The 128,078-nt window shown below is 40.6% G+C and overlaps 9 protein-coding genes across 18 annotated transcripts; 5 read left to right on the top strand and 4 right to left on the bottom strand.

The window, feature by feature from the left end:
* Window positions 1-21,892: 21,892 nt before the first annotated feature.
* Window positions 21,893-26,250, top strand: gdf10a (growth differentiation factor 10a). Its single transcript, XM_059323793.1, has 3 exons — window positions 21,893-22,437; window positions 23,915-25,062; window positions 26,059-26,250. Exons 1-3 carry the CDS (start codon window positions 22,185-22,187, stop codon window positions 26,248-26,250), a joined length of 1,593 nt encoding a protein of 530 aa, XP_059179776.1. The 5' UTR covers window positions 21,893-22,184.
* prdm8 (PR domain containing 8) lies at window positions 25,688-34,193 on the bottom strand. 3 transcript variants are annotated; one of them, XR_009389257.1, is made up of 6 exons: window positions 34,063-34,193; window positions 33,097-33,316; window positions 32,439-32,667; window positions 31,032-32,281; window positions 26,338-26,482; window positions 25,688-26,240 (listed from the first exon to the last, which is right to left on the bottom strand). XR_009389257.1 is itself a non-coding variant. In XM_059323795.1 (4 exons), exons 1-4 carry the CDS (start codon window positions 34,071-34,073, stop codon window positions 31,215-31,217), a joined length of 1,527 nt encoding a protein of 508 aa, XP_059179778.1. In that variant the 5' UTR covers window positions 34,074-34,193; the 3' UTR covers window positions 30,394-31,214. The 3 variants fall into 3 exon arrangements, 1 of the variants encoding a protein (XP_059179778.1); XR_009389258.1 differs by having other exon boundaries at window positions 26,338-26,486; XM_059323795.1 differs by lacking the exons at window positions 25,688-26,240; window positions 26,338-26,482 and having other exon boundaries at window positions 30,394-32,281.
* A 1,335-nt stretch (window positions 34,194-35,528) lies between these two features.
* antxr1d (ANTXR cell adhesion molecule 1d) lies at window positions 35,529-59,211 on the top strand. The gene is made up of 18 exons (XM_059359549.1): window positions 35,529-35,875; window positions 41,431-41,502; window positions 41,588-41,659; window positions 42,011-42,092; window positions 42,674-42,704; window positions 42,779-42,852; window positions 43,936-44,004; window positions 44,094-44,174; window positions 44,275-44,335; window positions 48,923-49,021; window positions 49,184-49,253; window positions 51,939-52,017; window positions 52,291-52,386; window positions 52,857-52,895; window positions 53,038-53,136; window positions 53,208-53,372; window positions 53,966-54,046; window positions 57,986-59,211. The coding sequence occupies exons 1-18, from the start codon at window positions 35,727-35,729 to the stop codon at window positions 58,283-58,285; spliced, it is 1,719 nt and encodes a 572-aa protein (XP_059215532.1). The 5' UTR covers window positions 35,529-35,726; the 3' UTR covers window positions 58,286-59,211.
* Window positions 59,212-60,486: 1,275 nt separating this feature from the next.
* Window positions 60,487-73,179, bottom strand: rrp12 (ribosomal RNA processing 12 homolog). The gene is made up of 34 exons (XM_059359991.1): window positions 72,991-73,179; window positions 71,793-72,016; window positions 71,437-71,520; window positions 71,263-71,339; window positions 71,047-71,152; window positions 70,841-70,957; window positions 70,586-70,724; window positions 69,890-70,017; window positions 69,699-69,797; window positions 69,522-69,613; window positions 69,333-69,444; window positions 67,838-67,938; window positions 67,635-67,749; window positions 67,407-67,549; window positions 67,208-67,329; window positions 67,058-67,122; window positions 66,809-66,971; window positions 66,571-66,725; window positions 65,778-65,845; window positions 65,576-65,669; window positions 65,307-65,465; window positions 65,113-65,193; window positions 64,931-65,036; window positions 64,736-64,843; window positions 64,498-64,655; window positions 63,670-63,761; window positions 62,781-62,936; window positions 62,511-62,683; window positions 62,314-62,424; window positions 62,177-62,223; window positions 62,004-62,082; window positions 61,212-61,279; window positions 61,036-61,118; window positions 60,487-60,938 (listed from the first exon to the last, which is right to left on the bottom strand). Exons 1-34 carry the CDS (start codon window positions 73,127-73,129, stop codon window positions 60,836-60,838), a joined length of 3,867 nt encoding a protein of 1,288 aa, XP_059215974.1. The 5' UTR covers window positions 73,130-73,179; the 3' UTR covers window positions 60,487-60,835.
* A 1,411-nt stretch (window positions 73,180-74,590) lies between these two features.
* ubtd1a (ubiquitin domain containing 1a) lies at window positions 74,591-82,475 on the bottom strand. Its single transcript, XM_059359351.1, has 5 exons — window positions 82,195-82,475; window positions 81,673-81,759; window positions 76,880-77,107; window positions 75,431-75,616; window positions 74,591-75,230 (listed from the first exon to the last, which is right to left on the bottom strand). Exons 1-5 carry the CDS (start codon window positions 82,244-82,246, stop codon window positions 75,016-75,018), a joined length of 768 nt encoding a protein of 255 aa, XP_059215334.1. The 5' UTR covers window positions 82,247-82,475; the 3' UTR covers window positions 74,591-75,015.
* A 1,821-nt stretch (window positions 82,476-84,296) lies between these two features.
* On the bottom strand, window positions 84,297-89,107 carry zdhhc16a (zinc finger DHHC-type palmitoyltransferase 16a). 3 transcript variants are annotated; one of them, XM_059359928.1, is made up of 11 exons: window positions 88,900-89,107; window positions 87,583-87,840; window positions 87,289-87,483; window positions 87,102-87,190; window positions 86,703-86,731; window positions 86,466-86,599; window positions 86,188-86,271; window positions 86,003-86,088; window positions 85,107-85,230; window positions 84,873-84,943; window positions 84,297-84,760 (listed from the first exon to the last, which is right to left on the bottom strand). In XM_059359928.1, the coding sequence occupies exons 2-11, from the start codon at window positions 87,814-87,816 to the stop codon at window positions 84,658-84,660; spliced, it is 1,149 nt and encodes a 382-aa protein (XP_059215911.1). In that variant the 5' UTR covers window positions 87,817-87,840; window positions 88,900-89,107; the 3' UTR covers window positions 84,297-84,657. The 3 variants fall into 3 exon arrangements, with proteins under 3 accessions (XP_059215911.1, XP_059215910.1, XP_059215912.1); XM_059359927.1 differs by lacking the exon at window positions 88,900-89,107 and adding an exon at window positions 88,314-88,850; XM_059359929.1 differs by lacking the exons at window positions 86,188-86,271; window positions 88,900-89,107 and adding an exon at window positions 88,314-88,854.
* A 31-nt stretch (window positions 89,108-89,138) lies between these two features.
* mettl18 (methyltransferase 18, RPL3 N3-histidine) lies at window positions 89,139-92,965 on the top strand. Its single transcript, XM_059359930.1, has 2 exons — window positions 89,139-89,516; window positions 91,863-92,965. The coding sequence occupies exons 1-2, from the start codon at window positions 89,412-89,414 to the stop codon at window positions 92,808-92,810; spliced, it is 1,053 nt and encodes a 350-aa protein (XP_059215913.1). The 5' UTR covers window positions 89,139-89,411; the 3' UTR covers window positions 92,811-92,965.
* Window positions 92,966-94,664: 1,699 nt separating this feature from the next.
* sufu (suppressor of fused homolog (Drosophila)) lies at window positions 94,665-108,618 on the top strand. Of its 5 annotated transcripts, none has more exons than XM_059359878.1 (13): window positions 94,665-94,705; window positions 98,324-98,500; window positions 99,491-99,625; window positions 99,952-100,088; window positions 102,066-102,208; window positions 102,367-102,452; window positions 102,714-102,786; window positions 103,322-103,478; window positions 103,639-103,741; window positions 104,120-104,254; window positions 106,356-106,494; window positions 106,938-107,006; window positions 107,099-108,618. In XM_059359878.1, the coding sequence occupies exons 2-13, from the start codon at window positions 98,352-98,354 to the stop codon at window positions 107,186-107,188; spliced, it is 1,416 nt and encodes a 471-aa protein (XP_059215861.1). In that variant the 5' UTR covers window positions 94,665-94,705; window positions 98,324-98,351; the 3' UTR covers window positions 107,189-108,618. The 5 variants fall into 5 exon arrangements, with proteins under 5 accessions (XP_059215861.1, XP_059215859.1, XP_059215858.1 ...); XM_059359876.1 differs by lacking the exon at window positions 94,665-94,705 and adding an exon at window positions 95,446-95,579; XM_059359877.1 differs by lacking the exon at window positions 94,665-94,705 and adding an exon at window positions 98,168-98,220.
* Window positions 108,619-110,251: 1,633 nt separating this feature from the next.
* Window positions 110,252-123,659, top strand: trim8a (tripartite motif containing 8a). 2 transcript variants are annotated; one of them, XM_059323856.1, is made up of 7 exons: window positions 110,252-110,849; window positions 111,771-112,363; window positions 120,153-120,248; window positions 121,438-121,671; window positions 121,788-121,819; window positions 122,148-122,263; window positions 122,402-123,659. In XM_059323856.1, the coding sequence occupies exons 2-7, from the start codon at window positions 111,794-111,796 to the stop codon at window positions 123,058-123,060; spliced, it is 1,707 nt and encodes a 568-aa protein (XP_059179839.1). In that variant the 5' UTR covers window positions 110,252-110,849; window positions 111,771-111,793; the 3' UTR covers window positions 123,061-123,659. The 2 variants fall into 2 exon arrangements, with proteins under 2 accessions (XP_059179839.1, XP_059179838.1); XM_059323855.1 differs by having other exon boundaries at window positions 110,253-110,853.
* Window positions 123,660-128,078: the final 4,419 nt, after the last annotated feature.

Raw genomic sequence — 128,078 nt, forward strand, 5'->3', positions numbered from 1 at the left:
GAATTAGTCATTGTATCTTATGGATGCCATACCTTAAAAGTGCAGCATCAGGTAATAAATTCCAGATCTGCTCCTGACAGCTGATGGTGTTAACAAAGTCCTTTAATGTGAGGAGGCTCTGCAGGCAGGAGTTTATGTAGCAGAACTGTGCTGGGTTGGGGAACCTGACACACAAACATAATAAGACAAGCACATGTCAACATCATCAATTCTGCAATGGCATGTTCTCAAACTGGAGCTCATTTTCTCCCAGTAGCTCTGGGAGATTATTCCTTGTTCATTATTCCTTGTGTGTTTATATGCAGATGTACTCACCCAAGATGGTGGATCTGCTGCTGTCTGAATGTCTCAGTTGGAGGGGTGTTCTTTATGGGGACAGCCTGAAGAACTGTCTCTTTTTTCTCCTGTCTGATGGTCTTGCTGGGGGAGACGCTATCTTTTCCCTTGGACCGATTATGATAAATTGTCTCGTCTACTCCAAGCAGTCTTTCCTCTTCTTCTGTGAGCCCTTTAAACTCCACCACTGTGTCCTGGTGAGGGGTGGGAGCTGGTGGTGCCCGGCGTTTTTTGGGTTGGACAGCCTGAAGGACTGTCTCTTCTTTCTCCTGTATGTGGGTCTCAATGGAGTTGATGGCAAGTTCTTCTTTATTTTCAGACACAGCATGAAGAACTGTATCTTCTTTCTCCTGTCCGATGGTCTTACTGGGGGGGATGGCATCTTTTCCCTTGGATAGATTTTGATAAATTGTCTCGTCTACTCCAAGCAGTCTTTCCTCTTCTTTTATACAGTCTATGGTGGCACCGCACTCACAATTGTAGTCCAACTCCTTCTCCTGCAGAAAAGAAAGAAAAAACATGTTTTCACTTCGATACTGGATTTACATGCATGAGAGCGAAACAACCACATATCCATTTACATACTCTGGCACAGGCAGTGTTGCTGGAATAGAAATGTGTCAGTGTTTTCTACATCATATCAGTCAGTTCTGTTGTAAATAAATGAGGAGAGGTGTTTCTTACCGTCAGGTATTCCTGTATCATGTCCTCCACGGATCCGCCGCCAGGTATGAGGTCCACACAAAGGTTCGTAAATTCCTCCTCTCTCTCTGATTTTGTGCCACATCTATACATTAAAAGGACATTGTAGTTATAATAAAGCTGCAAACTGCCATACTTTGCCATGCTGCAACACACATGAATGTGTGTGATGTGTTGAACTGTGTGCTCATACCTCTTGCAGGTCCTAATGTTGAGCATTTTAAAAACCATGTGTTGCTCCACTGGACAGCTGTAGGTTGTGTCCATGCTGGCTGCAATCACCTGAAGCTGTGGGCTCAAACATCTCATCTGGTCCAAGATGGAGGTTAGGAACTCATGAGCATCCTTCAGACAAACACACACAATCAAAAAGATGAATAAAACTATCAGGGGATGGTAAAACAATAAACAACATAACCAGATTACTCACCTTCTGTTGAAGATCATGGAACTCGGGGGACCAAGTTGTCTTCCTGAATGCATTCACGAGGCGAATCTTATAGTTGACATTGCCAGAAGAGTGAGACTCTTTGATGTCCATAAATGCTCTGTTGACAAGGGGGGAAAGGGGTCAAAAACATTGTTTTTACCATTAACATTTTAGTACAACTTGAAGATAGAATTAATCATTGTGTCCGTTTTGGATACCGTACCTCAAAAGTGCAGCATCAGGTAATAAATTCCAGATCTGCTCCTGACAGCTGATGGTTTTAACAAAGTTCTTTAATGTGAGGAGGCTCTGCAGGCAGGAGTTTATGTAGCAGAACTGTGCTGGGTTGGGGAACCTGACACACAAACATAATACAACAAACACACTCAATATAGTCAATTCTGCAATGGCATGTTCTCAAACTGGAGCTCATTTTCTCCCAATAGCTCTGTTTTACTTTTACAGCATTATTCCTTGTGTGTTTATCTGCTGCTGTCTGAAGGTCTTAGTGGGCAGGTTGTTCTTTTTGCAAAAAGCCTGTCTGATGGTCTTTTTGAGGGAGACCGCATGTTTTCCCTTGGACAGATTCTGATAAATTGTCTCATCTACTCCAAGCAGTCTCTCCTCTTCCTCTGTGAGGGCTATAAACTTCACAACTTTGTCCTGTTGAGGGGTGACAGATGGTGTAACCAGACGTGTTTTCTGTTGGAGTAAAACATATTCTGGTTAAATCATGCAAAGACACACTCATCCACTAATAAATATAACAATAAATGAAGCTGCACATTGTGTCAAACATACATACCCTGCAACAACGCCACCACCGAGCCTTTTTTGGCTTTGCTGTATTGTCGTTTTCTGGGGCTTTCTTTGCCTTTCGGGGCTGGAAACAAAAAAACAAAACAATTAGAATAAATTACTTCAAAAATCTTTGGTGACGTTAACAAAATTAAATTCCTAAAAACTAATAAAATTAGTTTAATATAAGCTGTGACACATTCTGTCAAACATACTATGTGATAACCGAAGAGTCGATTCCCCCACGGTACATTTTCAACCTTGTTGTTGGTGTCAGTAAGAGTGTCAGGAACAGAGACACTGTTGAGAAAGAGAAACACAGTTGGGTTTTCTTTTCTGTACTCACTCTCAAATGAAATAAAAAAAAAATCATTTGTGTTCAAAATTTGTTACAGTAGTAGTTATAAATGTCCCTACCTTTTCCTAGAGCCGCTGGTCTGTAGACTCTCATCTGCTACCAGACCTACAACCACTGCTGATTTCTGTGAGTCCGATATGCAATATGCCATGTGGCGAGTTAGCTAACACTAGCTATGTAGAAAGTTAACTATAAAGGAAAAATACTTAAACTAAAATATGAGCAAACAATGTAAGCTGTGTTCAACCATATGATTTAATGTGAAAATTAAATTAATAAAAAAGGCTTTACATTAAAGAATTCATTTAATGTATGAATAAAAAAACTCATTCAGCATGCTCAGTCATGCTAACGTTAGCTAGGGTGGTTACAGCTACCTAACAAAAATTAGCATCAACCGTTAGCAAGTTAGAAACTTTGTACTTTGCTTTGGGTTACTGTCTGCTAGTAAACTGTGATATAATAGAAATATAAAATATATTCAATCCAAAAATATATGAATCAAACTTACCTGAAAGCACGCACTCCTTCAGTTCAGACAGTAGGCCTCACCTATGATTGGAGAATGCACTGTGCATGGAAAGGATTGTACTTTTACTCAATGAAATGGACACAAATTTTTTAACCAAAACGTGCCATACAAATATTTTTTTTATGTTTACTTTACCCTTGAATGTATATTAATATTATCATGATTTTTATTGAAATTGTGCAAAACAAAATTCCTGAGCACAGACTATCTTTCCTTGGTTATTTTTCCAACTGTGACAATGCTAGTTACAACTAACAACAGTTATGAAAAAGTAATTGTGTAAATGCATGTATGACCTTCTCAAGATCAGCATGAGAAGAAAAGACCTGCGCACGTTCTTGTTTTGCTATTTTTTGTTTCTGCTTGAACTTTATGCAAACAAGGTCAAAATTAAATTACTCCACAGTGATTTGCCAGAAATATACTAATAATGCAGCAGAAGGATAGGAAGTTTTGCCTTCACCTGCAGTTGATATTTAATCTCGGCTGTTCATGGGAAACAGGAGCATGACATGAATGTGAAATTGGAAGGTATATCATCACTGTAATATTTGTGGCAGCTTGTGGAATTAAACAACCTGAACTAAAATCCAACAATAAAGCAACATCTAGCTACTGATTTGGATGCTAAGTAGCGTGTACATCAAGCATGTTCCATCGCTCTGGCAGCTGTTGTTTGTTTCTCCTACATCCTCAAAATGGCCGTGTGTGTTGAGGGAACGGCGGTGGCTGGCTGTGATAGGGGTGACGGGGGCCACGACAATGCCTGTCTCCCTCCCTGCTGTTCCACCCAGGAGCCTAAACTACTAATGGCCCCCTAATGTATAAATACCATTCTGGAGGCATTAGTCACACTTTCTCTCTTTCTCTGACACACACAAACATGTATGCACACACACACTCGGAGAGGCAGGTCTATAGGACATTAGTCACAGTGGCAGCCCTGCCTATGGTTGGATTGCAGATGAGGGCCAAGGCCAGGGGCTGAGGGTCTAAATTCTCTTGCACAAACAATGCATGTCAAAGAGGCCCATCAGAGGCATTCTTTCAGGACGGGAAGATGTTGTTTAGAGCACAAAGGGAGGGCAGCAGGACCGTGCCAGAGACTGGTGAGGATAGAGATGTGTATATCTAGAAGCGCAGGTTGCTATTGTAATGTGTGTGTTTTTCGTGAGTTTGTATCATGACTGCATGTGTATGCATGCCGTTCCGTTGAATGAACGTCCGGTAGGATGTGTGAATAGAGCGGTGCTGACAGGTTTGCATGTAGAATAGAATTAGAAAACATGTTAACTTTGTAGCAGTGTGTGGATGCAGGAGAGCTGCATTTTTTTTTTTTTATTTCTGATGTTATGAAGTGAGACCACAAGCAGGGGAAGACAAAAGCTTCTCCAATACCCGGGGGAATTGTTGACAGCTAAATATCTTCATTCTCACATGAGGCATTACGGATGCAAATTGCCATTTAGGTGCATGTGTGCAAGAACAGTGGAGATCATTAATTTATATTTAAGGCATCATTTATCAGAGTTATATAAAAAGACGGCCATTAATCACTGTATATTGAGTAAAAACGTGTACAAAAATGTGTGTATTTATGCTTTATTTTTTTATGTGTGTCTGTGTGGGAGGCTGTGTGTGGGTGCATGATTTTGACCTTACCCAACGTTCTGACATTTTCCCACACACATCAAGGAAGCTATGAGCTGACAGCCAAAAACACTTTGATAAATTCATCATCTTACGCTTTCCACCACATTCATGATCAATCAAATGTCTTTTGAGGCACTGATTTGGGAATGTTAAATGAATAGCAGGGAGGCTTGAAAAGTAAACTGGCGGGAAACTTTAAATAACATTACACAATGTTTTACACATTAATGCATGTGTAGAAACTTTGCATATATTATAGATATTTGCAGGAGACATACATACACATTTCACAAATCCTTTGATGCCAACAATCCCAGCAAAGTCTCATTTTACTTAAACTAACAGATGGTCCTGGGTCAAAGCTCGTCATGCTGCTGCTAAAGTACAAACCCATATTTCAGTCTATTTAACAATTAGTGAACCTCACAGCATGGGACATGGAGATCATTACTGGAGAGCATCAATCAGACCCCTGAAATCAACCGTGGCCATGCAACTGTTATTGAGCCGTGACCACTCAGTGCCTGTGACCTTATAACGGGGGCTGTAAAACACATAAGGAGGCTTTTATTCATTTATTCATTGCTTAAACCTAACTATTTTAGAGCACAAACAACTGGTCTGGTCTATGTAGACACTGTTCTAGTCTATGCTGAGCCAGAATCCGATTACAAGGGAGGACAAAACTGAGAGAATCAGACAACATTAATACCTTGTTTTCATCAAAAAAGGTCATGTATGGTTTGGCGCGTTTGTATTCATGCAGGCTGTTATGTGACTGAGCAGGAATGTGTGCACGTGCATTAAAATAACAGTGTTTCTCTTAAGTGGCTGGAAACTCTAACAAGCTCACAGCATTTGGAGGGGGATTCCATGAGAAAACACCTCACCAGGGCTTTCCTCGACATCCTTTCCTCCGCCCGCACGGGCACCCACGCTCATATATGCTAATAGACAGTGACATGCATACATGCAGAGAGAGTGAGGCATGCTAATTTATGCTTCTCTTGGACAAAGATGAAACCGTGTAGGAAGTCGGCAGGTTGTTTGGATTCATTGGTGTTATTAAGACATCAAATAGCTGAAGCGTAGGAGTGTGGCTGCACTGAGCTTCACTCTTTTTCACCCTCTGAGGACCCCGAGTAAGAGTAGAACAGACACCTGACGCATTCTCTCAGATGTAGCTTTTCCAAGTGCAGTGGTGAATAAGTGTCTATACATTAAATACTACATAAAGCTTTCCCCTGTTATTAATCCCTCCTCTGTCTCATTAGATCCATATTTCACTTCCCATTTCATTATCGTTGTTCAGTCTGTGGTCTCCAGTTGATGAGGTTGTAATGTTTTATATCTTTGCAGAATTTCTGGGCGAAAGGGGAACAGTGCTCCCCAACAGCGTGAGGCACATTTTCCACTGATTTAGATGTTTCTCCTGTTTACCAGGTAAAGACCCCAGAGAGAACACAGGCTGGAAAGTTAAATGAGGAACCCCATTTAACAAGTGAAGAGGGAAAAAAGCCTTTACAATTTGATTTCAACATCACGGCAAAAGAAAGGTTGGCTTTAAAAAGTGTGTGGAAAGCACCAGAGGTAGTGGAACACAACAGCTTCTGACCCTGCAGAGTGGGAGACAACGATGAGGGGAGCATATTGGTGATTTTCATTCCAAACGTGGGTTTTTAGATAAACAGAAAGACTGGCATTGGCTGCTCATAACGGACAAATTCTGGACTGAAATGTATTGAAGCTGAAGTGCAACATCTCAGCACTAATAGTTTCCATAATAACACATCCAGAAAGCACATTGGCTGATCTCGGCTGGCAGGATAAACTGTGTCATGAAAAATAATGGATCGTTCAGCAGTAGATGTCACGTGTAACTAGACAAAAGCAACACTTTTCTCACCTGTGATTTAAAATGCATTTAAGAAACGTTCTGTCTCATCAACTAAGATTGGATGATTATAACCCTCCCAGAGGGATTCAACAGACACATTTAAACTGAATCTGCCTGTAACTGATATTTTGCTTGCATATTTAATGTCTTTGAATGAGATTTTAATGCCCACAATTCAACCAAATTACAAGAGCTGCCACAACAAAACAATCCATGGCACACAAAAACTGTCTTTAATTGAACCTTAAAGCTGCAATAATCAAGTTTTGTATAAAACTAGAATGGCACTTAGAAAACGCAGACCTCCACCAAGGCCAATGGTGCATTTGAATGTTCTTCAGATGGTTCGATTTCCTGAGTTGGGAAGTCGTTCTTGAGTCCTAAAGTGGGAACATGGACGCAACAAATAAACTGTTGAATTTTATCACTTAGAGCATTTAAACATGTTGATAGCTTTAGCTAGTATTTGCATGACAACAAAAAAAAAAGGAAACGGTTTAGGTGAGAATGAAGCTTGATTGGGAACTATTTTTTTCTGATTATACAACACTAAATGAATGCAGCACAAATCTGCCCAATCTCGCAATATTAACATAAGGAAAAAATAATGTATGTATCCACCCTGTGGTTTGGATCTGATCCAAAATGTAATGTGTTCTTCATTGGTCCATGCTAAACCCTTTCACTAAGTTTCTGAGCATCCAATATAGACGGTTTTACAAAAAAAACCATTGCATCTCATTAGGATGCTAAAGAGTGCCAAGTACATTTTGAAATCAATATATCTGTGGTTTGCAGAGACATACAATACAAACATTTCCTGCATGGGCTGACTGATTGTACTATGACCAGTGGTGGAAAAAGTATTCAGATCCTGTACTTAAGTAGAAGTACTAGTACCACACTGCAGAATTACTCCACTACAAGTAAAAGTCCTGCATTCAAAACTTACTCAAGTCAAAGTACAAAAGTATTAGCATCAAAATATACTTAAAGTTTCAAAAGTAAAAGTACCCGTTAAGCAGAATATTAAAATAATAGCATTGGGTTAATATTGTTGATGCATTTATGTAAGCAGTGTTTTACTGTTGTTAAGGTAGGGCTAATTTTAACTACTTAATATGTTGTTATGAGGTTTAATTTATTTAAAAAAAAATGCTTGATTACTTTAAATTAATTATTTTTAATTGTTTAATCTCGATTTGAAAAGTAACTAAAGTTTGCAGCTAAATGTAGTGGAGTAGAAGTATAAAGTCACATAAAATGGAAATACTCAAGTAAAGTACACAGAACTTAAAATTGTACTTAAGTAAAGTACTTGAGTGAAAGTGCTTCGTTTCATTCCACCACTGATTATCATGCCCAATAAGTAAGGTTCATTATGAACCAGACAGAGACAGGTGTCATTCCAGGTTTTACAGTCTGCTGTTCAGTAAAATCACCTTTTCAATGGCCAGTTTATATTAAATGAGTACTGGCTCTGACTATATAATAGCTCTAAACGTACTATTACATTTAAAGAGAAGGAATATGTGGTGAAACGGCAAGACACACCTGTTAGATGTTGCCACATCCACATCTGACAGCCATTACATCCCAGTCCAAATCTCCACTCCGTCACACTATTACATTGTTACCATGATACCACGATACCACCAAAGACGACAGCCTCATCAATCTTCTGCTGTCTTTGAACAAACACACACACACACACACACACACACACTCAAGGCAACTGACAGGCCTTTCTCCGCTGCACTCAGGCCTCCTCCAGCAGGGAGTTTATTATTCTTTCCCCCTGACATGTTATGTGCTCTTTTATCTTTGAATAATGCATGAAGCCTTTTTGAAATTAAGTTGTACATTTGGCACCAACACTCAGTTTATTTGGCTTTATTTTTAAATGTCGAGGTGCCCTACACGTAATATAGAAGTCTGTCAAACCTCAAACCTGCTCTCTTTTTTTTCCTCCTTTCCTTCTCAATCATGACACACAATTTACAGAACTTTCTTCGGTTGACTTTGTGCAGCAGGCCCCATTTCTGCCTCTACTTCAACATTTATAACTCTTATTTCTTACAGTAGGTCCTACTTAGGAGACTCCAAGCCTTTTACTGGGATATTTCCTTCCCTTGTGTATTGTATTGGTGTTGGGGCGATAATGTAAAGTGTTAGCAGCAGGCCGGGTCACTGGCTGCTGTTTTGAGGCCTCTGTGTTCTCTCAGGCCTCTCCTTTCCCAGCTCCTCTCCCCTGAAGCACTGTGGGTGTGTTTAGAGCATGCCCAGCAGGCCGCCCTCAATCACAAAGCCCTCTTCTTCCACAGTCCGAGGCTGCCAGCTGGTGAGAGTGTCCAGTGTAAGCGTGTGTTTGAGAGAAACAGAAAATGTCTGTGCAAAAAAAGGAAAAAAACGACTTTATCTACTCCTCCCTGTGCCGCTGACCTAGCCAGAGAGGGGGAGAATGAAAGAAACAGACTTTGAGAGAGACGTGTAGGACTTGGATCTCTAGGTGGAATAAATCAACAAGCTGGACTCATTAGACCCAGCACTGCAGGTTTTTTATCTCCCCAGCAGGCAAGCAAGGCTGATAAAGCTCCTCCACTCAGTAGCAACTCCACTGGAGAAAAAAGAACATAAAACACAAAGAAAGAATAAAGTGCTGGCTTTGGGGTTTCAGGAATCCAAATTAACTGTGGGTCATGTCATGTGAGAGCCTTGCTGCGGTAAAGCAAGAAAATGGAACGGCTGAACTACATCACCTTTCTGGAGCAGTGGGCAGATCAACCATTCCCATGGGAACTCCCATGGTCCCAATGACCCGCCCACCATGAAAGCTTTTATCAAAAGATGCAAGTCTCAAGCAGAAGAGTACAAATGAGATAAAAGATGTGGGAGAATGAAAACGAAGGACACAGTTTCTTGTTTTCTTGAAGCGAAATAACTGCTGCACACCCTCCGGACCTGGCTCAGCTGTATTCTGTGAAGGGGACTATGACAAGTGGTTGACGAGCATCACCCTCCGATCCAATCCAAGTCTTCAAACAACACCAGCGGCCACCAAGAGCGATGCATCTGTCAGCTGTCATCTTCCTTAAAGTCTCACAGTCCAAAAAAATAAAAAGAGTCCACTTCCTTCCTTCCAGGCGTTGTGCAGCAGCCAGGTTTCAGAAGAAAGACATTCTGGTGCTCATCACACAGCCCTATGATTATTCACAATAGTACTGGAATGCTGCGGAGGCTGAGAGCTGCTTGAGATGTGACCACCGCCAAACTGACAGCAAAAGACACATTTACTGATGCTACAATGTCCAAAATCAATTAGACTTCTTCTGGGGCTTTCAAAACAACTGGTCACGTGCCATGTGGGTTTACACAGTAAAGGACACAAACGGGAGTGGACCCCATATTTCCTAAATGTTAGTGGTATTTAGAATGCAGATAGTTTGGGTGATATTTGCTTTTACTTTGAGATATCTGCGTCCACAACAGTGCAATGGAGGAAAATGGGATTTTATCTCTGATGCTCAAACGAGACAAATTTCCAGAAGCAGCGTCTTAGTCCCAAAGTTAGAATACGTTTTTAGAGACTGGCTGCAGTGACTTATATCTCAAAGGTCGGGCAAATAAAACTAAAACTATCTGCATGTCAACACCAATAATGAAAATAAGTTAGGATTTTTTTTCTGCCTTATCACTGCAAATATATATCCTAACCAGACAGGCATTTTGAATTAAGCAGCGTAAATGTCCTGAACACATTTTGGTTCCATATGGATCAGCCCCCACACTCTGTTAAAGCTGGTTGTTGTGGTCAGCCAAACTGCAGAGTAACAGACTAGATATATTTTCAAAGACGCTCACTCTGATCTCTGCTATTAAAGCAGACACTTAGAGTGCTATTTCAGGAGCAGGCCTGGGGGCCACAATAACAGTGTTGTGGATGGAGCTTAGAATGAAACAAGCCACTTTTGAGCTTCACTGAAACAATTTCAGTGGAACAAGGAGAGGCTGACTTAATGAGGTGGATTTGGGTGGATAATAATAGGAACGATATGAATTCTGAACACATACTGTAATGGCTGAACAATGAAATCATAGGCCTTTTGACTCAGGAGGCATACGGAAGCACTTCAGAGAGGATCCTGCTTGGCTACGGTTTCAGTTTTCATTCCCCAAAACCATGATTATTCTTTTGAATTTCACCCCATCAAAACTGCACTCAGACCTCAAGGCACCACAGCAATCCTCCGGGTCTATGATTTGCATCTCAGGATTTATGGGAACACGTTTGAAGATCTCCAGATCATGTGATAGTTGAACATTGAACTATTCCTCCGGCTCCATGATAAAAAGGAAATAATAACATAAGCATAAACAGGCCTAATGATATATTGAGATGTGATGAAAGATGCGAAGCAGAATATCAGACTCTTTTTACCTTCAGTTCAAAGCAGGAGGGGTATAAGGTCAATCGCAATCTCAGTCACAATTCACATATGTTCATGAAGGAAGGTTTTATTTTCTGTTTATACTTTAAATGGATCCAGTTTGACCCCATCTCCTGCAAGTGTGATGATTTGGAGAAAAGCTAAATTGCCAGATATACAGTGCCACAGATGATTATTAATGGTTTTAGTCATTGAGCAGTACATTAAAGTCCTCCATACACTTGATTACATGGTTTTTGCACATGAAAAGTAGACTGGAAGGAAAATAGTATTTTTGGGCCCCATGGCATCACACAACAAACCCGGAAATTGAAATTCCATGGTTTGGCCACAATGTCAAATTGCTTCAAAGCCCCGTCCTTGGGCCTTAGTATTGACACGTTTGTTTTGCACTGGAGCTTTCAGGTTTCTTTTATGAGTTCTGACATACCTAATCTAGCTTACCCAGCATGCATTTGATTCAGGTTGTCGGGAAGTGTGCAGAAATCTCCCCCTTCAGTAGAAAAATGTGACAAACTTTACACAAATACAAGTCAGTATAGTCAAGGTCAAACATTTTAGGGGACAGATGCATAAGAAAAACACATTTTGAGTGCAGTGTGACTAACAATATTGATATGTTCAGCTAAGAAGGTAAAAACTTGGTGGTTGTTCCTTCGCCACCTAACAAGCTACATGTAACTGCTGGGGACCACAGTCAGTTCTTTTCAGATGGAGAGTGACTTATTGGCCTTTCTCCTGTTTGTCTTTGCTCCAGGTTTGTATTGGCAATGTGGTGACTGAAGAGAAACACAATCAGGGCACAGAGTAGCACTCTGGGCATTCATTCATCCATCACATCAAGGGCTTTCTGAAAACACAGCTCCTACAAGCGATTAATGCCACCGAGCTCCAGCGCTGGGTGCTGCTCAGTGTAAAGGCTGCCTTCAGGCGCAGATCATAGAGGTCACATAGCACTTCCTATACCCTTGTAGTGGAAACAACATATAGGCATCAAAGCGCAGTGTCAAATCAAGATAAAAAACTTTCTTATCACGTTCATAAACCCCCTGGAGTGATTTTCTCCTCATGGTGTGTCCACTGATTGCACAAAAACCTTGATTTCCTTCATACAGCTGAGAAGTTTCTTGTGTCCTCAGCAGAGGTGAGGAGTAGTTCAGGCAAAGATTTTCTAAGATCATGGCAAATCCCACTTTATCTTTTAAAACAGACGATCTCACAATGGTATTTGACCAGAAACATGTTGCCCAGTGGATTAATGAAAGGCTGACAATGTGTTTCCTGTGTGGAAAAGAAGGATTTAAACTTCTTTCGGCCTTTTCACCAAGTGTATTGATAGGGAAAGGTAGCAAAAGCAGCTCAGGCCAACCAAAGTGTTTTCCTTGGCTGCAGTCATAATGAGTAACATGGGAGAATAATATGCTCCCAGGATATACCATAACATGTTGTATTTTACTTTATATTACAAATAAAAACATGTTTTAAAGGCAAAATTCAACAGGAGTTTTCTTCCGTGGAGCTACTTAAATATTTAACTAAAAGTATGCCTACTAATGAAACATTTAAAGGTGATGGAAAATATAATAATGTTATTCATTTAGAACAGTTGTACACTGGGAACTGACGAAGGAGTAAGTTCAGTTCATGTGGAAGTGGGGGTACCAAGGACCAAAAAGGTTGGGAGCCACTGATCTAGTGGACTAAGACACACATGTGCACACACACAGACTTAAACGCAAAAGCACAATCATATTTTTCCTCCGACTGCCAAAGACCTTCACTCAATCATGTTTTATGAAAGCTTTTCAGGCCTGCTGCCTTCGAGGCACATCAAACTATAATAACCACCTTCTTGGGAATCAACTGCATTTTGAGTTGAGTCTGTGGTTTTATGCTCGATTAAATGGATATTTTATAAAGCATAAAACAGAAATGTTTGGCTGGATTACACTCTTTTGCATGACTACTATGGCAGATACTTTGGAGGGGCATGGGTCGGAGGTATGAGCAAGTAAGAAGATGATAGCAGACGAGAGTGTAAAGGCCAGATTCTATTAACCAGGCATCTCTTCACCTCATGGCTCCAGAGCTCCAGCGTGGTGTGGCTCCAGGCCACAGGGCTATAAAGAGAGATGAGATAATCTGGCAACGGTGGAGGTCCACTGTGGAGAGTGTATTGTCTGTGATGAAGCTAATAAAGTCCAACCATGCTGTCTGATCCCTGATATTTGGCCCTGGTCCAGACCGGGCATACTGCTCTTGTCTCTCCACTTATCGTCTCCTCTCTGCTCCCTCCGAACTGTGACAGGAGGGCTTCCAGGAGCAGCTTTGATCAGTGTCTGCCTGTCATTCAGCATTAGTCACCCCAGGAGTGGGGAGTCCTCCCTGGGCCGGGATGGACCGGAGAAGGGCTCGATCCTGAATGGAAGGGCGAATGGCTGTGAAACAATCAGCTCTGTGTGGCACAGCAGACGTCTGGGTGTTAGCAGACATACTCTGGTGTGTGCCACATGTCTCACCCCTGACACTGTCATGACCCAATCTGCACCACTCCTACAGCTTTATCTCCCTAATAGGGCCCCACAACTCTATTAAAAAAAGGATGTGTTGATGAGATCATAGCTACTGCTGACACACATACTCCTTTAATGGTGATTTAATTGATTTTTAATGACTTTTCCAGGGCAAAACTCCTAAAAAATAGTGAGTACGTTGAGTTCTACTCACTGCATCCAGAAGGCAAAAACATACAGATTCACAGCATCTCAATTTCAACAAATTAGCTTATTTCCCATACCATTCGAATAACTGTACTAACGACTTGTTAGGCAGAATATTGTTCTTGCTCCAGACTTATTAAGCTGCCAAGCATGACATCAGATGTCTCCAATTCAAATCTATCATCTGTGTCTACCTCATGTCTGAGGTACATCATGTAGAGGGAGGTACAGGAGGAGGGGTGTTCAGGCCTGAGCATTTTCATGGTAGAGCCTCAAGGTCGCTTTGTTTCCCATAGTTAGGATGCTTTTAGGTTTAAAGGGAGGATTGTGGAGTCAGTGTTTGATGGTATGAGAGAGACATAATGTGAACACCTCATGGACCAGTCACATACACACACACACACACACACACACATGCACACACTCTGTATACGAATGCGCTGTAACATCTGACACCGCTCCCCTGCTGCTCCCACCGTGTCAGGAGGGGAAGTCCATTCATTTCAGAAAAATGCCTTGTGAATCAGAAAGACTCTGAACCAGGACTGAGGTTTCAGTTTACATGGAGACTGAATGTTAACAGCTTGTGTCCGCAACATCCGAAACCATTCATAAATAATATTTAGATTTTATACGCAAAGGCTATGATGAGGTGGACTAGGACCATCGATCATGAAGTGATGTGGGCTCCACTGAACCATAAAAGTAAGGTAACATGAAATTTGCAATTGTTCAGTTTAACCACATCTGAAACTTTAGCAGCTAAATGTCTTTTTCACATAATCTCCTGCATTCCATCTCTCGAGTCTCAGCTCAGTAGCAGTCACACAACTAGCAGACGTATCAGTTATCACAATCCTTTAGCATTTCCTGTTCACAAACCAAAACTTGAGCTTCATCCAGAGGCAATCTATCATTGATATTTATGTTTATGCATGGACACACACACACACACACACACACACACACACACACACATACACACACACACAAATAGAGAGAGTCAAGTAAGATATTAATTTAAGATACAGTCACCTGCAAAAAAGTAGTAGAAATTAAATTAAGCCAGGGAAGGATGAGGAAACGGGATCCTAGAAAAAGAAAAAGTAGAAAAAGGTGGAAAAATAAGAAAGAATGAAACATACATGTGGGCAAGAAAAGAAGTGAAAAAAAGGATAGTTTTGAGGCATTGATTACTAAGTTGCTAATAGCATATTGCTAATACAGCATTGATTCAAGTATATCTGAATAGCTCTTAATAGCACTATACAATTGCAAATGATTTTACAATGCAAATAAACCAGAAACAATGACAGAAAGTGATCTCAGGCCTTCACATAGAGAACAATAAAGATGATATTACCAACCAGTGCTTCAACCCATACGACCACAAATATTCCATAATGATTAATTTTATTTAACAGCATCCATGCAGTGCCACAACTCTCTCTATGAACACTTTTTCTATAACATCTTGGTTTTCTTCCTAATATGTTGTGGTGCTTATTTCTTGTGTTAATTAAAACCAAAGTTCCCCATGTCTTCTTGTCTGATGCCAGAATGGCAGCAATAATGCAGTGAAAGCTAAAGGTTCACTTTGTTTAAAAGCAGGAAGTTATCAACAAAGGGCCTTCGCTGATATTAATTGAATCTGCGTTCCTGTGAGATTGGCCACCGCTGCTCTGGCCTTGACCTTACAGCAGGCTTTCTCGGGCTGAAAATATGCATGTCTCTCAGTCTCTCATACTGTATGTTTATCCTGTGGGCTGACCTTCATGTAGCACCACCAGAAACAATAGATCCCATTAGACTCGATAGATGAAATGTTAACTCTTGTGTCAACGATTGCCAGAATCATGAAATATCAAACTGATTCAACATGACTTGAAAATATAACAACATGTTTCTTTTTTCAAATTCTACTTCCCTAACTTCCAGTAATCAGTCACTTCGCACTACCGGGCTTTTCTCTTCCTGAAACCCACGAACATGACATCACCGCAGCAATGGTCACGTCCAATTAGAGCCCAGAGAGCGACAGGAGGCCCGAACCCCCACTAATGGGAAATAGATATCGCAGTTATTACCCTGCATGGAGGGTAAATTTATTGGGAAATATCACACAACGCCTTGCTAAATGATGGAGACAGAAGCAAATTAGAGCAAGGGTCAATGTGACAGATCCATCAAGCTATGAAAAGACCCTGCCATCATATTCCCAACACGTATTACATATCTGCTTTCTTTAGAGAGCCAGAGCTCTAGGAAAACAGGCTTTTATTTTTAAGGAACCTTGAGGCCATTGGGTAAAAGTCAGCCCAACAGAAACAAACCCCATGTAAATCTCAGCAGGATATTGTACTGAATGTGTGTGGGCATATCACATTCTGGTTAAACACCCATGCATGCGTGCACAAAATGATCACTCTCACTGAAGAAATACACTTCGTCCATTCTTTCCCTCTCAAAATCACAAGAAATGTGAAGTGAGGAGGAAGTGACAAATAAGTGCTCTTTGATTTGTTTTACAGTTAAAACACTCAAGCTCACTCCCAAGTGTTTCGTCTGTTTTCTGTCAATATTATGAAACCTGCTGCAATTCCCATTCCTCAAATAAAACCTCAAATTTCACTTGATTTTTAGGATAAAATAAAAACACAGTGAGGACTGTCAAGAAGGCCAAACATTCCCATCCTTGTTTGACACAGCCAACTACCAAAGGCACGGTTACTCAAGCCCCGTTGTGAAATCCGAATAATTAAAGGATTTAGCCAATCAATCTCCCAGCGCAATTTCCTCCATCCTGGCTCCAGCCCAATGGGATTTAAGGCCGGCCTGTGGAGGTGAAGGTCACGGGCCTATGGGACGTGTTGAGGAAGTAGCAGCACACAGCTCAGCCTGTAATGAATATCATGGGCGTCAGAGTAAACACAACACCACCAGTCACAGCTCAAATCACACTCTCTCTAGAATATTCTGCATTCCCAGTTTACACTGCAAACTCAGTTACTTTAGTGTCTGCGTACAGAGCCACTCGCTGTAGACTGTATTGTATGAATGGCTGACAATAGCTGACAAACATTTTTATGGTATTAGAAAAAGGGGGTCATGGGGGAATTTGGCACAGAAACTCAACATGAATGTGAACCACAAAAAATAATAAGCTATTAGCTATTACTCGGGGTAAATAGTACGACATTGATATTTCTACCGGTGAATAACGAGGTCATTGAGCAACGGAGAGACGCAGAACAAAGGCTGTATGTCAGACTTGGGAAAGGACATCAATCCTGCAAGTGTCTGAAATACACGCGGACTCACATACGCACATACATATTCCATTTATTTTCCTTAATCACCGATCAGCCCTCCTGTCAAGTGGTTTGAGCCGAGCTCAGAGAAAATACTCAGTGAGATCTTAAGCACAATGTGTCTCTCTGTACCTCGCCACGGGCCGTGAGGACAGAAGTGAACCAAAATGAATCAGTCAGATGTCAATTAAGCATGAAATAATACTCCTGGTGCACTGTGGGATGGTTTTTCCACACAAGAGTCAGGATGTCACATGAGGTGGAATTGTGAGACATCCAGTTTTGTCTTCCAGTTTTCTACCTTGGTTTAAAGTTAGCCGCCTGGCTTTGGAGATTACGTGGCCACCTGTGTGTTCAGGAGTCATCTATCAAAGGCAAAGAGCCAGAGGAGAAAGAAAACCTCAAAACACAAAACTATTTATTGAGACAAATTCAGAGCAGCAAGGGAAATATTTGGTTAGCTCGGCGGCGACCGGTCGGCGGTGTTGGAGCAGTCCACGGTTGAAGTAGGGGGGGAACAGCCGGCCCTTTGTTTGCAGACAGAATGGTGCACTCCGTGGGGTCACTGCAGGAGGCCCAACATCACAGACACAAGGACACACACACACATTCACCCTCTCTCACACACATGCAGGCATGCACACACACATACATGTTTGCCTGCACATGCATGCACGCTCACACAAAAACCATAACATTCCTCTGCTTCTATGAATGTTTTATTAACCATGTGAATGGGTCACGGAGTTACACCCCCTAGCATAACTAAAGTCTCCATAGTCACACACACAAAAACACACTCCTGGTCTCTCTCACACTCACACACCTACCTACCAAGACGAGTGGATGACATTGACATGGCGGGATTCCTGGTCTTTCATAACCTTCAAACCTGTGTCTCCTTGCTAGGTCACTCCGTCTGAATCCAGCCAGAAACCATGAATCTCCTGCTGAAGGGGGTATTCTTTGCCACAAATAAGCATTAAAGGATTAGTTCATCGAAATCCCCACAGAAAATAATTCACTTACCACTAATGGTATTTAGCCATGCAAAATGTTTAGGTTTTCTGTTTCCTCCCCAGTGCAATGGAATTTTGTTTGTGGTGTCTATCCAGAAATTAAGGCACTGTTTCTTAGAGGGGAAAAAAAGTAATTTATCAATGCTGAGAGAACCACAAACGATATTAATTGCATCTCAATTGTATTGAGTAAGGTCCCACAAGTGAATATTTTCCTTTAATTAAATGCATCCAAGAAAGAGAAAACTCCCACAACAGTGCAGCGATTAAGATGTGGCAACAGTTATCTCCTGCATGTTTTTGTCTGCTTAACAGGATACTACAAGTCTTAAAACAGCCTTTAAACTGACACTGGCGCTTTCCGCTAAAGTCCCTACAATCCTTGGTGACCTCTTGGACATTAGAGTGTGAACTCTTGTTTTGTCTACCCATAAATAATTCCTGAGACACAGGCCAGTCACTTATAGCAGCTGTAAACATCCTGGAGGATACACATCATGAGAACATTTGGCTCAAACTACCCCTTTTATTTTTATGAGAACAGGACATTGCCAGTTAGTCCGTCCCCCCATACATGTGCAGCACTGTTCTTTTTGGATAAACCATGACAACATCAGTCACTGGAGGATGACTGGCCAATAGTCGATCCAGACCAAATCCCTCGTGCCCACACACAAACATCTATCAGACCCCCTCTGCTGAGCACTGGAACCAGAAAGTCTTACCCAATATCATGCAAAGGTGTTAACCTAGGAGCATTTCCAGAACCATCAGTCCTTGCACCACATGCAGACACACACACATACACACTGGCATGTTAATTCCTCACGCTCCTCCATACCCCCACAGAGAGCAGAACACAACTCCTGTTTGCTTTGGATGGCCCTACGCAGGGACCTCCATGTTGAACAAACTACACCATAGGCTGAGTAGTCAGATACAGCAGCTTCACAGTGCAGTGCTGCTGCAGGGATCAATGGGCTGTAGTCACATCACTACTAGATCAGTTATGCAACGGATCACAGCTGGGTACTTCTGTTTCATGTCTCTTTCAGCTCAACTGTGCACTGATGCATACTGGGTATCATAGTAGCTGCAGTCTCAGTTGTCCCTTTAATGTGATTTGTGATTCTAAAGATTACACTGATGAACTCAGGGGAGGGGCGGCAACTGTTGGACCTTTACACTGTCTTTAAATGAAGTGTCCTCTAAGGTGCGCTCCTAGTGGAGAAAACATGATTAATTGCAATCTAGGATACCCTTCCAGTGCAAAATGTGATAATTTGTCCTCCACAGTGTAGGGTAAATGGAGAAAATGTAAAAAAGTGCCCTTTAAGGTGTCAGTAAATGGGGAAAATGAGAGAGACGTCCACTACGGTGAATGTAAATGCAGAAAACATGATAAATTGCTCTCTTGGGTGTCCATCCAGTGGAAAAAACTTAATGTGTTTGTCCTCTAGGCTGTCCTTAAAATTATAAAAACATGATGCAGCACCATATAGGCTGCCCTATATGCTGTGCGTGCTAGCGCCCCACCACATGCAGTCGGTGCCCTTTTTATTTTTTTTGCCCCCTGCCCCTCAGACAGCCTGTGTCTGCCACTGCTGTGCTGCATGTCCACACTTGGCCTCAAAGTGTCTTCATGCATCTGATGTGGCTGTTTTCATCAAAATCAAAACGTGTGGGGTTCTGATCTCAGTGTGAGCCTGACTACTTCCACGTGTGGCTTTGAAGATCCAATGGCAACATAAGCAAAATCCAATTTTGCTGTCACTGACCTGTCACTTAATACACCCGTACTTCACAGAGAAACATTAAAGTCATACTGAAATGACACATGTAACCGTAGCCTTAGATTATGCGCCTGTTTGAGATCTATTAAAAAACATTCACCCTCAGTTTCTCTGTCCTGCTGTTTTTTTATTTCATCTTATTGGATCTAGTCACAGCGATGCCGCTGTCCTCGCAGTTGTGATGCAGAGAGGAGCATTATTGTAGATAATGCCCAACATTAATCTCACACTGCCCTACATATTTAGGGTTAGAGGTCAAAGCCATTTCATGTTGTCGTCCTCACGCTTGAACTTGGATTGGGCTGTCTCCTCCCCGGGACTATTTATTATGACCCTGATGTCCTGGTTTCAGATATCACTTTCCTCCCTCTCTCTGTGCTCATACGTATATTGGTCTGTTTAAAATGTGGAGGTATTTAAGTACAAATCCCTGCATTTTCTTGAACAGATAATGACTCAAGCTACTCAGTCTTTAAAATGTAAAAGTCTCCTTTTTTTCCCATGTGCTACTTCAGAGAAATGCAACAAGATACTCCCATGTTTTCATAATGACAAGGGGATTTTAATGGCTTGTTAATAACAGAGAATGACAGCTCACTGTTGGGCAATTATTGTTTGGTTTTCAAATGTTATTACTTCCAAAGAAACAACAGTCTATCTTTCATACTCATATCTTTCAATATCTGTTTGTGTTTTGGAGAGTGGTCATTCTCAAATGCCACACTGTTCTTCTTCTCACAGTGTTTTTCAAAAGATGATACTTAACCAAGCGGAAAACCGGATTGCATGTATTCAAACAAATAACCACAACAATTAATCATATTTTGTTTTTCAGCAGAGCATAACTCAACATGGTATGGGAAAACACTCATGCGTTTGTTTATGTGACAAAACCAGCATGCAACTATAGCCGACTCTTTCATAATGCTCCTCGGCTATCACATGCACACACACACACACACACACACTTTCGAACACATCTCCAGAATAGTCCAGATTTAAGACCTGTCGCTGGTGTGGAACATAGTGAAAAGGAGTATCCTGTGGGGCCCTTGGGGGCCAGAAAAGTACTATGTAGCTCTCTGTATGTGTACTCGTGCATGCATGTGTACTTGTGAGTGTGTGTGTGTAGTGGCAGAGAGTGACCCGAGAGGCCCAGCTAGTTACAGCCTCTCTGCTGGAGACCACCACTTCCACAAAACAAGCATTGTTGGTACAGAGCTCCAGACACCAGAGACACACACTGGAAACAACTCGTATGCACACACACATACAAAAATACATACACACCAGAGGGGAAAAAAATAACGTGGTTAGTTTGAAACCAGCAGAGGTCATGTTCTGTTTGCTATGAATAAAATCACAGTAAGTCCCTAGGAAGAGTCTCATCTCACTGCTACACCGCAGCACTCATTACCAAACTCTCTCTCTCTCACACACACACAGAAACATACACACAACACGCTGTACAAAATGTGGATCACTGTCGCTAACAATAGCCCTTGGGTGGTTGGTCAGACTATTATTGTAGGTGTTTCTATGCTAATTATGTGTGACTGAGAGCATGTCAAAAGCAGTTACTGGAAATAATGTGGTGAGCTGGAAATTGTGAGGTGGAATTACTTTGGCTGCAAAGAAAAAAAAGAAGCACAGTTTGTTGAGTTTCAACAGTGGCTTTGTCTGACCACTGCTAAACAAATGAGTACTGCACTGAAATATTGTGCCTAATCAGCGTTATTACTCCACAAATGCAAAACAACATGAGGAAGACATCATCATCATTATCAACATCATCATCAAAGAGAGGAGGGGGTCAGCATCATGACCTCCACTTCTGGCTGTGCGCTCTGCAGAGACCTCGTTGGCTGACAGGAGTATACGTCAGCACCTCTCACCGCTCGAGTATAACCCCCTCAAGCCTCTGGCGGTCACACAGACGCAAGTGTAAAAGTAGCAGCTCCAACTGTTGCCCGGACTAACCCGTTCAGCATCCACACAGGCTGACACACAGAGCAGTGAGACGGCTCACCGAGCACGAAGCGGAAAAGTGAGCGCAGAGGTGGAACATTTACGCACAGCTCTTTTTTTTAGTCTGGATTGTTTGGCGCGTCTTTAAAGCCCACTTTTAATCTTTTTGGACATTTTTCTGCACCTCTTGGAATTTTTTTTAGCCATTTCAGCACTTAAATGGTAGCTCTGAGTATGATTTCCTCGCACCTGTTCCTGTTGATGTTCAACTGTTTCCTGGGTGCTGCATCAGTTAGGATCATAAAAGGGAGCGCACAGGATGGCAGCTTCCTCCAGCACTCTTCCGATCCGTTCTCAGATGACCTGGAACAGGACATGGTCTCCCAGCACATGTCCAAACTGTACGAGAAGTACAACAGGGAAAACCGCCTTAGAGAGGGCAACACTGTGAGGAGTTTCAGAGCCAGCCAAGGTGCGTGAAGACGTTGATTAACCTGACTTCAATCGATCGGAAACCCCTACCGCAAAAGCCTCAGTTTTAGCTGTAGATTTAATTATAGAAATTAAAAGAAAATGGCCTTGTGAGCCATTAGTGCACCAGTAATCCGGCGCAAAAGCAAAAAATAAATGTCAGGAGTGGTCAAAAAGCTCATCTGATCCTCTCTATGGATGGTTATTAAAAGTGCAAGCGCTCAGCTGGGCTGCATTGCCCGACCAGACGCTCTAAATAGGTAGGATTGTTTTGGAACCGTCTGAGAATGCATTTAAATGATTTTGGGACGTTGTGGGCACACTGTTTGTGGCAGCAGCTGTGCCCCTTCTGCTGCGGAGTCTGGTCAATTACCGCAGACAGACGCGCAATATGCGCAAGAATGCATGTGATTCCCTGCGAGCCTTGCCCAGCTTCTGCACAGTGAAACCTTTACGCGCTGCAAAGGGTCATTGTCGTGGCTTCCTGTTGTGGCTACAGGACATGTGTGACTCCACGTCCTGGAGTCAAGAGGCTTAAAGCACAGTCGTTCCTCTCTGTCTGATGCTGTTTTTATAAACACAACTCATAGACATTTATATCCCACACAGGTCTCAGATGGCATATCATAACACGTGTGTATTTTTACTGCAGAGGCTGAGTGTAATCCAAGGAGAGATGTAAGAGAGTTTTCACAACAATGTAAGATCTGTTAAAACAGTTGATTATGTCTTGGTGTCTGGGCAGACAGTGCTGGCTGTATTAGGCTTAAGGGGAAGCTTTAAGAGAAACTGAGGTAAGCATTTCCATATGCAGGCTGAATCCGAGGTAATGTATATCTCTTGAGTCAGTCCATACTTCCGCTGAACTCTTATACAATGAACAATAACTCTGCTGTTGAAGTTAATGTTCATCATGAATATGTAGCTCTCTGCTCACCCCCTCCACCCCTGCCAGCCAGATCCCTAGAGTCTGGTTCCTCTTAAGGGCACCTTCTGAAATCATACCAAGGCATGCAGCCCCGTACCACCACACAGCTCTGTCATGTAACACAGAAAAAGGAGAGGTGTTTAACAGTCCCACTGTCAAGGACCTGCAACCAGCAGGAGTGCTTTTAGTGCAATTTGGTACAGTTTAACCTGTTATTATCTTTATTATGAAACTGGTTGTTCCCTTTTCATTTTTTCTCTTTAAATGACTGTTAAATAATAATGAAAAGGTATAAATTTAAATAAGGCTCAGTTCCTGGTTGTCAAATATTGCAGCGCATCAGTATGGACCCACCAAAAAACAGCCAAAGAATGCAACATAAAAAAACTAATTTTGGCTGATTTTTCACATAAATTAGCCTGTTTAAGCTATGAAACTATTTTATGTCAGTGGTCAGTGGGAAATAAATTTAGGTTTTCTGTGGATAAAAAAAGTTTTAACTGTCAGGTTGTTCACCTGACTGCCACTGACTGATTGATTGTCTTTGCAGACTCTTCTGACCACAGGACGGTGTACAGACTCAACCTTACAACCCTCCAGGACTCAGAGGTCATCCTCTCTGCCACATTCCACTTCCTACTCGATCGGCGCCCTCATCAAAAACCCTGGTTCTGTAAACGCTTCAAAAGCCCATCCTGTCGTGGCTCAGCCGTCCACCCTTCTCCGTCCATCAGCCTGCTCCTTCGCTCTGTCTCCTCCAGGTCAGAGGTCAGATCTGGGTCAATGGGGTCACTTCTAGGCAATGTGACCTTCCACCCCCACAGGAGAGGGGTGTGGCAGATGAAAGATGTGACCCAGGTCATAAAGGAGGCACGGGACAAGGGTCATCTCCTGGTTTCAGTGGAGTTGGTCTTAGAGCAGCAGTACCAGAGGAAATCAGAGGGGGCACTGTCAGGTGGCAGCCTGCCCTACCTGTTGATGTATGCTAATGACCAAGTCTTGGCAGAGCCCAACAGCGTGGCTGCTAGCCTTCAGAGATATGACCCGTTCAACGATGGAGGAGAGGCCTCACATTCCTCTCACAGACCAAACTCATCACCAGAGTCAAAAGGACGTGAGAGAAGGGAAGCAACTCTGCTCTCTGACCCCATTCAGAACAATGAGCTGCCCGAGGTTCACTACAGGCCTGATGGGTACAGGAAGGATGAGCTTTGGGAGAGCACTTGGTACCTGGCACTCAAACCGAAATCAGGAAAGAAGGAAAAGAAAAGAAAGAGCCAGGACGAAGAAGGAGTGGAGCAAGGTAGAGGAGCACATCATAAAGAAGAAACTCAAATTCACAAAGAAGAAGAAAGAACATTGCAGGGGCTCAATCCTGATGAATCAACAGAGAAAAAAGTCAAAGACAGTCGCATGCCGGCTACCGGTGACGGGCGCAAGCCTGAGTGGAGAAATGACGGAAAGGATGGAAAAAAGCACAAGGGGAGCGTTAACTCTCAGTCACCTCTTCTCAGTTTTGATGAGCAAACGATGCGTAAGGCCAGGAGGAGGCAGTGGGCGGACACCCAGCAGAGAGGCTGTTCTCGAAGGAACCTTAGAGTGGACTTTGCAGACATTGGCTGGAGCGAGTGGGTCATAGCACCCAAGGCCTTTGATGCCTATTACTGCGCTGGCACATGCGGATTCCCCATGCCTAAGGTAGGAGCATGAACATCACTCTCATTTAGGGCTGTCAAAAGTGGCAAAATGACATTTAAAAGACAAATTAAAAAAAAAGGTTCAAACGTAACTGTACGTAAAGATGGATGACAATGACAGCTCCCCAAATGTAAAGCCAAAATATCTTGATCGCCCCCTGGTGGCCGGCTGCAGTATAGGTCATAAATCCTGCCTCCCATTGTGTTAGCGGATGAGCAAAACTGACAAATCCCTTTGAATACACTTTACATTTCTATCATTTTTGGTAGTTCTTATCAACAGAATGTATGTTCAAGTGTTTGTATTTTTGATGAGTTTGGTCTAATTCTTTATCTGATTCTATAAAACATGTGTGCAATATCATGATTGACAGCTGTGACTGACTCTGGCTGTCTTTTAGTCCAACCGGACGCTAAACATGACATTTTTAAGGCATCCAAAATGAAAATTTGACAGACTGAAACACACCGTAAAGTACTAAGACGAAAAACACATAGTGCACCATGGTAACGACCTGTCAATCACAAGGTAGCCTCACCATTTCACATCATGGCGCATTGAAGAAGGATAGAAACAACAGATTGAGACCAAAAAGAATGTTTATTGAGGTGATAAATCAAGTGAGAAGTCTGGTCATTTTCTCATAGACTTGCCCACACAATCAGACTTCTTTTTGTAACCAGTGGAGTTGCCCCCTGCTGGCCATGAGAAATAATGCAGGTTTAAGGCATTTCTGCATTTCATCACTTTTCAGTCCCAAAGGTTGCCAATCAGTGCTGCTTTTTATTTGCTACAATAGGACACTGACTTTAATAATAAAATCTGTTTTGTTTTTTTACATATATATTCTAATATATCAAATTTCTTGACAACCCGACTCTCATTTGGTTCCAAAATGGCATTATCAAGATATATATTGAGTAGTATTAATGTGTTCTTTTACCCTTCGTTGATTTTCTCCTTTGCATACCTCTCCTTATCATTCATATCTCCCAGGTGGCGAGGCCATCTAACCACGCCACCATCCAGAGCATAGTCCGTGCCGTTGGGATCATCCCTGGAGTTCCTGAGCCCTGCTGTGTCCCAGAAAAGATGAGTCCTCTGGCTGTGCTCTACCAGGATGAATCCAGTAACCCAGTGCTCAAAATTTACCCCAACATGTCAGTCCAGTCCTGCTCCTGCAGATAGGAAGGGGAGGTCAACGGGGTCAGAGGACAAAACAGGGTGGATGTGGAGAGAAACAGAAAAACAGGACTAATGGAGACAAAACCATACCTCTGTTTGTTAAGTGGTTTCTTGACACTGAGAAACAAAGTCACTTTGGCCGTCGTTATTCCTTGAGGATCATAGGCTGTAGAGAAATCACTTCCATCTCTTCTGTCCTGCGGCAGCAGACTTGAAGAGACACATTGTCTGGCATCTGCCTTTGCAAGAGGAACAGAGTCACACATGTAAAGTCAGGGCTCCACATGTCTAAGAAGCCCTGTTGTTTCGATTCTGTGTTTGAGATAATATTGAGGATTTCATGGACAGGAGCATTTTTCCTTTTATCTCAGAATGTACTGGCTTTTCAAACAGCTCACAGTGACTTTGTGTTTATGTTTTTTTGGACACAAAGGCTACAAATAAAAGACTTTATTGGTGTGTCATTGGGCAGCTTACAGACGGCAGAAACATATTCCTTCATTTCACTCAGTGTACAGCTGTTTTTACTTTTACTCAAATCATACGCCACATTGTACATACATGCAACGTTAATTTGTTTGCAAGACAGCAAGCTTATTGTACATTCTTGCTCTGTATATCTTAAAAAGGAAATATCCAATGGATCGTAGAGAGCATCTGGAATACATTTACACCCACCAACCCCCTCAAAACACTTCAAGAATGTTATAATGAAACCAGAAATATTTTTCTATTTTGAATGTGAATTGGTTAAAATGAATTTGGTTACTAGGTTATGTATTACTATATTTTAGATGAGATGGTGTTTTGTACATGTGTATTGTTTAAATTATGAAAAGGTAGCCTTATATAAGTTAGAATAAAAAAGTAATTTAATCAAATTCTTGCTGGAATACTATTGTTTCATAAACTTTGTGTTATTTTTTGTCATAACTGTGTATAATGTTTCTTTTTTTGTCAAACCTAAAAAGGGCACCACTGTTTCAAAAGAACTGAGCACAAAAGCAGGAAGGTTCCACTCAAAGATAGCCAACATTCCCCTAAAGCCCCTTGAACCCATTATCACCCCACACCAAAGGCTCAGACGTCTGTTGTCCAGCAAATAGTGTGGCTGATGCAGCTGTCGTGGATTAATGGTTGATGGAGAAAGCAGGCACGCACCTATTAGGATGTCAGCCACTTGAACTTCAAAATGTGATGCACTTCCCCTTTTTTCTAGCCCTCCATTCAAAAGCAGAACATTTCCAAGTGCAGGATGTTCTCCTCAATAGCCTTTTTTTAAACAGATGTTTACAGATACATGAACTGAACCACTTTAACTCAACTGGTTGTCACTTTTTATTCATAAGAGGAAGAAGGTGGCCCGTGTGGTGCCTAAACAGTGCGTCAAACTGACAGTGAAATGACAGAGGGAGCCCTTTGATTATTAACTCATTACTCTGTGGTTGTTCTGCCTGAAGCCTAAAAAGTTGGCACAGAGTGAAACATCTGTTTGCAACAACAGAACGCACTGAAGTTCAGGACTGGACAGTAATGTCTCAAAGACGGAGGCATTTTAAGGGACACTTGCAGGGAAAAGGAGCAAAAGATTGAGCCCGTATATATACTCTTAATGGTAGTTTAGAATAATGCTATTCAGGCTTCTATTGTGCATGGAGCCCCCTGTTATTGTGCCACCCGTCCTGTTTACATTGCTTTGTACAGAGATTATAAAAAGTATTCACCCTGCTTGGAAGTTGGTGTGTTTTTTCGTCTTACAACAAAGAATGAAAGGCGGTTTAATGTGGCTTTTTGGACACTGACCAAGGGAAGAAGAACCTTTAATATCAAAGTGAAGACAGATCTCTGCAAATACAGTATGACATTAACTCAATAAAATTTTACTAATTATGAATTTATTATGTGACTTTTAATCTGCACCCGATAGTGATGATTTAGTGATGATAAATTTTATATGGTAGATAAAGGACGTCACAGAGTCGAAAGTTTGCTCAGCTTGTTTCTCAGACAACTTAAGATCTGCATGTTAAATGGTTAGAATCCTTCATCCATTTAAAACATATAGTTAAAAGTGACCAATATCTAAAAAGTGTAATGTAAAAAAGTGACTGGATACAAAGTAAATTTACGACAGCTTCTGGCAGACAATCACAACGAATGTGCAAAGTTGATATGATGCAATTGGCAGGTGACCAGATGAAACAAACCATTATCTTGATTAAAATTGCAGCTGTTTCTGGGCTTGAAAATTGTGTAAGCATAATAATGTAAGCACACAATTCAACAAAATATAAAATAAAGGTGGAGTTGTTTTTAAGACATCTTAATTTAGATTTTTAATTCAATTTTAATTTAGAGCTCTTTGTATAGGCTTGTTTTCAGTTTGACTAAAATGTTTTTTTCTGTTGATCAGTGTCCAAAACTGCATATTGAATCCCATTGGATTTAATGCTGTATGAAAATAAAACATGAAAACTACCAAGGAGGGTGAATACTTAATTAAAAAGGACATCTTATCCTCTTAGCTTGGTAATAGTTACTGAAAAAGTAAACCTTAACATTATTTTCAGTCTGTATTTGAGGATGACGGAGACAGGAAGATGATTGGGGACAGAAATGTCTGAAATACCAAATGCATGATTCCTTTTTCTCCATTCTGAACAAGCGGAAATGATCGGGAACTACAAACCTTTTAACGAATGCACCCTTTATGGGGTCTGACCTCCATTTAAATTACGATGATGACTATAATTATGGTTATTATAAATCATGTTTACATTAAAAGATGTTTTAGCTTCGGAGTATAGGCTGACCCGATTGTAACGAACACATCCAGGTTCATTTTTTTCCTCATTTCCTGACTGATCCCTTTTTACAGTCCGGACCCACAGTCTGCTATTACAAAGTGAACCCCATGTCAACCGCAATCACAGTCACAGAGGAGTACTTACAATGGTCAATTCCAGCCGAGAAAACCACAGTAGTCTAGGCTCGTGTTCAGAGCCCAATATGCCTAAAAGCTGAAACCAAACGAGGCAAGCGGGGAACCAAGAACAATATTTGTTTTTCCACATGATGACTGTTCAATTAAAGGAGAGCAATAGAGCCATTATTAGACAACAGAGGATTTTCTGTGTCTAGGCTGAAATGGCTCTTTCCTCACATGGTTACTGAGCTCAAAGAACTAATGGTTCTGTTCATTAGGACATAGCTTGAGTAGAATGACGCTGTGGCTCTTAATCACCCATTTAATCATGTGGGCCACTGGGTGTTTTATTTAAAAATCTTATTTTTCCTTCAGAGAGAGAAAAAAAATCTACATTTACCAGTTTCCAAATAACTTTTATTCAGCCAAGAAGTCCATTTTCGTCTGGAAACAAATATTGTTTGGGCAAAAGATAAATGAGGTTTTAAAACTCAATGGAATATTATGAACATTTCTTTTTGCAGAGTGCTTTTTCATGTCTTCTGCAGGTTTTAATGCCCAGTAATAAAAGGTATGATTCATTTGTGGCATGAAGAAACTTGGAGGATAAATTCAAATAAAAGTAGATAACAGCAGTGTGGGCGGCTTTACATCCCGGAGTGACTGAACGGAGCCGAGGCTTGACTTTCCCATGAACTTCATGCCTTCTTACCGCCTCATTTACCTGCAACAGAGACGGCTATTTATGTCCATCTGTCTGCAGCCTGACCCGAAAGTGCTGAAGCTGCTCAGTAAGGCTGAAGAAACATAAAATCCCCAAATTCAAAGGCTCAAGTGGACTCCATCCAGGTCTGTAGATGAATGATAACCATGAAACTTTCATTTTTGAGCGGCAGCTTGGAAATCAGCCTCTTATTGTTTTCAAATAGCATGCTGAAACGTTGGATGGAACATCTCGGATTAAATGAAAGATATTGCATTGATGCATCTTTTAAACAACCATTTGTCTCATATTGTTATTGAAATGCATGGGAGCAGAGTGAGTAGGGAAAAAAAATATGTTTTAGGGACAGTTTACCCCCAAATCAAAAATACATATTTCTCTTTTACCTGTAGTGTGATCAATGTTTGCATGGAAAAACTCTAGGATATACTGTAAGTAGATGGTATGTAGGAACTATTTTCTTTCTAGTATGGTCCTTACATGAAACATCGACATTGCTGTTGAGTTTCTCAAATATATTTTTTTCTTACACCACAAAAAATAGTGCTATCTAGTTATTATGAGAAGGCAGACATATCTATGGCAGATATCTCCAACAGTCTGCAACTCACACTAAAACAATCTAGCTTGATAAATAGCACTACAGGTAAGAGGAAAAATATGTATTTTTTGATTTCCTCCCATTGGTTCCAACACTCTTTTCTATAAGTTACACTGGTTTCATTGAAGACAGTCTCATCCCAAAGCAAACAAATTTGATTAGATGTTATTCATATATATTAATCTACAGGGAAAAGGGAGAAAAGTGGGTCTCAGTCGCCACCTGTTGGAGCAGACAAAAACTGACACCCAACAGTGATGGTGGAACAAAACACTCGACACTTCTGTTTCACTTCTTTTCATCATTTTAAATTTCAAAACGAATGTGCAAACACACTCAATCCACATCTCTTGTACAAATCAGAGCAGAGAAAAGCTGATAAATAAGAGGATTGACAATCATGAGCTGTCCTTCAGATCACTCCAGTCTTTTTTCCTCCCTCCTGAGTTCCATAAGGCACAAAATAATCATCATCCTAACACACAGGGCTAAAGGACAGACAACACACTGCAGTGAGATCAGCTTACACGTACCTCTATCGTCATCTAGCGGATAGCCTGTGACGGCCACGTGTGTCCGTTTTGCTATTTTCTTTACAGCTACCTACATTCATTGTTTTACACCAAAGTCTCTCCGTGAATCTGGAGGCTAAACCTGTTAAATACGAGCATCATTTAAGAATAAATTAAAGTTTATTTGAGTCTCTTCCTGTTGGCTCAGTTGTGGGAGGTCATGTGTCTGGACAGGTGGTGCCGCTCCCGGAAGTATTCGTGACAAATCGGACAGGTGAGTTTCTCCTCCCTCCTCCTCCTCACGTGAGACTCCGCCGCGAACTCCTTCTTGTGGTGAGAGCGCATGTGGAAAACGAGGTCAGAGGTCATGCGGAAGGACAGGTTACATTTGGCGCACCAGTTCTGCACGGACACGCCAAAGGAGGTGAAAGTCGGCGGAAGGACCGAGAGGGAAGATGTGGTCTGCAGCTGGACGCCAATGTTCCTGGACCAGTGTTCCGGTGCGTAATGGAAAGTGTTATTTAATGCAACTGGGGAGGGTACAGTCTGCAGGTCACCGCTCAGGATGTTGGATGCCATCAGATTGTTGTATCCCATAACAGTCCTGGAGGTGAAGGCATCAGTCATCTCCTCTGGGCGGCTAGAGGGGGCTGTTGGAGCGCTGCTGAGAAGCGCCTCGGGGTCAACAGGGGAAGTTCTTTTACTCGGTTTACAGAAAGCGCTTTTCTGCTCTCCCTGACTGCTGGATAGGACTAGAGAAAAAGCACTGCTGCTGCTCGAGTGCACACCAGAGCTCTCACCTGTCTCCAACCGTGCGTCTATCTCTCTGCCGTGCGTAAAAGCATCATTCTTACATCCCAAGTGATCCGGTTTTAGCTTATCAGCTTTCAGCTTTCCTGTAGAGGAGGACGCATCACCTGCTGCCTGCTCGTAGCCTTTAATCAGCGGTGTGATATTGTCATCGTTTGAAATATTAGTTTTTTCCAACAGAACCGTTTTGCGCACTTTGGGATAAAGGGTTTCCTCGTATTTCCTTCTCTTTGGGGAGATTTCTGTGTCCTCGTTGCTGCTGGATTTTTTGTGTTCCAAGTCTCTGGCGATGTTGTGGAAATCTGTCACTCGGTGTGGTTGCCTCTTAATTTCCACAAGCTTGTGCTCGTAAATCTCGCGGCTCCAGGTGTCAGTCTTTACTTGGGTACACAGGAATCGGCAGTGAGCCAGGAAGGGATTCTCATTCTTAAAGACCTGGTTACATCTACCACATCTGAACTCTGAAAGAGACAAAAATCACACTGTGAATATGACATTCAGTTTAATTTAGATTTCCACTCTCAGTAAAGTCAGTAAAATATATTATTTACTTTTTTTATTGTTTAAAATGTATAAATAAAGTCCAGCCAAGGGACAAAATCCAAAACACAGCCTCACCTTCACTTGATCCTCTGCTCATGTCTGTGAAGCCCAGCAGGTGAGACAGCTCCTGGTCGTACCACACCAGCAGCTCTTCTTCCTGCTGAATGTCCCGGATGGTCCTCACATACAGCTGACCCGCTTTCAGAAAGGCCTCTGTGTTCTGCTCCTCTCCATTACGCGCAGCCTGCACGAGCCGCAGCCAAGACAGCACCAGTGCAGAATTACGCATGGCCTCTGGATCCACCTGTTGACAGGAATAATTTACACTTTACTCGAAAATCCCTCAAAATAATCCCTCAAAATACTCAAAAATTAAATTGTTAGTCTTGCATTATGTGCATGTATTTGTACTAGTTTAAATTATTTAATCCACGTTTTAAATGTTAGTCCTTTGATATAATCCTCAAGACAGTTTATTGTAAAAAAAAAAAAAAAAAATGCAACCGGCCATTTAAAAATATAGTCACATAAAATAAATAAAGTGCATCAAATGAGAAAATCAGTGAAATTCTTTGGAAAAAAGCAAATCTAGCTTTCAAAATTCATGAATTCACAATGCAGGCGAGTTATATAGTAACCAAACAATCGGGCTGTTTAGAAATGCCATAAGAGGCGTTAGTTCAGATCTCCATGTTGAATGTCAGCTGACCAAGCACAGAATCGTACAACTCACCCTGAACACATAGGATTTGGCTCTCTTGTCGCAGGATTTCTGCGCTATGAAGGCGATCGTGTCGTAGAAAGTGTTTTGAAGCAGGCATGGACCAAAGCACGTGCCTGCAGGGATGCTGCGCGTAACGACCACACTGGTGTACAGATCCACTGGATGCTGCAGGAATTTACTGTCAGCGGTCCACATGGACCGAGGCAGGAAAGTGTAATCCATTGTTAAACTGTAATAAAATACACACAGTTATTATTAGTTAAAGAGAATGTAAACAATACAGGTTTCATATGAGTTAGTATTTCAAGATGGATATTAAATTACAAGGCCTAACTTGGTCTTAAGATTAAGAGCTGTATCGATTAAAAAACACAATTTTATAGTTTTAATTAAAATATAGAGATAGATGAAATAAAATCTATGTTGTAGTTGTCTGACATGCTGTCAGCAGATTTGGATTCAGATGTTCTAAACCCACGCTGGATGGTCCGGCATTCAATTATTGGAAAAATAATTAATACAACAGAATTTTATGTTTTTTTCTGATAAAATGAAGCGTCCCAACTGTGAAGCAGGCGCAGCCGGTGTCGTGGCAAAATGATTTCTAACGTCCTTTGTCTCAGTTTTTCACTCGGTTTCTCCTTTTGTCTCCCCATCTGCCGTGGAGGAGCCCAACTGCCTCCTCTGTGCGCAGGATAACTTCTATATCTTTTTCAATTTATCAGCAATGTTAACCCCAAAAAGATTACATGACTACTGTTATTTTAACCTCTCTTGTCAATACAAAGTATCAGATGTTTCGGGTTGTATCTCTAAAAATGTTGACAGTTGACGGCGCAGCAGCGTAGCAGAATGGTCTGGTGCCAATCTAAAAATGCCAGTGTTCCCAAAACTGACATTTGAGCGAAAGCTCGTGTGTCTGTGTGGAGAAAACAGACAAGTATGGCTTATTAACAGTGTTGGCTGTAGACTCACCCGCTGGACATTGAGGAGGATGTTTGTGCCGCGTGGCAGCAAGTTGCAGCAGGTGCAGTGGACCTCTGTAACGATGCTCCTCTCGTTTCTTGGCGACGAGTTACTTATCCGACTGAATCCTCCTCCGTACTGTCGTCCCCTCTTCTCTCCCACTCCCACTTATCCCCTTCAGAGAGCGCACTGAAGCGTGGCGCATTGATGTAAACACGTGCGCGCTCACGCACACACATGCGCGCCTCGGATAGAGTCCCTTGGCGAATACTGCCTTGTCTGATTTATAGTCCTTTCAGTGCAGAAATGAGATGCTAGTGATGAATACAGTGATAATTTAAACAGTGATGCACATTATGGGATGCATGTAGGGATTTATCCAATACAGCATGCATGCAGCTGACATACTGTGCAAAGCATATGAAGAACAGTCACATTTTCATCTTTTACGCAGAGAGAAACCCTTTAAATCCAACGTGCCCAGTCTTCACTGCGTAAAATATCCACACTTTGAGCCAGTAAGCATACATTTACTTAAACCTAAAGCGTAGAGGACCACATCCTGCCCTCACATGAGCCTGTGCCAGCCTGCACTTAGTCAGATAGGAATCATTATGTGCTTGGAGCTGTTCTGACATCTTATTGTCTCTTATGGTTTTAAATGACAGTCACACCACTCATTGAACTTTACGCAACAGATCCAGTTTATACACGCTATGTGGGATTTCAGAGACATTTGTTGGTCATGTTTCTGGAAACAATAAGACTTACACAAGTGGTGGAAGTTGCCCTGGCTAATGTGGGCAATTTGAAATACTCAAATTGGCCATTTTTACACGACATGATGCAGGGAGGTCTTTGTTTGCCACCGGGCAAATGCATTATTCATAAACTAAATGTTTCTGTTTAATGAGCATTTAATGGATTATTCTGCATCAAAGCTTTGGTTTGGTTAAATGTACTGGTGGTGCTCGAGCCAACTTTCTGAAATGAGGAAGCGGTGATACATAAAATCCTCCGCAGGGGAATCCAACTATCTGCTTACAGTGCAGATGCACTAGGACGGGAAATATTTGATGTTTTGTCCGATTACATTTTAATAAAATATCACATTACATGATTACATGATTTACCAAATATGTCATTAAATAATTGACCACACCAAAGCTAATCCTGCCTATAAAATTTAAGATAAAAAAAAACTGTAAGTGTTGTATCAAAGGACGTAAATATTTTTATTTTATTAGCATCAAGTGTAGTATGTGGTTTCTGGTTCTCTGATGGTTCATTAATAAACACAAAAAGGGAGACTCATTCTAGAATTTGATTTTTTTTTTTTCATTCTCAATTTATTCTGAGTAATCCCACCCAGGATTTTTTTTTCCTGTGTAAAAGTGGAGTTTTGTATCTCTCCTCGGGTGTCGCTCCTCTCCTCCATCCTGCCTGCTTCCCTGCATGTTTTTTTCTCCCTCAGCTCAGAGAGAAGACTTGGAGAGCCCGGCTAAAACTGAACCAGACTCCTGAAGACTGAATGCACTGAACCAAACTGCTCTGAAAACCGAGCAACAGCGCGGTACACACACTCAGTCGAGTCAGAACCAGATGATAGAGAGAAAATGTGAAGATCTTTTAGTTGTCACAGTGTTGGAGTAGTCTGCAGTAAACCGGGAAAGATGGCGAGGACACAGACTCGCATGTTCCTCGCTTTGGCTTTGCTGGGAATTTTCTTCCTCGGTGTGTCGGTGAAAGGAGAGCAACAGGAGGAGGAGGAGGAGGAGAGGTCCTGTCAGGGCGCTTTCGACCTCTACTTTGTCCTGGACAAGTGAGTGTCCGATATTATTTACGGCTTTGTTACTTTCTCCTCGCTGCGCATTGCCATGCAACCGCCCAGTTGTTTGGAAACGCGGAGCGCATCAGTCACATTCAGTCTGTTGTTGTAACGATAAAGTAACTGCAAAGTTCAAGCTTGTAAATTCAGAAGTTCAGTATTAATAAATGTGCTTTTTGTATCACAATCAGTCCTAAGTAAGATGGTTTTAATTTAAAGGAGCACGGAGAGTACAAACTATTTCAACCCCCATTGTTTATCTTAAAGTGTGTTTTCACACATGTAGGCCTGTACATTATATTTGAAGGTGGGGGACTATATCAGAAATTGGGCCATGCTTTTCTTTTCTTTTCTTTTCGTCCGGTTCAAAGTGGAGAGGCAAACAGATTGAGCTTGTACCCACGGGATGTGGGCAGGGCGAGCAGGATGGATAGAGTTTCAGGCTGATGACGCCTGCGGACACAGCTGCAGCAGCAGCAGCCCCACAGCGGTGCTATATATGTGGCCTGCTCGGCGATCCTTTCTTCTCTCATCTATACTGTGGGCCAATTGTATCCTGGTGTGGTGACCAGGGGCTGGGTCCATTCTTCATTGTTTTCTGCGGGGAGTTAGATTTCTTTAATCTGATTCATGTTTTTATGGAGCAGAAACGGCAGAAAAACACGTGGGTTGTCACGACTTTCTACAAATCCCTTTAGTAGATTTGTGAATCTGCAGCTTAACCTCCTAACTTGCTCTCTGAATTACTAGGATGACACCTGAAGGAGATAATTCAACCACTTACCTTCCAGAAGTGTAAAACTCTTTTCTAAAGTATGCCCCATAAAATCTGCAGTATGTGAAAGTATTGCTACATCTGTATATGTAGGCCTAATGTTTTTATTTCATCTATTTCTTGAGCTTGTTGTCCTTTTTTGATAGAAGTCACTAGAGGTTTAACAGGAAATGGAGCACGAGAGAGCGATGATGACAAATTCTGATTTGAATCAGGGACATTGCAATTACTTCGGCCTGTGTCGATATACCGGTATTAATGACAACTGTGATATTTTTAAAAAAAGCAAATATAGATATCATGTTAATAACACAAATATAATAATACCGTGTTAATTGTTCAGTTTCTCACTTTGTTTCACTGTCTGTAGTAAGATTGTTTGGGGGTTTTGTGCAGTTATGGTTCTTGACTCTCTCCACCACACACTCATATTTTAGTCATTTTCTATATCTCTTTTTTATCTCTACTCTTTTTACAGACAGTGTTAAAGAAAGCCATCAATAGCATTTTTTTATTCATATTTTCTATGGATACCTTGATAATCATATAGTGAAAATCTGATATCTTGACAACCCTATTACCAACTCTTACGACATCTTTATGCCATTTTTACTGTTTCACCACCTGTAACTAAACAGACTCCTTGGTGGCCCAAATTGTAAGCCCTGAGGATACATATTAGGTCACCTCCCAGCCCTAGCAGACATAACTCATAATAATAAGGTATTTTAGGTCAGTAAAGATGTTTTTGCCAACTTTTCAGACTGTGTAAGTAAGCCAGTAGTAGTTATCCACGTGTAATCCCTCTGCAGGCTCTGTGCCGCTGTTCACAGCTACTCAGACATTATAATTGACATTTTTGTCGTATCTTGGCTCCAGTTGCAAGGTGAGATTAAGTTTGTGGACACAAAACGATCAGACATGTCAAAACACGTTAAGTGAGCAGAGAGGGAGAGGATGTCAAGGTTGAAAACAAGGTGAATTTGTTGCCCTATTTCTGTAAAGGAATAACAGGTTATAATGTCAAAAGAATAGCATGTTCCGAAAAGAAGTAGTGATTTAGCGGCGAAGCTGTTAAACACTGTGGTATCTGTGTAACATTTGAGAATACGGTGAGGTAATGGTTTAAAAGAGCTAGTTGTATGTCCTCAGTTGCCCTCACCTATGAACTGGACACGTTGAGTGACATTTCTCTTTTCTTTCGACACATTTCATGATATTTCAGATGTCAGCCACTCTTTAGTCTTTACCCTTTGATTCAAAAAGTTTCACAGGAGCCTGGGGAGCATGGCACGTCATGCATGGCTAAGCCTGTGGTACGCCTCTGTTTGTTTGACTGTCTGGACCTGCATGCTTCAGCAAGCCGTCAGGAAGCTTCTGCTCTTCCCCACCAAGATGGTAACGACTTGTTGGCTGAAATTCAGATCTTAAATGCCAAACAGTGACCTAATCTAATCTTCAGTGATAGAAAACGGAGCAAAATCACGCATTAGGGATGCTTTTACGTGTCTACACTGATCTGCACCTCTTCACTGTTTGGCTTTGGCTTCACTGTCCGGAGGGTTATGAGGCATGCTGGGTAGAGAATGTGTGTGCGCTCCACTGGACGCATCTCAGCACACAGAACGAACATTTAGAAAACATTCCTACACTCCACGTCTGACCCGCACCAAATACCAGGCTGCATTTTTCCCCGCTATCTGGTTGCCCACAAATAGAATAATAGGTGTTGTGTGTTATGGCTCAGAGATTTGTTTTCACTGATCCAAATTCTTGCAGCCAAAATAAGATCCTGTTCTAATATTATGCAAACTTAGCAATGCAGGTAGAAAAACGAATTCCTGAATGTTGAGTGATGGCAGTGATTTAAATCTGTAGCCTTCGAATGAAAAGAGATACCGTGTGCTGAACTGACTCTGAATTCATATTGCATTTCACTGAGAATGAGAAATTCCCTAATGCTGTCTTTAAAAGCAATTAAATCACTCATACAGTGTCTGCGGGGGTTGTTTTTATTAATGATAAATCTGTCCTAATTGAATCACATTTTAATCCAAAGAAAAATGCACAGAGCCCAGGGTAATATCTCCAAATTACTTGTTTTATCTGGACAAAATGTGAAAACCTAACAATATAAAACCACAAATATTCACATTTAGGAAGCTGCTGGATGAGTGCCTTGAATAGTTTATCAAATTTAAAACTTCCATTGTTCATTTTGAGCAATTATTTAACCATTCACTTCTACACAAAAGCCCCATTTCCACCCAAAGTTTCTACTTTTTAAGGAACTTAAAGGTTCCCTGTGTGCATTTCTACCACATTCTAAGGAGCCATGTAAATTAGCCAAATTAGTTTAGCTTCCATATGAAAAAGTGATGGCTGCAACTACACAAGAACAACAATATAGAGCAATGGACAGGCATCATTATTTGTGTGACACTGCAAACGTTCCTGCTGGATTTTGTCCCCAGCATAAATTATCAGTAAGGCCTAAATTCTACATAAAAAACAAACTGGTTTATGGCTGCAGATTTTATGGCAGCCTGCCCCAAAAGATCCTGTACTTTGGGAAAATACTAAACCAAAATCTGTAAAAAAAAAAAAAAAAAAATTTAAATCTGGGGGGGCAAAATAATGTCCCAGGAATTAATGTAGACCCTGGTGCCTGTGGTTAAAACAAAACGAGTTCAATGTTAATAAGGTCAACTCCTCAGTCATCATACACATATAAAGATGGCTTTGGAACCCTTTGCTTCACTCTCAGTTGTTGAATAGGTTTTACTTTAGCTGTGTTTTAAGACGCTCTCTGCCCAGTGCTGATTGTAACTGAGATTTTGTTGTGTATGTGTATCAGGTTACTCATAAGATTAAGATAAGATAGAGATTTGTTTTCAGAGTTGGAGACATGATTCTCCAGGAGACTCCTCCTGGCTTTTATAATGGATAAGTGGAGCAGGAAGCGACTGGTTAAACAAGGGGCACAAAAGAGCCGTAGAGAGTCTAACCAGCTCAGACTTTCACTCCGTTTATGACCCTGTTACACACACACAGCCCTGCTTGTCGCTGTTTGATGTTGCATCCTTCACAGACACTCGCACACACATTCCCCCCCTGCTGAGTGTTACTCCTGCGTCCCTCTGTTGTTCATGTCGCAGCCTTTTCACTTTGCGGACTGCCAACCTGTTGTTAGACTGGCTGGGCTCACTTGGACCATCTGTTCCCCCTCGCAGTCTCACACACACACATGCACAGTCACACAAACACAGACACTACACACACATACACACGCACACGGACACACAGGCCAGCTGCCTGCTACATGGTCGCTGCTAGAGGCGGCCTTCTACATCTGTCCCTGTCTAACCTCAACCCTCTGGCCCAGCAGCAATTAGCCCCCATTAGCAGCCCCCTGGGACTGGGCTTCATTAAGGACACTGTCATGTACGCAGCAGCATGAAGCAGGCTAACCAGCAGCTCTCACCGCTCGCTCACAGGTTACAGTCCGGACTAATGGAATGTGACTGAGTGGCCAGAGGAATGTCCTCGAATGTGGAGCGCTTAAACTGTCATGGTTGTTCCTGAAACATATCACACTCATTGAATCCACTTTGCACAAATTTGTACAAATCTTAAAACGTCCACTAGTTGTGAAATGCATCCTATGAAAAGTAATGGCCCCATTTTCCCCCGATATGGATTTGTTTTTTTTAGAAAATATTACTCAAATGCATATTTATTTTTGAGGTTTTGCTTTAATTTCTGAAGAAAATGTAGTTGTAGTCTGGGTTTTACCTACTGTACCTATGGTGCATTCACATGCTCCTCGAATGGTCTCATTTCTTGGAGTTGGAAGTCTTTTTTTTAAGCTTTGAAGCTTTTATAATGTGAAAAAAACATGGACACTACAAATATGTGTATTATGTTGCTCAGAGAGTTAAAACAACATGTTAATTCCCTAAAACCACTAAAATATTGCTTTACCTGACTTGTTATGAGTGTTAATTCTAACGTTTCTACCTAATCTAGGTCACTCTATGTGGACAGCAGCTAAAAGCTATAACCAAACTGCAACTTACATGTGAGCAAAGATATATACAGTACTTACAGAATTAGACTTACAGAATTATTACGTTTTTAACAGTAAACCCAACATCAACTTTTATCAATCATGTTTCTGTGTAACATGACCTCAACTTGGCCGGTTACCTATCAACATTTTTGCCTGCTTTCTGAGTTGTTTTTCAGACTTGACTGTGAGCGTTCCTGTGACTTTTCCCAGTCGGTCATTAGTTTTATTATTTGGTAATGGTCATGAACCAAATATTTGGGCAAATCAAAATCTTGATCAAATGATGGCGCCAGATGAAACGTTGAAGAATCCTCTAAATCATTAAATTTAGTTTTCTGGGAAACCCGAAAGATGTGGACACATCTCACTTAAAATGACCAATGTTGACCTCATGTTGGCAATAGATGAATAGTCAGAGGATTCCAAAGTCAGAAAGCTGGGGATAAATGAACATGATTGCATGTCTGTATCAGTTGGTGAGATATTTTAATACGGACAAATGTGGCAGACCAAACCAGTATAAACTAGTTTCACACAGTCTGCTTTGTTTTTAACTTATCAAATTTTTGTGTAAATAAGCCCAAACCCATTATCTCCCACATGTAATTCAATAAAATTTGGTTGTAGCTGATAATAATTAGTCATCTGTGGTAACACCACATTTTCTTCCTTATAAGGTTGTATTCTTGTTTTTGTTTTCAGATCTGGAAGTGTGAAGAACCACTGGATAGAGATTTACTCCTTTGTGGAGCAGCTGGCAGAGAAGTTTATCAGGTACAAGCAGGATTAGTCATTCGAGAATTTGGATTTGTTTTCTTGTTTTTGCCCGTGTTAATTTAAAGCAACTGTGTGTTTGCAGCCCCATGCTGCGAATGTCCTTCATTGTCTTCTCCACACGAGGAAACATCATCATGAAACTGACAGAGAACAGGTGAGACCCACACCTGAACACTTCTCTTGTGTTAGACATGTCCTCTCTTGTTGTGTCCATCTTTGTTTTTCTCAACATATTTTCTTGGAACTCAACTCAGCACACAATTCTCATCCAGCTTTATACAACCCACTAATATAAACTATTGCACTCAGTCTACAGAGGATGACTTTGGCTGAGGGCTTACCTTGGATATAACCTTAGTACTACAACTACTTGCCAACTCAAACCACTCTCTACCTCCCTCTTTCTAGCCCCTTCATTCTGAATATTTCTTCTGAATATCTCTTTTCCTAAGAACAGCTTTCCTCCAGTGTATTCTATCAGGCAGTCTGTCTGTTTATCCTACAGGGAGGCTATCGATGGAGGCTTACTGGCTCTGAGAAAGGTTATCCCTGGAGGAGACACATTTATGAACCTAGGCCTGGAGATGGTAAGGATGAGGCCGAGCACCCAACACGCCCAAGATGTTACTCTGGAAAATATTCTATGAGAATTAATTGGGCCTGGCAGCTGGAACAAGGGCCAATTAGATTAGTATGAGGAGTGGCTCAGATAATGGATGGCTTACAGCTTTTTGAAACTGCCAAGCTTTGTGAACAAGTATCTAACCAAGGCCTTGTACAATAAAGCATGAGTCTTCAGTTTAGTGTGGTCTTGTTCTCATTTTTAATTCAATCAGAGACATGTTTTGGTGGTGTAGGAAGGGCTCATGTTGATGTGAAAGCAAAAGAGCACTCGATGTAATAATCTCGAAGAGTTTCATCTAAATAGATGTCTGTTAAATTCTATCTATCGCAGATTAAGGATAATTTAAACTATACATGTCTTCAGCTGAGACTGAGCCCTGCCAGACCACACTGAGCAAAGTGATTTTTGTAGGCTGCCTTTGCTTTGCAACAATGCCAACATGTTATAAACCAGTGCAGGTTATTCTATTGTCAGAAACTCTATATTTAGTTGATTTAACTCTTTCAGAATCTTGACTAACTTTGCAATTCTTTGCATTTGCAGGCTAACGCACAGATCTATCAAGAGAAGCAGGGTAAGCTCTTTCCAATATGCTTGTCTACATTTAGTGCATTGTTTCAGAGAACATGAAAGTTTTGTGTTCTGCAGGGACAGCCAGCGTTATCATCGCTCTGACAGATGGAGAACTGAATGAGTGGCAATTTGACACAGCTCAGCGAGAGGTAAGATGGGATATCAAGTAGAGGGTTTTTTGCCAGAGGGTGGGTCATGTTAATGTAGGTGGCCACTATTTGTTTCCTTTGTTCTATGCCCATTTTGATCCTATTTTTGAGGGTCATGTTGTCATTGTTGTTCGGTTTTCTTAATGCTCTTTTTTTAGATTTCCAATATATGACATATTACAACCCTGATTCCAAAAAAGTTGGGACTCTAAAACATGAATAAAACAGAATATTTGCTTATCCTTTGTGACATATATTCAATTGTAAAACATACAAAGAATCAGGGTTGTGAGTTATTTCACAGTTTTGTTTTGATTGATGATTGGACACAAATGACTTGGCCTCTTTGGTGCTCCATTAACTGTTCACATTACTTTAAAGATTTAAGAATCTGTACTTTATTGCCAAGAATTTGCCTTCTGAAGCTGACCTAACCACACTGAACACAAGTGGAAAATGCTCACTTATTCATGTTGAATATTTTAGTTCCTGGGACGGTGAATGAAGAATCTGAAAATTCTGCATGAATTGAATTAAATGGGCCACTTTTAACAACAGCAATACAATATTAAAATGTGTATTAATAAACTCTCACACAACCTGTGGACAACTAAGTAACAGACAACTCATATGTCCAGTCATATACTTAGTGATTCTGTGCACTTTCGCTAAAACCTTACTAAAACATGCCCAAAAAGTCTTGAAGCATGCTATTCATCCATGCGTGAGACGGTTTATGCAGAATTATTTTAAATAGGTAAGGTTTAAGCAATAGTGGAGGCATGGGAGAACAACAAATTTACAAAAGTAACACCCGCTGGGTAATTAATATACTAATGGTCGTTTTTAGGGGGTAAAGTATTCCTTTAAAGTTGGTAAATAATTAAATAATTGGTATTTAAATATGGCCCACTTTTCTGGTGTTTTTTTTATTACATCACCTCTTCCCATCAAAATTTCTTCTCTGTAGACTAAGAAAGTCTGTGTTTTTTGAGAGATGTATTTGGCTCCATAAGCCTACCAGAGCCTCTTTAAAGCTCACTGCATTTTGGTTTATTTATTCTTCTTTTTCTTTTTTTACAGGCACAGAGGGCCAGGTCTATGGGAGCCATTGTTTACTGCGTGGGGGTCAAAGAATTCAACCAGACGCAGGTAGGATCCGCAGAACGATATTGAAGACGTTGCAAATACATAAGAAAGCAAACACTACTGTTTCCTTCTGTGTCTGTTTGTTTTTCTAGCTTGCAACTATTGCAGACACTGTGGAGCATGTGTTTCCTGTATGGGGAGGCTTCCAGGCCCTGAGGGGAATCATTGACTCAGTATGACACATACATACCACATGTATACACCGTGAGACACACACACAATCCTATTATGTAATTAAATTGTCTTGTGACCGTTTTTTCTCTGATCTCTCAGATCATCAAGAAGTCCTGCATTGAGATTCTGGCAGCAGAGCCGTCCAGTGTGTGTGCAGGAGGTAAGCGGTGTGAGGTGCGAGGGTTTCCCCTCCTCGTTAAGACACTGGGCAGTCACGGTGTGCGATTGTGTCAGATGACAGTCATCTAAAGCCTCTGGAGTGGAACATGAGGTTGAGTAATCGCATGGACGCTTATGACCGCGGAGTGACAGAGAGCGTATTGTCATTCACGGCCGGGGGAAATTAGCATAGCCGCTTCAGCACAGCGTGTGTGCAAAAAAGAGGAGGGGGAACGGGTGTTGGTCAGAGGAATTAGCCGTGAATCTTTAAGCATGGCTGCTTCTCTGGCCTAGTTTGCCACATCATATAATGTTAAATGGCTGTATATATATTTTCTTCTGTGTCCAGCTCTTCTGCTTCTGGACGGCAGTTTCAGAAAGCAGGAAACAGAATAACAAGTATAGAGATGGTGGGAGAGAGGCCAATATGTCTAGCCAGCAGGATGGATGAGCTTTGACATGACCTTATTAGGACTCACTTAGGAGAGTGCATTTGCAGCAGTGCTACCAGGACAACCAATGGAGATTAGCATCCATTAAAGGATATGAAGGTCGGAGAAAGGATATGAAGTAGAGAGGATTTTTAGAGCCATGAAAATGTTGCCTTGAAAGGACAAAAATGAGGAAGGAATAATAAAGAATCGCAGTTGTTCCCTTGTGATAATTACTGGTCTGTTGCCAGAGTCGGAGTGTGTCAGTCGACGTGCACCCAAATATCCTCCAACAGCCTCATTTATTATTCGATTGATGAGCAGTCTAATGGTCAGTGAACTAAGAAACCAAGGACCCACTTTAACTAAAGCCTGATTCTGGCCTAATTAATAAAGGGCAAAGATCGTGGTGCTTATAATGCAATGTCTTTGTTGTGAGACAATGTGTGTGCATAATATGCTAGTCTTTTGTTTCAAACATTTTTATGAGGATGTTCAGATTTGGTTATTTCCGTTGCCAAATTTTCTCAAAGTCTTGTCTTAAAGGATTAACTGGATTCTCTTAAAATGGTGATGGTCCATCAGTTCTGTGAGCCATAGTTTCAGTGTCTTTCTTTTTTCTAATAATACAATTTTTTTTCAGTGACAGGCCAATATGCCAGGAAGAATTGTTTAGTTTCCTAACATAGTCAAGATATCCCTGGAAATCTACAAATTTGATCTTGGGTTTATCTCAACATTCAAAATCTCTGACGAATAATATACAGCTCTCATTTTAGAAATCCAATACTTGCATATTACGGTTTTGATTGGCTGTAATTTGTCCCTTACTCAGAGCTTATTCTTGCAGTATAATGTAATATAGGGTTGAGTAGAAAATGACAGACCTGGATGGGTCGCTCCTATTACTGTGGTGATCTCTAGAGTGAGACAGGATTTTAAGATCTGATGTCAAAATGTCCTGTTGGTGGTTCAACATGTATGAAGTGAACAGGCTCAAGAGAAGCAGACAGATAAATACAAATTTGCTGAATCCGAAGTGACACCGACCCTTGTGTTGCATTTAACAGCTATTGGAAGCCTCTATGTGCAATTTCCTGTTTTGGATAAATATAGTTTTGTTAAATTCAACTTAGCTGGGATTTCCCCCTTTTTGAATGCAAGTTTAAAATTGTTCCAATAGAAACCACCAATGAATAAAGAATAAAAAGTTTTAATGCAGATATAATGCAGGGACTACTTAAAACATCATACTGGTATGATTTTATGCATCCAAGATTTAAATTGAGCATTTCTGAACTACTTTAAAGGAAATTAGAAAATGTCAGGATATATTGTGTAATGCAACATAGCCTAAAAAATATTGCAAATGTATTTCTAGGCCATATTGCCCAGCCCTAATGTTATATAATATTATTGTCAACCACTTGTCACAATTTAGAAAGCGTTTCTAAATTTCATATCCATCCACTCTGATGCATTTACATGAACTTACATAATGACATATTGCATAGGCATTGTGACAGTCTCTCTCTCTGCCTGCATGTAGTCACAAACCATACATGCTTTACACCAACACACAAGATGTTCTTTAGTCTGCATACACACAAACACACATCGTCAAACACATACACACATGTCCCTCACATTGATGTGAAGTGACCAGACCGAGCTGCCTGCAAACAGGCCATCAGACTGGACAGTGAACGTTGGGCCACACTATCAGACATGACAGCAGTGATTCCACACACACACACACACACACACACACACACTGAATTGGGCCTTAGATCTAACATGACAGCAGAGATTGCTGCTTTCATTAACGTCTGACCCTTTCCTCCCCGTTGTTCCGTCCTCCTTTGCCCCTCCCTGCCCTTCACTGTCCTGTCGCACTAACGTGATTGAAGAGCCGCTGTTCGGACAAGCCGTAGCCCATTTTCCCTGACACACACATGCATGTATGTGTGTATAGTTGCGCACATTCATACAAATCCAATCCTTGTCAAACGCTCAGGTGTAGATGTAAATGGACATGTGGCCACAGAGGCAGGCAGAAAGCAGAGGAGAGGGCAGAAGCTTATGTGTTGTACATGTCAGCAGGGCACCACCAGTCCCTGCCCACCATGTGTCTGACAGTACTGACCTTTTAGCCCATCAAGCCTCGGTGTGTGTGTGTGTTTGTGTCAGGGTGTGTGTATGTTCAGATTAAGACTTTGTCATTTTATACTCAGTGATTTATTAAGGACACACACTACAGGTGATTAGGGTTAAGATTTTAACAGATATTGTCATGAAACTTATCAATTTGATTACTTACATTAAGATAATTGTTTTTTTAATACAAGTTTTCTGAAATTGTGTATTAGACATGCAAACGAGGCAATAATCGGTCTCAGAATTAGACAACTGTCATTAAAGTAATATGTGCCATATATCATTTCCATGTGTTTTTGTGCGTGTGCACATGCGGCCCGTCACAGTGCAGCTCATGCTGTTTGATGGTAACATTGAGTGAAAGGGAGATGACTGCTAAAGCAGCCACAGCCTGAGCATTGGAAATAATTAGTGTTAAGCCCTCCAATTAGGCTGCACATTGTTGTGGCTGCAAACAGCAACAAACCACACAAACCATAATCAGTTTATGTGACAATGAATAGAATCCAAGTTGTATAAGATTATATTATATAGTTGTGATTTATCGTTCTGATTGTTGTGGCTGTGTTTTAAAGTAAAGTTGGGGCGGGAGGAGGGAGAGGACATGGTGAATAATATTAGGATCTGTATCATGAGATGTGTGGTTAATCGGGTGGTGTGTTAGTGTGTATGCACATGTAGAATCTGTGTCTAGTTGAGGAAATGACATGAGCATTACTGACAAGTTGCAAGTCATTGAACATCTGTAAATGCTGACAGACATGATTGTATGAGGTCAGCTTTGCACAGGATATTAGACATTTTACTTGGAGAAGGTTATTTTTTTATAAACTGTACAAACTAATGCAATGTGTTTAGTAATATTTATTATCTAATAAATGTATCATAAATTAAATATACATCTTATTCCTATTTTGTGAGGGCTCAGTTTCCATCTGTCTTGTCCATCATCACTTCCCCTCCTGGATCTCCTCCAACAGCAAATCTGCACTCTTCAACATTTTTCTCACAGCATCTGTAAATATGAAGACAAATTTAGAGTGATGTTTTTTTTCTCCACTTTGCCCTGCTTCAGTTTGTGTCTCTGTATTTATGGCTTTTCATACCAGCCTGCCTGACCTTTAAGGAAACACTGTTACATATATACACACACACCCCGTGATGTTTTATCCAGTGATCTTCACGCTGGAGCTTTAAATGTTAAAGGTGTGGCAAATGTTCACTTCTATTAGCCGGGATAATGCTAGAGGAAAGCTCTCTCTCTCTCTCTCACACACACACACACACACACACACACACACACGTTCAAACACTTGCCTGCAAACATTCATGCATTCATGTACAGAAGACATGCAGATGCTTGCACACATACAGTATGTACAGCATGTAACATGCAGATGCATACAGACATGTGTTAATGGTGCCATAGGTAAGGTCAGACCTACTTTGACAGTGCTGTGCTGTTGTCAGCCCTGCAGGCATGTTTTTAAGCAAGTGTTTTTTTCCCGCTCTCTAACATATGCTGGGTAGCAGCCACATAGACACTCCAGCATATGCTGGCAAGCCTCTGTCACTGCGCTTTAACAGTGCCTTGGGGAAACTAAAGGTCAGCGACACACACACACACATACACACAGATGCACACAGCTTCTGGCTACTGCACAGCACATATTTCTGAATAGCAGCACTTTTAGTGTTAGCACCATTGGAGCTTATTATGGCCTTTCCACACATGCACGCACAAGCACACAGATATAAACAAGCAGTAATGAAGCATGCACATGTTTCTCCTGCTTTAGTTGAGCACATCAGAGAACTGGAATGGCTGCCAGCACTCGCCATAATAAAATTTTCTTCTACTTCAAAATAAAAGACAGATTTTGATCTTTTACATTTCTCACATACAGATGAAATATGTGTCTTAACAGTGATATACATGAGTGTGCATATTGCTAATCATTTCTGTTGGTGCATGAATTTATTTTGTTTTTTCTTCTTAGACAGTTTCCAGGTGGTGGTGAGAGGTAATGGGTTTCTCCATGCCAGAAACATTAACCAGGTCCTCTGCAGCTTTAAACTGAATGATACACTCACTGTGGGTAAGTTCTGCAAACATGCACAAGCACAAATAAGCTTACACTTGATGCATCATGGGATAGTGGTTTGGCTTGTGCATTTAAGAAGAATGTGGGAAGCGTGTTTAAACTGCAGATGTTAAAAGTTCTCCTACAAAAAGTGTTATTTTATTTCTCCCTGTGCAGATGAGAGGCCAGCTGGAATAGAAGATACCTTCCTGCTCTGCCCTGCTCCTGTTGTGGAGGAGGTTGGGAGGTGAGCTGCACATCTCTTTTGGCTCTCACTGCCTTTTAACCCCATCATTCCAGTTGCTAAACTCCATGTTCTGCTGTAACGCTCGAGCACAGATATTTGCCAGCTGCACGCAAGTTTAGTGTGGACACAGAAGAATGCTGTCCTTGAACAAATTAGGGCCAAAGTCATTGAGTGTCTGTGATCAATCAGTGTTTGTCACAGCTAACGAAGCCAGACACCAATCACAAGGGGACAACAGGAGTAGAGCCCAGGAACATGAGTTAATGAGAGCCTGCTGGAGAGGACCTATGTGTGTGTGTATTTGTGTGTTGTGTGATGCATCCCACTATCTCCGTCTGACACTTTGGGAGAGTGAAAGTGTGAGTGGAGTCAGCGGGGCAGTGTAAAGTTTCCTCTGAGGGCTTCCAGCTTTGCTCCTAGTGATTCAGAGCAGAAGTTTGTTGCGGGCTGGACAGAGCGAAGCCGCAGGCTCAGCTCAGAAAGGACCGAGGCCCAGCAGCCCTCCCGTCCCCGCCGCCTGCAGTCCTGTGCATAATTATACACACTGGCCTGCGGCCTCAGACACCTCCCAGTCATCATCTGTCTTGTTGCTGTCACTCAGATTTCCAGCGTGATTTGAGCTTGTCTTATCTGCCAGTGAAAAGTACTGCTTTGATGGGGAAGTACTGTTCAGAGATGGGGAAAAAGGAGATTTTGTTTTCACACTGTGGCAACAGGGAGATTTAAGAGTCTGTCACATACAGTATTATTTTACTCATACATTATGACAGACTTAGCACATGGAATTTTAATTTTAACTTGCAGACAATATTGGGATTGGCAAAAATACAGCAGCAATTCCCCTAAATCACCATCCAGCCATAGTTGTTGCCAGTGTGGGTTTGCTGCAGGTTGGACTGCTCTTCCTGAGTGCAGACAGGGAGCATCATTATACACTGCAATGGTGCCTGAAGGAGGTGTCCCTCCATGTAACAGACGCCCATTAGAGCAGAGTCAGCACTGCCTGTGCACCCTGAGTGCTGCTAAAGAGGAAGTCAGCTGTGAATGGCTGAAGGGCCCAGAGAGGAGGCCAACAGCTGGCTTATGAGTTCTGGGCTGCTGTGCAGATAGATGCAGATAGAAGTAGTAATGTGTATTTAAGTGAGTGCCACTGTGAAGGCTGGACAGGTGTTTAAGACACTAAAGTATTTCCATCTACAGCTCTGCTTTTACCCCTAACAAAATCCTCCTCATGATCCAAGATCATCACATTTTATATTGGATAAAATATAAAATCAACAACTACTGTATTGAAAGTTGAAAGTTTTTTCATTTTCTTTTCTTTCATTTTATGGATCGAATCTTAATCAATAATGAAAACAATCAATAGCTGCAGCACTAAAATGTCAGATCACATTATAGCGGAACCACTTCCTGTTTTGGGGTTGTAAAGTCTATATGTGAGGTCTGAGGGACTCCAGCTCCCAGCATCACCTCTTCACCCAAACCCCAAAGACCCTCACTCACCTCCTGCTCCACCCAAACCTTGTCGGATATAATGAAGTCATTGATGCTGCCGTCACACAAATCTATGTTGACTGGGAACCTTGCGGATGCAGCTCCCCCTCCTGCGCGCACACACACACACACACACACACACACACACACACACAGGGCAAATACATACATAGTGGGCAGATTGATGATTGATAGGGGCTGAGATCTATCTGTCAGAGAGGAGCTGATAGCACCGTGTCCCCTGCCTGCCTGAAAGGAGGGCTGACCATATCATGGGGAAGGGGGTAAAGAAGTCGAAGAAAAGATGAGTGGCACCTGCACCGCCAATTTCCTACTCTGAAGTCAGTGTCAGCATGAGTTATGAGACGAGCTACAGCGGCGCGGGTAGGATACAGGAGGCGAAAACAGAGTCTGTGATTGAGGAAGTGAGGAGGGGGTCTCAGAGGGGAGGGACAGTGCTGAAGGGATGTAGAACCGGAAAGGCCCTCCCCCTACCATCCCCCTCTCTGTTTCCTCTCCTCTGCCCCTCTCCCCAACCCTGTGGTGACCTCCTCCTCCTTCTCCTGTTTGCCCCCTCCTCAAATCTAAACCCACAGCTCAATGCCCTCCTTGTCTCTGCCCCCCAGAACCATAAAGACAGCACAAGATGCCTTTCTGCATTCTTTTTCAAACTACAATCCATCTTGTTTTTATTCATATTTATAAAGAAATGTATGAATAACATCTCAATTCTATACAGTCATTGCTTCCTCGATGTCCTGTCCACTTTCCAACCAAAAACTCAATGTTTTCCCCCGGTCTCGTGTCCCTGCCCTGCCTATCTTTGTGCAGATATCAGCACTGAATCGTGGAGAATAAGAAGTCATTTAGCTGTCTGTGGTTTCCACATTAGAGGTCTGGGTCTGATCCAAACAGAAGAGATTCCTTCTGTGGGTGGAGAACTCCCTGACCTCCTTAGAGACTTTGGCTTTGTGTCTATGTCAGCATGTTTGTGTGCTTATAAGGCAGCAAGTATGGACAAAGTAGATGGAGGAATGTGTTTGACACCTCGGGCAAGCTTGTACAGTAGCCGTAACAAGACCGCGAAAGTATGCACACAAGCAGATGTGCACTCAAGCGTGTGATGTGTTTTGTGTTTTTCTGTGTTGGACGGTTCGACCAATCATGAGTTTTCATGTGTTTTTGCAGGGTGATCTACCTGCAGGTGAGCATGAATGAAGGTCTCTCCTACATCACCAGCTCTGTTCACATCACGACTACTGAATGTGTGAGTACATCCTGTGTATACAGTCTGCACTATCACAACAACACATGATGATATTTCCCTCGCATGCTCCTTTATTTGTACTTTCAACCTTCTTATTTTCTCTTGGTTCTCTAGTCTTCTTCCTCTCTCCTTCCTCTCTGAGGTCTCCTCTGTTGTGTCTGTCATCAGAGGGGGCTGTGAGTACTTTAGCTTTTCATTTTCACCTTTTTTTCTCGTCTTTTGTCCTTTGATCCAGTTTAATCTCAATCAAGTTGTTTCTGTGTTTGTGTGCAGTTTGACGGAACCATCGTGCTTATCTCGTTGCTGGTGGTGTTTCTGCTGTTGGCTCTGCTGCTGATGTGGTGGTTCTGGCCTCTCTGCTGCACTTTGGTAAGTTTGAACTTTAGACTTTGGTATCATAAGTCGTTTGTTGACATGTATGGCCTACTCAATGGGCCAATCGGACACAGGCTCATGCTCAAGGGCCTAAAGTGTGAGGGGCCCCCAAGGCCAAAGAGATGCATACCACCCAGGACTTTAAAAAAAACCCATAAAGAAACGTAAAAGGACTACAAAGAGATGCAAAACAGCTGCAAAGTAACACAAAGATACTCACACCTACTATGAAAAGGGAAAAACAACCACAAAGAGACACAAAACGACTTCAAAGAGACACAAAAAACTACAAAGACCACAAAAATTACTGAGAAGACACAAAAAACAACTACAGAGAGACATAAAATGATTAAAAAAGGAGCAAAACAACCACAGACACTAAAGGACTACAAAGCGACACAAAAATAACTATAAAGATGGATAAATGACTACACAAATGGCTTCTTCTTTGTTTCAATCTTCAGGTGATTAAAGAACCTCCTCCACCTCCTCCTCCAGAGCCAGTAAGACTTTTTCTCTCTCTTATTATAACAAATTATTAGTGTTGTTGTGAATACGGTAGTATTTGTAGAATCTGTGTTAATACTAACAATAGTATGTTTGGGAGAATATGAGCTGTGTCATGTAACTGAGTCTCACTCTCAGGAGTCAGATGATGAGGATGGGATGCCCAAAAAGAGGTGGCCCACAGTGGATGCATCCTACTATGGAGGAAGAGGAGTGGGCGGCATAAAACGCATGGAGGTATGTAAGCACACACACAGTCACACAATTTTAACACTTAAAAGAATATACATTTAATGAAGCTCTTCTAGGTGCGTTGGGGAGAGAAGGGCTCCACTGAAGAAGGTGCGAAGCTGGACAAACCTAAGAATGCAGTCGTAAAGATGCCAGAGCAGGAATTTGAACCGTATGAGCCCAAGCCGCGGAAATCACCACGCCGCCCCCCGCAGCAGAGGAGATGGTACACGCCCATTAAGGTTAGTCTTTTATGCAATTAAAAAAACTCCCTTAGAGGACGAAAATGACGATGTAAAAAAAATGCTAAAAAAACTAAATATTTTAACCAACTTCAATCCAGATCATCACTACCAAAAATCAATTAATTCACTTTTAGAATTTGAACCCTTGTAATACCAGTTTGTTTACATAATGCTGCTTTTGTCATTTAAACACCCCACAAAAATTGAATCATTTTTTTTGTAAACATTTTTGTAAACATTTTCCTGGAAACCAGGAAAGTACAGCGTAGTATCTACTGTATTTTCCTGATAACACGTAGCACATTTTCTCAGACATGAGAAAATGGCTAATTCTGGTGGAAAATGGTATAATCCGGGATTTTAATGCTGTAATGGCCAAAACATTTTGGGAATTTTGTCAGACCCTTAAGGACTTTTGTCAAAAATTACAAAATAAAACTCTCACACTTTTGCCATCATTTATGTTCTATGCATTAACAGAGCCAAAAAGAATTGATGATTAAAAAAATATTAATAAAAAAATCCCTAGTGTGCCACAAGGATTAAATGTATGTTTAAGATTAAGATTTTTTTCTTCCTGTTTTCTGCAGGGGAAGCTGGACGCTCTGTGGGCTCTGTTCAGGAGAGGTTACGACCAGGTGTCTCTGATGAGGCCGCAGGCTGGAGACGAGGTGAGCCTGACACTCAACTGGTCTCATTTCATTTTTTATTTTCACCTAAAACATGACTAGAAAAGCCAAAGCACCACAAACAGGCCGATGACTGATACAAAACTATAATTTGGTAATTATGTGTAATTTGGTGGATTACTCTGTGGGTAACAACCACCTAAAAGCTTTTTTATGAGCTGGATGGTACTGAAGGTTTTAGTGGGTTTTCCGTCTCTGTATGTGGACAATTGAGCATCTGCATTCTGTCTGTCACGTTGCATAAAGACAACACGTGTCAATGAGCAGTGTGTCCTCAACACAGCAGCTCAGTACTGATTTTCTACATGCACACTGACACACACACACACACACAGAGTGAGTCAATGAGCCACTGATACTGCTCTCTTCGTCAAAGCTGCCATTGTTCACGCACAAGCAGTACTGTACTCTTTGAGAATTCCCTGTGACTCCCAGAAAATGACTGGCTTGCTATCAGGTTTCCAAATGGCATGTTACACACTCACTTTCTACTTCCAAGTGATAATTATAGTAGAAAACAGCGTCCGACTGGGATTTATTTTAGCTGAAAATTTTAATGTGGCCACCACTGCTACCCAATGTGATAAAACAAGAGAGCGCAGAGCAGGCTCTGTTATCTAACCTTGACCCAGTGCATGGCATCCCATAACCCCACGACGTGTTTTCATCATCATACTGGTTGTCATGGTGCCACAGCTGCTCCGTTGTAAATGGTTTCATTGTCGCCCCTCAAAGCGGACGCCATATTGCTGGAAAAAGTATCGATTTGTTCTCTGAATGGCCTGATTCATCTTTACCAGTAACAGTGTGTGTGTTTCTACTGTAGCTGGAGTCTGTAAAAGTGGTCATCATTAATGGTTTTATCCCCTCTTTCCATCTTTTTTTTTTTAAAGCGGCACAATTAATCTCTGTCAAGGCAGAAGTTTCTTGAGTCTTTGTCAGCCACTTTCTGTGGAGCTGCGGTTCAACAATGACCCCCACAACTCCCTTCACGAGTCATTAACTGAGGAAAATAAAATGCCACTCCTCACATGGATAGAAATAAAGGGGGGAAAAACACTTTTGTTGCAAAGCAGATAGTTTTGGTAATAGCCATATCAGACATGAAAGACGACAATGATTTCTCATGTTGACAAAGGCAGGGCAAAGATCTAAAGTCCCCAAAGTTGTAATGCAAAAGCAAGAAGCTGCAGCTGGATGACAAAAAGCCAAACAAGGTGGCAAAAAGCACAGCGATAACTAGCACGGATCAGACTTCTCCATGCAGATTGTTAACCAGCAGCTCAGGAGGAGCTCGTCCTGCTTTCTCTCCACATTACTCCTACTTCACTGCCTCTGCAAACGGCCATCAGCGGGGCTGCCAGTTTCTGCCACACTCTCCGTTTGCGTTTGATCTGTCCCTACAGTGTGTGCGTGCGTGCATGTGTGTGTCACTGCAACGTGTGTGTCAGCTCCGCCGAGTGAGCGTCACACAAACAGATGGGGAGTTGAAAGGCCACGAGCCATATTGTGACAGAAGAGATTCCCTTCTTTTGTCCCCAGAGCTGATGGCCCCGTCACAGCACAGACCAGACCAGAGGGCGGCCACCATCGCTCTGGCCTCACACACACACACACACACACACACACACACACACAGCACCGCCCCTTCTTCCGCCTCCTCTCTCTTTCACCACATCACTTCACTGAAAGGATCAGTTTGCCCAAATTACATAAACAAACATTTCACACTTAGCTCAAGTGCTATGTAGCAATGCAGACAACTTTAGTTGAACTAAGGTTGTGTCTCAAATTACAGTGAAGCTGAAAGAAAATGTGTTTGTGGTGCAGTTTTCAGTAGGTTGTGGCAGTGCACTGCAACATATTTGGTGTAATTTATTTTGGTTTCATCTATTTTTATTTATTATTTTTATATATTTAATATATTTTTAGTACTTTTCAGTAGTAACTGACATTACAACATAGATGATCTTTTGTCTTATTTATTTGTATTTATTTGAGATTATGCATTTTTATATATATATATATATATATATTTTTTTTTTTTTTATTTTATTTTTTTTTTTTTATTGACTTTTAAAAATTTGTTTTTGAGTTGAATTATATTTAAAGTTCAAGAAAATCCACTTTTTTAAGTTCAATAAATGCATGACGATCTCAATATTAACCAAAATAATTGTGGATATGATTTGTACCATAATCAAGCAGCTCGACTCAAAAAATATGTATTATATAAAATATGTATCTCTGTTATTTGGGTAAACCAACTCTTTAATACATAATCTCTCCATGTCAGAGCCTGACATGTATCTAAGTATTCAGGCTTCAGAGCAGCACATGTATTCTGTGAAGTGTGTTAACTCTTGTGAGCACATGGAGCATTTTCCTTATGTGAGTGGATCGCTGTAATGTCATGCGAGGTGACAGGCAGAGCTGTCAGTTCAGATGTACATCTCCACTCTCTCGACTTTTTCCCGTTTTCTTTACTACGATGTTGACAAATGTGCACGTGCATCGGTTCCCTGTAAAGTATCTGCTTTATGTGTGTGTGTTTGTGAAGGAAGGGCAAAGTGTCTGGGGCTCGGGAGGAGAAACGGAGGCTGGACAGAGGAGTGGTGTGAAGAGGGGATGCTGGAGGTGTTTTAGGGTTTTGTTTTTCTTCTAGAAAGGCGTTGAGGGTTTGAAGTAAACAATCGCCAACAGGGGAAGTAAAGCAGAGACAGACATCACAGCCAAAGGGGCACACACAGGGAGACTGACCATTATAAGAGGCACATTGCTGACCTCTCAAACAACTCATCCATGTACTTAAAGTGAAAAAATCTGCTCCAATTTTCTGCTACTACACCAATCTTGTGTTTTTGGTTCTCTCTTGCAGCCAGCCCCCTAACCTTTCTGTCCCTCTGTTTCTGTTATTCATGAGGCTGAGGTTTCATTCAGGCCATATGTTCTGGTGGAAGCATGCTTACAGTCACACACACACACATAAACACACTCATATTCATGAGCTTGTGCTCTCATTGTGTCCATATGCTCTCTCTGGTGTTGTGCTGCTGCTCTGCTGCTCACAAACTGGCCTTTTCACCACGGCCCGGCGTCAAGACCGAAGCAGTCACCCCCCCAACTGGGCTGCCCCCAATCAATTACGCACCCCTCATACACACACACACACACACACACACACACACACACACACACACACACACACACAGACAAAGGCCCCCTCAGTCACAAAGCTACAGGGTCCTCTTATTGGCCCCTGGGTGACTTTAGGGCCTCTCTGTTTAATAAGGTGTTATAATCAGACCACCAAGGGTCTGTGACACAGAGACCTACTCTCCATCCTTCAAACACACACAAACAGACACACACACACAAAGTCTTGTTCAGTCAGTGTCTGCAGAAGGATGCTATGCAGAGAACAGAGAGGAAAACCATCAATGAGAACAATAAGAGAAGCGTTCCATTCTCTCCGACTTGTAAATTATGTTAAATGCTAAAGGGGCCTCTGTTAACTATTGTGGTGATATTTAAATCCCTCCTTTACATTCCAACAAGTCGAGCACATAAGAGACATAAACCACTTTCTGTTCTGCATCAGGAGAGGCCGAGGCACCTCGAGAAAGGAGGGGAAATGGGGAAAGCTGCAGACTGCAAAAGCGTGTGTGTGATAACTTTGTCCGTGCCTGTCTTTGCTAGCATCACAGCTATTGTAGTGCAGGTGTGGACAGAAGACAGAAGCAGCTCTGTGTGCCCTCCGGGGCCTTAGACACACATGCCTCTGTCAGCAGAGCCGGGCAAAGACTCACAAAAAACACTCTGGCTGTTGGTTCTAAGGCGCTCATTGATTTTGCACAAAGATGCATTGCATTTGAATCTCTATTCTGCATTGAAATGATGATGTGTTTGTGTGTCTTGCAGGGTCGCTGTATTAATTTCCAGCGGGTCAAAAATGAGGAGTCCATCGCAAACAACCGGGCTCCTCCTCGCACACATCACTCTCCCTCTCCGCCGTCGCCTCCTCCTCCGCCCGTTGAACAGCAACCTCTAGTCTCCAACTCCGTCCCCCGCACCAAGCCTCCGTCGAGAGGGCCACGCACCACGCCGCCCTCCCGCGCACCACCTCCGGTGCTCCAACCCCCTCCAGGTCCACCCCCAATTCGTGCACCACCAGGGCCCCCAGGACCCCCGCCATCTCGACCCCCACCCAGGCTCTCCTGATGAAGACGGGGCCTCCAATGAACAACTGATACATCAGCTCATTCTATAAAAAACCCATGTCCTCCTTTCACCCCAAGCACAGCAGAGAGGCGCAAAATCTTAGAAGCCAGGAGCTCTGACTGGAAGCTCTGTGCTTTGTTGCTGGACAGCAAAAATATTTATCTGATATCAAAATCCGCTAGTTTCATCAAAGATAACATTTTTTTTGTCGAAAAAACACAAACATTATAGAAACAACAAGCATGTAGTTAGTTGATTAAGCCTGTTTGTACAGTATTAGATGTCATGTTGACTTGTGGGAAGAGGAAGTGCAATTCTTTCTGGAAATACAACAAAAAGGATTTATGTGATGTTGAAAGTTATATTGTGATAGTTTGTGTATGAATGCTGACAGTAAATCATTTACTATGGGTTGGTAGAGAATAATGATGTGGAGCGAGGATGTGGTGAAAGATGGAAGTGATGTTGGTTATGTTGTTTTTTTTAAATGTACACTATCTTAGGATGAAAATCATCATTTTACCTTTTCAACAAAAAAAAAACTTTTTTTTACATCCAAGTAAGACGTTTAGTGTAACAGTTCAGTGATCTTATTGCAACTGCAGGGCAGTTTCTTCATATTTTATTTATTTTAATACAAGCCCTGTCTGCATCTGTTTTCTATTTACTATCAGGTGGGTTTCTGGGTTCACGAGTCTTTGCGGGAGGAGAATATCCACATGGATATAAGGAAGCATCCTGGCTTTGCGCCTGATGCATCTGTGGTCTTATTAGAAACGAGTGAAAAAGAAAGCATTTGAAATGCACGAATGCATTGAAATTAAGTATTTTCAGGGTTCACCTTTATACTGCATTTACTGACTGAAATGATCGTTTGCATTATTTCTTTATTAACAACCTTTGTCTTCAATAAACAGTGTTTTTTTTAGTGGTGTCTGGCAGTGATTTCTTTCACAGTTAAAATTGTTAGAAGTATTATATTTCAGGATGACTTGTTTTTTGCAGTCATATTGTGAATCAGCTTACAAACACATTGGGGTCAATGCAGCAGACACCTAATGGCATATTTATTAGTTAATTGGATACTGCCAGATGCAACATTTGGTGATATAATGCGTTCTTTTGGAAAAGTCCTTTAATTAAACTAATTACACTCGGGACACTTATAATCTATCCATGACATTTATATAGGTAGCCTGCTAAATTAATACTAGATTCTAAGATTATTAATTGCTGGAACGTGTTACTGCCCTAATATATCTTTTTGTCACAGTGCACTTACTTGCAAAGTATTCAAACCAAATTTCACATTTTCATCTTAAAATATAAAATCTGTAATACAAAGGGCATAAAAGCGGTCTGAATACTTTCTGCAGCCACTCAATATACATTTAACCGCAGTGCTGATGATGCCTGGTCTGAGAATTCACTGAATCAGTGGAAGACATCTGCTCCCCTACTCTGAAACACTGACTGACACACTGAGCTCAGTAACAAAAGAGTGCGATTAAGAGGTCAGTCTGACGCTACGTGACTCATTTTGCTGCAATCCATCGGGGAAATGAATCACACAAGACTAATGGTATGTTAACCCTGCACAACAACCTACAGCTTCTCTCTGTCTTTAAGGAGCTGCACTGAAGGCACTCACACTAACAGCAGGGTGGAGGTTACTACGGCTTTCTGATAAGGACAACGGTTACAGGAGAGGTGACATTCTCTCTTAGGGTCATATCTATAAAGCATTATACGCACATTCCTAAGACAAAATGCCAAACTTGTGAGTTATGCATCTAACATAACAGATGTGTATTTATTAGCTGGCTAAATTAATAGCACCTATATAGTGTTGCATTACCCAGGACTCTTCTTCCAACCACTGAGGTATTAAGCATTATGAATGCCGAACTTAAAATACATTACTTCCCATCACTTATAATCCTTCGAATTCCTTTTTTTAAGTCGTCATGCAGGATTATACACATTTAGTGTTTTATAATTCCCAATGTATTCTTCTGAATTTGCTTTTAATGTATTATAGAAATAACTTTCATAGGTGTTTCTTACTTACTACTGTTTTTATACTTTTCAGTACAAAAAACTGATTTAGGTTTGTATTTAAATCTTCTTAAATCTACTCATTAACAATCTTTTTCACTGTTACAGCACCCTCAAGTGGTTAAATAACACAACAACAAAGGTGGACGTCACTGTTCCCAAACCAGTCTTATTGTCTGCCTCAATATCTAGACAGTGTTTATACATACATACATTTATGTTTACCAAAGGGAGGATTTATGAGACGCATTTAACAGCTTACCGAGTGATTTTTGACAGCTGGAGGCTCTCAAAGCTGAATGAGTCAGAATTTTGAAAAGCGAAACAGTTTAAAAACAAACTGGTTTCACCTTTAACAACAATCCATCAGAAACACACACAGACATACACACGCATCCAAGGTGTATGTCTACATTTTAGTATGTTTATGAACACACCATCACACGCACACAACGTATTTAAAGTCCATTATGAGTAATTTCAGTTTGTTCTTCAGGCTTTCCTCTTCTTCCTCTGCATTTTCTTTCCAGACAGCGCCCCCTTCTGGGCTCCCCTCACCATGCCCTGGAACTGGCCCTGCAGTTTGGCACGCTTCCTGAGAATGCACAAAAAATAAAACATGTTTGCATCTGGTATTCTGATATAAATCTTTGTGAGAGAAGTTTAGGAGATTCTATAGCGACAAATGTTACCTGCGATTGAGCTGGGCCTTCTTCAGAGGGATGTAAGCGTAAGGATCGAGCTTTCCTTTTTTCTTCACGTCTCCTTTTCCTTTCTGAGAGATGTAGAATGAAATATGGACGCTCAGAATTAAAGTTTCTTGACAACAACTTCCACAGTGTGTGTTTCTGCCTGCTGTTGGACTCACCTTTGACTTGTAGTCTGCCCCCATGTCTTCTCTTCCTCCCAGGGGTCTGTGGATACCAGAGCCCCCAGCTGAGAAGAAAAAATGCGCCGATTAGTCTAAATCACAATATGTCATGGACAGAATATGTAGCAGCTCCAGAACTGGGGATGGGACTAATTAATAAAAAATCGATTAATGGTCGTTAAGGATTTGGTCGATCACATGGAATTTTTAATCAATCTGTGCATTTATTCCTTTTAATTTGATCTAAGACTGCCCATTAGTACTCACTGAACTGAAACACTGATAAGCGTTCAGTTTTGCCGCCGTACGTCAATAAACCAATGAGCTGAGAATTAAGTTGGATTAAAGCTACAGTTTGCAAACTGAAAGTTGCAATAACAATTATAAAACACAGAAATAGAAGAGTATTCATTTGAGCAAAACTAACTTACTGGATCAAACCTTGTATCAAAAAGCATGAATTAATAGAAACACACAACACACTTAAATATGCGAGATTACCATGAAAACTAACCTCATGCCTCTTCAGGTGCTAAAACATAAAACATTGAACTCCTTGACGTTATCTTTACAGTATAATCTCACTTAAGTCTCTTTTCGTCCTTTCAAAACAGGATTTTCCATAGTACTGTAAATATATAACTTTTATTTCGCCCATGTATGCATGTTTTTCTACATACTGAAGTATGTAGAGAAACATTAATCGATTAATCGTAAACGTTGGCAGGTTTCTTCCAAACGCCCACCCCTACCCAGAACCTGCTCAAATATTAACCTAAAAAGTCCTACCTTTGTATTTCAGTTGGGGTTCAATGTCCATGTCCTCATCGAAGTTGTCGTCTCGGAACTTCCTTTTCTGTGTCTTTTTCTGAAGGTGATTTAAAAAAAATGTAGATGAATGAAAAATGTCCATAAATATTTCTCCACGCTGCATAATTACTGTGTCACATCCAAGTACTCACACTCTTGACTCCAGCCTCCTCGAGAATATCTTTCATCTCTCCCTCATCTGTGGGAAATGTAATAGATTACTGCCACAGCCTGGTCAGACATAAAGAAATCTACAAGACAGCTGGATTACATGGAGGATTCTTCTTACCTTTGTCGTTTGCATCCTCCTCGTCATCCTCTCTGATGATCAGCCGCCCGTCTGAAGTCACCTTGAAGCCGTGCTCCACCTTGGCGCTCTTTTTCAGCGCTGGGTTTGTGGCTGAGAAACGACAAAAACGCATATTAATAACTGCTTGTGCAAGATACAGAAAGCTTTTTGTCACAGCAGCTATAAGAGTCTGTTACCTAGCACTCTCTGGGAAACTTTGGGGTCCAGGAAGTTAAGCGGCTCGTCTCCTTCTCCTTCTTTGAGCCAGGCCCGCGCTTTCTGCGGTTTGCCTGCTTTCTTCTGAGCATTACGGGCCTTTCCTTCATTATCTGACAAATCACTGTCCGACTCTGCAAGGATCTCCTCGATACTGGAGAGAACAGGGCAGAAGGTTTTATATATTTCCATAATAAAATGGTGAATGTATGAGTGGAGCCAGGGCTTTGTGTGGGGGAACAGTGTTCTACCTTTGGCTCTTTGCTTTAGGTTCCTCGTCTTCGCTCTCAGAGTCGTCGTGCTGCTCGGCGGCCTGTTTCTTCCTCTTGGTGCGAGCCTCGGCCTTGCGGATGTTTGCGATCACCTTGTGGTGTTCTGCAGGCAGCATGCTCTTCACCAGCTCAAAACTGGAAACACGGCAGTTAATTAAACACATGCACAACATTCTCTGTGACTCTGTTACATATAAAAGTGATGCGGCTGCGTTATACATTTCCCAGAGGAGACTTCTGATCAAGTCATCCAGTGCAGAATTGGCTGCGTGCTTTGTTTAATAGGAGTCATCTGTGCTAACAAACAGCTGGTGCCATTATTAAACAAAGCATCCCTTGTTAATGTTAACAAATAACAATGCTAATGTAATAATCATATGGTATCATTTTATAATTTCCCTGGATACTAATTACTTTAATCAGTCGTGCTTACCATAGGACTGTTTTTTTTTCATTGGTAGCAGACAAACTGAGGTTTTTAAAACAAACATGAATCAATCAGATGCTTCCCTGATGTTCAAATAACCAGTTCCAAATCAGAAACAGCACAGAAAGCAATAAACTCTGTTCACTTCTTAGAGTAAAGTGAACAATGTTTGTTATCCAGGATCCATTTAATATCCACATCCCAAGACACAAACATGACAAAATACAAACATCAGTTTGGCTTTTCTTTGTTGAATTAAAAGTGATTTCCTAATATTATTGTGGAAGTGCCAAAGAAACATCAGGAATTACCAAACCAGTCTGAAATAAATCTTACCTTATTTAACTGAATTATTACACCATTCAGCACCAGTAGTTAGCTGAATGGTGCCAAGCTGAAGCTTACCTAAAATAAAACCAAGAAAAGAAAAGCCGCACTTACCCAAACTTTCTAATGAACTTGGTGAAGATGTTCTTCAGTTTGGTTCTGAAGTGTCTCCTCACGTCATCTTTTATGTTTCCAACTCCCTCAATCTGAACACAAGACAGAGACACAGAGAGAGACATCTGTATGAAAGTCTCTGAAACCCGCAACCCACTGGTGGGTTTGGAAAGCATGTGTTCTTCATAAAAACTGCCAAAATTACACCATTTATCATGGCCAGAAAGTCTAAAAACAGAAATTGTCAGAATTCAATTTTCCAACAGTCCTTGAACAGATTATGTGTGATTAAAGTATTCATCAGGAAAAGTAGCCAAGGTAAAAATGGAGATATTTCATCCAAATCCCTTTATTCTAGTGTCTCATTTAATTTCACTTAATTTATTTTTTTTATTTTTTAAATTAAACAATTTACAGTAACCAAATTTATTTAAAAATCTGCATGATTGGGATGCAACAGTCAAGTGACAAAAATTAATTAAAACTCTGACTGAACTGCAGGCTGTTTAGAGCAAAGGAGAGGACAAGAGAGCTTGTTAGCAGAGCTTGTAGAAATGTAAATAGTTCAATACAAATACAATACAAATAGGGTGTGTTTTTCAATGATTTATGGCATTATAACTGTTCTGCAGGATGTTGTTTTAGCTCTTCCTGCTTCTAGCCATGATTGTGCTGTTCACATAGATGTGCAGAACTTCTATATTGCAGTGGAAACGAGACCACAGTGAGTAAAAAGTGACAGAAAAGGGCTTTGGGTTCATTTTTTGAGTTGCACATATTACACCATAGCATCTTACGGACCCAACTATCTATAATCTTAATGCCTACCATGACAGTGGCGTGTGATGCCAGTGTCTTAGGGTCCATGATGAAGAGGATGACCTTGATGAAGCCCAAGGCGGCTTTGACGATCTCTCTGGTACGAGACGACAGCAGCAGACAGATGTTGTGCAGCAGCTGCTCCCTGGTGGCCACATCGATAGCATCTGTGGGGGGGGAGAGACTGGAGTGATTCCAGGCCATGAATAGAAGCATTTAAAACATCAACATCAGGAACGAGGCCTACCTTTATACTCAAACACCAGCCGAGTTAGCGCGAGCACCGTACAGGTGATCATGGTGACGGAGCCTGTGAGTCCTGCGTACACCAACACCAAATACTGCTCCATGGCATCTGGATCACAGACAGATACTCAATTAGTATTTAAACTAAATCACCCAAATGCTTCAATCCACACATACACAACAAAAGGTGTGTTACCTTTTGTGTTTCCACAGAAGCGGACAAATGCGTTTCCTATTTCCACCAGCAGAGTGTAGGCATTCTTACGAGCGCCGACAGCCACCTCCTTGGTGCAAATGATCACCTGACAGAGAGAACAACCTCATGAGATGATGAATGTCAGTACTGTGTGTGCTTTATTTGCCTGGAAGTGTTTGTACCTCTGGCAGCAGTGCTGTGATGAAGTCTCTGTGCTCCTCATTGAGCCTCTTCACGATGTGGATCAGACACTTCAGTCTCGGCTGAGAAAAAGCAATAAAAACAGAAAGATATGATAAGACGGCAGCGTGAATGATACACAACTGGATTTAATGTCGGCTTTATTTCATTTTTTTAATCCACACGGCGGCCTCACCCTCTTCGCTGGGGAGGAAGCTGCTTTCAGGGTGTCGAGCAGGACGGCTTTGAGAGTTTCCAGATTGGCCACGACAAACGATTTGCACGCGTCGCTCTCGCCACCGCACATCTCCTCCAGCACGCGGTACGCCTTCTTCTGCATGCCTGGCTCTTTGGTCTGGAAGCAAATGCGCCAACAGACACAAAGTTCACAAGAAATATATTCAAGTTGAAAAGCTTTTAATTAAAAACTACACAATCTGCTCAACATACTGTGAATACCCTTACCTCCAAATATGGCCGAATCAGCTCAAAGGTTTTAGTCATGGTGACCTCATCGACAGAGGGAGCCATGGCGACTACAAGGTCCATCATTGACAGCCTGACACGTGAAGACAGAAGAGTAAGTGTACGGACATTTACCCCATTGTGAAATGCATAATGAATTCATGAAGGCAGACATAATTCTGTAGCAATATTCACATCCTACCGTGTGAACTCAGTGGTGTCGCTGCCGCTCAGTCTCTCTGTGGCTTTTTGCAGGAACGTGCAGACCATCTGAGGAGGATTGTTTTGATTAGAGACATGCTAGAACAAGAAATATGGCATGGACAGGACAAAAGCCAATCTTTCAGGACCTTTTCAAGACTTTTGGGGATACAGTATCAACTGACACTGATCACAGGTCTGTTAAAGCCTTCTATTTATTGAGTAGCATTATTTAATTATTGTCAAAATTACTGGCCAAGTGAAAATCTACCTGTGTCCTCTCTTATCCAATAATATTTATAACATTTATTTACAATTAATTTAAATGTAAAAGAAAACTATGGAAATAACCTAAACAAATACAAAGACATCAATCACTTTGTCCTCACATCTATTATGTCTAACACGTCATCAAATAGTGTTTAACATAATTTAGAAAAACATTCCTAATAATAACTATAACAAAATCATCTTTCCATTGTTCAGACTGAATCTCCCATTGTTCCTCAAACAAACAGAGCAACATGACTCAGCATTATGCAGGATGACATCATTGGACAGGACATATTTGATACTTCCTTTGGGAAACATCTTGGAAGCTGCAGAGTAGAAGCTGCATTGTCTTTTGTTGATGATCAGTTCTTTACACAAGACTAGACCTGTTTTTTCTGATGCATATCCAACCCTCCACCTCTGGCTGGCACACTTCAAAGTGCTCATTCAGATCAGTAATGGCTTGAAAAAAGTCAAATTACGTAAACAAACATGAAGTGCCTCGTCACTGCACCACTGACCTCAGGTTCGGTGACGGTTAAGTAGACCTTGATGGTGTCTAGTACGGCCATCCTGTAGGTGGCGGACTCTCCCGCTGCGGGCTGCTGGCCATACACGTTGAACAGGATGGGCAAGAAGTTCTTGGAAAAGCGGCCCACTTCAGCTTTTTCCTCCTCTGCAGACATAAGACTTTGATAAAGTAGCTGCAGTAGTTTTTATGTTTTTTTTTGGTCTATCTGTATTAATGTGTCTTCCTACCTGTGGAGCAGCTCTTGTTGACAACAGTGCGTAGCGCCTGGCACACTATGAGCCTCAGGTCCGGCCGCTCGTTAATAGCCATACCGAGTGTGCGTGCAATGCCTTTGAAGGAGGCCATCAGGTCCACAGGACATGTACAGAAACCAGGGAGCATGGTCCAAATCTGAAGAAAAAAATACAGGCAAAAACTTCAACAACTCATTCACTGAAACTCTTAATGCATTAAAAGTCATGTCCGTGTAGAGCTACCTGGATCTGTAATGTCTGGTAGACTCTGGCCTCAAGTTTCTGCCCTGCTTGCTCTAATTCTTCAGCTGCAACAAAAACAGAGTCGTCAGTAAATGCATGTTAAAAGTAAATGCAGCATCACTGCCAACTGACCCAGCATCACATGTTTACCTCTCTGCTTGAGTGTAGAAGCCAGAGGGAGGAAATAAGAATTGAAGAAACCGAGGTGAGTGTTCTTCACATGATCCCGTATGACCGGGACCAGCCAGCTGCGTGGGAACTCCAAGTCATCCCTGGTGGGGGGGGAAAAAACAGTTAAACCTCTATAATGACAACAAACAGCATATTTGCTGATGTTATTTGCTCTTACTCATAGCCGGTGATGTTGAGAGGCACAGCGCCCAGCACGACTTCAGGGCCCATGCTCTCTACAGCTCCTCCTACAGCCAGGTCCAACTCACCGCTGAAGGGGAAGTGAGGAGTGGAACGCAGGTCTGCCAGAGACTGCAGTGACTGTCGGGGATAAAAACACAAATACTCAGGCAAACTTTTATCTTTCCCTTCTCACATAGTGATAGAGAAACTCTCGTGGATATACCTTGGTCATGATGGGGTGAGCGTGTTTCCCTGCAGCTCGATAGAAGCAGCCGAGGATCTGCAGCACAAACGGCCAGGAGGCATGGAAGCGATAGGACAATCCTTCTTCTATGATGCTGAAACACACAAACAGCCACAATTGTCCTAATGTACATCTTGTCTCTGTGTAGAAAAGACTGATTAGCTAACAGTAAGCAAGCTTACCGAAACATTTTGCAGATATAGGAGGGGTTCCCTGCAGAGGCTGAGGCAGTGATCATGCCCATTTCGTCCATGTGAGGGGCAACACATTCAGTCAACAAAGTCTGAAACATAAACACAAATATATGATCAAATTGGGTAGAAAAAGAAAACCACCAACTGACTTTTTTTGGTTAAGGATTCTACAAAAAATGTGTTTTTTCATGAACTTCTCAATTTTGAGAAGGCCATTTTGCCTTCATAACATGTCTTCTTTCAGACTGGTGGAAATAAATAATAAAGAAATACACATTTGTGTATATTTTAAATACTTTTTTTCTATTTGTGTCTGTACATTTCTCCTTAAAGGAACACTCCACCGTTTTTTCATATTAAAACATGTTATTCGGTCAAGTAAGACGAGTTGATACAGACCTCTTGCGTCTCAATGGGTGCACTCAATCGCCCTGGCGCGCGGCGCCACTTGGCTAGCACTTAGCTTAGCCCAGTTCATTCATTAGGATCCAAACAGATGGACAGTTAGAAGCGACCAAACTCCTCCACGTTTTCCCTATTTAAATACAGCTACACGAGTAGTTTATCATCACTCCTGAAAAATCTTCTCCCCTCAGGAGTGATGATATTACTGCGCCGAGTCGAAGTGCTATTCCGCCATACATTATAGTTATCCTTTTTATCCGCTTAGAAAAGCGCCACGTTTTATTTTGTGTCGCCATACTTGGTCGTTTAACTACTCGTGTAGCTGTATTTAAATAGGGAAACGTGGAGGAGTTTGGTCGCTTCCAACTGTCCATCTGTTTGGATCCTAATGAATGAACTGGGCTAAGCTAAGTGCTAGCCAAGTGGCGCCGCGCGCCAGGGCGATTGAGTGCACGCATTGAGACGCAAGAGGTCTGTATCAACTCATCTTACTTGACCGAATAACATGTTTTAATATGAAAAAACGGTGGAGTGTTCCTTTAATTCACCAAAGTTACCATTAGATAATGCTTTATTTGTATTTTTAAACAGAACCTTTCAAATAATACACACTTTATTTAAACTCTTAAGGCACTGCAAAATCCCTCATTTACAGTGATGACGAGTACATTTACAAACAGTACAGAATTACAAATTCAATACAGACAACAGAACAGAAAAATGAAAAGTAAAAATGCTATTTAAAATGATGACTGAAAGCTAAAAACAGTTGCAGACAGTTGAGGGAAAGTGCAATCAGGCTACAAAATTTAAAAAAACGTATTAACCCTCAGTGTAAGTTGAAGATCATTCCAGGTCGTGGAGGCATTAAAACAAAAGGCTGCTAATTATTAATTAATAATTAAAATACTTGTCTTGTGTAAGTTATGCAAATAATGAACTGGGAGTTTTCATAGTGATATTTATTTTTCCCCCTATTCAGCTGTATTGTGTCCCTTTAAATTTAAGAAGGGAAGTCAGCAAAATCATTAAATCCTTCTATCTAAGGTTACTCGACGCGGATGGATAATGCCTTTACCTTCAGTGTGTTGGTGGCTGCAGAGACCACTTGTGTGTGAGGCGACAGCAGGCAGGACATGGCAGCAGAGAAAAGGCGAGGGAGGTGACCCAAACTCAGAGAACTCTGCAGACTACAAAGGTATACAATCAGACTAAAGAACAGGTAATAACATGATTACAAGAAAGAATTTGTGATGCCGTTTGTTACCTCGCCAGGTGAACGTGAGCTTTCTCCATGACAGCGAGCCAAGCCAGCAGAGGCTGCAGGTCATTCTCACTGGGCAGGTAGTCGTACAGAGCCTGGGGAGAGACAATGCCATATTAGCTTTCACCTCACATTTTCTGTTGTGACTTTGCCCTGTTTGTTTTGTCTCTATTCTCTCACCGTGATGATCTGTGCGTTGAGTTCTGCCGAGAGCGTTGAAGCGTTTGGCTTCCCGCTGAAGAGACGATGAAAAGCCTGCATGGCACTCGCCGTCACCAGCTGCAACCGGGAACACAGCAGCCGTGTTAAAAAAAATACATGGATGTAAAAAGGGTGTCTGGCTGCATCGTTGAATGTTTCTGTGCTCTCACCACATGGCTGAGTGTCATCACTCGCAGCAGAGTCTCACAACAGGACTTGACGGCTCCCAGAGGAAACGTCCCCATCAGCTCCTTCAGAAGGCCCAGCACATGAAGCGTGGTGGTGTCCTCTTTGCTGCCTGAGGGGGAAAGAAAAGAATGTTAACTTGAACCTGCTGGACAACCATAAAATCATATAAACAATTTACTTTCCCACAGTTTTGAATGGAACCAACTGTTTGCACAAAGTTTTATTTTAACTGCATCAGTGAGAAAGAAAACAAGCTGCATGGTACAGCTGGACTCAATTTGCTCTTTTTTGGTTTTCCATTAGCAATGATTGCAGCTCGTGCTTGGTACTTTTTAAGATATCATCATGTAGGTCGAGGTTCCAAGTGAGCAGAGCAGATACTACAGGGTGGAGTTACTGCATCAACCCTTGATTTTTAAGAAGCTGAGATACCGACCATCAATAAAGACCGATTTATTTTTATTTACTCAACCCTGACAGCTGATGAAATGCAGACATTTCTCTTTTTTGGTTGCCAACTGTCTCATTAAAGTCAATATGAAGACATTTCCATGTACTGGCACTATGGCCAACAACTGAGAATGCTGCGGGTATGAAATACCTGGTACCAATAGCGAGTCAAGTAGATTTGAGGAGAGCTGCACTATGCAGTGAAAACATGGCTATAGTTGTCTCACCTCCTGCCTGTTCCATTTCTTTCATGCAGAACTTGGCTGTGGTCGCCGCAGCAGGGTGATGGCTCGGGGAATTATCTGTAAACAGGAAGTCGCTGCCTCTGAGAATGGCGCAAACGCCTTGCTGAGCTGCTTTACGGACCTGAGAGGGAAAAGTGGACATGATTCTTTAATTAAATGGTAGAATATTGTACAATTTTAACATCTCATTCCACTGCAATACTTCTGATGCCATTACTAGCAGGCTGTGAGACAGACCTTAGGCTTGCTGTGCACTGTGAAGCTGAGAAGGCCGTGGTAAGCCTGAAGAGTAGAGGGGTAGGTCCACACAGATACATCCTGCTTCCTCAACAAGGTGGCAAGGCATGACAGGACCTATAAACGAAAAAATTACAAACTTAATGTACACTGCAGTTTAACAGTGAACAACAAAAAGACAAACAGACAGAAACAAATCTACTCACCCATCTAAGAGCAGAGGCAATGTCAGACGTGGCCTCTTTAGACATGACGTCCATCAGAGCCTTGGTGGTGTCTGAGAACTTGGACATGAGGACTGGAGCAGGAACCCTGGAGGAACACAGTACACCGATCAGATGAAAAACATCTCAAGACATATCTAATTAGCCCTGACATGAATGAGAGTTTTGTTGTGGTGAGAAGAGATGTTTAAGTCCAACCGTTTCATGACGAGGTTGAGGAGGTACGCCACTGCAGCCTGAGACTCTGCTGTATCCACAACCTCCAGGGTGGTCATCTACAAAAAGCACGAGACAAGGTTCACTTTCTCCTTTTAACATACCACAAATTGTCTTGTAATGTCTTGATAATCATGTTTTAAATGCGGCACTCACCAAAGCAGCAAAGTACTCTGTTTCAGTCTCCTTCCCTCCTTGACTACGGATCACCTCAGTAACAGCTGCCAACACTGCACAGATCTGTGAGCCACACCAGCAGACAACGTTACAGCTAAGGAAAGACTGAGCATCTTTGCTCAGTCTTTGAAAAGTTGAAAAGTCAACTTGACTTTTCAAGTATGTACATACACACACACACATATATATATATATATATATATATATATATATATATATCTCAAAGCTGCCCTCAGTTTTTAAGCTTTTGCTCCAAGTGCACAAAAGACAATTTGACTAGAAAGCAGTTTTTAAGAATTACAAGTCAGCTAGGGGGTTGTGAATAAATGACCTACCTCTTTGTGAGCAGCTGAATTGGACTCCCAGTAGCGCTGCACCTTTCTGAAGGTCAGGTTGGAGCAGTCCGACAGGCCGCTGAGGAAGGTACCAGAGGTTCTATCTGAAAACGCCTCATCTGCCTCCTCTTCCATGCAGTCATCTTTGCGGCTGCTGAGCTCCAGCGGACCTGACTGCAGGTCATTGTGAAGCTTAAGAGCATCAACTGTTAGATCACTCTTTCCTGAAAGGAGAAAAAAAGATTCATGAGAGGCAGATCATTAAATAAAGCTAACCTCCATGTAATGCAAGTGGAAGCCATTTTAGGGTAAATACTGAATCCCAACCTTCAAAGGCAACCTGAGAAGTTGTTAGAGTTAAGGTAAGAATATGAGAAGCAGAATAGGTGCAGGGTATGGTGGGTGTGCATGGATTTGGTGGTTGGGATCTAGCATCTACTTCATCCTTGGGCATGACAGAGTTTCAACCAAGTTTCAACATGCAATAATGCAAAGATCATAAACATACAGCCAAAGTAATCAAGACAATTTCAGGTCTGCACATGGGCTTGATCCAACTAATCATGCATTGATTTAGCTGAGGATCAGATTAAAGGTAATGGCCCCCTGTCAAAAGGATGAATTGAAGCTTGGTGCAGTACAGGCCAGGGAGGGTACCAAAATCTGTTTATGTTTAAACTGATTATGTGTAAGGATTATTTACTTCACAATGTATTCGAATTATATTTTATGAAACACTGAAATTTGGGGGTCGTGCATAAAATGAGTAATAACTTTCTCATTGGTCACCTAATGTTTGGATGTAAACACACCCTCCAATTACAGCTGAAAATCCACATTTTAAGAGCAATCCTTCAGTCAAATTCAGGGTCTTGCTTATATGGATCAGGAACAGTTATCTTCATATATTGACACAGTTTAAGACAGTCTCTTGCAGCCACAAATATACAGTTAGTAAGTTAGTTTTCAAGTAAACTCGAGGCTAAACTAACTGAAATGTTATTGCAACTGCCCAAAGTGAAAAAACAGAATGATAGGGGGTTAGTTTTTCCGCTGACAGCTTTATTAGGAGTGTTAATGAACATTTAATGGCGCAGTGTATGTAAATATAACTCTGACTGTAGCAGGTTAAATGGCTGACGCTAGCTCATGTTAGCACTAGCCACAGACCCACGTGTAACGTTAACGGGAGGCTTACCGGAGGGTCGGCTGAAGAAGCGGCTTTTAGCAGCCTGTCGGAAACGACTCGACTGCGGGTTTGAGTCGCTGCTGTGTCCTTTCTTCCATCGTTTTAGTTTCGACCCTGTCCCGGACCGAAGTTTCCCCGATTTGACCATTTTCGGGGTAGAAAATAATCACGTTACCCCGACTGTCTGTGTAGCTGCAGATGACGCTGTCGCTCAGCAAATGACGTCACGGGTGTACTCACGTGTCTGAGCTGGCCATGTTGTTATTTTGTCGGTAGATGGCGCTGTTCAGCACGAAACGCCGCACAGAGCGTAAAAACACCAAGAAATATGTAAAATTGAAATAGCATCTCTTTGTTTCACGCCCTCAAACACAGCTGTTCTGGAAACAATGAATTTAATAGTTAAGCAGCAAAACCCCATAATTGTCAACAATTGATAATGAAAGTATTGTTTTTGGTGTCTTATAATATAAAGACAAAAAATGGACCTAATGGTAAATGGTAAAAAACACAAAAACTATATTAAGAAATTAATAAAAATCCAAATATGCTGAAGATCTCTATATTAATGGAAAATGATCTGGCCAGTAACATGTTTTTATTATCTTGTTTGGCATGTTTATTCTACCTAAAAAAAATTCTCATGTAGTATGTCTTTAGTCTGGAGAATGAAAATGGTATATTTGTAATGCTTGCCATATTGTTTGTAAAGTCATCTTGTTACTAATAATTTTAAAAATCTACACTTATTTGTGTCAACATTATTCCTGTTTATTTACCAGAATTTGTATTCTCACTGCAGACCTTAAATACAGTGGTTCCCAACATATTGTGGACATGACCCCGGAAAATGTCTTCAGGGCCTTATTATGATCATGATCTGTGAGCAGGTTGACCACATTTCTCCTTCTTAGATTGTGTAATTTGAAGGTTTTTTAGAGATGTGAGGAGATGTTACCAGCCAGTCCAAAAATAAAAATGTTATGTGTGTGTGTGGGGGGGGGGGTTCCCCCTGGGGATTCCCCAGATTTTCCTTTGGTTGATCGGACTCGCTGGTTTGAGAACCATTGCTCAAGAACTGAGACATTCAACTTGCTTGGGGACCACGTTGAATAAACATTGAAAGACCGATAATCCAGTCGCAGCAGCAAAATAAATTCACATTGTGAATTAATTTATTAATTTACTATCATGTATTAAAACATGGTCAGCCTGAAGTTGAGTATTACTGTTTTAGGTTCTAATTTAGAGACTTGTGGTGCCTAACAGTCAGGAAAAGGAGAATTATTTTAAATGTACAATATTTATTGATAAGTTATTCAACAGTGAGCATCAGATTGTACATAAGACTACAATATCTTGTTTGGAGAGATGAAATAAAAAACAAATCTGATCGTCTCTTATTACCTTTTACAAAGGTGCCTTTGTTACATTCCCTGTCTTTATTATGGATATACAGGTGTGACTTGAAAAGGACGTGTGCACAAAGTTACATTACCAAACAACACATATGGAAACTGATATTTACATTTTTCCTTTCTGCTACAGTTTTCTGCCATCCTGACTCTACTTGTCAAATTGCATGACAAAAATCTTTTAAAAAAAGGAAAGAAAAAAGGAATGGATTTCCCTTGTTCAGATCCCCATGTGAATCATATTCAATTAAGCACAAGTACAAACACGCATGAAAAGGAGGGGGACCCGTGTAAACAATAGAGCTGTGAGTTGAAGTCCACAAGGACAGACAGGACAGACAGGAAGACAAACAGACGGTCAGACACTGGGATGTGCATCTTAGGACTCTACTATTAATCTAAAGTGTTTCAGTGCTTTTCAATATTCTCACTTCATTTGGAAAAAGGAAAAAATACAAAAAGGAGCAATATAAAAAGCAATAATTTCTTATATAAAAATGTACACAAAATTCCACTGCAGTGCCAACTGGAAAATAATTTCAACCCCTACTCCTATTGCTGCCTCCCTCTCTGGCACGTCTTTCATACTTCTTCTCATCAAAGCCCTCAGTCTCCTTCCTCAGTTTTCTATGGCGGGAGAATTCACATTAACAATTACTTGAACTACAAAGTCCTTCTGAATCTTGGCGTCTTGAAGACGAGTCTTGTCCGTCAGTAGCTTCCCAGAAAAGAACCACCTCTGGCGGGTCACGTCAATGTCTTCCTGTTCTTCCAGTTGTTTCTTTAGCTCAGCGATGGAGTCCGCCATGCTGGCAGTCAGACGCACATCCTTTCCTAAGAACACCACAATGCATAAAGAGAGTTGACACATATTTATGAACAAGCTGTGCATCACTGGAAAGCTATGAATTATAAATCAGTCTCCAACCTTGATGAGACACGATGCAATGAAATGTCACATGTATGCAATGTGCATAACATGCAGTTCTGCAGATATTACATATACAGTTTATTATAGGTCATTCTGGTCTCACCTGTTGACATTCGCACCCGCAACTGGAACTCTTGTCTGCATGGAGGAGGCTGAGCTTGTTTTTGTGTGGAGTCAGAGACTTTGCATTCACTGGATGTTTCAGAGATGAGGTTGACTGGTGGGGCTAAAGTGTATGCTGGCAGCTGGTACCGGTTCCCCAGTTCATCATAACTCTCTGTGAGAGAACCTGCAGAGGAACAAATGGACAACGTTAACATCCACTTTACAAAAACCTTTCTACCAGAAACTGCAACTTCTGTTTTTTAAATGAACCCTTAAAACTGTTACATTTCTTTTCGACATCATGATAGGAGAATATAAAAAAAACATATGTGATGAACATTTTCATTTTGCTTTGACGGTATACATCATATGACTGCCCAGCCCTGGTCTTTTTTTAAACAAGTCTAAAATCTAAAGTCATCATATTTGTGACTCAAGTCTAACTCAGTCATCTGACTCGAACCAAACCGCTTCCCCATGTATTTTAGTATTTTTTTACTCCACAAAATCGAATCAAAAAGTTGACACTAGCAGATTACATGTTCATGTTTCTTTCTGACATTTCAAACATAAATTATTTCTCGATGAGCCCATCCTGTGGAGCTAAGGAATAAGATAAAACTTACTGTATGTATTAACTTACAATGTGTAAATTTGACCATTTCCTATTCTATATATCTCCAGGTATTTTGTAGTATTTTTAACCTTCCCTCATCACTCAGATCACACTCTTTAGGCCATTCTGCCAAATAATCCTCAGATTTTACACATATCTCTTCATAACCTGTTAAATTATTTGATTCTTGGCCTGATCGACTGTCCGTTACTGAAATGACCTTTACTATCCTAATCTCATTTTGCACACATTCTGAAAAAGATATACACTCTATCCAAGTACAAGTCACTTATCTTTTATATCCATTCTATAAATCATTGATTCCAGTAAGAAGAAAAACATTTCAACAGCGACTACATTTAACGCTAATGCATTAACCCCGCCTCTACTCCGCTGAACCACGGAAGTATGATGTCATCATATTACATTATATTTACTTACATCACATTTACATTAATAACACCAGTGTCCTTGAACTAAACGCTTAGAAGGCAAAACCACTCTTGTGTGTGAGTAGATAAATATGCACGAACAGTGTTTTTTTTCCACCTAACTCTCTCATGGCTTTCTGTGCACCAATCCATTCACAGTGGTCACGCAGCACTGCGACTATTATGTAACTATTACAGCAGTAATCTCTGAACAACTGATGCACGGGTTTCTGCAAACTGTCCTTTGACATTTTGAGAATTATTACAGTGAGTTTATGCATTTCGAAGTTCCAAGAAATCTAATGCTTGCAATTGATGGCTGGACAAAACAAATTTCCACATCTGGGAGAGTGTGTGTGTGTGTGTATGTGTGTTCATGTGCCTGTGGGCTGTTTCATACCGTGTGGAAGAGTAATGCAGGCTCCATCCACTATAGCCTGTGCTAGCTCCAGGTCATTGCACTCTGCAGCCAGTGCTGCTGCTCTGAGTGCATCCCAGATCTCTTTCCGTCCATCAAAGGCAGGCGCCGTATCCCAAAACTCATCCCTCTTACTCCTCAGCTGGCCCTCCGTCATCGGGTACTCACTCTTCCACTTTGGACGCTCCTTCTTGAGGGGCTCATTGCGCCCTGAAAGAGAAAAAACGGCAGTTTTTCATCTGAATTTAGATGAGATCCAAAGGTCAATATTGACAACTTAAATTTTTGGCAGGAACTCAAATTCCCCTAATTTTTGCAAATGACATAATGGCCTCAGCTTAAACAGTTACTGTTAAAAGGATTATGGAGCAGTCAAACCAAGTATCTGGTATTGAAGCTCTAAGAAACCTGCTTAGTATGTAGATGGCTGCCAGATTGGCTCAGGTCACATGCACCGTTAAAATGGCTGAGCTCTTTACTATTACCTCAGATACGAGTGTTATTGTGTAATTCAAATGGGATGCCCTAAGCAGAGCAATCATCTGACATAATAAATGTAAAAAAATGAACGTACATAAGAGCATCTCCACTGGAAAAAATATGACAACAACAAACATTTCCCTTTATAATGCAAGATACATAATGGAGGCAAAATGCTTCAAATGTGCTATAACTTTATAACTTTGTGTACACTTGTCATGTAAGCACCAGCGAGTTCAGACAAGGACGAAAAAGGCTCATCTTAAGACTCTCAAGGATCTTCAGTATTTAGTAAAAATAGCTCTTGAAAATACATAACCTGTAAACCCCTGTGCATGTGTTAGAACTAATATGCACGTGACCAATCTTTGCCACAATTCCAACCACTGAGTAACTTTACACACCCACTGCAGGTGTTTCCATGCTGGCATATACATTATATCCACCATAACAGCAAGTCTGTTTGATTCACAGAGGGAGGAAAATCAAAGTGATTATTTATAGTGCTGTGGATTACTGCAGTGGCTAGCAACACATACATGCGCACTCACACACACGGGCACACACCAGTGGATTATAGGCAGTAATCAGGTTCCACATAACAGGATTTATCTGCTGCTATCCCATAAGGCATTGGTTGGAGAGATGAGCACTCGCTGGCCAATGAACGCAGGCAAAAACATTAAGGGACTATTTCAAGTCTCAAACAACAAGCGCATAGAAATATAAACACCATTTTTTTCCTACGAATTATCACTTTTACAAACTAGGCCTGACTTTACTCAAATATATATGATATGCAAAATGTTTCATGACAAGAATAAATATCTGCATCTGCTAATTGAGCATGAGGTGCCACTCCCATTATGCAATATGCACAGAGTCAGTAACAATGCATAATGATAAATGTGACACCATGACTTTTAGAGATGCATGAAAGCCCCAGGCTTGTCAGTTAGTATTTAAATAAGTTGTATTTTGGGAGGAATGTGTGCCTGCATACGTTTTAATTCAGAAGTACACACTATACACATTGTTTTTTATTTAGATTTAATGCATGAGTAATTCAAGGCTTAGTTTTAATATCAGATCAACTCAGTTTTAAGGCCATAATTAGCAGAAGTCTGGATTCTTCTGATCCAGTGTCTGCGGCATCAATATGTTTATGATTACTCCATAATTTGTGCCTATCTTGTGTAAATATGGAATATTAGTCTCTGTGCCTACTTCTGTCATTGTGGACAGGCAGCAGCAAAGTTACATAGGAGTACTTTAACATGCAAGCTAAACAAATACAAATATAATTGGTGTTTGGTATGCTAAAAAGCTATCTGACTGACAGAGACTGGAAGGTGTGTTGAGATGCACATGACAGCCGGAGAAAAACAAATCAAGTTTCATGAAACACATTCAGAGACAAAACCCATTCTTAGCTATTAGTTTAGGGTTCATTATTAAGTCATGAGCTTTGAGAGAACGGACACGACCCACCGCACTTCAAACCCTGAACAAAACCTGCTAATTAGAGCTTATCCTGATTTTACACACACAGTAATATAACATTACTGCAAGTATGTTTTTGGTTTGGTTTTGTGCTTGCAAGAATAAGGTGGATGTAATCAGAAATGGCAACCTGCATTATTTGAAGAATGTTTTATCCACCTCCTTGCTGTAGTAAGTCGGTGACTGTTTGTTTACAGTGGAGTGTGACCGTACAGAGAGCACCGTGTCCTCAGCTGTCAGCTTTCCTACATGGAATCTAGGCTTAACAAAAGTTTTTATCCCCCTACAAACTACAAACTAAGATCTACTCAAACAGGAACTGATTAAGGTTCTGTCATGTAAATAAAAGTGTTATTTTGGGGCTGTATTTACTGCTGGACCATTTCTATATACTATTTTACTGTTAAGTCAGTTGTGATATTTCAGATGGATTGATGAATACATCAGTTCAGACAGATCAGCATGTAATAAGCAAGCATATGTTAAACACTGACACTGTCTGTAACACTAACTTAATTAAATCAGTCTCACATCTCAAAGTGCTCAAATTTCAGTGAGAGGCAGCAATGTGGAGCTTTTCGGAAAAAAATGGCATGACCTCTTTCTGTTTGTTTGGAGTGGGGTTTGTGTATTTTTTGTAGCTATTTTAATACATTTTCATTTATAGCATACATCATTTTTCACAAGGGCAGGGCAATTTATTAATATTAAATAGATATGATATGAGACTATATTGCGATTCTTAGCTTATGGATACCATAATATGGCACAACTGATTTTCAAATAAAGACGTTTTATTTTCTGTACTTCTGTACTGTTCTATTATTTACCCACAGATATATATATATATATATATATATATATATATATATATTAATCAAATTTTGTTTTATTTTGTAAATGTACTGTAAAAGCAGAATTCGTCATGGCTACAATATTGTTGCAATATTGAGTTATTTGGTCAAAAATGTTGTGATATTTGATTGCCCAGCCCAATTTGCTACATGAAAAGCTTAATACAATAACAACATCATCAACAGCACAATGCAATCTTAAACTCAACTCTCTGAGACAACAAGGAAACAAGAAAACATTTCTTTCATCACACACAAAACTCTACTTACTTTTCAGCAAAATCCTAAAGGGTGTGTTTGGAGCATGATAGTAGTTGTATTCCCTGGAGTTTGGTACTCCCATAGCTGTTCTTACTCTGAGGTCTGATGTGAGTAGTAGTAGTAGTTAAAAGTCTGCATCAATGACCTACAGACACCGACCCTGAAGAAAGAGGACCGCCCAGCTTGTTGCAGTAGCAGCTCAACTGAAGTGACAACCACCTGGTCTAGTTTTCCACGATGCACAGATCTCGGAGCTCAGTTAATTGTCGTGATACTTCCCCAGTTGCTTAAAAATGACAGCACACCTGCCACTAACAATGAATACTTCGATATACTTTGCAACCTCAAAATACACCACGATCAGTTCATGGAAAGAGCAAATTGAGCATCCTAGCCAAGGTAGCTTCTTCAGACAACAAACCTAATCCTATCAGCTCTATTTAGAGACAGGATAGAAATACCCAAAGGCAACATGCTAAACCTATTAACAGACAATAAACCCTTGTCAGACCATTACAGCTACTGTACTTCTACGAACTGCCCCCAAAAGGTGATTGTTTTTCCTTCATGGAGTCTCTGAAGTCTGATTTATTTGAACAAATGCAAATCCGTCTCTCACATGCTGTATTTCTACAACAAATAGTCCGGCAGATCATTACAGAGGCCTTCTGTGTTTGCATCAAAAGTAGAAGGCTGTAAACAAAATGTATGAGGACATTTCTGTCTGCATGTAAATATATTTCACAGCAGGTTTAAATAAGGCAAATCATGCACAAAGTAGGTCAAACTTTAATATGAAAACTCTCTGTAAAGGCCACTGCTGCTGCTGCTCCATATATAATGCATGACAATCCAGCTGAGTGCACAGCAGCTTTTTCCACAAGGAAAAGATTGATGGCTTATTCTCTTTAAACGGACCCATCCCCCCCTTTAGTTTATCTTATGTTATCTGAATTTCCTTACTTATTTTATTATTGATTTTCTTTTTTCCCCCTCTCCTTGTATGCATGTGCATGAATGACAGTACTGGGAGAGGGACTGACCTCTGAGCGGGTGAACGGCCCGAGCACTAGTGTGGTGAGAGTGAACTGGAGTGAGGTTTGCAACAGACTATTGTTTACACAAGTGCCAACTGTGCATGTGATTAATATTTGTGCAAAAAAAGGAGAGATTTTGGTGGGTAAAAAAAGTAAAAGACTGACCACAGTGACGTTTTAGCGCATGTCTTTAGCACAGATTAGACACATGACTAAGCCATAAGACCTGAAACATTTAACACTTGAGACAGTAAGCTGTCAGACTGAGAGAGATGCTAATGCAACAAGGTTGTAGCTGGGAATCATCCTGTCCCTCAACCTGCATTTTATCATAAATGCATGACTTGCTAAAGCTTCTTCTCATGAGATCTGCTGCATCGTACTGGGTTTGATCATCTGTCCTGATATAATTATGTGTCTGGTGTAACACATCATGTCTGCTTAGCCATAAAAACACAATTATCTCATTGAGTATAACAATGCTAGGCTCTGCAAACATAAATGTATAGAAACAGTCTTAAGGACATCATCTCTTCTGCTTACATCACCTCCATTTGTGCAGCAGTGCCTCAACATACAAACACATGTACTTGTATTCAGAAACCGAGAGGCTGCAGTCCGATGTGTCCCAGCTTCTTACCTCCACGTTTTTTGCTTCTTGTCGAGCTTCGGGCACTCCCTTGTCCATCCATCCTACTCCTCCCCACACAGCCTCCCATCACTGTCCCTACAGTCCACACCAAGGAGAGAAATCATCAGTCTCGATATATCTACATATTTGCCTCATAAATGCTTTAAAAATGCATACGTGTTCAGTCAAAGATTATGTGAAATCAAATGCCTTATATGAAAAGCATCATCAGGGAATAATGACAGCTCAGCACTCCTTGTTCCTGTGAGGTCAGACAAGCTGCGATGTTTACGTCACGTGTACTGCCAGCTGACTGGGGCACGCGCCTGTACCTCATGCAGCCGTTGCTTTGATTTTTCATTCACATATACATTTGTTTGTTGTTGTTGTTGTTTTACTTATAATTTAGGGTACCGGAACCACTTACTAGTGGATTAAATTAATTTGCAGCATTAAACACAGGCTTTTTACAAGACTATATCAGTATTTAAAAAAAACAAAAAAAAACCAGTTGTGATTAATTTTGCCTACCGGAAATCCAGTCTGCTAAATTATGCATTCGTCTGAAGTTTGCTTGCCACATCCGAACCAGATCCGAACTTCTTATCACCCTGACGCGACGTTCAAGCAGGAGCTGCAAGTCAGCAGGTTGACGGTCACACACTGGGAGCAGTGTGTGTGTGCGGAGCTGGGGACCAGTCTGGCCCTGTAGAACTTCTCCAAAAGAACCAGCAATCAATTCCCGTATCCCCCCCGAATCATGATAAAAGCAGCTCACTCGCTCAATCCGTTTGCTCTGATCTAGAATTAAATACTTATCAGGCGCCACGCATGCGCGGCTCAGACCGATTCTTCCATCCTGCTTCAAGTTCGTTGCAATAGAGCGGAACTGAGAAATGAACCCTCCAGAGTAATAGAGCAGTTGCAAATAATTAAGCAATTTGCAAAAAAAAGCAGCATTTTTAAATCATAAAAATAGTTATTAGGATAAACTTGGTGATAAAACAAAAAATCGAAAATATTGTTAAGGGTTTTATGCATTAGATGTTTGCGAACACCTTGTCAAAGGTTTTAGTTTGAAATGCAAGGCGGAAGTATTTTATTAGTATAATGCTAATATCTGTAGACTTGACGTTTCTCCAAAGCTTTTTTTGTATATTATTTCACTGTTATGATCATTTTTGCAGAGTTTATTTGTTAAATGAGAAACCACGCGGTAGGTTTTATGTATATTATTTAAGAATTAATAAATCAACTGATGTTGCAGCTCCATAGAGTCTCACTTCTCTAAGATTATTGATTAACTGTTTAGTTTTTTTGGAATAAAACTACCAATATTTCAGTTCAAGTAGATTGCATCTATATTGGATTATGTTGTGTCTCAGTCTAGTCTAGTATCCTTTCAATTAAGTTAACTCATAGCAGGGTTGGGCAACGGCCCGCACCCTCACTTGAAGTGGCCCTCAGTACAACAACATGCATTTGAGCATGAAATCTTAAAAGTACAGTGTAAAAATGCACAAAATTACTTCTTGCAATTAATGTTGGTCTGCTGTTCTTGCACTGAAAAAAAATAAAATAACAGTAAGTGTTTTTTTTTATTTGCTTCAAACCTTTTGTATTCCTATTTATACTGTCATACATGCATTTGAGCATGAAATATGTTAAATTACTGCACTGTAAAGATATTTAAAATTGCAGTTTCATCATATCTGGTTAAGTGCGCTGTCCTATACGTGGCCCTGTGGTAGTGTTGATGAAAAATTGTGGCCCCCTCCAGCATTTAAGTTGCCCATCCCTGGTCTAGATGCATATATAGTATCTGCAGGTAAAAACAGAATTTCCTGAAGTATGTGACAACTGCCTAATGAAGCCAAGCATCTCTTTGTAAAAAAAATAATATGGAATGCTGTTTTAATAATAGTGTTGAAATTCTGTTGTTTCCCAATGCTCATAATTTATGGTAACCTGTAACATAAACCAGACTGATAACATTTTATTTTAAAATCCAGGATCCCTACTATACAGCCTAACCAAATTTGACATGTTGAACACTGACATCTACTGGACGACTGAATACTAACCGGTCTGTCTGTGTGTTTGCGCGTGTGTGCGTGTAGACAGAGTGGGGGATGTGATAATCTCTCCTCTCTTTATCTGCCAATCTCCTCTTGCATTCACCCCTTAACTGACAAGATCACTGTTTATGTTCCAACTGTCTGCTTATCAAAAGGAATTAAATGCAAAATACAACATCTAATATAAATTCTGGGAGTTGTTTCATGCAAGCAGGATTTTGCTCAAATTGGATGGAAATTTTTCAGATCTCCTCTTTCTCACTTGCTTTCATCTTTGTGGATCTCTGCTACTGTGACTGCTTGTGTCTGATACAATATATTCATTTGAATCTGCAAATCAAATCTGCATCTCAATCCCTTACTAGCAGCATGTCTCTGTCTGCGTAAGCAACATTATGACATAACACTGGTGCTGGACTTTGTCTGCTCAGTATTGTAAAGTGACCATGGAGCAAAACACCTCATACTTTTTAAAAAATAGTTTGAAGTACAAATTGCAATCTGTGCATCTGTAATACCAGTGAATTTTCATCTTTAGTAATCTGTGACCAAATGTTAAAATAAAACAATTTATAAAGATTTATTAATTTAACAGGTACAAAATACAGATAAATAACACATCATGGTACTACAGTTCTCACCATGCTTAGAGTCGAATAAGACCCATTTGTAAGACTAAGTAAAACCCAGTAGAGGACAAACCAACCATGACACATTGCCTTTTCACTGGTGAAAAATGTAGACCGGCAAACCATGAGCAATGCCACTGCAAGTTTTTTGAGGTATTGGAGGTTGAAATCAGTCCATTTCTTCAGCTCCAAGGATCCTTTAATCCAACCAGATCATCTGAGCAGAGACGGTTGGACACAGCAAAGACTGCTGTAATGAGGCTACGTGTATGCCTGAGTAGAGTCTGTCATACAGGTATTGAGTCCTTTTTAAATGGGAAGATGTCCCATTTCAAACCATCACCAGGTGGGGCATGTCCAGAGGGAAGGATAACACGCGTCAGCCAGTGACTAGAGACAAAAGAAAAAGCAGAACAGGTTACAAGAAGTACGAGTGTGAGCGCCAGTCATAGCCAACATGCCAACATAACAAAAAATCATTACAACAGTCAGAGAGACACACCTTCTCTTCTCCACACCAAGGAAGACTTTCCAGTTATTCAGCCTGCCATAGTTGAAAGGGTTTCTGTAAACCTGGCAGAGAAGTTAAAGAAAAAGAAACAAATAATTTAAAAACATTTTACCGCTATTTAAACCAAGAGAACCAATTTATTTTAGTTGAGGGTTTGTCTAATTATAAAAAAAAACTCTCCTTAAGCCATATTATTTTCACATCTGAACTATTTATCATCCTCACCCGTCCTCGTTTTGCCAGTCGACTTGTTTCTTTGCTGTTAATGTGTCTTTCAATGCTGGTCTCTCCTCTGGATATGAGAACTGCATGCCAAAAGGTCAGAGCTCCCAGAGCAACTCCCACAGTGCTACAAGGACAAAACACATATTATTTGATCTGCTGCCAAGATAGTGAAAGACAACCGCCATGTCATTAATCTATCCCACATGCTGACTGTTACCAGCATGTAATATATAATACACGTTTGGAGTTGCCATGAAAGTACTGTTTTGTACTGAAAGGAAGTGATGAAGGACCTGTCAATCAAACTGCACACTTGGAATGTCTCTGCCTTCGACCTGGAGCTGTTTCACCACCATCAACATTTTCCAACAGTTTGAGCACCTATGAGCAGCTCATCCATTTCCTTTGGACATTGCATTGTGTAACAATATTCTCAATCATCTGCACGCTCAAATATTTTAACACATTTCGTATGCGAATAAAAAATGTTTAAGCCAGAGATGTGGACTTGAGTCATTGTGACTTGGATTCGAGGTGACTCAAGTCACTGTTCAAGTCACTGTTTTGATGACTTGTAACTTGACTGAAAATAAATAAATGACACCTGTTGTGTATTTAAATTATGCAGAGTACAGAAATTAATTTGTTCATGAAAAGTGTTTAGAACATCTGAATGCATTTTTAATCAGACAATAAAATCAAAAGAAAGAAAATAAAGAAATGTTGAGTTTCTTTACTTTATATTTATGTAATAAAAACAAAAATATTAATGAAAAATAAATAAAGAAAAAATATATATATGATCATCCGCTTATAGCGATCAAGACAGATGACTCAGACAGATGTGATCACAATAAAAGTAATATTAAGGAAGAAGCTGTAAAAGCATATTTTACCTGGTGAGCACCCACATGTAGATGATGCTCTTATGCACCATCTTCTCCTTGAAGGTGTATGGAGGTGCAGCTGTCTGATAGTTGGTCTAAACAAAAAAATTGCAGAGCACATATTACATAACTAATGGATACTAAAAATACATAAGCTTTATCATGTTATTGTGTGCATACTTTTGAGAGTATACCTGGCCAGGAGGAAGGAGGCCTATGAGAACTCCCATCCCTGTTACTGGTACCCCTGGCTTTTCCACATCCAAATGCTTAAAGCGCTAAAGGAAGAGCCCCAATACACAAACCCAAGTGTTAAAGACAGAAACAAGGCGGTGTCAGTAAGGAACAGTTAAGCCCCACAGAGAAAGACACCAGACATGTAGGAAAAGTAACAGGCAATACCTAACAAGCCTTACATGAAAAGAAAACACCACAGTTAACAGCAGTCCAACGGTGAGTCTGAGCATCTTACCTCAATGGCATTGTATGCATCTAGAAACAAGTTCCTCCCACTGATGCTACAGTAGATACAGCCCAAGGACAAGAAGAGGCAGAAGTTGAAGAAGTAACGGTGGTTTAAATGGCCCACGCAGTTATTCAGCCAGGCTGAGATGCTGACATTAAGGAAAACCATTATCTCTTCTTAGTCACATCCATAAAATATGTGAAATAATAATAATATTAATAATTGTGTTAGTGCAAAGGATACGACAATGATGGTCCATCTTCAGAATGCACCTGCAAAGGAAAAAGAAAATATTCAGTCTGAAACTTGTTTAGATAAGCAATCTGCGAGGTTTTTATGAAGCAAAAGAGTTCTTGCTAACAGGCCTGCCACCTGTAGGATGCTGGCTGATTGAGACACTTTAGCCATTTTATGGAGACTGAAAAATTAAATATTTAGACAAAGTGTTAGTCACATCATCAAAATCATAGATTAAATAAAATGTTACTGGGTGAAAATAGAAGAAATCCTTGGCAGAAAAGTTTAGATATATTCATATACCTGATTTTCCTGGGATTAAATGTTAAAAAAAAAAGAAAAAAGGATGGAATAATACATTATTTAAGGTAACTGAAAAAAGGATTTGTGTTTTTTAGGACTCACCTGTTACAGATTCCACAGTGGTGTGTTCTTGCTGGTTTTGGTATGATGCATTTTTTGCAGACTGACACAAATGGACTGTCATTTTTTACCTGATTTAAAAGAGACATTTACATTGCATTACTAAATGTAAGTTTGATTAGTAAAACTATGTGTAGTTTTGCTGAAAAGTGTGCAGTTGACATCTTACTGTTGGGGGGTACCCTGGGGACGTCTTGGTGGCCTTGTAGTAATGGAAAACAATCATGACGAGGTTCCAGTGTCCATAACAAAGATGCCAAGCTATCCATGCTGGGGAGTATGTTTGGAGGACCATAGGCAGTAGGATCAGGTAAGCTATCGCCAAGATGGAGCTCGTCAGTATCACCACCAGAGAAACAAACACCTGCCAGACAAAGATAGTGAACACACACAGAGAGTTTTCTTCAGAAAGGGACTTTAAAACCTCCCGTAACAGATTAAAGAACACAGACAACACACTTACTGAGCCAAACCAGCGGGTGACATAATCCACAGTCAGAAACACTGGTTCAAAGACGGAGTCGAAAACCACATCTGAGTCTGTGAGGGAGTTAAAGTACAATGACTGCACCAGCAGTCTCATGTAAGCCCATATTTCCCTAATCCACAACGGCAGACTGTTCTTTCCTCTCCTGATGCATGGCCGTAACCGCACACACCGCAGCAGGTGGAGCGCTGAGCTGGGACACCACCGCATTGTGCATCTGTAATATGCACGCTCCTGAAGGAAATACAGACACAATAAAATACAAAACAGTGAAGAAAAAAATTTGATGTTGAACTTCCAAATACAACCAAATGAAGATGTCATTTTTCAGTGGGAACATATTTGTCCTTTAAGAGTATGAGTGTCTGTAGATTGTCGACAGTGTTTATTAAAGACTTAAAATGAATAAAATAAAAAATAAATAAACTCACAGCCTTGTCAAAATGTATGCCATGTGCATTAAAATAACCAAAATGATGCAATATATTTTCTTGATATGTCAAATACATTCAATCAAAAATGTCCCTGGTGAGGCACAATAATTACAAAGAAAAAGAAAGGGAAGCAGCCATAAGAAGCTGTAAGCAGACAGGCATTTTAGATTGAGAATTGACTAAATCAATTAATAGATGATCAGAATACTTTTCAATTTCTTGTCGAACGTCTAATCGTTTAATGTCTCATCTAATGTATGGAATCAAACTTACCAAACGCGTAATTTGGAAGCCAGTCAACATGGATTTTTTTTGTTTTGACAGTTGAGTTGTTTATATAATTCGCCGCATACCTGTGTGCCAACTAACTTTACCAGGTAACTTACAGCTACACTTTCGAGGTGTAGCGACAAGAACAAGCCAGAGCCTTTGCTCGTGAATTAAACAGAAATAAAGCTAACCTGACGAACACGTAAGACAAAAAAGGCCGTATGGCAAAGACAAAAGTTGCCTTGCTGCATTCCTGCCCAGGGTTGAGTCTGGGTGGAGGAGTTGCAGCCACCTGAGAGGAGAGGGGCAGTGGTCTGAGGTGGAGCTGAGTTTTGGCAGAAGCAGCATCGCACCATCAGATAATGCTTTGCTATTCAAACACCATTAGAAGGAAGCTAGCTAGTCTGTCGCCTAATAAAAGCCCTAATATTTAAATTGGAAATAATACACATTGATGTTAACAGCCTCACCGAATCCCAAATCCCTTTTGTTTGGATGCCATTCAGTGTTTCCCAGTCTAAATGCCCGACGCTGTGTGTTGCGTCCTGCTGTTTAATAACGTTTCAGATTTAATTCATGCAGTACTCACTGTTCTATAAAGGCAAAAAGCCTGCCGACACCACCCCTCCTGTCGACATTTCCAAAATGAAGGCAAAAACGGGATTATTGCCACATATTAGGGAAGAAGAGCAGGATCAGGGACCTTCTGTGACAGTTAACAGATCCGTCTGAATCCTGATCCGGAGTTAATGCGCATGCGCTAGAATCCCGGCGAAAGGCATCATGGTAGTCTGAGTCAGGAATTAGTTACATGATTTCAGACATGGCTGGTCTCTTCAGAAATGTACATATTTGTGCATATATTTCCTATGTTATATGTCTCAAAACTAATTAGACTTGACATTAAACGGTTACTTTGCTTAATTATAGAAAGGCAACACGCTAGGTGTCTGTCACGCTGATTCTCGGACGTCTGGGACATGTAGTTCCTACACGTAGCTGCTCTGCTAAGCTACACTTGCTCACCATGTGGAGCCTGGAGTAACTGGGGGCACCAACTTTCCAACCTCAAGCTAGCCGTGTGTGGCACTGTCAGTAATCATGTCATTTTGTTTTAACTTCGATGTTCCAGCGCAAACAACAAAGCCGGACGACGTGGATGGAAATGAGCAGCACAACGGAAAGAAAGGCACTATTGCTAAATCTGTGAGTAACAATAGTTCACTAACAATGTGTTCTTCTAGGTTAAGTTACTGAAAGTATTTAAAACTGTCAGGTGGGGATGTCAGATTTTAGTTTCCTCCGAATAAGGACTTCTCCCAATCGACCTGCTGGCATGGATGTGTTCGTTATTTAGAAAGTAAGAAAACATGCACATGCAGTTCTGTGTATAATTTTCTGAGGGCTTGGGACAATGAGAGGAAGATTAGGACCCTCATTAAGGCACTAACTGTATAAAATATAGATGTAGTCTCCATTGTGTCACCCATAGGTTTCTGAATAATAATATTTAAAGTGGGTGGCTCCGGCCCTTGCCCTTCGGCAGTGCCCAACTCCTCCTAACTTCCTACTGTTCCAAAAATGGGCAAAGAGGAGGAGAGTGGGCGAGCTTAGGTGGACTGATTGCAGCAGCTAACCACCTGTGAGGGCACCTGCCTAAGCTATATAAAAATGAAGAAAAAACACTTAATTTACAGCTGTCATGTACAGGGAAATTAGCTAAAGAGAACAAAGTTGTTTTTGGTTTGAACCAGGCTGTGTATATTTTTGTATTTTTATTTTTTGCTGTAAAGTTTGGCATTTTAACTTCAGGGGTCAATGAGGGTTTACTCATTTGCGGAGAAAGCCTCAAGATGCCAGTTGAGGACCTGCGACTTTTGGCACTTCCGCATTGGCTTCATTTTCCAGCCACAAGCAGCTTGGGCACTAGGTTTAGGATTAGATCATAGATTGTATACAGTTTATTTTTTGATTACAATTTTATTACCACACAACATCAACATTGCATTCCCATATATAATGCAAAAGATACAAGGAGAACAATTAAATGTCAAACAGCAGCAAAGCAAACAGAGCAAAGCTAAACACAACTAACTGAAACAAGTTAACAAAATATAGTTTATGAAACAGATTTCGTTCTGAAAGAATGTGATAATAAAGGAGCTGAGATTACTAAAAATCCATCTGGTCAAGTAAAAAAAAACAACTAATGTATGGCTAAATAATTCCTAATGTGTGTTTTAACATATAACTTTTTTCCAAAATATAATATTGTAGAACAGAGTTTAGAATAAATCAAAGGATTTAATGTTGTTGATTTTGAGATTCCTAAGAAGATAGACCTGTCTTCTCTTATTACAGATACAGGCAAAGACATTTGTAAAAAGGATGAAAAAAAGGCAGAGAAGCACCCTCAGTAATACACACATACACACACACACACACACACACACACACACACACACACACACACACACACTATGCTTATTTAACCATGTCATTTCTGTAGAATTCCATCACAATTAACTATGAAATATGAAATCACAGTTAGGTGTCCACTAGAGAGCGTAGGTTGACAATCTCCTTCCCCATTAGCACTGATGTCACAGGGCGGCGGCATGTCAATAAAAGGTTATAGCGGAAATCATACAGGTTCAGACTGATAGTGGTCTGCCTGAGCTGCAAGTGTAATTTGTGATACCAAAGTTCAGAGTCATCGAAGGCATTTTTTATCTAAACAGTTGTGGTCTGTTGGGTGTGACTACATAAACAGTTTGACCAACAATCCACTTATGACATTTGCAAGTGTTTCAGTTACACAGTGAATCACATGGCTGACGTGTAACAGTCTCATGGCCAGTTCATCAATCAGTCTATTATTAGTAGAGCACATTTTTATAGAGTTAATGGCATTATTTCACCATCAAAAACACATAGAATCAAACAAAATGAAGTAGATAGCCTGTTGTATAATTGTCAACCAAATTTGTTTGAATCTTTAGATTTTATGTGTTCATGGTGTCTTCACATCCAGATGGATTTCAGGTAGTTTGACCTCACAGATGTGAGCTGTGAAAACCCATTTCAACCTATTTTTAATGTAGTTCTCAAAGTCTCAAACAGCAGTGTGTCAAAATCACCTCTGCTTTTTGTGTAATGACAATTAAAAGCAAGTTATTGTTGTTAAGTGACAGCTTTAATATTTCATTTTACTTGTTTTAACAAAACATGTAAAATTTATTTTCCTACCAAAACACACAACCCAGCATATGTAGACCTTCACAGTTCACAGGAAATTCCTATGAAGCTCATTTAAATGTGAACATTTTTGTGCTATGAATAGTTTCTGCTAGTGACACAAGCTCAGTGTTTTGCTGATTTATATATCCGTCCTGCCAAATGTGCCTCAAGCTATGATGCTTTCAACCTGAAGCCCATGTTGTCTTTGTATGTACTGTCGTCATACATGTTCAGAGCCATCAGACATGGGTAGGTGAGGCCTGAAGGAATACATTTGTTCTCTAACCATGCACCCTGCTTTGTATTTTTCAGACAGAACATGAAACTAAACCAGCAGAACTAGTAAAAGAGGCCAAAGAGCACCTTCCACTATGCGACGTACAGTTCCTCCTTCGGGATGCTGTCACTGAAACGGTCACCATAGGAACTCTCCCTCCTCTTCACTTCCTCAACGAGACCGTTTTTGAAAAGACGGCCTCCGAGAGAGAAGACGGAGAGAAAATTCTCTCTCGCACTGCAGAGCAGAGGTCTGATCTCATCTCTGGCGTGTACGAGGGAGGGCTGAAGGTGTGGGAGTGCACTTACGACCTTCTGGAGCTGATTGAGAAAGACGGAGAGACCTTTGGGGGGAAGGCAGTTTTGGATTTGGGCTGCGGTGCGGGGCTCTTGGGGATACTGGCTCTGCAGAGAGGCGCCAGGCAGGTCCACTTCCAAGATTATAACAGTACAGTTATTGAGCAGCTCACGGTGCCAAATGTTATAGTAAACTGCCAAGAGGATGATGAAGTAGACAGTGATGATGACAAAGATGGGAGGGACAAAGGAAAATTACAGGAGGAAGATGGGAATCAAAAGGTTAAAGACGGTAGTCCGCTTCCTAAGAAAAGAGCCCTGGACCCATCCCAGCACCCATTACTAGCCAAGTGTCGTTTTTTCTCCGGTGACTGGAGCACATTTCTTGCTCTGGTGAAAAAGGAGGAGCCACAGCCCAAATATGAAATTATATTCACCTCAGAGACTATCTACAACACCGCATACTACCCAACGCTACATGAGACCCTTCACAAACTGCTGGCACCGGATGGACTGGTCTACCTCGCCACCAAATCCCACTACTTTGGTGTAGGTGGGGGACTGCACCTGTTTGAGACATTTGTGGAGCAGAAGGGGATTTTCTCTCTAGATCACCTGTGGGATGGGGAAGAAGGACTTCAAAGACATGTTGTAGTCCTGCGTTTTAAAAAGGCAAAACACACTTGAATAAGTAAAACAATGTGTGATATGCAGCTTTTATAGAAATAGAACTGCAAAGATGAATGAAAATAAAAAATACAATGATTTCCTTTCTATTAAAAGCTTGCAAGTTGTATGTCACAGCAACTGTGGTAAAAGCTGTAATAAAATATGCAGTCTGATCTCCTATGTGCTCTTTGGTTACCTATACCTTCTTTCACTTCCTATATAGAAATTTGAATATGTCTGCCAGTAAGTGAAGTGCAGTTGAAAGGGGCTGTTACAGGTCTTTAGATGCATGGGGAGGAAAGAAAGGAAATGGGCTCAGTGACCTTTGCAAGTGATTTCCCCAGTGTTCAAACAGCAGCATGAAAGCCAGGCTTGTTTCTGAAGTCCGGCGCAAAATGTCAATTGCAACTTATCCCACCAGCCCAAGGATGTAGTTTGAAAGTGGATTCTAGAGTCACTGCACATCAATGGTGGGACACTGTGGGGTCTCTTATTCAAGTAATGGCTCCTCTAGATTCTGTCAGTTTTTTACCTTCACTTAATGTCACTGTACGTAATCTGGGTGTGCTCCATTGCACAACAAAGACATGACACATTACAATGAGTATGTACATTCAGGAAATACGTGCAAATTCACATCCAAGTACAGAAAGGGAACTGGTGTAATTTTCCCATCAATACGTGGATTCCCCTTCTCGTCGAGATCAAGGAAATCAGTTGCTCTGACTGGGCTTTTTCACTAAGGAAGTATGCATGAAATCCAGACTAGTTTCTTGTATTTAAAGTGACTAGGTAAAGAAGATGAGGAAATCAGAGGGTTTTTACAAGGTCGCTGAACAACATAACTGTTTCAATATTCCTGTCAGCTGTTTAATGGCTGTGGTTATACCCTGCTGACCCAGTCCTGTCATGTTCAGCTGATTGAACACAATCAGTATCACATCCACGTCATGTTTGACTATGAAAAGAGAGCAAACAAAGTTATTTTAGGATGCCTGTGTTATTGAATACACCTCACCTGAATAAATGACTCCAGCTATACAAATATGAATCAGTCTCATCATAAACATGCCCATGACGCAAGTAGTAACAGTGCCCTTTAGATAAATAATATTTAGCAAAGATAAAACACTTTTCTAGGAAACGTGGTACCAGCTCAAACATGACTGTGCATTTCAACACCCACGGTGTGTGGATAGAATTTCCACTTACTTATTATGTAAATATACTGTAGTGTTACAGACTATTTCACTCTTACGCACACACAAAACACCAAACACGGTTTCTGTTTGCATATGCCTGAGCAGCCAGCAATCTTCCAGTGTGTCCGCTTCGTCATCGACTCTCATCTCGACAGCTGTTCATGGCCTGTGGGGGAATTCCTGGTTCCTCAAGTAGACGCAGCCTTTCCCCTGCTTACTTTATGGGAACAGGGGGCAGGGCCAGTCAGATGGTTTTCCTCAGAAACTATTATGTGTTGATTCACTGTGAGGGGGCGTGCTGTTCACCACTCCCACTGTTTCCTTCTTACTGGGAAGTGACAGTCAGGCTTACCGAACGGAGGGAGCGTATGAAAAACAGATAAAGAGGAGGGGAGGGAGGCTGATGGGTGATGTGAAAGGTGGTGGTATTTAAGGTTCTTTGCTCTGAATGTCAGACAGTATGCTGTATCCTTCCTTGGGACTTGGAGGACATGGGAGAGTGAGCAGAACATTCAGGTGAACTGGCTCACCGTATGATCATTCAGTGTGGAGAGACTTACTGGTGATTCAACGCTGAAACATCTTTTTGTTGAGATGCGACTGCTTGAGAGTGTTGACCCTGCAGGAGCTCAGAGCTTGGAAGGCTTTATGAGGAGATGTATTTCTGATATATTCAAGACCTGGGGAGAAAAGTTTCAGTGAATGACTGGGGTAAGTATATAGATAGAAAACTATCTCAAACTGGTCATATTATTATAAGTCAAAAGAAGAGAACTTTTAGCTAAAATTGTCAGAAATACTTACAACACTGCAAGCTACAACTTTCAACATGTTTCAAGTTGTGAAATGTGTTAAATAAGTTAGAAAAGAGTTCTCACAAAGAACTTCCACATTTTTGGAGCACTATCAGATGAGGAGTGTTAATGCTGTCATGCTATGTTAATGAACTGTGAGAGCTGTTTAAACTAGTGCAGGCTGTAAGACTGAGTTCATGTCCTCAGAGGGGAATTCTTTTCTAGTAACAGGCCGTAAAACCGGTTGTTTCCCAGTCCAACTGCCGGAAAGATAGGAGCTTCCTGAACGTGTTCAGGTGTGGCCTTCCTCAGAAAGTTCATTGTACTGTATCACACGTATCCTAAAAGAATGTACATTCATGCTGACTGAGATTGAGATAACATTGAGGAATAATCTCACTTTACTGTCACTGTCAATATTGACTCCAGGCCTTGAATGAGGTGTTTTTAGATGAAGGAAGGGATCCTGTAAAAAAACCCCAGTTAATATCAAACTGGTTCTGGAGGGATCAAAGATACGTGACCAACTGTAAGTCAGTATCCACATTGTCCCGGAGTTCTTTCCTGGGAGTGTACGGCCATAAATGATGAGTCATTTCATGCCTCGACCAGAGCACTATCACCATGATCTGATTCAGTGCTTGCATCAGCCCAGTGGACAGACTTTCATTTCAGTGGTTAAGAATCATTTCCAGGAATACTTAGGTTAAGATGGTTTTCGTCAGACGACCCTCAAACTCTCCATAGGCTCTGTCTAACCACAGCACTGGATCCATTCAGTCATCTGAGAGGTTTGTTTCCATTATTTCTCTCACATAAAATGCCTCTCAATTTGTTGCCAATGTATGAAAAAGTCAGTTTTAAATTACATATTGCACTGCTGTATGATACTGTATAATATACCTATGACTAACTGACTTGGCTGCCAATGTAATATCCTCTTGCTCAATCTTCCAAAGAAAGGAGTAGGTCTGACGTGATCATGTCATCACCCCCCCCCACACACATTTATTGAGAAACAGGGAAGGTCATGGATGACTTAACTTCAATGTGCTGCTCAACATATCTTAAACCTACTTTTTTTTTACTATTTTATGGATTATAAACAGCTTTATTTTGGATTAATTTCATTGGGCAGTAAAGTAAATTGGAAATAGGATTGTGTCATATGATTAAGCCATTCAAGGCTCCCGAGGACCAACTTTTGATAAGTGCTGTACTATGAGAACTGAATTCCATAGATGGTGGCGTCTTCAGGTGTCGTCTATGGGCTCAGTTCTTTTGGTACGGTATTGCTTTGTCGGCCTGACTGCACAGGACCCTAGAGCGGAAATCATGACCATCAGAAAGCATTACTTGTGTGGTTTACATTCATTTCAGCCTGTCTTAAGTTTTCACATCGCAGCTTTTGTCTTCATATTTTTGTGTACATTCAGTTTTTTTCAAATTCAAAATATAAGTTTACTCTGAATAAAATAAACATTTGTCAATCACTAATCAGAGTTCATTAAGTATGTTGTGTATTGTTAATAAAGTAAATGAAAGTTAATTTGTCTCTTCTTTAATTTATTGATTTTATTGTAACATTTTGTGTGAATTTTTAAAATAGTGCAACATTTACATTATAAAGTACAAAGAGTGAGAGCATTCAAGGACAATGATTCTCAGAAATAAGATGGCTATATGACCGCACAGACCATTCTTTTTTTTTATCAGATCTTATCTCAGCTTTAGTTCCATAAAAATCTGCAGCCATGGTGATGGCAGTTAGCGAGATTAGTTATAAACAATATGATTAGATACAGCAGCAAACGTCCTTTTCAATTACAATATCATGGGAATCTAACAAAACAAAACAAAAAAAGCTGCAACTATTAAAGTATAAACTACAGCATGTTGTTATATGAACTATGAAAAATGAAATCCCAGATAGTTGTAGTACACCAAAACTCATTTAAGGCAGTTTTTGGTTGGTACCTGTAGTGTCTAAGATATGTCATGCACTGTTCACAAGGCCCTCCTGATAAACCCTGTATGTGCACACATATCTCCCTAGTGGATTAAACAATATTATGGGATAAAAGGTCCATAGTAGTGGTTGCATTCTTTAAAATCCTGGTTTCCTTATAAGTTCCTGCCTCCAGGCTCCAGGTGTGGCTGTGTGTGCTGTGTGTAATGATAGGCAGAAAAAGATGGCTGCTATTGTGCCACTGCATGTTTAGAGAGAGGCAACCTGTTGGCTGATAAAACACTATGCTTCTTAACCGTTGCTCTCACTCAGTGTTATGGAAAGAACTGATAATGCTCTTTGTATTTTTAAAAAACAATGTTTCTCACCTTAGGATGTCAGGGTTTTTTCTCATGATAAATATCTTATAATACATATACTATCTTTTTCTGAAATACATTATTTTAAATGTACCAATTGAAACTCCTTCCTTGTTATCACTAATTAAACAGACTAATATACTAATATATAATATACACTAATATAACACTAATATAACAGACATTACAGATAGCCCATTTTTCTTTCTTTTTTTCTTTATCTTTTAACTGATATAATAATTTCAATTCATAGTATGCATCATACAGTATGTACATAATTTAAATATACATATATATGGATATAGCAAGTACATTACTTAAGTGCAGTTTTGAGGTGTTTGTGCTTTACTTTGTAGTTCTACCTCTCTGAATTTCAGAAGGAAATGATTAACCTTTGCATGGCTGATTTGAAATCTGATTATTATTGGCTTAGTTCATAAAACACAATGCATAGTGACAATATAGATTGAACAACCCATACTTGTTAAAATTAGCTTCAGGTCAACCAACTACAACATCAAAATGATGCTTACATGTGTTAATGCACAAGCATTTACAATATAATACACAATAGTATAACATATAGCCGTATACCCTAGCATAGGAAAAACATTTTTTCACAAGTAATGAATACTTTATATACCCGTATTTTGCTGATAAAACCCTTGGTAGGCCATTTTTATTTAATTTTTTTTCAGATAGGTAAGAGGGTAAATACATGTATATACAGACAGACAGAATGAGGAAAATGTATGTGAATTTTGAACAATAAAGCATGCAAACATGTTTTACGAGAAACTCAAATTACAAGCATGGACCCATTTGGCCCATAGGTCCGTCATTTGGCCCCTGAAAAACTTTTTAGTCACGATCCAAAAATCACATTTGCCTACTGTTTGATTGAAAGTGTATCAGCCAATCACAATCGCCAACAAACCCACACTAACCATAAACCTTATTTGTCATTGGTCACTCCTAGGTGTCAATCACCTACGTCACACTCCCTATCCAACCAATGGTGAGGTAGTTTTTGTAAAGGATGAGCAACAGGCTGTGCCCCTGCTGAGTGTAGCACAGCGGTCGGGATAAAACTGTTTTCATTCGGTAAACATTTGTAGTGTAAGCCTTTATGATTTAGGGTTGGCTCGTTTTTGTTGAAGCGGGGGTAGACAGCAGGAGATAACTGCATATACGTTGTTTTTTTAAGAATAATCAGATTTGTTCGAGGCCGTGGCATGGATGAGGTACGGCCTACCAGTGGTGCTCCAGCCCACGGACTGGTGCCGCTGTTTCCTCCAGGACTGCAGGCTATCTACGGGGAATGCCGGCGACTTTACCCCGAGCAGGCCAACCCGCTTCAAGTTACGGCCATTGTAAAATATTGGTAGGTAACCCGTTTTGTTGTTGATGGTCTGACAAATATGTTGGGCAAAGTTTGTGGAACAAGTTCATGTAATAATGGCTAGACGTTTAGCTGCTAAGCTAACCCTTCAGCTAGGTAACTTACGTCCAGTCCAGGAGCCATACTGTACGTAGCTGCTTATCGTCACACTATTACAATAATCGCCTAAGTCATTTTTTCAAGTTTTGCATGAAACACAAAAAACTTCACCAAAAGTGTAACATATGATATTTATTGATCATTTCACTCAAGAAGGATGTAACAAAGGATGGCTATTGGCATAGTAATAACACTGTGTGTAAATTATGTAACTTAAGAGAAATACATGACTTAGGCAATTTTTTTAACATGCCTTTTTGACTTAAGCAAGATATGGTAACACTTTATTTTGAAGGTGTCTACATAAGAGTCACACAAGCCTGTCAGAAACATGACATGACAAGTATCATGAGCATTAATGTTACTTCAAAGTGTCATTAATGTTCATGACACATCCCATGTCATGTTTATGACATTTCAAAATAAAGTGTCATCATATCTTGCTTAAGTCACAAAGGCATATTCAAAAAATTGCCTAAATCACATTTTTATTTTGACTTGGGCATAATAAATCTGTTTCAGTCACACACAGTTGACATAGGCCATTATCTTAAAGGGGTAAAATCACATGAGGATGTAGGTGATTTTACCACCTTTGTCATGAGGAGATGATTTAGGTAAAAAACAAAACAATTTTGACAAAAAATGACTTGGGCGATTATTTTAACAGTGTGACTTTTGGCGATTCACTACTAAACTATGCTATCTTTATAACAACTTCTTGCTTTAAATGTAGCTCACAACTTTTAAAGAAGTTATGATCCAGCAGCTAAGTTAACATTCACTGTCTTTACATAGGCAGAAAAGTAAACACACTGACAACAATAACACTTTTTGGCATGTCTGATGGTTTTTACTTTATGCTTCTCACAGGTTAGGGGGACCTGACCCGTTAGACTACATCAGTATGTATAGGAGTACGGGCTGTCCAGCTCAGGACATCCAGGAGCATTGGCACTATGTCAGCTTTGGACTGAGTGACCTGTATGGGGATAATAGGGTCCATGAGTAAGTATGCTAATGTAAATACTTCACTTCCTGTTGCACAGGGGAGTTAAAATAATTTCAACACATGTTTGATGGGAAAGCTGACAAGCTTTCTTGATCTGTTTTACTTTCATGTAACTCATTTTACATTGCATAAACCTAGGAGATTTGCACATCACATCAAGTCTGTCTAAATATGCTATACATTTGCTTCAGGAGCCCTTAACAAGTAGACCACCCAAAAACTAAGTCAAGCATTCATTTTCATAACCCCCATGTATATAAGACATAAATAAAAGTACAGCTCCAGATGTTTTGTTTACACAGTTTCGTATTGTGTGCATTAGATTCACAGGGGCAGACGGACCCAGTGGTTTTGGTTTTGAGCTCACCTTTAGACTCAAAAGGGAGACAGGCGAGACGGCACCACCAACCTGGCCGGCTGAACTCATGCAAGGCTTGGCTCGCTATGTGTTCCAGTCAGGTAAGATCACCATCTAAAAAGGGGTACAAAACAAGTGACACAAAGGTGTAGCTTTTGCATCATTATATGGAGTAAGGTACACCTTAAAATGCCTCTAGGTGAAGACAAGCCAATTAATCACATAGTCTGTTGTAAAAGAAATTGGTTTGAACAACTTTATCGGGGAACGTTTTGCAATAATTGTGATTTAAGCTTTAGCTTTCAGTCAGAAAACGACACAATGAGTGGGGTTTTCTTAAAACATTGTATATTTACAGAGTTCCTTCCCTCTGCCTGTATTTTCTCTTTTTAATTTTTTCTGTGTTTGGGATGTGTGTCAGCCATTGTGTACAGGGTGTGTGCTAGACTCTTTGAAAACTTAGCGACAGATTGCCAGATCTTAAGCTGTATCCAACAGGAAGCTATGAAAATGGCAGACTTGACGCCAAAATAAGCAAATATAACGAGGTACAACGCCAAGATGACAAAGCTCATTCCAAAACGAGAGTAAATCCCGGATTGGATTTGTGTTTGCGAGCACTGCAGTCAGGAGTCATTGAGCTGAGGAGAAGGGGCAACTTTGAATGTTTGTTTACAAATCGCAACAAACAAATCTTACTCATTGTGTCTTTAAAAAAACAGGTGTGAAACTTTAATTTGGGCTCTTTAAATGTCATTGTCATTTTCTGTTGATAGGCATTTCACAACCCTTAATTCCAAAAAAGTTGTGACATTGTCTAATACGTGAATAACAGGCGATAATTTGCTAATACGTGATGACATATATATTTAATTGAAAGCTGTACAAAGACAATATATTTTATGTTGAAACTGATAAAACATAGTTTTTGTGAATAATCTCTGAATTTTAAATTGATGTATTCTGTTTTTATTTACATTTTACACAACGTCCCAACTCTTTTGGAAGGAGGTTTGAAAGGAGGAACTGTTTAAACCCAAAACTTTGTTAATTCCAGTGCTAAATTCTTCATCCTTCCCCTGTATAATCTGTGACGATTACTGGTTTGTGTTTTTCATTTAGTTACACTTTGTAAATCATCTAGTAAATGATTTATCTGCACAGATTTTGATTGATCAGCGCTTTTTGGCTGCAGTTGGCATGCCTTCTCGTCACGTCTTTGTGAATGTGAAGAATGTGTTCTTTGTAAAGGTAGCTTGTAATTCCTTTGATACATTCAAACATGCAAGAATAGAGGGGTCTGCTGCAGGCGGCAGTTTTCGGTTTAGCACACATTATTTGTGTTTGTTGGAGCCCTGGGTATTGACAGGAAGTCTTAATTTCCCCTTTCTTTCCATTCTCAATGTTAATAGGATTGTTTTCACAAATGGCAAACCAAACCGCTGTTGTAGTGTGTGAATATATACTCTGTGTACAATGTGTATATACTGTGCTGCTAAGTTCTATAAATCCTTCAGTGGTGTATTATAATGTGCACAAGAAAGTGTGGTTTAGAGGGGAGGGGGCATTTAAAAGCCGTGAAAGAGAAGAAGGCTATTCTCTCCAGGCTCCCCTCTCCGCACCACCCAGCCCTTCTCTGCTATCCAGCTGGGGTCAATTTGCGCGTGGGTGGGCCGAGCTCCTAAGCTAAGTGAATGCTGATTCCTGGCCATCTTCCCCTTGCTTTTCTCCTGCAGCAAATCTGGACTGGGTGCATATTACCTCCCAAGCTGATGGATTCCTGAGATGGAAATTCAGTTTAAATTTTTTTTTCTTGGCACATTGGGTCCTCGATTTCTCTCTCCCTCACTTACTTATTCTCTTGCTGATCTGTGTCCCCTCTTTTCCTGTAACTGTAACTTTTCCTCAGCAATACTGTACTATCACATAATAAAAAGTAGGAAAGTAGGACTGCTTCACATTCGTGGTTGAAGGTACAGGCTTAAATGCACTCTGAGAGTGTGTATTCTAGACCTCTTTAAACTGCATGTTTGCTCTGCTTAAACATTTAATGTCTCCTTTTGTTGTCTCTTCTGCAGAAAACACATTTTGTAGTGGCGACCATGTATCGTGGCACAGTCCACTAGACAACAGTGAATCTCGTATCCAGCATATGTTGCTCACAGAGGACCCACAGATGCAACCAGTTCATACACCCTTTGGCACAGTTAGCTTTCTCCAGGTGAGTTCAAATCTGTGATATTCGTATAGTATAAATAAGTTCATATTTTGCACTTATGGGGTCTTTCTGCCAACTAGATTAAAGCCAATAACGGTCGTAAAAAGTGCAGAATTGTATACCACACTCCTTCATTTTGCCCTTTGCACTGTTTCCTATAGATTGTGGGTGTATGTACAGAGGAGCTACAGGCGGCACAGCAGTGGAACGGCCAAGGCATCCTGGAGCTGATGCGTGGAGTCAGAGTGTGAGTACAACTGTGCATCAGTTTTTCACAGCGTCCCAACTATTCCAACTATTCTAGATTTACATTTGCCTCTAAACTGTGAGTCGTTGAACTGAAATCAAAAACGATGTTGCATCAGTGTCACCCCAGTGAAGTAAAATACATTGTGAGCAGCAAGTGAAGCACAGAGCTGCTGTTCATTTATTAACTCTGAGATAAACTTGATTAAAGTTAATGGTTAATCCTGTTTGGGACTAATGTTGATGATTGTCCCGTGTACAGAGCTGGTGGCCCCTGGCTAATCACAGACATGAGGAGAGGAGAGACCATTTTTGACATAGACCCACACCTACAAGTAAGGCTTTATTAAGTTCTGCATGCTCTGCAAAGTACACTGTATTGTTCTTGTATTTGTAGTGTGTGAGATATAGCACAGTCTTATGTTCCACAGGTGCTAGCTGTGGCAGCAGCTACGTTACATTTTTCATTTTTATTTAATTTATTGTGTAACATCGTTGAATTTCACTGCTTTGTTTGAGTTAATTTGTAAGGAGTTCAGATGAAAGTGACCCAAAGGACACCGATTGTCCATATATGAAGATATAAATAGATGTGTAGAAGCCATTTATAGCTTGCAGCGCGAACTGGGACTGGCCTGGAACCGGTTACGGTTTTGTCCTCGATATCAGAAGGAAGGTGACCCTCACATATACAATACATTTGGAAGGGAAACCTTTAACATTAATGTAGTGTTGTCTCCTACAGTATTTAGTGCCCCCTGTTGGCCCAGAAATCTTTATGCAGTGTCATTTCATTTCTGAAATTGTAACCTTATGTGAGTTTAATGTGAGCTAGTGTTGATGATTGCGTATGTTTCTTGCTCATCTAAGCAGGAGAGAGTGGACCAGGGTATTGAGACCGAGGGTTCCAACCTGAGTGGGGTCAGTGCCAAGTGTGTGTGGGACGATCTGAGTCGACCGCCAGAGGATGAGGAGGACAGCCGATCCATCTGCATAGGATCACAGCCACGGAGGCTCTCAGACAAAGGTATGCCAAGTCCTTAAGGAGTAAAAAGAGCAGATCCTCTAATTAAGACCAAGCAGATCCAAGAATGCTTAACCAACCTTTTCACGACAGTTCTGGTTTCATGCTGTCAGCAGTGCATGATGGGATAATTCCATGTTGATCTTTGTCTCTGTGTTGACAGACACAGAGCAGATCAGGGAAACCCTGAGAAAAGGACTGGAGTTCAACAGCAAGGCAGCGCTACCACCCATCAGCAGCCAGAGACAGGGCCATGAGAGACCTCAGTGAGTGTTCCTCCCACATACTAACATGGGTTCAGCTCAGCACAAGGGTTGCACCAGGATAACTCTCTGCCGTGCGCAATGACTCACAGCACAACTGACATTTGAACTGTTATCACCATTGTTTCCTTGCTCCCAGTATGATAGGGTGGTTTGTCACTAATTTGTTGCTATTTTTCTTTGGAAGTTGCTGCATGTCCTGCGTAGTCAGATAATCGCTCAAATAAAGCAGTTGCGAAATCTCTGTCTGTACATTTACAAGGAGCTGCCATTTCCTTCACAGACAGCCATTCTCTCATTGCTGATTGTACCATATCAGACTTCCTCACTTATGTTTGCCTTCCACTCTTTCTTTTCTTCTCTTCTTTGCCTGTCTCTTAGGAGTCGGAAGGACAGTTTGGAGAGCGAGAGCTCAGCAGCCATTGTTCCTCATGAGCTGGTCCGAACACGACAGCTGGAGAGCGTCCATCTGAAATTCAACCAAGAGTCAGGCACACTGCTGCCCCTCTGCCTGCGGTACTAAGCCATTTTGTCATCTACACCCACACACAATATTTATCCTTTTGGAATGGAAGACAGATAAAAAAAAATGAGTCCAAACATTCTTGTTGGAAGGGTGTGGCAGAATGTCTTAACCCTCTGAACACCAAGCACTTGCAGCATGCTTCTTCTGTCACTTTTTACTCAATGTGGCCTCATTTTTATTGTGATAATGGCATATAAAAAACACACAAACGAGCTGAATTTTTTTTATTATATAAAAAAATTATGATAATTTATTTAACAATAATTAAATGAAACATTTTTCAAGTGTTGCCAGTATTGGGGGGTGGGATGTGGGCTCCTTGTCTTAGCTGGAAATTTTTAAATCCGATGATAATTTCTGTTTAACAGTTTCTGGCATGATAATTGGTGTAGCTTTTGGCAATTTAAAAAGAATACATGCCTTTCACACCAGTGATAAATCCCAAATGAAAGGGACCTTCTGTAAGTCGACCCAAAACTTGATTTTCCTCAGTAAACTTTCACTTTGCCTCTTGAAAGTGTCTAAAAAAATAAAAAGCTAGCCAGTTAAGTGAACATTACACAGGTCATGTACAATGACTGGCTCTCTTTACTGTTCACCTACACAATGAGAAGTGAATCAATGGCAGGAAGAAGCTTTAGAAGGACAAAGGTCATGGTTCGTGGAATTTTCAGTGATAATAAAGTTGATTTATTATTTTGCTTCATAGTTAATAATTATATTACGTAATATCAGTGGATCCTCACCTTTTCTAACAAGAGGAAAATCTTAAAAAGGCAAAAAAGTTAAGCACTGTTAAAAGCAAAAACATGTTTACAGACATAAAAAAAGCTATAAATATACAAACTGTGTCAAAACAAATGGTAAATTTTAGACATGGCAGTTTACAGGATATTAACATTTGTGTTTTGGCTTTCTTTGATGTGCTCTGTGTCTTTTAAAGTTTACACACCCGGAGCTGATAACTTCCTTGGCTACAAACAAACAAAATACCACACAAGCAATTATTGTTCAATAGGAACTGTAAGGTTTTTATAAATGCTCCTCTGCACAGACGGGAGACAAACCTGCTTCATGTCATCTCTTTCTGAGGAAACAACAAGAACAAGGGGTTTTTGACAGAGACCTTTGTGTGTGTGAGAGGAGGAGGTATGTGCTGGCAGTTATGAGTGAGAACACAATGTAAAGGGCTTAATGATGTGATTACATCAAATGTTGCCCACAAGCTATGTGACTTTTAATATTTGAAAAGGTTGTGAAAATAGGGGGTCAAGCAACGAACCCAAGTTGAAATGCAGATGGACTGTTTTGAACATTTTCTTTTTTTTAATTGAGGGTGATATTACTTTTTAAATTAGTCACAAAGCCAGTATATATGACATATGATGTCTGCCACCAAAGTTTACCTATGCATTCACTCACATGAAGTAAAATGAAAAAACATGGAACAAAGTTTTATTCTCAAAGAGTGCAGGGCATGACATTTCTTACAGTGTTACCACTTTAATGTGGATTTTCCCAGTCTGGAACTACTTTTTGAAATTAATTATCCGAAATCATATAAATGCAGCAAAAAATGCCCAATAGTGCTACAGTAACACAAATAAAACAGAAATTGTGTATCTGCCCTGTGAGTCACATTTATTTTAAAATTAAACAGGTTCTGCCTTTATTCATGCAACACCCTTCCATCAAGTTTTATGAAAATAACGCCAGTAGTTATATATATAATCTTGCCAACAAACAGAGCTGAAAGCATGACGTCCTTGACAGAAATATTAATAATTCCAAACCTTTTTGTCCTTGCATTGTCCTTGAACCGATTAATTCTTTAAGGCTTCTCTGGAAGATCCCGTCATTATCTCATTGTCTCATTATCTCATTATCACCTCAAACAATACCATGTTTTTTTTTAAATATCAAAATGGGAAACTGTCCATCTTCAGTCATCACAAAAACATTTTTCAGAAGCAATAATATAAACATTATCCTTTAGCTTTAATCTTTAAAACTTTGGTTGTAATTGTTATGTTGAAAGAGAAGTATTCTGTTGTGGCTGAAATGAATAATACTATACTGAATCTATTACAGGGGTCGGTTGCTCCATGGGAGACACTTCACTTACAAGAGTATCAATGGAGACACAGCCATTACATTTGTGTCTACAGGAGTTGAAGGAGCTTTTGCTACTGAAGAGCATCCATATGCAGCCCATGGCCCCTGGCTTCAGGTATATATACAGTCATGGACAAAATGATTAGACCACTTCTTCGTTTTCTTCAATTTCTTGTTAATTTTAATGCCTGGTACAACTAAGGTACTAAAGGATTTTGGTTATTATCAAGCTTGATAATGATTTTGGTTATTATCAAGAAAACCATGGAAAATGGCTAGATATCAGCTCTTAAATTAAACTCAATGAGTCTCAATAACTCATTAAATAATAAATAAATAAATAAAAAAAATAAAAATAAATAAAACTCAATAATTAAACTTAAATGAGCTATTTTTGTTGTCATCATTACATTGTCCAAGCAAATGTACCTTTAGTTGCACCAGGCATTTAAATTAACAAGAAATTGAAGAAAAAGGTTGGACCTTTGGATATTTTCTTCCATTTCCATGGGGTGCTTTTATATTAAGACATTTTTACCTTTTTCTCTTGCTGTATAGATACTGTTGACTGAAGAGTTTGTGGAGCAAATGCTTGGGGATTTACAAGAACTTAACACTCGTGAGGAGGTATGCGAAACCCCCTGTATTTTAACTTTTAATTTCAGTTTTGTTTCGCTTAACTACCAGTTTAACTTTGTGTGTCCTTTCTCTTTGTATAGACAAAGTTACCAAAGGAGTACAGCTGGCCAGAAAAGAAGCTGAAGATCTCTGTTCTACCAGACTCTGTGTTTGATAATCCACTGCAATGAGACAGAGACACTTCATCACTAGAACACTACCACCAAAAACCCTGCAGACACACGCTTTCAGAGTGAACCATCACAAACAGGAGACCTCCCAGAGCATGCAGCCACTCGGAGCTGTGAGGGCTGTTGCTCCCACAAGTGGAGGGCCAGAGTCTTTTTCACTCCTGAAAGTGATCTGAGGGATGTTTTACACACGTTTGACTGTTACTGCATTCTCAGACTAGCCCCACTGTTTACAACATTTCTCTGTATGCTTTTGTGAACGTCAAACCAGCCTGTCCAGATGGTTGACCTGTAAGAACAATCATTATAGGTGACACACTTGCTGTAGGGCAAAACAGGATGTTGTCATTCCTGCAGTAAGGCCTGCCAAGGTCTGTGGTCCAAAATACACGTCACTAATACAGCTGAGAACGCATCCTGTGATCACAAGACATAGTGTCTGAAGTGATAACTACATTGCTGTTCTCGAAAACAGTTCTATTTATTCCACTTGCCTTAGAAAGGACGGAAAAAGTCACGCGTTGAACCTTTTTATCAGTGTTTCTTTCAATTGAATTCCTGTGTATAGTATTTACAAATGCTGGACATTTTTATGTGTTTGTGGTCATACCAAAGTTTTAACTGTTGGCAGTCTGCTGCCAATCCCGTCTGTGTGTCAAATGTGTCATGAGTCTGTAATAATGACATGACGAGCTGAGCTATGATTATCTGATATTCACTGCCTGTTTGTGTGGGATAATCAAACAATGATCTGACTTGTTTTTTGAGGTATCTGGCAAATGCTGCAGGTATAACCACCTCTTCTCCCCTGTGCCAAGAACATGACTCCTGTATTGAGTAATATTTTTCATTCTCACGCATAATGATGTGTGTTTTAAAGTTAGGACGTTAACTACACATGTATGTTGTAAATGTTCCAAGGCTGGGAATCTGTGTCCTCTCTCTCTCTCTCTCTCGAGTTTTTTCTCCAGTGACCACATAACTATGAATTGTGTCTTGTTATTTTTATAAGTAGGACCTGCTTGAAAATGAGTCGGGAGTAAAATTCCTCAGTGCCTTGTGTTGAAAAAGGACCACATATTCTATGTTGACTCGTAATGCTGCCTACGGCTCCTAGGTTGTTAAAGAGAAATGAATCTGACCTTCAGGGCTGCTGCGATCAGTCTTTTCCTGATACCTTTATTCCATTTTAACACAGAAACAGAAAAAAGAGACTACTTTTACTAGTGTTTTCTTACAGAAATGTACTCTTATACAACATGTGATGGCATCTTATTTTTGTTTGTCTTTTTTATTCAGAGTGACAGATTTCAAGTTTAGACTACGGTATTTTGTAATTACTATCTTATGACTGAACTGCCTGATTGTAATCCCAAGTGCATTAAATCGTGTAGGTATTTACACAAATAAAGCTGGAACACTAATGCCGACTTGAAGTAGAGTTTATTTCATTTACTGATTTTTGTATGTCAGTGCTTTTAATGTGTGCTTTACAATCTGCTTCTCATTCACCAATAGAAATATGGAATAAACAGTAAGAGGTATGACCACTAGATATCCAAGATGTGTACAGTAGAACATAGTAAACAGTGCAGGTAAGTATAAAAATACAGTGTAAGTACAAACTGTGCTAATAGTAAACATTATATACAGAATAACAGCTGGAGCTATGATATAAATAGTCTATACGGCATGTACAATATACATCGTGGTATATAAATACCCAATAGGCCAGTACACTGTGATCTGTAGTATAAATGGATGGGTATGTAGGGACGTGCTGTGTAAACAATATAGTAGTAGAGACGCACTGGATTATATTGTGGGTTTTTTTGTCCCTGTTGATGCATATAATCCTATGATGGTGATTAATGGATAATACAATTATATGATTTGATTTTAAATTATGAGAATAATATGGTTATAATTGTTTATGAAGATATAATAGTTTAAAGTATTAACTTATTAGTTTATGTCTTAGATTCTCATTTTTCTTTCACTTGTGTGATTTTTTTTTAAATACACATTTAATGAATATTGTTGTGAGTTTGCAATCCAAGAATTTAAATGAGTACGACTGCTTCTTGCCATGGATGGATTAATGAATGGGCACACTGGGCAAAAGCCCAGGGGCCCAAAGTGTCAGTAGCCCCGACAAGCAAAATGTCCCTCAAAGCGACATATTCTGACCATGGAAAGGTGCAAAATGACTACAAGGAAACACAAAATTACTAAAAAGAGACACAAAGCAACCGTAAATAAACACAAAATATCTATAAAAAGAGGCTAAACAACCACAAAGAGAGAGAGAAAAAAGATCAAACAGTCACACAAACGGACACAAAGAGACGCAAAACCAGAGAGAGATTAATAATGACAACAAAGAGATGCAAAGCAAAAAAACAAACAAAAAAACACCACAAAGTTTGTATGTCGCTTCTAGGTTGGAAAGATGGTGGGGCCTTTTGCATGTCTGTGCTCAGGGTCCCAATGTCTGATGCCACTTCTAAGTGTTGTGCACATTCTAATAAAGATAATAAAATAAAACTTTGGTGTTAAAAATCTGGCTGGTGTCGGCTCACTCTATATGGTTTCTAAATGTAGAAACTGCCCAAAATGTATTAATGCAGGGGTCTCAAACTCAAATTACCTGGGGGCCGTTGGAGGCAGTATCAAGATGACCAAAAAAAAATTACTGAAAAAAGACACAAAATGAAAAAAAGACACAAAATGACAAAAAATACACAGAATTACCAAAAGACAGAAAATTATTTAAAAAAGACACAAAATGACCAAAAAAGACAGAATTACCAAAAAAGAGACAAAATTATTTTTTTTAAAAGACACAAATTTACTTAAAAAGACACACATTTTTTTTTTTTTTTTAAAAAGACACAAAATTACCAAAACAAGACACAAAATTACCCCAAAAAAGTAATTAAAGGGACCTTCCACACACAACACAGTAAAGTGCCATTCATATAAAACTCACATTAAACTTTCATATCAAGGTGGGGGCCACAAAATATCGTAACGAGGGCCGCAATTGGCCACGAGTTTGAGACCCATGTATTAATGTATTTTAATTTATAAGCATTATTCAACTATTGACAAAAGCCACTGCTGGGGCCATTGGTTACAACCAACCAAATAGGCCTATAGCCTACCTGACCCTCTAATGGGCCCCTGGGGGCCAATGTCGGACCCAAATAAGACTCCACCTTAAGAACCAGTTTTGCAAAGGCTGACAGGTCACACACATGTCCCCTTCCTTGTCCCCTGGTCATTTACAATGTCTCCGGTAGAGTTTGCTGTGGCCGTTTCCCTGCCTTCCTCCTCTCGGCTCCTCCCCGTCTATGTATCAACTCTGACGGGTCACGTTATCGGAGGGGGGCAGTCGGTGTGGAAGCACTGAGCTCCCGACCGACGAGTCACAGTGAGTCCGCCTGCACTTACCATTAAATATTAGTCAAAGAGTTGACGGGAAAGCGAAACCAGCCGAATTACAGCCGGGAATCTTTATAAAATCCCGGCGCTGAGCGGTACCGCGGACACACGGCTGTAATCTAACCGGAGGAGCTGGATCTCATCGCGGGCTGGATGCGAAGCTCCACGGCATTATAGGTGCACCGGAGTCTGCCGACGACATGGAAAATAAATAGTTGGTAACGTTGCTTTTCTTCTATAGTAATACATCTACCGCGTTACATTAGATTGCTATAATGGTTTATTGACAGTATGAAAGAGTGTCTTCGCGTAAAAATCAAATGTCAATGTAGCACAGTGTGACATTTTATTAGTCCCGTTTCCAGTGTGATTCAGTAGCAAGTTGTCACTTGCTTTCAAACGCCACAGCTTGTACCGTCCTGTCGTGAATTCCCCGACGGAAATTCACAAACCAAATGTTACAATGTCATTGTACGTAATGTGAATTGTGTTATTGATAATAGTTTGGGATGTGTTGTCGAAGTTTCACCGTGGTTGCACTTTGTTAAAAACGGACCTGTTTCTTTTAATAATAACAATTATATGTGTGCAGCACTTTTCAATTTTTCCATAGACAGTATTATACATAAAAAAAAAACAACTACAATAAATATAGGGAATACAGGAAATGCAACCACACAGTAAACAGTATAGCCTACACTTAGAAATAAATCTTTCTCGTGAAACTATTAAAAATAAACTTAAAATCAGGTATTTGCACTGTATTGTGGTAACAAATAAGATACTAAGTAATAATAATATGAATAAGTTGTCAGGTAAAGTCTGTTGAAATGTTTCCTAAGACACGGTTTTAAAAGTAAAATCAGTTGTTGTCTGCTAATGCTCAATCTGAGAATTGTTGTACCTTTATACTCTTCATATTCATTGACCTCAAAAGAATGTCTCCACCTGTGGGTTTGCATTTCCCACATCTTTCTGTGTCATTTTGAACAAAATGCAGGTGGCAAATAGGACTGCGGTTTAATAAAGGTTTAATTTTCTTAAAGGTATTTCTTGATGTATTTTTAAAAAAGAGCGCCTTGCAGAAGGCTGTATTCCATATTTGAAAATTAATTCTCAGCTTTTCTCTTTTCAGTAAGTTTGGATCCAGCTGAAGTCATGGATGAAAGTTGGAAAAACTGCTTTGAAGAGGAGCTTCTGTGTCCCATTTGCCTGAATGTTTTTGACGAACCCATCCAGCTGCCATGCAAGCACAACTTCTGCAAGGGTTGCATCTCTGAGGCTTGGGCCAAAGACAGCGCTGCGGTCCGCTGTCCTGAATGCAACCATGACTACGAGCAGAAACCCACACTGGAGAAAAACTTTAAGCTTGCCAACATAGTGAAGCGCTTTAACGCACTGAACACTGAGAAAGTCCCTGCTGTGCTGCACTGTGTCCTCTGCAGACGAGGCCCCCCGCTGCCTGTGCGGAAGGTCTGTCTGCGCTGTAAGGAGCCCTGCTGCCAAACTCATATCCAGACACACCTACAGCAGCCGTGCGCGGCCCCGGGACACCTGTTAGTTGACGCTGAGGAGCTGAGCGCTTGGACCTGTCCCAGTCATGAGGAGTACAGGCTGCTCCACTGTGAGGAAGAGCAGGTGGCTCTGTGTCCGTTCTGCTGCATCTCTCACTGCACTAACCAAAGACACACAGTCTGCGAAGTGGATACGCAACGCATACAAATGCAGGTACATAAATCGCATCCGCATGTACTCTCTTACTCACCCGTTCACTTGAAACTGTCAACTGAGTGTCAAAAGATTTGATAGATGCACTTTCTTCCATTCTGTGAATTTAAAGGAAGCAGATATTTCTTTCTCTTCATCAGTCTATACAGACTTCCTCTCTTTGCCTCTTTCTTTAATCTTATCTGATGTGAAAGGACTGGACAGGTGAAAGCCACCCCTCAGGGTAGACGATAGCACACATATGCACACACACACAGCTTTTAACCTTGATCAAACCACCCATTCACTGCCACGCCTTCACATTAGCCGCCCTGTGCCCTCGGGTAAGTGCTGTGATGCAATCTGCATCCACCGGAAATGATGACCCCTGTGCAGTGGGGGTGGATCCACATGGAGTTTGTTTGTGTTAGCTACCATGATCAGTTTCAGGATTTGTTCTGGAGGAAATGCACACTGGCAGTGCTTTAGAGGCTGATAGATGAAATGACATGCTGTTTTTGAGAAAGGAAATGTGGGGATTTATGAAAATCTTCCCAGGCCCATAAGTTTATAACTTCACATTTCAACTCCAGGGTTTGTCTTGAAAGTTTGGAAAATGCTTAATTTTCATCATTATGTTTTCAAGGTTAGGAATATGCTTGAATTTGAATATATTACTTGAAAAATACTTTATTTTCCGCATAATCTGGTGCTCTACACAACAACTCATATAAACCAAAAATCTTTTAATATTTGATAGGAAACAATTAAGGATGCATCGATCTGACCTTTTCTCTCCAGATTGCATCTGATACCTGAACTTTAAGCATTTACATTTGTTCTGTTAAGGTTACTTTTTGCAGTTGCATTTATAGTAACAATTTAGATAAACAAGGCATTGAGAGTTTAAGTACCTTGTTAAAGTGCTTGAATTTACCTCTTAAAAAGCCTTACGAGCCCTGAAACCACTCATTTGTAGGAGTTGGATATTTTCAGGGAGAATATAAGCAAGGAAAAGCAGCAAACAGATTCCACAGTGTGTGTGTTAATCTAACGGACAGCAGGTGAATAATGAACTGCTCTTGCAGGCTTGACCTGAGGATGCATGGACGAATGTGTCTCACATAAGGCCAGTGTGTCATGATGGGGTCCGCTTCAGTATTTTCTTCTCCATACATTATTTCATCTCACTCTCTTTTCACAGGTTTAATGTTAGTGACATGGTGTAAAAAAACAACCACCCACACTGCCTTATATGCAGTTCTTCCCTGTTTCTCCCTATCAGTGAAGGGGCGGAAGTGAGAATCAGATTAGTTTTAGCATCTGCCGTATTGCGGTCTTGTTGATACGTTTGGTGATCTTATTATTCCACTTGGGAAAGTTACAGACGCATTTCTTTCCAGTGTGCGGATCACAAAGTTCTAAATCGGTTCAAGTCTTTGGTGCAAACTGTTGCTCTGGTTCAGAGCTATTATTGGGACAAAAGATGTCTGTTCAGCCCTTTCCACAGCTGCTCTCTACACACACACATGCACACACCCACCCATCTTTCTGTTCTTTCACAACTGTATGTTCGCAGGGTAAATGGAGTTATCCAGGAGTCAGAGTTCCTGGCTCTTCTCAGATTAACACTGTCCATACTCCGGCCCTCAGACACAGAGTGCACTCTTAATACTGATAAAAAGTTAGTCTTGTATGCTGGTTCATTTCTTCAGGAGCGGCTTCTCTTTATTTCTTACTAAGAGGTCGTTCTCCTTTACAGAGCTGTGCTCTATTTTAGTAAAAGGATTTTAAATTCCCCTGGCAGCACTCTTGTTGCTTTTGGGATAAACAAAAAGGGAAAAACCAATGCAGCCATGTTCATATCTTTGGATATCTTTGGCTCTCAAAGGAGACTTTTACAGTAACCTTTTGCAGGCTTGCTGGTAATTTAAAGAAGAGAAAGGAAAAGTAATATAATAGTAATGTCGTCCCTGGGACAGGCGGAGGAGGAGCCCTCCCACACAGCCTCACCTTGGTTTTCTCAGGCACCTCAGCAGGAAACCATCTCTCGTGGAAGCTCTGCCGTTTGCAGTTTCTTGTATCTGAGCTGGAGTGAGTCAGTTCCCCAGAATGCTGAGGGCAGTCCATTGACATCAGACGTGGGGAATAGTTGTCAGTTGATTGTGAAAGAGGCTCTCTGTTCATTGAGCCTGAGGCTCCTCATTTAAACATGAGCTTCCTGGCAACCCGCGGGTGTCTGGATGCCTAAATAGGACAGTGGGGAAAGTGATCATTGGTGGATTTAATCTTGATAAAGGTAGGCTTTCACGCTGCTACAGAGAGATCAGCAACCAGACAGTTCCCTCCTGTCCCCTTATGCTATTTCAAGCACACAACACAAAAAGGGAATTGGAGGAAACATGGCAAAATGAGGAAGACACAGTTGTTGAGCAGGCATAGAGAAGCTGTTGCCATTACGTGAAACCAAGTCACATAATGCAGTTCAGCCCCGTTTACGATAGCAATAACCCAACCAAGTGTTCATTCCTGTTTTTATCAAAACAGTCACACAGAAGGTATGAGATGCCACAAAGCTTTAATTCACTGTGAGAAGACTGTTGTTATTAGTAGTGTGCTGTATGAAACATTGTGCACACAGTACATGAAAAACTGGATTAAGCAAGAAACACAGCCAAGTAACTAGGTACCACAAGTTTGCAAAGCAGAGTCAGCCGTTTCTTGTTTGAAGAGGATGTTTCATCTGAAACCACCTGTATAAGCAATATGCAGTGTGGAGAAGATGTAGTACAGGTGTGGGATGAGTGCGTGACACATGATTAAGCAAAACACACACACACACACACACACATTTCAACATGATTTCTACCAGTCTCATGCAAGAAGATGCTGTCCATGCAAGGCCGGATTAGGAAGAAAGGCGACTTCAAAATAAAATGTATTATTATTATTATTATTATTATTATTATTATTATTATTATTATTATTATTATTATTATTATCTATGCAGTGGGTCAGTTTTGCCAGATTATACTGCTGCTGGTGTGTTTTGTTTTCATGAGTGGCCTTGACAAGAGGACATAGTATTTGTAGTTCTATGAGCGTTTGCACATCTGTATATGAAAATGCACTTGATGACAGTTAGTTATTGATGTATTGAGTATATTAACTGTATATTACTGTAATTTATTCTGAATTTTGCCAGATTATGGTGATTCTGGGGTCGTGATGATGGGGCCCTTGAATATTGTTGCCCAGCGTACCAGGGTACAGCAAAGTGTTAATTTGGCCCTGTGTCCATGTCACCACCTCTAGGTACAATTGCATGTAATGTTTGGTGCTAACGGTACCTACTTAGCAAAACTAAAGGATGTGTACTTGATTGTTTCTTTAAGGCCTCACAAAAAGAATGGATGCATGTATATGAAAACATTTAGCCTCAATCATGTTTTTTTCTGCAGAGGTCTCCACTTTCACTGGTGAATGGCTACATTTTGATCAAAGATGAACTCCATCAACTCATCATTGATGTATGAAGTCAACATAACTCACTTAGCAACTGCTGCTCTCTTAATGGGGCGGCTGTGGCTCAGTTGGTAGAGTGGGTCTTCTGATCGGAGGGTTGGTGGTTCGATCCCTGACCATGGCAGCCTATATGTCGAAGTATCCTTGAGCAAGATAATGAACCCCAAATTGCTCCCGATGCTGCGTTCATCGGTGTATGAATGAATTCCCAATGGTGGCAGGTTGCACCGTTTAGGGTAGCCTCTGCCACCAGTATGAATGTGTGTTTGAACGGGTGAATGAGCGCAGTCTGTAGTGTAAAGCGCTTTATAAGGTCCATTTACCATTTTAATACATCCACAATCGAACATGTGATTCAAACAATACAAGAAATCGTTATCATAGCATTGTTTTACAGTGCAGTCACTGAAAAACTCCACAGGGTTCATATGCTCCAAAAAACAGAATGGAGAATAATAATTTCCAAGGTGTGTGGTGCTGAGCTTGCTGAGGCTGCAGGGAAAGTATCTGAACAGGTTCTGAGCTTGCACTCTGTCTATGAATAACAAAGAATGCCATGCAAGTGTAGATGTCAATAACATCATGTCGTGTACTGCAGTGGTGGAAAAAGTAATCAGATCCCTTACTTAACCAAAAGTACAGATACCACACTGTGAAATTACTCCACTACAAGTAAAAGTCCTGTAATCAAAACTTACTTAAGTAAAAGTACAAAAGTATCAGCATCAAAATGTACTTAATGTATCAAAAGTAAAAGGACTCATATCATTTGGTTATTTTTTGTACTTGCATTTGGTTATTTGTACTTGCATTTATGTAAGTCGTGTTTTAATTTTGTAAAGATGGGGCTCATTTGTAGTATATGCCTACTGTTATGAGGTTTAAAATGTCTAATCACTTTAACTTTATCATGTTTTTGTGTTTAATCTCGACCTGAAAAGTAACTAAAGTTAAGTTACGTAAAAAGGAAATACTCAAGTACAGGTGTCTCAAAACTGTACTTAAGTACAGTACTTGAGTAAATGTACTTAGTTACATTCACTACTGGTGTACTGCCATCCAAAAGTATTTTTATTTTGTGCATTCACAGAAGATATGGACGATTGACACTATACATGTTTCACAACAATGGCATCTAGACGAACCGTTAGCATACTAACTTGTATGCAGTGCAGGGTAGGGTACCAGAGTAAAACATTAATGACATACAGTTAACTTAAAGCTAATTAAAGGCCAGTTTTTTGCGGCAGCATATCATCATTTTATGATGTTGGGATTGCTGAAACAGCTCAGTTGGTCCCTATCGTTTTTGCTTACAGCAGTCAGTATTACAAACCATAAAGTAAAATGTATTCTTGATTTTTCTAGCGAGAACCTCTTTAATGCTGACTGTCAACACTGCAACAGAGATGCAGCAGTTAATGTATGACTGTATTATTGGAAATGCAATGTTTTCTGATAAGCACTTAAAGCTGCACTGATCAATATTTTTGTATGAACGATAGATGAAATGACTGCGTGTAATGTGAGAGGGGTCGCTCACAGGGATGAACCCACAGAGGATTATCACTCAGCTCTGCAGTTCTCTTCAGCTCCAAAGAGTTTTTTAAGTGTCTTTCGGTTAATTGCTTTGGTTTTATGGCCTTATGGCAACTTTACTGATTTGGTTCACCCTCAACCCTCATCAGCCACGTTTCCAGCCACAGCAGGTAGCTCGAGAAACAGTTTCGATAAAACCACTGTACACTTCCTGTCTAGCACCATAAAGCAGGCTTTCATCGACTAGCTAACGCTAAAGTTAGCTAACACAGTTCAAGACTGAAATGACTCCCTCATTCACTGATTCACTTCTATAATATGCTGCCTTCAAATGGAACTTGTGAGCTTGTGGTAACAACATGCGAAGTCAAGTACAAGTCTTGAGAGCCCTCAAGGAAACAAAACATGGATGCCATAGGGCGCCACAGGAATGAATTCTTAAACCCGGAAGTAAGTTAGCATTTTAGCACCCTGATGTCTCTCCTCCCAACCATGAGGATTTTGAATGGGTTGATAGCTAGATGCCTGAAATAACGCCGTGGTTAACACTAGCATAAGAGATTTCGTGTTTTGTTGTTCGACATAAAATACATTAGTAAATACCCCCACTTGTGAATCTTTTGAAAGTTTTTACGTGTCCTTTAAAAAAGCGGTTGCTAGCAAGTGGCTAAATGAGACTACAATGGTTGTCGGGGACATTAGACGCCATCACAACAGACACGGATGGGAACTCTCACTTGTCTGCCTTACCGCCTCTAGTGGTGTTTTCAGAGCTCTTACAAACTTTTGTAGATTGGATTAATAAACAATGTATTAGGCTACTACTTTTGCTGGAGACCATCTAAAGGTAGTGATGTAGAAGTCATGAAACGATGGTGTAGTTCGCTATCGCATAACATTAGCTTTTTACTTTTGTTGGCTGTATTTACACATCAAACATCATTAAAGTGGTGTTCATTTGTGAAGATTGTCCTGCTGAGCAAAACGCGTAAGCATCAGAAATGTGTGTTTGCCACAGAGCAGATTTTCTGCCATCATCCAAAATGCAATGCAAAAATCCCATAGACGAATTTTCAGTTGACCTCGTGGAGATGCTACTTCCGGCCTACCAAAATGCGTAATTTAGTTCGAGCAAGTGGCATAAATCGGGAAATGCAAAGCCACAATGGCAGAGGAAAAGGATGACGCAAATTAAGAATTTTGTTTGATAATTTATAAGTGATGACACTATAAGATATGATAACAGACATTCAGAGCTTCATTTGAAAACCTTAATAGGGGCTTCAAATCTAACAAAAAAAACTTTGGTACAGTCCTACCAACAACTGTTGCCTTAAGGTTGATAACATGCCAATGTTGTGTTTTCAGGTTTTCCCACTTCAAAATGGCACAAAAAGCTCCTTTATGCTGCTTTGAATACAACTTTTGTTCAGTGTGTGGTCTATCCCTTGTTAGTACATCATTTGTCAATAGTCCAATGTCCATGTCATGATCCAAGTTATCTTAAATTTTGAACCGTGTGAACTTAAAGAAACAAATATTTCTGATGTTTCTGAGCACTTCTTTACTAAAAAGGACAGTTTCAAAGAATATACAAACAAGCAAAATGTGTGTGTTATTATGTATTGGCTGATTCAGAGTCTTTTGTACTGTTTTGTTTTAGAAACTAAATGCACTGTTGGAAGTGTTCACTGTGGTGTAGTATAGTGACCAGCCAGTTGTTGTACATAAGACTCCATGAGTGTTGTAAGCAGCTGAAGAGGCCTGTTGCTGTGATACCACAACGTAGCTACCCTGAAACTCGCTCACTAGAGACCGCAGGAATGTCCTCTTTCTCCCTATCTCTCTTTTTTGATTCAAACTTTCCCTCTGTTGGCTTCATTCTCTTTTTGTATGTCTTTCTCTCTTCCCTTTCTGTCCGTTCTTGGCATGTGCAAGCAGAGCCCAATAGCACTTTTCCTCCCGTTTCCTTTCTCCCGTGCACACTCATGCGGAGGGAGAGAGCCGACCCCGGCATTATGCACACAGACATGACAATCTGTCACTGACACAGAGGCCAATGCAAACAATGGGAGCAATGCATGTGGCAAAATGAGAAAGCAGAGAGGGGTAGTGAGACTCCCCCGCTTTTTGCTCCCTCCTGCTCCCTCACATATAAATACATACACAAGGCTTTGTTGCCATGACAGCAGGTTTTCTCTTATTTGGGCATGGTGCCTTTCCCATGCAGAAACAGTTCATTAAAAAACGTACCTGCCCTCCCCTGTTCCTAGTTAGCTGTCAGCCTGTGACTGCAGATTGATTTCCATCTCCTGCAGTAAATGGAGAAGGATTATGTTTACCGGCTCTTTTACTGGCCTTTGGCTCTTTTTGCACTCTGATTCAGCCCACATAGGAAGTAGGCTGGTCCCAACAATGGACTTCACTTGATGTACCACGGTCCCTGACTAACTTAGAAGCAATCAGAGATGGATTTGTGCAATTGTGTTTGCCTTTGCTCGCACTTTCCTCATCGATAAATGCATGTGGTTGACGCTGGCAGCTGTTTCCTGCGTCTAATCAGGAGTGTGGAGGTGGTTGTTTTAGTGACTCATGAAAAGCGGCCAGGTTCACTGAGGTCAAAGCAGATTACTGAGTTCTGAGAAAGAGTTTTGTATGTATATATAAATTATTTTTGTCTTCTATTTTCTATTTCCTGTTGTGGTTAATCTGTCTCATCCATCTCTTCTATGTCATCTCTCCACAGGCCATGCTAATGAGGCAGCAAGGCAGACTGGATGGTCGTGTTCAGAACATCGATGAGCAGCTCACCAAGCTGGAGTCAGACAAGACACTGATGAAGGTACAGTACGACAGGCACATGTTCATGTACTTCCAGAGACATAATTCTGAACATTATCAGGACTTGTCCCTTTGTCATCATGTGGGTTTTGTGCAACAATTTCGTTCACGAGCTGCTGTAATGAAATGACTCTGTACCTTTGTTCAATGTTGCAAAATGAAAGGAAAATATAATTTATCTCTGGCTTTGAATGGCTGCTGCATTAGGGTGGAAAATGCATTTTGCAAATGACTTTCCCACTTCAAAAAGCACCGATTCCACACAATGAACCAAGAGAAAAATATACTCTAACCTACAATAATTGATGACATAAATTCATTACTGTGTATTGAAGCATATTTTTTAAACTTGTTTTCTACTGAATGGTGATAATAGTTTATGTAGTTGATATGGGCTGATACACGATTTAATCGCAAATCCCGATAAGTTGATCAGTTTTCATTTTCAAAATGATTGTGAATATCCTCAAAAGTAAATTGAAGAAGCCATCAGGCTAGAAAACAGTAGTGAGAAAATAATGACCTGTCAATCATAAGTTTACCCCGCCCTAAAGCATACACTGCTTTAATGTCTATTTTAGTCAAATTGGGACCATCATTTACAAACTGAACATCATGCTCTTTTGAGAAGACCTGAAACTATCACTTGAGACATGAACTCATTATGAAGAATTTTTACTGAGGTAATAAATAAAGTGAGATGTTAAAAGCAATAAAAAATATTTGAATATTAATAAAGTGGGATGCATGGTCATTTTCCCATTGTCTTACATACAAACTTTTTCTTCTTTTTTCAACCAGTGGAGTCGCCCCCTGCAGGCGATATGATAGGATGCAGGTTTAAGGCACTTCCGCATTGGAACCACTCATCAGGCCCAGACGTTGCCGCTTGCTTTAAACAGTAAAAGAAATAATAAAAAACATGTTGTTTTTTAATGGTAGCAGCAATTTATTATTGCACATTTGGGGGGCTCGCAGGAAACAGATAAAAAGAATGAATAATGAAATCCAAAGGGATGACCTTTGAGTATTTTTTTTTTCAGACATGACAAAAGCACCTCCACCTAAGACATTATACAGCTGTTGCTATTTAATTAATTTTGACATACAAACAAGGTTGCGTGCCCGTTGAATTGGTGTATAAGTGTGTTTTTTAATCAGCTTGTCCCTGACCCGTCCTTTCTCCACAGGATGCAGTGTCTGAGCTGAAGGAGCGAGTGAGAGCCCAGTATCAGAGGATGCACACGCTGTTGGAAGCAAACCAGGCTGAAACCATGCAGATGCTGGAGAGCACCTACACCATGTATGCGAGGAAAAACTCCCAGCAGGTTTTGCAGCTCAACGAGAAACGCCAGGAAGCAGAAAAACTTCTGAGCTCAGTACAAACGTTCTTCAAAAGAGCAGACGGCATTAACTTCATGAAGGTATAAATGCTTTTCATATCTGTGCAGCCACACAAACACTCATTGTAGCTGTGAGTGAGAGGTTTAAAGGGAGATAGTGGGTCCGACTAACTTGTGCATTTTATTGTCTTTTTCAGAACACAAAACCTTACCAGCTGCTAATGGACAGGTAAGGATTTCTATTTTATATCACTTTACTGGGACATGATTGTATTTAGCGCTTATGTTAGACAATCCTGGTGAAAAGGTTCATAGAAGTGCAAGACATCTTTGTGTGTGCAATCATAAAGTAATTAGAAACTAATTTACAAAAGCAGCAAGTCAGCAAGTAGTAAAGCTTTGTTCTGTATTATTAACTGGTTACATATTATGGACATTTAATTTTAACTAAATATGTGATGCTTTCATGCACACTTTTTTTTTGGTTAAATTGCACAATAATAACAAAGTCACAATTAAACAATGTTACAAATCTGTTTCTTTTTTTTCTTTTTTAGGTCAAACTCGCACCTGAGTAGTGCTATACCTCCACTCAGAGTGGGCCAGCTCAACTCTCATCATTTGCTATCCGAACTTTCAACAAGAGAAAAGAACATGCGAAAAATGCTGGAAGGTAAGAGAAATTACAACGAGCAAATAAAAATGACTTAAAAGTCTGTTTTAAGATATTTAAAATCAGTGTCTTGGAGATTGTATGTTCAGGATTAACTCTTATTTTTTTTATCTCTCCACCACTACTTCCCACTCTCAGAACCGATCAATGAGGCGCCCATTCTTGAGATTGTCCAGTCTCACAGCAGCTCTGCTGGCTCCCACATGGGGACTGGTTCAGGACTACAGAAGAGGAAATATGGCATGGCTTTCCTGGAGAGTAACACAGCAAACTCCCCCTCCCAGGATCCTCCACCGTTGCTCTACGGCAGTAAAAAACCCTACCTGGCTGATCAGAGCCATCGTGCTTCATCCATGTATTCCTCTGAAGGCCTCTCCCAGAATCCTCACGGTGGCCCCGGCCACAGCCGACTCCTTGACACTGCAGCCCATCACATGGTGGGTCTAGGGTCTAGCTCTAGCCACCACTCAGGGACCATATTCCCCTCCTCCCATTTCCCCAGTGGAGGTTCCTCGCAACAAGCCATGTACGAAGGGAGGAAAGTACTGATGTGCACTCTGAATAACTGCTGCTGCTCCAGGACCCCCGCCGCTCGTGCCCGACCTCCGTACCCATCGTCGGACTCGTTCCCCTCCGTGACCTCTCAGGAGTTTCCCCCACATGCCCCGCTACCTGCAAACCAGCCGCTGCAGCATTTTCCCATGAGGGGACTGATGGAAGCCTCACAGACAGCCAGGCACCCTGACTTCTACGGGCTGTACGGCCAGTCTTCAACCAAGCATTATGGGACCAAGTAATAAACCAGAATCAGCAGCTTTTATTAAGTCACAATTATCATCAGAATTTCCATGTTTGCTTTTTGGTTCAGAGATATATTATCAGTTTGTGTCTCACCTTCTATTATTTACTTGACCCCATTTTTGGAAGCCTTGCCCTGTTAATGTTGGTGGGTAGCCCTGTTTACTTCCTAAATCACAGTGACAATTGTAATGCTCTTAATTTGAAAACACAAAAGTTTGCATTTTTATTTATTCTTTGTTTTGATTCGACTGGAAGTGCTAATGTGAATAATGTAGTCTTAAATCCATTCAAGCAGTGAACTAAAGAAACAACATATCCTTCATCACGAGTCCCAACATGAGACTCCAGAGACTTCAGTGCCTAAAAAGACTGTTAACACGCTCTTATTGTACTTGCAAGTTCCTAGCTCTTGATTATTTCCTGTTTGCGGCTGAAAGCATGCAGGGAGCCTCTCCATGCACTCCAAAGTCCATGTGGCTTTAGAAACACACTGGACTCTGAATGCTTGTCAGGTTTTTCATGAATTTTTATACAAGATTATGAATAAACCAAAATCAGTGGAAAATATTGAATAAACAAGCATATTAAAATACCATGTGTTGTATTTTAAGGATTGTTTTACACATTTAATGTTATCTTGGGGCTTTATCAAGGGTTATAGTGTAACCTTTAAACAGGAGTGACGCAGATGGCTGTTTGTACCAGTGGTGAAAGAATTATTCAGATCCTTTACTGAGGTAAAAGTGCCAATACCATGATGTAAAACTGCTCCATGACAAGTAAAAATGCTGCTTTAAACTCATTCAAATCTAGTAATGTTCCAAGTACAAAATAATTTATCGTTATGGTGGATTTCTACTCTAAATGCACTCATAAATCAAAAAAATAATTACAATACTTTGTGTTTTTAATTATCATATAGCAATTAGTGTGGTGGGAAAGAAGAAAAGTTAAAACATTTTATTTTCTCTCTTTTTCTTGCTTTTGTTGTTAATATAAATACAAAATAATTCATAATAAATATAAAGTACTGAGGGGAAGTTTTTCTTTTGTGGAACTGACACATGATAAAGCTTTAAACAGACGCTGTTGTTTAATAACCGGTCACATGCCTTCAACATAAGGGACCACTACTTAAATCTTAGCATTGTATTTCTATGAACATCTATCTTTGTTTATATAAAATCTTAATCTAATAAAAGTAACTAAAACTGTCAGATAAATTTAGTAGAGTAAAAAAGTGCAGTTTTTCACCCAGATATGTAGTGAAGTATAACTATAAAGTCATAAAAATGTCATATTTAAGTAAAGTACCTCAACATTGTAATGTATGTATTCACATTCCACCATTGGTTTGTACTGAGAAGCACACTGTGTGTTTTTTTGGGTTAAGAGGTTTTTCAGTTTAACTCACTGGGTTGAAATGTCAGAGTGTCCTGTAAAAAAAAAAAAGCCATTATTGCAGACTATCCCACCCTGCAATTCACCCACAGTCTATTCATAGGCTCAAAAGCTTATAAATGGGAAGAAAAAAAAGGTGGATGGCCACATGTTTGAGATCTTGTGCATTCAGAGGAATCTCCGAACATGGTGGAGGAGGTTTGGAAAATGATTTGTTACAGACCAAGCCACAGCCGGCCCATTATCGGCCAATTTAGGACAGTTCACTTCCTTGTCAACATCCTGGTCTCTGGCAAAATCTCTGTCTCATCCCTCTTTGTCTCATTATTGGAGCTCATTGTCAAGTTAGGTCAGAGAACAGGAATAACTGATGAGCAGCACCTCCCTCCCCTCACCTCTCTCTCTTCCTCTCCTGGGGTATCATTTGCCGGGGCTCGATGCGGAGGAGGGAGAGGAGGCGGAGGGTTTCAGCGGCGGATGATATAAGTGCAGAGTTTTAATGAGGGCTGGGACAGCATAGTCATCTACTTATCTGTCACTCATACTGCTTTCATCATTCCCCTCCCCCTCAGCTAGACAGTGAGATAGAGGGAGGGAGCTGAGGGGCGGAGTGGAGCCGGGCTAAGAGGGAGGAGAGGAGAAAGGGAGGCAAATACAGAGCAAGTGAGGCACATCACTTATTTATGGGTGATAAAATGTTCTACCCTCCTGTTTCATTCTTCTTGTCTCTTGTCCAGTTTTTTCCCCCAAATTCAAGAGAGTGAATACTAAAATGTGTGATATCCTTTCCAGAGAAGCCGGCCCAGTTTAGCAGTGACTACATGAGGCTGAGTAGGAGTAGGAGGAGCTGAGGTTTAGTTACAGTGTGGTATGAATCTGACATTTATTGTGTGTGTGGAAGCCTATTAGCATTCCCCTTGAGAACTGTTCCTTCTGTGTGTGTGTGTTATTAATAAAACATACAGTAGATATCCAGATATCCAGAAGGAGGCCATACCATTAATTTAATCCATATAAATAATTTCATTCGTGGCAGCATGTTTATATCAATATTGCCATTTACACTGTAAAAACATCAAACTAGAGATTTAAATGTTAAAGAAGACCGAATACTGTCTTATTTTAGTTTTAAAATAGTACAAATAGTTGCACGTGAAACGTCTTAAGCAATATTTTTACAGATCATTACTCCGTCTAATATAGTGATTTATCAAGCTTTGTACTAGCACGAAAATTAGGCTTGAAAAAGGTGTGTAGCTTTGTGTGTGTTTAGTTTGTGCAGCCTCATGTGCAGACTCAGTGCAAGTCGAATCCTGCTGTATGAGCAAATGTGTGCTCAGGTGTCGAAGCACAATCAGCCAGTTACTGTGTTTCCTCATATATGTGCAGAGGTAGGCAGTGTGTGTGTGTGTGTGTGCAAGCTCAGTGAGGTTACATATAGGGTAAAGGGTGATGCACTTGACAGCTGTGCTCTGTTGTGGCAGGTGTGCTGGAGCTGTATATGCATGAGTACAACACGCCCCTGCCTGCAACAGGACGTGAGCCTGTAGTGTCTGTGTGTGCATTTGTGTGTGTGTGTGTGTGTGTGTGTGTGTGTGTGTGTTTTCAATGCATGGGGAACTGTCAGCTGTTGTGCAGCTGTTGTTTGTGTGCTTTAGTCAGTGGCTAGATGCACTCTTGGAGTTACAATGGGCACTTTTTCTCACTTTCTCTCACATATATTTTCTTGCCCAGCATGTATTATACCTTCAAAGTATATCTACATTTGATGACATGTTGATGCTGCAAAAGATAATTGCATCCTGAGATGTCAGTAATAGCTCTGCAACATTCGCATCTCAGGCACAGATTCACTGCTGCTCAGACAAAGATGTTTTATAGAAAAGAGAGTATTTTACACACATCTATTATCTCTTAAAGGGACAGTTCACCCCAAAATTAAAAATACATACACTACAAGTAAGAGGAAAATATGAAAATATGTACTTTTTTATTTAGAGTTGAACTGTCAATTTAAGGGGTAACCCCATGCTGAGAAGCCTTAGATTTCAGTGTCGGCCCCTCAGAATGGTCCCATCATTTTGCACTAAATAATCAAACGGGGTCGATACAGCCTTGAGAAGGTGGGACGGAAGGGTTAAATAAGTAAAAAGTCCAAAACTCACAGAGAGAAATAGAATAAATGAAAACACTTCATCACAGAATAACTCTTGAAATGTACTGAACATCACAAACTGCTGATTTATAGCGGCTGATGGTGGAGTTTTCCTCTGTAATTCGGGTCTTTGATGATCATTAATGACATAGTTCCCATACATTTGCACAGCTTGCAGCTTGCATAACCATCCCGTCAGTTCGGCAGTGGATGTGAAAAGTGGCTGACATGGCAGCTTTAAGCATCATAGTATGTGGAATAAATGAGTGCCCATTAGTGCTATTAGTCTGGACACACACAGATTCTCAGCAGTCCTCCCAGTAACACTGACAGGAACATAGACATATACAGCATAATGCATACTGAGTGGCTATTCATCAACCATGCAGAATGCTAACCTTCATCTGATAAGGCCTTTGAAATCAGTGCCAAAACTGCAACACACACACACACACACACACACACACACACACACACACACACACACACACACACACACACACACACACACAGTGCAAAAAACATCAAAGACAAAGATCCGTGGCCAATGTTTATTGATCTCCAGGTCTATTTTTGCCTGTGGAAATCATTGTAACATAAACCAGTCTTCTGTGTGAGTTTCAGCCGAAGGGAAACAAGCAACAATAAAACAATGTATATAAGTGAAATTAGCAAAGAGGGGAAGGCTGTTTGCAGGTGAACCCTATACCCACTTGTATATGACTATAGCAGCCATTTCCGAGTCCCCCTGTGGAGAACAGCTGAATGCAGTTATTGAGTGAGAATAAAGCCGTTGCCATAGTAACTTCCGACCCCACTGGAGTGACACACGCAAGTGTCACAGGTAGAAACTAATGAAATATATTCACTCAAGTCCTGCACTCATAAAAAGTATAATTCAGTTATTTTTTCAGAAGTAATTTTCTTTATTCTTATTTTTTTTCCCAGCCATGTACTTTTATTCCAAAACAATTTAAAGAAAACTATTTACTTTTTTCTCTAAAGGGCTGTATTAAAATTATTAAGATATAGTTACTGTACACTAAATTATGTCTTTATTTATGAATTTTTGTCCATAAGGTTTATATAAGGTGTGTGTGTGTGTGTGTGTGTGTGTGTGTGTGTGTGTGTGTGTGTGTGTGTTTAATTTCAAAGGGTTCATATACTTTTTGTTGCCACTGTATTGCTACTATATTACAGTTTATCTGTTACTTTTAGCCTACCATATTACAGTTTATCTGTTACTTTTAGCCTACTATATTACAGTTTATCTGTTACTTTTAGCCTACTATATTACAGTTTATCTTTTACTTTAAGCCTACTATACAGTTTATCTTTTACTTTTAGCCAACTATATTACAGTTTATCTGTTACTTTTAGCCAACTATATTAGAGTCTATCCGTTACTTTTAGCTACCTATATTACAGTTTTTCATTACTTTTAGCCTACTACATTAC

The sequence above is a fragment of the Centropristis striata genome, chromosome 20, assembly GCF_030273125.1.
Source record: "Centropristis striata isolate RG_2023a ecotype Rhode Island chromosome 20, C.striata_1.0, whole genome shotgun sequence".
Classification (NCBI taxonomy): Eukaryota; Metazoa; Chordata; class Actinopteri; order Perciformes; family Serranidae; genus Centropristis; species Centropristis striata.

What these genes read in the sequence shown, in the direction of transcription:
- ubtd1a (XM_059359351.1), bottom strand. Translation starts at nt 82,246, where the DNA reads ATGTGGCAAGCAAACTTCAGACGAATGCATAATTTAGCAGACTGGATT. An exon ending in CTGCATTACTCTTCCACACG is followed by an intron (nt 75,617 to 76,879) that starts GTATGAAACAGC and finishes GTTCCTCTGCAG; the next exon opens with GTTCTCTCACAGAGAGTTAT. An exon ending in GCGGGTGCGAATGTCAACAG is followed by an intron (nt 75,231 to 75,430) that starts GTGAGACCAGAA and finishes TGGTGTTCTTAG; the next exon opens with GAAAGGATGTGCGTCTGACT.
- antxr1d (XM_059359549.1), top strand. Translation starts at nt 35,727, where the DNA reads ATGGCGAGGACACAGACTCGCATGTTCCTCGCTTTGGCTTTGCTGGGA. An exon ending in CTCTACTTTGTCCTGGACAA is followed by an intron (nt 35,876 to 41,430) that starts GTGAGTGTCCGA and finishes TTTTGTTTTCAG; the next exon opens with ATCTGGAAGTGTGAAGAACC. An exon ending in ATGAAACTGACAGAGAACAG is followed by an intron (nt 41,660 to 42,010) that starts GTGAGACCCACA and finishes TTTATCCTACAG; the next exon opens with GGAGGCTATCGATGGAGGCT.
- zdhhc16a (XM_059359927.1), bottom strand. Translation starts at nt 88,343, where the DNA reads ATGTTGACTGGCTTCCAAATTACGCGTTTG. An exon ending in ATGCATACAATGCCATTGAG is followed by an intron (nt 86,272 to 86,465) that starts GTAAGATGCTCA and finishes CTCTTCCTTTAG; the next exon opens with CGCTTTAAGCATTTGGATGT. An exon ending in GCCTCCTTCCTCCTGGCCAG is followed by an intron (nt 86,089 to 86,187) that starts GTATACTCTCAA and finishes TTTTTTGTTTAG; the next exon opens with ACCAACTATCAGACAGCTGC.
- rrp12 (XM_059359991.1), bottom strand. Translation starts at nt 73,129, where the DNA reads ATGGTCAAATCGGGGAAACTTCGGTCCGGGACAGGGTCGAAACTAAAA. An exon ending in TTGCCTCTGCTCTTAGATGG is followed by an intron (nt 70,958 to 71,046) that starts GTGAGTAGATTT and finishes TTTCGTTTATAG; the next exon opens with GTCCTGTCATGCCTTGCCAC. An exon ending in TCACAGCACTGCTGCCAGAG is followed by an intron (nt 65,037 to 65,112) that starts GTACAAACACTT and finishes TCTCTCTGTCAG; the next exon opens with GTGATCATTTGCACCAAGGA.
- sufu (XM_059359878.1), top strand. Translation starts at nt 98,352, where the DNA reads ATGGATGAGGTACGGCCTACCAGTGGTGCTCCAGCCCACGGACTGGTG. An exon ending in ACATAGACCCACACCTACAA is followed by an intron (nt 102,787 to 103,321) that starts GTAAGGCTTTAT and finishes TGCTCATCTAAG; the next exon opens with CAGGAGAGAGTGGACCAGGG. An exon ending in CTGCTGCCCCTCTGCCTGCG is followed by an intron (nt 104,255 to 106,355) that starts GTACTAAGCCAT and finishes AATCTATTACAG; the next exon opens with GGGTCGGTTGCTCCATGGGA.
- mettl18 (XM_059359930.1), top strand. Translation starts at nt 89,412, where the DNA reads ATGTCATTTTGTTTTAACTTCGATGTTCCAGCGCAAACAACAAAGCCG. An exon ending in AAGGCACTATTGCTAAATCT is followed by an intron (nt 89,517 to 91,862) that starts GTGAGTAACAAT and finishes TGTATTTTTCAG; the next exon opens with ACAGAACATGAAACTAAACC.
- gdf10a (XM_059323793.1), top strand. Translation starts at nt 22,185, where the DNA reads ATGGTAGCTCTGAGTATGATTTCCTCGCACCTGTTCCTGTTGATGTTC. An exon ending in GAGTTTCAGAGCCAGCCAAG is followed by an intron (nt 22,438 to 23,914) that starts GTGCGTGAAGAC and finishes TTGTCTTTGCAG; the next exon opens with ACTCTTCTGACCACAGGACG. An exon ending in GCGGATTCCCCATGCCTAAG is followed by an intron (nt 25,063 to 26,058) that starts GTAGGAGCATGA and finishes CATATCTCCCAG; the next exon opens with GTGGCGAGGCCATCTAACCA.
- trim8a (XM_059323856.1), top strand. Translation starts at nt 111,794, where the DNA reads ATGGATGAAAGTTGGAAAAACTGCTTTGAAGAGGAGCTTCTGTGTCCC. An exon ending in CGCAACGCATACAAATGCAG is followed by an intron (nt 112,364 to 120,152) that starts GTACATAAATCG and finishes ATCTCTCCACAG; the next exon opens with GCCATGCTAATGAGGCAGCA. An exon ending in ACGGCATTAACTTCATGAAG is followed by an intron (nt 121,672 to 121,787) that starts GTATAAATGCTT and finishes TGTCTTTTTCAG; the next exon opens with AACACAAAACCTTACCAGCT.
- prdm8 (XM_059323795.1), bottom strand. An exon ending in CCAAATCCTATGTGTTCAGG is followed by an intron (nt 32,668 to 33,096) that starts GTGAGTTGTACG and finishes TCCTGTCAACAG; the next exon opens with GTGGATCCAGAGGCCATGCG. An exon ending in GAGCAGAGGATCAAGTGAAG is followed by an intron (nt 32,282 to 32,438) that starts GTGAGGCTGTGT and finishes TGTCTCTTTCAG; the next exon opens with AGTTCAGATGTGGTAGATGT.